General features: G+C 40.3%; 2 protein-coding genes and 2 pseudogenes across 11 annotated transcripts; 2 read left to right on the forward strand and 2 right to left on the reverse strand.

Annotated features, from left to right (window-relative positions):
- Nucleotides 1–300: 300 nt before the first annotated feature.
- Nucleotides 301–66,842, reverse strand: MBTD1 (mbt domain containing 1). Of its 10 annotated transcripts, none has more exons than XM_072747498.1 (17): nt 66,001–66,842; nt 64,981–65,044; nt 42,623–42,824; nt 35,282–35,415; nt 33,874–33,988; nt 32,982–33,064; nt 23,339–23,456; nt 20,568–20,702; nt 20,213–20,301; nt 19,764–19,998; nt 19,094–19,149; nt 18,645–18,749; nt 13,350–13,497; nt 12,388–12,470; nt 11,742–11,976; nt 11,168–11,245; nt 301–1,428 (listed from the first exon to the last, which is right to left on the reverse strand). In XM_072747498.1, the coding sequence occupies exons 3-17, from the start codon at nt 42,774–42,776 to the stop codon at nt 1,310–1,312; spliced, it is 1,887 nt and encodes a 628-aa protein (XP_072603599.1). In that variant the 5' UTR covers nt 42,777–42,824; nt 64,981–65,044; nt 66,001–66,842; the 3' UTR covers nt 301–1,309. The 10 variants fall into 10 exon arrangements, 9 of the variants coding, with proteins under 9 accessions (XP_072603599.1, XP_072603594.1, XP_072603597.1 ...); XM_072747493.1 differs by having other exon boundaries at nt 35,276–35,415; nt 66,001–66,836; XM_072747496.1 differs by having other exon boundaries at nt 35,276–35,415; nt 42,623–42,798; nt 66,001–66,131.
- UTP18 (UTP18 small subunit processome component) lies at nt 66,419–109,991 on the forward strand. Its single transcript, XM_025995960.2, has 14 exons — nt 66,419–66,810; nt 69,398–69,510; nt 70,601–70,699; nt 77,285–77,352; nt 81,069–81,157; nt 83,298–83,423; nt 83,522–83,696; nt 88,995–89,095; nt 89,342–89,432; nt 92,812–92,935; nt 101,970–102,144; nt 107,392–107,534; nt 109,057–109,095; nt 109,849–109,991. The coding sequence occupies exons 1-13, from the start codon at nt 66,472–66,474 to the stop codon at nt 109,079–109,081; spliced, it is 1,668 nt and encodes a 555-aa protein (XP_025851745.2). The 5' UTR covers nt 66,419–66,471; the 3' UTR covers nt 109,082–109,095; nt 109,849–109,991.
- On the reverse strand, nt 67,938–69,297 carry LOC112918109 (large ribosomal subunit protein uL15-like; annotated as a pseudogene).
- Nucleotides 109,992–126,926: 16,935 nt separating the features above from the next.
- On the forward strand, nt 126,927–128,532 carry LOC112917884 (tubulin alpha-1A chain-like; annotated as a pseudogene).
- The last annotated feature ends 15,647 nt before the right edge of the window (nt 128,533–144,179 follow it).

Raw genomic sequence — 144,179 nt, forward strand, 5'->3', positions numbered from 1 at the left:
AATTCCTGAGAGTTTAGTTTATGAACCTCACTGGTAAACGCTAGAGCTCTCTCATTCAGTCACAACTCAGAAAGTCAGAAAAATGCAGAGAGCAAACCTTTCACCAATTTACCCTTGTATCCTTTTTTAAAAGGAAGCCATGTGAATTTTAAAGTCAGGGAATGTCTGAAATGGTCCAAATCAGTTATTACTGTTAAAATTAATTTTGAATACAATTAAAAGACAATTCATACTATATATATATATATATATATTTATATATATGGAATTTTAAGAAAATTAAATTCTCTTTCAAATTAGTTTTCTTTTTTTTTAAAACAAATCCAGGATAGTTAAAAGCAGAGCTGGAATGATTTTGAATTCTAAACTGATTTTTGGCTTTAGACAACTTTTAATTTGATCCTACTGGTAATACAGAAGAACATCTGTTTTGGGGTGTGGTGAAACCAAGTATTATCTAGCAGATGGAGGGAAGTGGCAGAGAACTGATCAGAATCCCTCTTGTGGGGTATCTCTCAGTAAGAAAAAGAAAATGGACGAAGGACAATATTGCATTTTCCCCAACCCCTCAACATGTAGACTGAGATCCTGTTGATCTTGTCAACCATTCCAGTTTAACACTTTAGTGTTAGGATAATTTTAATCATTTTTTAATTAAAAGAGAACATATAAAAGTATCCAGAGTTCTTCCAGTTTCATATAGAACTCCAAATAAATTTTCACAGAATGAAAAACATTTCTGTACAAACATTTAAAATGGGCTGCGATAAATGCCAACAAGCAGAATTAATTACCCCTTCCATGATCTATGTGGTGACGAACCCTCCACAAGGGGGGGTTCAGTTGCATATTTCTGCAGCAAAGGAAGCTGGAGATGTGACTGGCCTAACTTCTAAAATCCCAAAATCTCCCAACAGGTACCAAAAAGGTTCATTTGTAATGACAGTTCATTTGCATTTACAACTATATCCTTCTTAAATCATTTCCTTTAATCCTGCTACCTAAACTTTAATCTTACCAAAAAGTTAGAATTTCAGTTGTTAACAATGCACATAAATCCAAACTTGGAAAATATTACAAAATTCTTTCAAAAGCTTCAAATACAACACAAAAATTGTCCATCTTTATAAATTGAAAAATTTCCCCCCACGACTAAAATAGTTTCCCCACCCACCTGAAAAATCTGGAACTGAAATTTTCTATGTTTAGCAAAATGTCCCAGTAGAATAGCCCCGCTGTACAGCTCGATTGATAATAAATCAGTCCTGTGTAAAATTCTTCCCCTCCCGCCCTCAGTTCTCGAGCCTCCTCAGGGCTCTTGTTTGATGTAGAAGTTGGCAGAGCCATTGCTTTCCTGATCAGATGCTCCTTGGAGGAAGTGATAATCCTCTCCGTCTATCAACTCCTCCTTCAGCTGCAATGCAGTCACTGTGTGAAAGAGAGAAATATGTGGGATGTTAGTAAGCTTTTCCAGGATATTCAGGTTACTTTCAATCTTCAGGTTCCATCAGCTTTACAGTTAGTAAGACTTCTTCATGTCTTCAATAATTCTTAAAATTAACCTCCTGAAGTATGAACATTTAATTCATTTTAATTTTTCAAGGAAATCAGCAGTTAGGGTAAGTTCCGAAAAGGAACAATAAAATACTGCATGCTGGACAGCTTCAATGAAATGGTCAAGGTAGTTAACACTTATTTGGTGAGAATTATTAGAATTTGGCTTCAAATGAAGTATTCACTTTTATGTCAACGTCTATAAACAATGACATTTTTCTCATGATTTTAAACTATAATGTTTAAGATATGTAAAAAATATGACCTCAATATAATATTATTTCCAAGGAGCACCTTTATTAAAGACTCCCTGTAGAAAAAAAGATATAATTCTGATAATATTAAAATAGTACTATAAATCATACAAAGTATTCTATCATCTCTAAGATGAGTATTATGTGTATACATAATTTACATACTTATAAAAACAAATGATAAATCTGACATTAGATAACTATATTAAAACTAAAATCATGGAAAACCTCGAGTAGTCACTTTAGGTAAAATAAAACTTTACTGACATTGGCAATGTGAAAATCACTGGCACGAAACAGCTAACATTGCCAATGGCATCACCCAACAGCAGTACTGCCTGAGTCTTTATCTGAGGATTCCTTTTCTTGTTTTTTTTTTTTTTTTTTTAAAAGTAGGTTCCACGCCCCACGTGGGGCCTAAGTTCACAACCCTGAGATTAGACACATGCTCTACCAACCCTGAGATTAGACACATGCTCTACCAACTGAGCCAGCCCAGCGCCCCTGATGACTTTTTAATGAAAACCACCAACAGTATAGGCAGTCCTCAATTGATAAATAGGTCATAGTCCAGTAGGTCTTTATTTTCATGGACAACTGTTTATCATTTTGTAATATTTTCAGTGGGGGTGAGATTTCTTGATAGCCACTGAAGTTCTGCTTGCTAGTCAGAATCCTGACAAGAGGGAGGGCTCTTTCTAATGCATGGGCAAAGATGAAGAGAAAAATTTTTTTGTTGGGCCTGGCAGTGGTCTTGGGCAAAAACTTTAGACTGTTTAATTCTTGAGATTTTCCTCTTTTTTTTTATAAATGCTTTTAACTTACTGTCCCTCAACATCATTACCCAGTAACTTCAGATTGCTCTGAATCCACCCTGAGGCTCATGGCCCACTGGTGCTTCCTACAGAACTTCTACCCTTCAAAAAATTAGTTCCTTACTTTTTAAATAAAAATGATCTCAGCTTGGTGCTAAAAATTAGTCTCATTACCAACCTCTCAGAGACGTGTCCAGGTTTCTTTAAATGTTACTGTTTAACCAAAATTGAGCTGGTCAAATTCCAAATATTTGAAAGAATGGGTGATCTTGTAAGGCTAACAGTAATACTGACTGGAATCTAACCCCATGGTGAGCAGTGCTAGTTTTCTTCCCCATTTCTTTAGCACACAGATGTGTTACATCAGAGGTCACAAACTGTGTCCTTCCCACTCCCCTCACCTGTGTCCCATGGTTCTTTTGAATTTGACTGAATATTCTGAAATAAGAAATTTCACGTAAGACCTGGGAAGGCAGCACAGGCCTGGTGGCTCAGCGGTTTAGCGCCGCCTTCAGTCCAGAACCTAATCCTGGACCCGGGATAGAGTCCTATGTCGGGCTCCCTGCATGGAGCCTGCTTCTCCCTCTGCCTGTGTCTCTGCCTCTCTCTCTGTCTCTCATGAATAAATAAACAAAATCTTAAAAAAAAAAAAAAAAAGACCTGGGAAAGCAGAGAGACTTAGCAACAGGAGGCCAGCATCCTCTAGGGGCTGTAATCAGTGGCAGCTTCCTGGCTGCTATGTTCTTTAGCTGGGCCCCACTTTGCCCCGGTGCCTGTCACAAACGTCTACGTGCAACGTTTGACTCACAGTCCTGCTGGTGTACTACTACTCCCTGAAGTAACCTGTCTGCTTCTTGCAGGCACTACCCTCCAAATAAAAGATGCAGATTGTTTCTTCTTGTATGGGTCTTTCTATTATAACTGGAAGGAAAGGATTCACACATATACAGAATGTAAATTGGGAGCTGCTTATACATAGAAAAATGGTCAATTTATGAGAAGAATTAGAACTCAGAATATTTATTTATTTATTAATTAATTATTATTTTTTAGGACTCAGAATATTTAGATGAATAGTAAGCCAATTAAGTTTCATGAAGCACTAAGTAGACAGTGTCAGCATTTGGAAAAATATTTTTCATCCTGATCTTATAGTTATAAAAGATTAGTTCCCAAAACTGGTCTTTGGGGCACCTAGCTGGCTCAGTCTGCAGAGTATGCAACTCTTAATGTTGGGGTTGTAAGTTTAAGCCCCACATTGGGTATAAAGAGTACTTAAAAAAATCTTAAAAAAACAGTGGTCTTTGACATCTTATTTAATAATTTAAAGAATAAAGAATAATCTTTTGAGAGATGTCAATTCATTTCATCTTACTTTGGTACTTGTTTTGGTAATGGAATTTCATAGCCCAAAGACAGAAAAGCGAATACACTATGCCTGCAGTAATAGCAAACACTAATCAGACTGTTGAAAGTCAAAAGCAAACAAAACTGTGCAATTCTTTTTTTTTAAATTAAAAATGCTTTTATGGAGAGTATTGAGTATGTAATAGTTATCTTTCAAATCTAACCAATACATATTAATTGTTAAGGACATTTGAATAATACCATGAAAATAAACACAAAAGAAAAACCCCAAGTTTCATTAAAGGTGCAGTACCCACAATAAAAGGTTGATTAAAACAAATCTTATTATAAGATGGTCAGATGGCTACATGAATGAGAAAAGAACTCCCGTGCTTCAAGACCAAACATGTTCCATTCAAATGGATGTTAATTGTTTTGTTTCTTGAATGTCAGAAAGGTAAGTTGATATTCTAAATAGTTCTGAAACTATTTGCGTTTATTATTAATGAATTTCTGTATTATGCTTCTATGCATGTTAAAATATGAAAACAATGTGCTTAAAAAAAAAGTAACTCAAGATAAAGGTGAAACATTCACTCAGATGTGGAATGCTTTGATGTAAAGTTTCCCTGTTTCATGAAACCTAAAATAAAACCTGTCTGGTATCTTTATGCTAATCATCTCTCCTTTCCAGGCCTTATTCTCAAAGAATGATGGATAAAATAAAATAGGTCCTGTGGGTGAATGTCACCTTCCATGCAAGTGCATTTTCTTAGCTCCGTTTTTAAAAGGAAGTCACCTTGCTGACTCTAATCACGAACATCTCAGGAGATAAACTGAAGCTGAAAGTCCTATTTTCCTAGCTGGAAGTCCACAAATAATATACTCTCAGTAGCTAATCAAACTGCAGCTTTCAGGTAGTTACGACAGGAACACAGTGCCCACACAGTTTTAGCAGAGTAGAATCACACCAAGCCCCACAAGATGTACCCCCAGCTCAGAAGACACTACAGACACTGATGGAAGAAGGAGACCTGGTGCTTTCCATCCCATGTGTCTATCTAAGTTCTTGGGTTTTGCCAATCCTAGAAGTTCTGTTTTATACGAATCAATAACCTCTCACAAAACCCGATACACATCTTCCAAATCAGCCTAATGCTCAACGAAAACACCTAAGTCCAATAAAAATTCAAACATATTCAGAGCTCACAAGATCTATACTCAATTACTTAGGTTAAATAAGACTATTTCATAAAAAAACAAGTATAAAAACAAAGTTAAAGAGACAAGAAAAGAAATTGAAGTGCTCTTTAGACTTTGAGCATTTTTCAAGGAAAGAACAGATAAAACTTAGATTTGCAGTCCTAACCTATTTTTTTTATACAAAAAAGGTATAGTAATTTCCTCTAGATAGAAGGGTAACAAAGTGACCTTCAGAGAGATGGACTAGGGAGGAAGAAGATAACTTAATACACTGGTATGGAGGCAAAAGTTAAAGCACACATCTTAAAAGGCAAAAAAAAAAAACAACCAAACAAACCCAAAATCTTAGAAAAGCCAAAACCCCCAAAAACTTTAGGTATAAAGATATTATCAAACAGAGGAAGAAGAAGAAAACAGAGTATTAAGTCCCATCAGCATTTTCAATATACAAAAGGCATTTTGAGGACTACTGATTAAATAAAGCCATCGAGTTTAAAAGCAACAGTTAGGACACCACAGAATATATGCCAAGGCCTGGACGACTCTGGCCGTGAAGCTGTCTCTCCATACTCATGTCTGAAGTTCATCACATGCAAGTGAAGCTTTCTGATATTCTATGATAATACGTTTGTTCTCAGCAAAAGGGTAAAACCTTTTGCAGCTTTCCTGACAATCTACTAGCTTGGCCAAACCAATTAAATTCAAATTAAGTGTCACTTACTGAATCAGTGTAAAATAAACATGAAGTTATGGGAATGAGGTTAGTCAAATTCAACACCAAAATATTGGAGATACAAGTATTTATCTCCAAGTTCATATTATTCAACTACAATGGTGGTCAGTGTCACCACCAGGACCCAAATTCCATAGAAACGCAAAACACATTCTTCCTAATGAATGAGACACTGTGGAATGCTATAAGCAAAGCCTCATCTTTGGCTCTGATTAATCAGGCTGATCCCTAATGGTGTATCTTTCCCCCAGGTCAAGTCACATGGAATTCTGTGATGGAAAATGTTCAACTATTTTAATAAAACCATGAAACAGTACAAGTTGTCTCACAATTCCATCAACTGAAATGAGCTTGATCCTAACTGAAGCTCAGAAGTGGTTTAAAAGAAAATAAAAATCTCTCCCTGATGACTCAACTTAGTGATGTGACTACCAAGGACTAGTGAGGATGAAGTTTTTAGTTGAAAGAAAAAGAAAATTTTAATGAGTCAGCATCTGTCATGCCGGATCATGCTTTGTCTCCCACCACCCTGCCCAGACCTTCACCCCCTGTAGTACCTGAGGTGCTGATATGACTATTACCTGTTTTGAGGCTGGGACTGAACTCTCGGCTAGTGCTGGGAGGTGGGAAGGCCTCCGGGGCTGTCTGTGCTGGAAGGGTTCGATATGGAGGAGGAGTCAACTCTTCGTCACCAGAGAAGCTCCTCCGCACCCCACCTGTCATAGGCAGGCTCGACAAACTGACAGGCTTCTTCCCAACTGGCATCTTCCTCTCTAAATATCAAGTCAAACTAAAGTAAGCTTTTACTTACACGTGTGGTAAGAAACGTGCATTATAACTAGGAAAGATTGTGTTGCATAGGATACTCTGAAAAGAGAACCAACTATGCAAGGTCTGTATTTCTGAAAACAAGGAATGTGAATGTGTGTACGTGTGGGGGTGGATGTTCAGAGGAATGACCAGGGAGATTATTTCTAGTCTCTGAGAGCCTGGTAATCCTGGCTCCTGACTCTTAAATCAATTTAAAAACAAAACAAAACAAAACAAAAAACCAAGGGAGGGCACCTGCCGGCCCAGTGAGTGGAGCATCTGACTCTTGATTTTGGGGCTGTGAGTTTGAGCCCCACACTTGGTGTAGAGATTACTTAAAAATAACATCTTAAAAAAATTAAATAAAACAAAGCAAAATGAACTACCACCTAGAACATTCAGTGTGGAGAATAGCTGGCTAACTTCCTTCAAGAACATTTTATCTAAAAAGGGGAACCCTGGGTGGCGCAGTGGTTTGGCGCCTGCCTTTGGCCCAGGGCGCGATCCTGGAGACCCGGGATCGAGTCCCACGTCGGGCTCCCAGTGCATGGAGCCTGCTTCTCCCTCTGCCTGTGTCTCTGCCTCTCTCTCTCTCTGTGTGACTATCATAAATAAAAATAATAAAAAAAAAAAAAACCAAAACATTTTATCTAAAAAAAAAAAAAAGAACATTTTATCTGAGGGGGGTTGAAAATCCAATGGTAGAGAGAGAAAGTTTTGAAACTCTCCTTGTAGAGTAGCATTTCACTGCCCATACAAAGCCAAACAACACTGGCTTTCAGGGAGAATCCGACAGTTGAATAAATGGATTATCTGGGTGGCAGAATTTTACTGATATGAAATGTGTTGTCCTACCTTTTGGTTTATAATCCAGTCTTTTAGAAAACACTTATAATTCTTACTCTGAAAAGCATTTCTAAAATTGAAAGCTTGTTGCCTGCAAGCAATCTAATTTCTTTTGAAACACCTTTTGGTTAGTTTCATAAGCAAATATAAGCCTTCAAAGATTTACAGGATGCTTTCACCAGCAAAAAAAAAAAAAAAAGGTAATCTAAACTTTGCAAATACTGAACCAACATATTGCATTAGTCAGGTTGAAAGCTGAAGGATACTTACATATCTCTGGGGCTATAAATTATGTTTTCTTCCAGAGTATACAAATGACCCAGGCAAGTGCAATCAGAGATTATGCTTCACGAAATCAGGACTAAAAGATAAATCTAAGTCAGACAGTATTCCTATGTAAATGGTCTGGAAACTAAGTTGCTAGTGAGTACACATTCAACTCCCAACTGCCATACCAAAATCATGTGCAGCAAATCATTTACACCTTTCCTAATGTAGACACACCCAGAGGTAAACATCCAAAGAGGCTCTCCAACTCTCTACTATTTATAAAAAATAGCCCCTGAAGATGGTTCAGAAATCAGTGTGCTGGGTTCCCTGCTCTAGAATTACTAAACCTTGAAAAATATGGCTTTCCAGATTGGACAGACCACACGCATACAACTGTCTATCTGATCCTCCTGGCAGAGTGGCGGAACATTACTCTTATTTTTCAAAAGCACTAGTTGATAGTTATCTCTTTATAGCATGAACACAGATCACTGCAAAACAAGCCAGAACAATGAAGCCAATCAAGTATCTATTTCAGTTAAAAAACAAAAACACCAACAATAACCAAACAAAAACACTACCAAAGAACACACTGATGGATGATTTTAGGTACATAAAGCCCAAAGAGCTAGAAGATGAAACCAGAGCCAAAAAATAATAATCTGTAAGCAAACTTAAAAACGAAGGAGTTTGTGGCTGATCTGCTAATGATACTGCATGCAATGGATAAATTAGGTTTACAGACTCCAAATTCTTTATTTGGGCAAGTCAAGTTTTGCAGGAAAAATTTCTAGTGAACTATCTGGTGATGAATGCAAAAAAATAAAAGAATACCCTTGCAATGAAGATTGCTTCTTCTTTATTCTCACGGCACTGTAATTCGCTATCCTCAATTCCAAAATTCACAATTTTTCTGTAAGACTTTGGCAATAAAACCAGACCTCACTGGTGATACTATTTATAATCTTTATTTGGCCCCTTTAATGTAAACATTTACATTTATACTGCTTCCGAAAATGTGCCAGAGTCTGTAACGGGTGTTACATAATATATGCTGCACACACTGTACTTTTCTAAAACCTGAAAAGTTCTTAATTCCAAAACACATCTGGTCCCAAGGATTTCTAATAAGGACTGTGGATTCATAGTCCTTTCCCTTTCTACGACTAATTCTATGACTAAAGGACAATTTAAAGGCATTAGAGATGATGTTGTAATACGAAGAGCTATTACAATGTTACAGATAAAGAACATGATGTATTTACAGCTAAATTCATTTTCCCAGTTAATCCAGAAATGTGGTAGTATTAAACATTACTAAAAACTGGCATATTGGGATGTCTGTGTGGCTTAGTGGTTGAGCACCTGCCTTCAGCTCAGGGTGTGATCCCAGGTTTCTGGGATCAAGTCCATATCGGGCTCCTTGCATGGAGCCTGCTTCTCCCCTCTCTGCCTATGTCTCTGCCTCTCTCTCTCTCTCTCTCATGAATGAATAAATAAAATCTTAAAAAAAAAAAAGAAAGAAAAAAACCTAGCATATTGCTATTGTCACTTTATTAGTTTCATACTTCTTCCTATGGTTCCTGGCCCATTAATTCAAAATTGTTAAACCTTTAAACTGGAAACACACCAGCAAGAGTCACATTGAGGGAGGCATTTGAATTGTGTACCCAATGCTCAGAAATTTTTTTTTCAGAAATTATTTCTAAAAAATATGGCATAGAGTAAGAAATGTTCTTAATTCAGCACTTTGGAAAGAAAATCCTGAAATCTTGGTCTTGTCCAGCGGAAAGTGAAAAGACAAGCTAGTGCAGCCTGTGCCATCCAACCTCAGAAAAAGCTTTAGTGATCACATGCAGTATGGTTTGTCCACTGACAAAACCACCATGTGAATTCTTCCTCATTTCCAGACACATGAGAATTACTTTGATCTGCCTATCTGACAATATTCTCTAAAGTTCTTTCAGGTGAGTATCAAACCTGGCAAGTGGCTAGTGAGCAAAATAACTAGATAAATAGGAGGCCTATACCTCTAATATAAAAGAGAGGGTGAGAGAAAGGCCTGGAGGCTATGGCTATGGAGGCTGATGTGGGTTTCATGCCAGGACACGAAAACACCATGGCAGTGGCTGGTATAAGATTTTAGTCACCCAGGGAAAACAACTATAAACCAACGACTATAATCAGAAAGTAAGGGTATATTTGATTCTTCACGCTGCTTCAGTTTCTTGGTTGTTAATAAGAGAGAGATTAACACTTATTTGAACATGTGGCAAGTCAGATGGAAAAATAGGTTTTACTTTAAAACCTTAAATGTACTTTTGACTTTTAAAAACATCTTTATATAAAAATAGTCTTGGGACGCCTGGGTGGCTCTCAGGTCGTGATCGTCTTCTTCTCTAGGGACTGAGTCCTGCACTGGACTCCCTGAGGGGAGCCTGCTTCTCCCTCTGCCTATGTCTCTGCCTCTGTCTCTCATGAATAAATAAAATCTTAAAAAAAAAAGTCTTATTTCAGAATGAAATATTTCATGACAAGTGTCACGAAGAGAAAAACCTGTGGCTTCCTAGGGTGTGGGGCAAAAATTTTAAAATAATCAAATAGAGCTGTCAATATATTCTATATTATTTTGGCTACTAAAGCCAATAAGCATTCATTGTAAGGTAAAATATGACATAGAAAGCAAATTTATTTATTTGTTATTTTTAAAAAAGATTTTATTTATCCATGAGAGAGATGGAGAGAGAGGCAGAGACACAGGCAGAGAGAAAAGCAGGCTCCATGCAGGGAGCCCGATGTGGGACTTGATCTCAGGACTCTGGGACCACACCCCGAGCCAAAGGTAGATGCTCAACTGCTGAGCCACCCAGGCATCCATAGAAAGCAAACTTAGAAAATTTTTCTGAAGCCTGACTTTGTTAGCCATCAACTTTCTTGTCTCATTCTAGACAGAAAGTTTTGGTTTATAAGAAGGATGGGTTTCTTAGGCTTTAAGTCTGTTGTAAATATCAAGCATTTCTTTAACTTTTTTTTTAAAGATTAAAAAAAGGATTAATTTTCAGTAGGTTTACATATTATTTCAAGAACTACTTGTACTGTATTCTTTACCATATATATTTTAAAATACTATGGTGATAATTTTTCCTGCCCGTTAAAATATAAGAGTTTCTGTTTATTGAAAAGGTTTGCCTTTTATGGCATACTGCACCTTTAAGCAAAATACATAATGCACAGTCATAGGCTCTCACAGGGATATTAGTTTATATGCAAGAATACTGTGACCCCAATTGGTTAGCAACTTAGGAAATGTATATAAACACCATGTGGTGACCCACTTTTCTTATGTCCTTTGTATTGCTGGGACTTAGCCTTTTTCTTCTGTTTTGATGAACCTGATTGGCTTTCTCTTGATGCTGAAAAATAAAATGGAAAATTGGTACCAAGTAAGCATTGCAAACACATGAATCTAAATACAATTTAAGATGAATTATCTTTACCAAGGCCATTATACTTAAAAAAGTACAAGATGCTTTGAAAATAAGGGCGCTTGTTCTGTAAAACCCAAGACACCAGACAGATTCCATTATTTATTCAATAAGCACTTATTATATACCAGTAAATGTTAGCCTGTAATTTCAAACTCATTAAAACAAGTCTAGATGACTTTGGTGGGTACTCTTACTGTGGGGTTTCTATAGTCATCATGTAATTGACTACTGAGTTCACACTGCTGTGGTACTCATGGTCTGATTCTGTGATATTGTTGTTGAGTCTTAAGATCTTACCTGGCAACCAATCAGACAAAGGTATATTCTTGTCCTGTGAGCTCACAAGATGACTTATGTGAAACAGTCCTCTGGAGAATTGCGGATTTTTACAAAAGGACACCTTTTCTGTATACCAACTTACACTGTGACGCCGGAGGCTGTAGCTGATATCCGGTTAATTGACACCACCCTACAGGATAGAGGTCAGGGGACTCACAGTCTACCCACTGATCATATTCTTCTTCCCATCCATCAAAATGTATCCTCAAGAGACGATGAATAATTCGAGTTACTGTGGCTACACATATTAACCGTGGCTCCATGAGATCTACTGCTTCTAATTTCATTCCTACACGAAATCCGTGATTTGGAACATCCTGACACAGAGAAGCAGAGTATTACCACGGGTGAAAAAAAGAATGCATGAGTTCACAATCACCGAGAGAGAGAGAGAAAAAAAAAAAAAAGCAACATAACCAGATAACCTAAATTAAACCAAAAAAATTGCAAATGATTCTTTAGTTATTAAAACATATGTAGGTGAAGTATTTAAGAACTGATTAGGAAATGTATTCATTTCTATTTTACTCAGATTAAAAATGAAGCAAAGTTTGAAAATAAGCTTCATTTCCTAGGTAAAGAAAATATGTTGTTTTATTACTATATACTTGTTTATACTAATTTCCATTAAGAATTTCTAATATAAACCAAAGACATTTTGATCAACAATGATTTGCATTTGTGAGGCATCAAAAAACTGTACATATTATGCCATTATTCAAATTTACCTTATTAAATAGTTTTACTGGTGCTGCAATGGAGCCAGTTTCCCTGAGGTAGTCAAACCATTTAAAAGGAAGTTTTGTATAACCTGAAAAACACACCTGATTTAATCAGCAGTTCATTTAAAATTAGCAAAATATTAAAATGTAGATAAAAAACTGACTCATTACACACTAAGATCTCAGGTTTTAGATTTTATAATAAACTTTTAACTCTTGCCCTAATACTGTCAAACGCAGTCATTCCTCTGTGTTATAAGGATTTCATTCCATTTCTAGACAGACACAGGTGCACCTACTTACCTAATGCAAAAGTGTCTCAATCCTTTTACAGACCTTTGCTTTTAAAATCCTACACTTAGGAGAGTATAGCATTTCATATTTCACAGTGATATTTTTCTTTCTTTTCAAGTAAGAAAACTGGCTGGGCAAATACTATTTTTATAGACCTCTGTTTTGAGTTTTCCTCCCTTCTTTTCTTAGGAGAAAAACACGAGGCTCAGATATTGAAATTAGGAAAGACACTGGTTAAGCCTTGAAAGCTATTTAAGGGTAAGTCTTTTTTTTTTTTTTTTTTTTTTTAAGCCACATGATATTCTAAAGATGGAAACTTGCTTTCCCTCAAAGGCTTTAGCATGTATCTATTTTTAACAAAAGTTCATGTGTACAATTACCTACATCGCCATCTCAACAGGGCTTAGAGAATACCAATTCATATTATAAAATGTACAGATGCTCAGGAAAACTATACTAATGTAATTTATTAAAGCTAGCTAGAATACAGTGCCTTATATTTTTAGAGTACCCCTCAGCACTTGGTATGGATATGTACATTTAAATGTACATACACACATGTATCATAGGTTCACAGAGTAGAAAATCCAGGGCTGTGTTAAATGATATTAGTAGATACCACGCAAAAAAAGAGGGCAAGGATGAAGACCCAGTGTACATATAGGATGAAGTACCTCTAGGTGGAGTGAGCTCAATCATGTTAATTTCACAGAAACCAACAGGGAAAATCGAAGGGGAGGTTGCATGATAACAGAACCAGTCAGATCCATCTGCTGCTTCTGAGCCATCGATCCCAATCATCAGGAATCCATCAGCCAGCACCTTTTCAATGAAGAGAATTCCAAGTATTTGAAATTAGATATCACTACTATAAAGTGATCCTTTAAGTGATATTCTAAAAGAAAGGAAAATGTATTACATAAAGGTCTCTGAAAAGTGAAAAATGCTTCTTCACTGAATTGTGTTAGTAACTGAAATAGTAACGAGAAACCTCCACAGATTGCGGTGTGTACCAGAACAAAAGCAGGGTTACACAGAAGTGACTTCGGAGGTCTAGGACAAACAGTGCCTTTTGCCAATAGTAAGGTGCTGGCTGTTGTGGCCCATGAAGCAGGGCCCAGTGCTCCTCTCCAATTTAACTGTCTAGTCTCGGTAGGGTTCTGAGTCCTACTCAGTATAACTTTCCTTCTGATTTAGCAGAAAGGGGTTTTTCCAAACTTTTTTCCACCTTTACCAATCCTCCACTTTACCTCTCTTATGCTACAGATACCCATGCTCCTGTGTAAGAATCTAAGGCCACCCTGTGCAAGGGTCCCCGTACTCCTTTCTTCGTGCCCCTGGCTGTTTTGAGATGTAATACCCTACCCCCAACACAAACCTTTCCATCATGTCCTATTACTGCTGGAACTTTGCTCCACAAACACTATTTCTTATACTCTAATGTCTTTCAAGATCAATTTTAAAATATTTTATTTTGAAACAGTTCACATTTACAGAAAAGGTACAACAGTATGATGAACTTCTACATACTTTACCCAGAGATCCACTTCCAAGTATATTCTATGTAACTCTTTGCAGTCTGATTTCTGTCCCAAACCTTCTACAATGCTAAATTCACCAGTGACCAAGTTTGTCAGATCTATTGCCTTTCCTGCAACACTTACCCTCCTCAAATCTCAGCCTCCCTGAAGTATCTCATACTTGCTGACTACTCTCAGCTTTCTAAAATGTTTTCTCCCTGACTCTCATGTAGTTTACTGGCCAATCTTTCCACCTCTCCTGTTTGGTGATGGTCCTGTTGGTGGCATCTTCTTACCTCCACAACCCTTACATTTCTGATGTTGGCCCTTTTCTTTCGATGTTGGTGATAGCACCCCCACACACTGTGTCAGAAACCAACACTAGGCCCACATCTCCTCCAGTTTTATCAGGAGTTTGTCTCCTCTGCGGGCTCTTAGTCCTGTCTTTCCCCTACTGTGTGCTGAACACACCCTCTGAGAGTCCATGCAGGGTGTCAGAGCCAGCTTCAAAGGTAAGCAAGCACCAGGTCCCATGACTCCCCTTAAAGTCATTCCTTCTGTGTATGTCATGAACTCCCTTTCCACCACACTGAGAACAATGCTTTCAGGCTTCCTCTTTGGACATTTCCCATCTTACACAGCTTAACTTTCTTTTGTTATGACCTCTGTTCACACAGGAAAGCCTTTCCAACTTACCTTCTCACTAGAGAAAGCTTAGATGGCCTGACCAAATATTCAAAGCCTGAATGACTGGGCACCTGGGTGGCTCAGTCGGTTAGGGATCTGCCTGCAGCTCAGGTCATGATCTCAGGGTCCTGGGATTGAGCCCCATGTCAGGTTCCCTGCTCAGCAGGGAGCCTGCTTCTCCCTATGTCCCTCCCCCTGTGCTGTCTCTCATTCTCTCTCCAGGATAAATAAGCAAAATTTAATCTTATTATTTATTCATGAGAGACACAGAGAGAGGCAGAGGTATAGGCACAGAGAGAAGCAGGCTCCCTCTGGGGAGACCAATGTGGGACTTGATTCCAGGACCCCAGGATCATGACCTGAGCCAAAGGCAGACGCTCAACCACTGAGCCAATGCTCAACCACTGAGCCAATAAACAATTAAAAAAAAAAACAAACAATACCCAAGCCTGTGTGACCTGGTTCCACATTACCTTTTAGTCTCTACCTTCATGTGCCTTTCTCCTAGTTGTTTCTCCTATGTTGGATATATATATAGTAACTTCCTCTTCCAGCTTAACAGATTTGTCTGCACCTTGGGAAAGGGCTATCCTCACTCACATGGGATTCCTTTCCCCTTTTCTAACTACAGCTGACTGAAGTGGGGACTAGTGCCTACCCTTTAGAGACTAAGCCAGAGGCTGAGCTCAGCTAGTATCTTTCTCAGGATTAGGATTAACAGACACAGAGACTGCTGTCAAATCATGGGCTGGAGTTGGAACTGAAAGCCCATCATACAGAATGGAGCTAGCAGCCACACATGGAGACTGAGTGATTAGAACTCCAACTAAAAGAGTGAAAGTAAAGTGGCAGAGACTCAGAGCAGAGAAGGGATGGAACAAAGAGGCCCCGAGATATGGAGAAATTACCACTGAGTTTATGGCTTTCCAGTTCTCATCCCTGTGTCCTTGCTTGTCTATGAGACTGCCCTGTCCTTAGGGTAACTCTCCTAAAGCTAACTTGAGGGAGTTGCTGTTCCTTATAAAAGCTTTGACCAGGATACTCAGGGCAGCCTTTTGTCAGGGGAGTAGGGAGGCAGTGGTGGGTAGAGCAAGCACATGCACAGGGAAGGGACAGAGGAAGAGGGAGAGAAAATCTTTTTTTTTTTTTAAAGATTTTATTTATTTATTCATGAGAAAAGAGAGAGAGAGAGAGAGAGAGAGAGGCAGAGACATAGGCAGAGGGGGAAGCAGGCTTCAGGCAGGGAGCCCAATGCAGTACTCGATCCTGGGACTCCAGGATCACACCCTGGGCTGAAGGCAGGCGGTAAACCACTGAGCCACCCAGTTGTCCCAAGGAGAATCTTAAGCAGGCTGTGTGTGCGGAGCCCCACATGAGATTTGATCCCCCACCCATGATTGTGACCTGAGCCGAAATCAAGAGCTGGATGCAACTGGTTTGATGTGCACTGTGTGAACAACTTGTCTTACCCTACACCCTGCCTACACCTTCCCACCTTGATTCATTTGTGCACATCCTCTTTCTATAAGTTTCCTTCCTGCATCTCTGTGGGGCTGCTTTTCCCAACCGTCAAGACGAAGTTTTCAAATCTCTTCTCTTCTATCCAGCTTTCCCTAATTTCTCTGAGACATTGTAATATATCCTTTATTTGAATTCCAACAGTACTGTGTACCTTTCTTTTTTTTTTTTTTAAAGATTTTATTTATTTATTCATGAAAGACACATACAGAGAAAGGCAGAGACACAGGCAGAGGGAGAGAAGCAGGCTCCATGCAGGAAGCCCGATGTGGGTCTTGTCCTGGGACTCCAGGATCATGCCCTGAGCCAAAGGCAGACGCTCAACCACCGAGGCACCCAGGCATCCCTACTGCATACCTTTCTTAAGTTATAGTTGATCCGGAATCAAACTTCCTTGTACATATCTTACCTTGTTCTACAAGACTGTAGGCTTTTTAGAGTCCAAACTGAACCTAGCATGGCATGTATAAACCAAGTAATTTTTGAGGAAAGTTTGATGCTATACTCATTGGACACTTCATTCTCCTTTCATGGCAGAGAGCATGGTTTAACTGCACTGGTTCCCATATCTGACTGTCAGAATCACTGAGAGAATTTCATCCTTTTTAGACAAATACATTATCATGTGTAATACTTCTTGTGATTCTGATTAAGCAGATACAGAGTAGCTCACAGAAATCTGTTTTTTATTTATGTATTTATTTTTAAAAATAATCTTTAACAACATTTTTTACATTAAAAAAAAAAGGGATTTTATTTACTTATTTGAGAGAACATAAGCAGGGGGAGGGACACAGAGGGAGGAAAAGGGAGAAGCAGGCTCTCTGTTCAGCAGGGAACCTGATGTGGGGCTTGATTTCAGGACCCTGGGATCATGACCTGAACTGAGGGCAGAGGCTTAACTGACCGAGCCACCCAGGTACCCTTAAAGGTAATCTTTTTTTTCTTCCCTTTTTTAGGTTTGAGAGAGAGCAAGAGTGTGTGTGTGGGGAGGGGCAGAGGCAGAGAATCTCAAAGAGACTCCGTGCTGGGCATGGAGCCCAACGTGGGGCTCAATCTCATGACCCTGATATCATGGTCTGAGCTGAAAGCAAGAGTTGGATGCTTAACAGACTGAGCCACCCAGGTGCCTGGGAAATCTGTTTTAAATCATAGTAGGTGATTCTGATCACTAGTCAAGTAAAGAGGAAGAATAAAAGCTTGGTGCCAATCCCATCTAGCTGTGTGACCTTGAGCATAAGAGGCTGGGACATGGCAGCAATCATAATCATAATTTTAATTCTTTTGACTCAAGGCTTTAAACTAGGTTGAAATGCAAATCACAATTTAAGCTGTAGTCTTATGTAAACAGACTCTGGATCAGTGGTTCTTAACCATGGCTGTACTGGAGAATTACCTGGGGATTTACAAGAAAAAAAAAAAAAAGGCCAATGCTAGGGCTCCCTAGCAGACTAATGAAATCCAAACATGCGTGGTAGGCATTTAAGAGGTCTGGTCACCTGTATTTTTCTTAAGTTTCCCAAGGTATTCTGATGCCTACTTAAATTGAAAACCACACTTCTTGATTTTTTCACAAAAGCAGCTCAACCACCAAGAAGAAAAAAGAGAAGAAAAAAAAGAAATAAGAAAAGAAAGAGAAGAAGAAAAAAAAAAAAGAAGAAATAAAGTACTATCAAAAGAATAATAAAGGCACAAAAGGAAATAAACTGGAAACTGAAGATAAACTTGGCCTAGTCACAATTCTGTGTTGGGGGCACCTGGGTGCCTCTGTCGGTAAGTGTCTGCCTTCAGCTCTGGTCATGATCTTGGGGTCCTGGGATTGAGCCCCATGTTGGGCTCCCTGTTCATCAAGGAGTCTGCTTCTCCTCTCTCTGCCCCTCTCCTCTGCTCATACTCTTTCTCTAATAAATAAAATCTTTACAAAAAACCCCCAAAACAAAAAAATAATTCTCTTGGATTAGCTTTGAGCAGAAAGTAACTTAAATATTCTTCCTCTTAACTCAAGATATATGTATTTCCATAAATAAAGGCAGCAGACTCAAGATGACAATCCTGACAAGCCACATAAAAACACTGATATGAAAACTGAAATTTATTTTGAAATTACTAGTATCCTTCTCCCAAGTGAAGATCCAGATATATACCTTGTATGTCAAAATGAGTATATTAAGGGCCTCCTCCTCCTATTACCTTAAGACCAGTTCTTACAAATGCATTTCTGTATTTTAAAACCTATAGTCTTACCTTTCTAATAGTCGCGACACATATTGTGGAAAGATTTAATGGGTCTATAGCTTCCAATTTCATTCCTTCCTTGAACCATTCCCCACTCTGGTCTACTTCTTTTACCTAAAGAATTACATGAAAGCACATCCACTGTTACAAATGTTATCATTTTAATAATTAAAATATTACCAAATTGAAAATGTTTATCAGATGAAAATACCAAAATGCCTTTTCCTACCTACCTAATATTGTAACTCAAACCTCCGTTAGAGAATATAGAGAATTCAGGCAAATAGACAGAATTTAAGAGTAATTATAATCAATAGTTGTGACACCTATGGATCACAAGGTCTTAATCCTTTTATAAGTGAACAAATATAATTGTGATTTCCATTATTTTAGGAAAAAACCCACAACCCTCTTTCAAACCTAATTTACAAATGAGGGTTCTTATAAAAACTTCTTACCTTAGCAAATAAATGTGGTGGTGTATCAAAATGTCCATCCTGTTTCTTTGTAATATCTACAAGGAAAAGTTACATACTAATCTGTCAGCATTTGTGAGAAGACCAAAACCACGTTTCTTTGAAGGTTTCAAACCCACAAGGTATGTATACTCTAAAACACGGCAGAAATACATGCCTTCTACATATATGGTGAAAAATATCCTCTAATAGTCTTCCTTTCTTCTGAGTACATGTGCTATTAAATACATTCAGCCAGTCAGAATGCTGGTAATTCCCTAGTTAGGGAATCACAACTTTAGAAGTATGCTTTATGTGTGTTCAATATTAAGTCTAACCACATTTAATCTTCCTCTTTTGATTAAAACTGAATGCAAAGGGAATGGCTACCTTTAGATCTTTCAAATGGGCTGGACAGGAAAAGTGTAAGACAATAAATGTAGTTGTGATGAAAAGTACATTATATTTGAATTGCGAACAAGTGGAAGGAATATAAATATATTAGGACACTCATATTCTGGTGTGAACCTTCCCTAAATTAAGATAGAATGAGCAGCCCAGATAACTAGAATGCTATTTCTGATCTCTACTATTCTGTAGAGAAAAAATAACCAAGTAGTACAATTTAGCTTCAATGATGTTTTCAACAGGTGGTCTTGTGACAAGTGCTTACCAGATCTTTTGAATCGATGGCCTATGCTTCGAGACCAACCGATATGATGGATTAACGGGCTGTGCATATGGCACCAGAAGTCATCTGTTCTATCTTCACTCTCTTCATACACTAGTCTTAATCTTCCTCCAATTACACTTTCCACCACTGCCACGCGTGTGCGACACAAATGCCTCTTGTCAACCACTTCTACTCTCATGCAAGGTTTGAAAGGATACTGCATACTCTCTGAAACCTTAAATAAAAACAGACAAAGACTGTTTGGAATTCATGACAAAGGTCTACAAATAATTTCAGTACTGTACCATTAAAAATAATGAGTGCACTTGACATTTAACTAGATCATCTGGCTCACTAAATTAAAACAATTCCTTAAAAAAACTTCCAGGCTATTCCTTTTTTAGAGCTCTCAATTGACACTTCAGTCCTTTCTAAGATCCTGTCTTTACCTTCTGTGAGAAATCGGGAGGAAGTGTTTTGGCACCAGTAAGTCGTTTCACTAGAAAAGCTTTCCAGTTTGTATACTTATGCTGAATAGCTAAAACAAAAGAAATAACCAGTTACACTTTAGCAAAGAGTAGAATTGCTTTATAAACTATTAAAAAAAAAAAAAAAAAAACACCACAACAATTTTCCCTGCAATTCAGAGCATTAAGGTTCTGAAGAAGACTAACAAAAACAGAACAAATATGTCTTGCCAGTATTTAAGTTACATGAAACCAAAAAATATTGTAATTTTGATATCACTTGAATATTACTATGTGTGACACTGCACTGAGGTACATATATTTAAATTATACTTACTTCTAGGAGGGACAAGAGGTTTTCCACTGGCTGCACACCAGCCAACCGGATGGATGTCAGAGCCACAGACATTGCACCAGAAATCTAGCCCAGGGTCATTTTCAAATCCTTCATATCTTAAAAGGGCATTATAACCTGAAACCAACAAATCAATCACCACATAAGAAGAAAATGAAATGAAACAAAACAGGACACAACTGCTGGCCATTGGGTGGGTGGGTGTCACGTGCTAATATGCACCTGCAACAGAATCCCGTGCAGGGCATGTGAGCAATCAGCACCACCAGCCCCCCGCGCCCCGCCCCCCAACTCTAAGACTGAGTTACTAGGTCTAGGGGCAGTGTGAGAATATGCATTTCTAACAAGTCCCCAGGTGAAGCTGCATACTGGTGTATGGCTCCAACTTTGAGAACCAGTTGTTTAATGTCATTAGCTTAACTGTTTTCAGAGCATGGCTTCCTCCCTTTTAATGTACTTTGATTTTACCCCCAGTTTCTTAAGTTCTAAAAAAGAAATTCTCAATGGAAACAGGGGAGAAAGTCCTACCAGAATGCGTAGTTTTGAAAATAAAAGAAAGAAGGTTATATTAAGTTGGGAAAACCTTGTCAAGTCACAGCAATCTAGTTAAAGTAACATTTCAAAGAAACTGCTTTATCCAGCGGATTAGATGACCAAATATTTCTGGATAATTTGGATTTGGCTATCTCAAGCATCTAATTTTTTCTGTACTATTTATTTGGAAATAAAATATGAAAATGCTAGGTAACAAAGTTCAATAAACACAAATAAAAGTATGTTAAATGACTTAAAAACTGTATGTACTAAGCAAACAGGACGTCTTACTTCTTAGAACAAAAACTATGATATATCCTCTTTATAATTTAATAAACCTTCTGTTGGTAACAGATTACAATTTAATTTAAGGCCTTCAGGGGAATAAAAAAAGGCCCAACAAACTATTCCAGGCGCGGAGCTAAGTTCAGTCAGCATTTTCATGTGTTAAGGTCTATGATGAAAATTTATAACATTAAATCTTTAGTTTTAAAATTCAATAATTCACAGAATAATTCATGAGTTTGCCCACTGTTGCAGAGCTCTGTTCATGATTAACATCAGGCTCAATTCTGAAACGTCATTAAAGTGGCTTAAAATATGTTATGCAATTAGATAAAATTGAAATGTAAAATTGGAGACAGAAGGTAAAAATAATTCTATTGATATTAAATGCATTGATCTTTAGAGCTATTTAAATGCAACTGCTTAAATATCTAGGACAGAAAGAATACATTGTTCTAAATTATGGTGTAGAGAACACCCAACCATTTAGAGAATGCTTACACAGCTGGGAGAATGTTTCAAGGAAAAGGTGGGAACATAACTGGGTAAATGTGCAAAGGCACAGAGGTCCTAACATGCTCTATGAGGGAGGAAGGAGAACTAGCCTCATCAGAACATAGATAGCATTCATGTTGGGGAGCAGCCAAAACTTGGGCCAGTGGTCTATGGAGCGACTCATCATCAGCTGTAAATGCTGACTATCTTGATCCCTTAAAGACAAAGAAGTGATTAAAGATTATTGAGCAGGGGATTCCTGGGTGGCTCAGTGGTTTGGCACCTGCCTTCAGCCCAAGGGCATGAGCCTGGAGTCTGGGGATGGAGTCCCACATCGGGCTTCCTGCATGGAGCCTGCTTCTCTGTATCTCTGCCTCTCTCTCTGTGTCTCTCATGAATAAATAAAAAATCTTAAAAATAAAATAAAGATGTTTGAGCAGACCCAGAAAAAAAATGCCTGAGCAGAAAAACAGAAGATCATCTACAGTAAATAATCAAGTTGGCAGGGCGTTTGGGGGAAAATGGCTGGAGAGAGGAATAGAAAGAGTAGGATGTATTAGATACCGCTGACTAATTGAAGGACGACTTATCTGAGTGGCTGCACCCTCCTACCCTGCTGCCCCATAGAGTACTACAACGTCCTACCACACCACTCCTGAGCACCACGTCACAAATGTAGTCAGCGTTTGGCAGATGGCGGCCAATGGAATAAGCTAGGTTTTATACTTCTGTGCATCACCTGCCCATAGTGGCTAACACAGTACTCTACACACCTAACGCAGTTATGTGATGAGCAATAAGGTAACAAGGACTAGGGTACATGGCAAGCAATGGGAGTGAAGAAGAACCCAAGATATATGAAATTAACACTAGTTTACTTTCAGTCTTCTTAGCACTGAAAAGCAGTCTTCTTTCAACTTTTTTCACTTTTCAAAGTATTTCCCTATACCACAGTTTGGCCAGCTATATAATGGCCCACAATCTGCCCTACTGCCTGATTTTTTTTTTTTTTTTTTGGTCTGCCATTTAAGAATGGTTTTACATTGTAAATTTTTCTTGTTTGTTTTATGTTTTTAAATGGTTGAAAAAAATCAGAGGAAGAATAACATTTCATGATATGTGACAGTTACATAAAATTCAAATTTCAATGCTCATAAATAAAGTGTCACTAACACACAGCCATGTATCCATTTATATACTGCTATGGTTGCCTTCATGCTACGATGGTAGAGCTAAGGAACTGTGAGAGAGATTGATCTGCCCATAAAACTAAAAGTATTTACCATCTATTTTTTTATAAAAAAAATTTTGCTAACCTCTGTCCTATTACTGTATTCATTTTTTACTTGTCAACACTTGCAAAATTTACAAATATGCTTTCTTACAAATTACAAAAACATAACTGGCATTTTCTGGTAAATTATTATATGTGCTTTCACCTGCTAATTTTACAATTCCAGCAATCCAGAAGACTTTGGTAGGTAGGCTGCAGTCTGTATTGGGAACTTCTACTCTCACATTTTCTGAGATATCACCCCAGCAGGTCCCCATAGGTGCCTGTCATATAAAAATTATTAAGTTATCATCTTAATAACATAAAAGCCTAAACACATTGTTTAAAATAAGCATTCTCATCAATAATGGAAATATTAAAAATGCCATTTAACTCATTCATTTTTCTCCAAAAATAGAGCTGTTATTTCCCTTTCCATAGAACTCTATTTGGAAAAAGCCAGTGTCAGGGGCGATCTCAAGATGAAGAGAATCTCACATATATTAGAATAGATCCATGTCAACTTCAAAATTCAATACTGTCCTAATGTAAGACCTGAGCAGCAATTTTTGTAAAAGCCAAATCATAAACTCAATAGATTTCACAGGATAAAGCAGAGAAACTTACTATTTTTAATATATGCTGAATGAATGCACTTCATCTTAACCTCTATTTTTAAAGGGTCCGTCCAAAGAGCAGAAAGAAAAAAAAATCTCCAACCATCAATGTGGTTTCAAATAATAGGAGAAACAAAATTTAGTTATATGTATTTTCAACTTAAGTTAAATTAATAAAATATAGTCTGTTAAAACTATATGTGGCAAAAGCACCAGATAGTTATTAAAGAGGTGGAATTGAAGAGTTTTTGGAGATGCATACCATGTAAATTGTTAAATAATTTATTTCTAAACAAAGAGGAAACTTTCAAAGTTAGAACTAGTAATCGCTAGCCTCCATACCACATGGTTAGAATGGGGACTCAGAAAGCTGATTAAATGAGTATAGTAAAGAGATTTTCCCAAGTCTAACATGCCCAAATTACAATTTCCATTACATTTTAATCCTTAAAACTTGAGGCCATTTACAGTTATTTGAAATTTATGCAACGTTTAATTAAATCAAATAAGTGAATTTAGGAATACAAATGCTGATAAATACTAAACAGTCTCTGTGGCCTTAACAGCTCCTTGTTAAATATAACTTAGAACCTTGAACATAGAGAAAAGGACTGGGTGAGGTTATAAAAGACCTGATAATATGGACAAACCAGGGAAAGACAATACAGCTTCAGAGTTCAAAGATGACCAAACAAAGACATCTAAGAGTTACACGATCTAGCCAATTTGAACACTGGTTAAATGTCTTCCATGCAAGGCTTCTCCTACTTTGGTGGATGCCAATCCATAGGAGGATTAGCTTAAAACGGTACTCAACCTCTGTCCTCTCAATAGTTCATGATGGAAGAAAAGGTCAAATCCTGAACTAGATAGAGTAAGTCTGGACACCAAAGATAGAATCAAATTATGACTATTACTTTAAGTAGCACAAGCAATGAATATGCCTCAGTAACTTGGGAGACCGTGGCTTATCTCAAATATTTGTGATTCTGGAAGAGTACATGTAACTTATCTCCCTGAGCTGTGCAAAAAACAGTACATCCATTATGACGACTACCTCTTTCTAATATTTTTTTAATTGAAAGACTGGACTCTTCAGGTTCTGCTATCTCCCCCTATATCATTCTAGACTGTAGGGCCATCCCTATTGCCAGCAGATATGATCAGAAAAGGAGAGGCTGGAAAGATGACAGTAATGTAGATTAAGCTAAGATATATCAACATTAAGACCATATTTTCATTTCTGTGAGGATGAACCAATTAGAGCAGATAGATACAGCTAATATATGCACTAAATTAAGGTAGGGTATCCACCCTTCTTTGTTTGGTTGCCAAATCTTGTGGAATGGTTTTGTTTTGTCTTTTTTTTTTGTTGAGAAGAAAGAAGCATGGTTATGCTGATAAATTGGGGGTTAGGTTGGCATACAGCTAAGTGAATTTGGTGTACAGTACTTCTCTTAGAGCTAGATATGACAATTTCATCCCAATTTTTTTTTAGCCTTAACGATTATTTTTAGAAAATAACTTTCAGTCACATTTTATTAAAGAAAATAAAGTATCAATATGCTCACTTAAAAAATAAGGATGATACTCACTTCATTGGGGGATATTACGTTTTTGTCCCTACAGTCTGGATTGGTATAGGAGAAAGTAGCAGAAAGTGACATTTGTTCTTGCCTGTAAGGTTGTGGTTCTGCTAGGCCCTCTTAAACCAATCCATATGGTTCACTCTAAGAACAAAAAATGAAGAAACAAAAACAACAAAAAAGAGCACCATAGTTTCTACATAGCATGTGCTCAATGTGTTGAAATAATAAGGTAATTTCACAGATATATCTGCCCTTTTGTTTAAAATGAACACTCTTAAGTGTGGAAGACTAAATGACCCAGGGCTTGACAGCCATCTTCATCCAAGTCATCTGTCTTCTCTTGCTGGCAGGAGGGATACCTCTGAAAGTCTGGATTGGCATAGCATGAACTAGCAGAACCATAATTTACAGGTAACAACAAATTTACCTTCCAGACTCAGGACGAGAGGTCCACCTCAGGCTCCTCCCAAATCAGGAAGATCTGCTTCACCACTTCCTGCTCCAGGGCCACTCGTGAGGGCTATCTGGGAGCGACTCTCCTTCCCTGCAAGGTAAGCTGTCATCAGGTCCTGTAGGACATGGCCAAATCCAAATGCTGAGGGCTCCCCAGCACAAATGAATGATAACCTTCACCTGACTATCTATAAAAAATTGGGTGGGGAGTCTTATTGTCTGCACTTCAAGAACATTCCCAGATAGTCCAACAGCCCAGATGGCTAGTATTTAGACTCTCAGAGGGCTGATACACTGAACACATGATGCTTCATGGCAGAAATACGAATCTCCCTCCACAGAACTGCCAACCAATTATGATAACCACCCACAATCTTCAACAAGTGGGTAGCTGCAGAAGTTGCAGTGGGTAACCAAGAAAGAATCTATCTCAATGATGACATTGCAAATGTACAAACTAACAGTGAGAGACTAACAGGCATATGATTATTAATGTTCATCTAGTTGGGAAAGATGAAATATTATTTGGCCAAAAGGGAAGAAAACATTATAGGAAATTCACCGGAAAGAAATCAGAACTCCTAAATGCTACTTGCCGGAATTGGTACATTGAAATAGGAAAAAAATTGTTCCCTCTTTCTGCAGAAAGTCCACTCACCTTTTGGTTTGAGACCAGAATCTACTTTTTGAGGTGGTAGCTACAGGATGAGGACAAGTGTAAGGAGAGTATAAAAGGAAGATGGGATGTGTGCAGTGGAAGCAAGATTAAGAATGGGAGAATGCAGGACGCCTGGGTGTCTCAGCGGTTGAGTGTCTGCCTTTGGCTCAGGGTGTGATCCTGGAGTCCCGGGATCGAGTCCCACATCGGGCTCCCTGCATGGAGCCTGCTTCTCTGTGTCTCTCATGAATAAATAAAATCTTAAGGAAAAAAAAAAAAGAATTGGGAGATCCCAACAGAAAATCAAGAACCACTTTAAAAAACAGACCAACAGGGACACCTGGGTGGCTCAGCGGTTGAACGTCTGCCTTTGGCTCAAGGTGTGATCCCAGAGTCCCCGGATCAAGTCCCATATCAGGCTCCCTGCGTGGAGCCTGTTTCTCCCTCTGCCTGTGTCTCTGCCTTTTTCTGTGTCTCTCATGAATAAATAAAATCTTAAAAAAAAAAAAAAGACCAACATTAAAATAATCTAGATTACTTAGGTTTTCTTTAAAACATAAAAAACAGGTGATTTTTATTATGTTAGAATCCACTGTTTTTCTGTAGAAATTTCATGGCAAGACCCGTGATAGTTAACTCAGAAGGAGCACTAATAAGTGCCAGAAACTAACTGAAATTTTATTTCCATTAAAATACAATTCTGTAATATAGGATGACAAACTGAAGATTTTAACTTTGGTTAGAACCGACATGGATATCTATCTTCAACTTTCAGTGGAGTTGTATTATGTGTGGTCAAGGCTATGGAAAAAAAGCCAGAAAGTAATTTTACTTGATACAGATTATTTTACTATTAAATGTATACTTGAGAAATGGATCATGAGTTTTACTAAAAGAGAAACTGTTATTGTACATACACAAAAAGACTTTTGCTTTACTTTAAAACCCAAAAATATATTTGTGATACATGTTGCAAAAAAGTGCAGATAATCTTACCTTCTCAAAACACCTGGCATACAGGTCAGGCATCAAAGAGAGGATTAGAATGTACTGCGTCAGTGATACGAGGTATATTTGTGCAGTAAAGTCAGCTTTAGAGTTATGGTGTATACTGTGTCTCTGCCTCTCTCTCTAATTGATAAATAAATAATATCTTAAAAAAAATAAAGTTATGGAATATAAGTATACAGAGGGCCTTTAAAAAAATAATAAAACAGGGCAGCCTGTGTGGCTCAGCGGTTTAGCGCCACCTTCAGCCCAGGGCCTGATCCTGGAGTCCCGGGATTGAGTTCCACGTCGGGCTCCCTGCATGGAGCCTGTTTCTCCCTTTGCCTGCCTGCCTGCCTGTCTGTCTGTCTCTCTCTATATATATATCATGAATAAATAAATAAAATCTTAAAAAAAATGAAACTATTATCAAGGGAGATAAAAGGATGATTCCTGGTCTTAGCAATGAGTTATCAACAAGACACCAGAGTATATAGTCCAATATCAAACGAAAGAAATCTCAAGTCTTAAATATACGACTAAAGGATTATGATTTAGATGTTTCACATCCACTTGATATTTGCACATTTTGGCTTGTGCTATATATCTAGGAAAGAAGTGTTTTAGTTGACTTTAAAGTTTTGGGAAATAGGACTGCTTCAATTTAAAAGATTACAGTCTTGGGATCCCTGGGTGGCGCAGCGGTTTGGCGCCTGCCTTTGGCCCAGGGTGCGATCCTGGAGACCCGGGATCGAATCCCACATCGGGCTCCCGGTGCATGGAGCCTGCTTCTCCCTCTGCCTGTGTCTCTGCCTCTCTCTCTCACTGTGTGCCTATTATAAAAAAAAAAAAATTAAAAAAAAAAAAAAAGAAGATTACAGTCTTGGGGCACCTGGTGGCTCAGGTAGTTAAGCATTGAACTCTTGGTTTGGGCTCAGGTCATGATCTCAGGATTGTTGAGATTGAGTCCTGTGTTGAGCTGTGCACTCAGCAGAGTTTGTTTGAAATTCTTTCCCACTCTCTCTCAGCTTTCTCCCCTGACTTACATTCTCTTTATAAATAAATAAAATAAATAAGTAAATAAATAAAATAAAATCTTAAATCAATCAATCTTAAAGACTATGGTCTTTTAAAAACATTAAGAATGTTTTAAGCTCAATGTTCTGCATATGCATTGATCAACTGGAGACTCTCTTGGGTTCAAACATAAATTACTAGAAGAAAATATCACCTGTGAATTTCATGAATAGTGTTAGGTATAGTGTACCTAACTGGCATCAGTACTGCAGTGATATTTTGGATTTTTCCAGTTAGGATAGATATGGATACTGCTTTTAGAAGGCTGTGAAAAAATAGGAAATATATATAAAAACGAAGAAAAAAAAAGGGACACACACACAATTCAGTCTCTCTGACCCTTGTTCCTGGCACAGAGCTCTTAAGACCTTTGTAATTTCCTATATGACAAGAGCACCAGGAGCATCTTTTGTTCTATTTAGTCTCTGACCTGGGTCCTGACATAGAGCTCCTAAATCCTCTGGAATCTCTTAAGTGATAGGAGCATCTTTTGTTCTAATGAGGAGACTCTGGGTGGGCTCCTGGATAGCCTCAGGATGGGGGGTTGGTTACCAGAAAGATGAGCCCATGAGAAGAGGCTCAGAACCCTCAGCCCCAGTCTCCATTGTCTGGGAAAAGGAGGGTGTGGAGACTGAGTTCATGATTGATCATGCCTATACAATGAAGCCTTCATCAGAAACCCAAAATATAGGCTTCACCTGCCATCCGAAAGTAGGTTAAACAATTACTATAACCATAAAACCTTTTGTAAGCCAAAATGGCATAAAGTGAGGAAGCACTCACCATTTCCTGAGAGCAAAAATCCATTTCTGATTTCTTTTGGTTAGTGAAAACAGGTACCAATGCAAGTCTTTTGCAAAAGTGAAGTGGTATAAAGTGGACTTTCATTTTTTTTTCCTAAGACTTTATTTATTTATTCATGGGACACACACACAGAGAGGCAGAGACAGGCAGAAGGAGAAGCAGGCTCCTCGAGGGGATCCCAGGACCACGCCCTGAGCTGAAGGCAGATACTCAACCACTGAGCCACCCCGGCGTCCCTAAAGTGGACTTTCAGATAGCGAGGGAAATCTGTATACGAGGTTCAGAGAGCTTCTGGGTTGGTGATCACATGGGGTGCTAGGAGAGTGGCATGCCCAGAGAGGGCATGAAGTTCCATGCCCCTTCTTATAACCATGCCTTATGTACCTTTTCACCTGGCTGTTCACTTGTATTGTTTATTATACCCTTTATAATAAACTAGCAAATATAAGTATTTGTTTCCCTAACTTTTGTAAACCATCCTAGGAAATTACTGAACCCAAGGAGCAGGTCACGGGAACTCTGATTTATAGTTAGTTGGGCAGAAGCACAGGTAACAGCCTGGGACTACTGATTGGTATCTGCATATCTGGTGTCAGAAATATTGTGTGGTAACAATGTATATGTGAAATACATGAGCGTTTTTCCTATAGGGACTTAATAAAAAACTACACCAAATAACTCCCCAAAACTTTAACTTATGAAAAGCAGGTTAAATCCTCAAATTGAATTTATAATTTGGCTACTGAAAAAAGTAGTTAAGAGTTTCATTTACAACAAGAGATGGATCAGATGAACTAGATGATTCCTAAGATACTTTACAGTTTTGGGACCATGTGATTTAAGATTAACTGAAAGTGTTATTACCTAATTCAGTGGTTTCCAACCTCCAAGACTACCAAGGAAGGGGGAAGAACAATCAGGGGCCAAGGCTCTGGCCACCTCACCCCACCCTTGCTAAATCAATCAGTGCAGCTTCCTCTTACTCTAACTATGTCTATTAGGGAAAAGAATAATAATTCTGAAGCTTACACAAGCAAATGAACAAACCCCCAAAAACCAACCCCCCCCCCAAAAGAAAAAGTCTCAAAACTACCAAAGTACCACCTAGACAAAGGGAAAGATACACTAGATACATGGCAATCATGATAGAGATTTGAAGTAGGTATATTTAGTAACAGTTGAGGCTCGATTTCCACTAACTATAAAAAATGTCAACACTGTTCTGAGTGACCGAGTATAAAGCATTGTGCATTACAGCAACTATCAAAGAGGACACAGTCTTATGATATACTTTGCAGAAGCTTCAATCCCAGAAGTTGAAAGACTGTGGAAAAAGAATTCCACTCGTGAAATCCTATAATTTTAGAACCAATCACAAATATACTTAAGTGCCAGAAAATATAAAGTGTTTTTTTTTTTTAACCTTTGACCCTTACTCCAGAAGAGGCTGGGTTACGTTGAAGCAGCGAGGCATTCATAGAGCTCTGACACTGCTGCCAGCTCCGATTCTTGGTTCAGTCAGAACAGTTCTGCTTCTCTGTTACACACTGGATGTTTCTTAAAATGTTTGAAAAAGGATCCCTTAGGAGCAGGAAAAGGCCTCCAACCTGTGCTCAAGATGGGGACAAGGCAGATGTGATGTCTAGAGGAAGTGGGCCTTACTGGCGCACCAGTGTTAGGGCAGGCGGTTTGAGTCTTAGAAGAATAGAAGATGGATGAAACAAGGCAGGGCCTCGCGCTCCCAGGAGCTCCTGACAAAGACTTTTTAAAGTCAAAGCCAGTAACTCTCGTTGGAGACCTAGAAAACTATGTGGGGGAAGAACCAGGAAGAGTCAGCTCTAAAGGATGAAATCAAACGTAGTATAAGGTCTGACCTAAATCAAATGGCTTCATGTGCAGATGCTGGTTAAGGCAACAAAGCAGTCACTTGTGCTAAAATGAACTAAGAAATTACCCCTATCAGTCATTTTCCTACTTGGTAAGAAAAAGGTAGTAAAGAAAGTTGAGTGGAGCAGGTAGACACTGGGTGAAGAGATGCCTTGTTTCTCAGCAAGAAACAGGAGCCTGCACAATATCATCATTAATAATACAATAAGGCTAGTTGCCCTGATCTATATGATAGAACATCTTAAAAAAAGCAGAGTTGAAAACAAAATCAGTTTCATTATTATAATATAGATTTTCTTACAAAGAACTTTACTATTATTATTCAAAGACACGGACATGAAATAAAATATGCCTTTGGGATTTTCAAAAGCTTTTAAAAAAATTGATTACTTACATAACACAGCTTTACATGGTTTATGGTATCAAAATATAAAAGAACCCCAGAATATTAAATTAAGGATAGGAAAAGAGATAAAGGCTATTCACAAGAGACTATAAATGTTCCAGGCATCTGGGAGAAAGGTGTTATTATAGCTGAGAACTTAATCTGAGTTTGAGCTTCTCAAAAGCAGAAAGAACTAGAGAGAAAGACAAAGATCTGCTTTCCAGTTCTCTTTAATGTTGCTGTTGCTGTGTATTTAATCTATTTCACAAATGTGACACTACCATACACGTTATGGTGAAGTACATCACCTACTTTACACTGAGTATCTAGGATCCCACTTAGGCTGCCTCAGAGTCAGCATGCCACCAACTATGGGCTGAGCACCTGTACTTTTAGGAAAGAAAACTAGCAAATTAATGTACTCAGCTTTAGTTTACATTTCTACCACTGATTTCATGTGCTTGGCCTTGATCAAGAGTCTGTATTGGCTGTGAACAAATGAAAATTCATTTGGGTTTCTACAGCAGGAACTCAAGCTCAGTTTTGTCCACATGCTGTTATTTAAAAGTGAAGTCCTAATTTAACAAAATGTTTAATGTAAGCAAAATTTCATTAATTTTCTAAATTCTCTGTTCTTTTTGTACATAGTAGCAGATAGAATCTTTTTTTTTCCTTCTAGCATATAGAGCCTTTAAATATAAATTAAACTTGTAGTAAGGTCAAAAAAGTATTTGAGAGAATCAATCACAGATCACTGAATAAAAAGGGAGAGGATCCAAAGAAACAAACATTTTTTGATAACGTTTTTTAACATAATTCCGAATTACTTAGTATACTCTGTAAGAATCTTTTTTTTTTTTTTACTCTGTAATTGCCAAAAATATCCTGCAAAGGGTTTTCTGGTATGTATCACATATTACAGCCCATAATGCTCTATTACTGATAGTTCCTTGTTTTTGTGATTTTACCTTTAGAAATATAAACATAACCAGAAGGAAGATCCTTTTCTGAATTATCAGGTCAGATCACAAAGGTTTAGGTAACATGGGATTATGTTGAACCATACAACACTGCCAATACACATGATATACAAAATCAGCAACTGTATATCATTCAGCTTAGTAGGAAAATTTCAAATTATAATTTCTTTAAAGGACACTTTTACTTGTAAAACTTCTAGAAGTTATTTTTAGCTACTAATAAGTATAATAAAAAGAAACATTTTTATGACAATGGATACAGTAAAGATCTTCTAAAGACAAGACATTTAGGTGTTATGTTTAAAGCTGAAGATACAATGACTTTAAACAATGACTAAGCATTTCAATACAAGTGAGAAATTCCATACTCACATGTTTAAAGCAGGTAACTGGAGCTGCGATAAAGCTATTGCTATTGATGTAGTTACCCCAGCTGAAGCCTTCCATGGAGACTGCTGTTGAAAAAAAATAAATTTAGATATATTACAATTCTCAAATCTTTTATTCACAAGAAAATGTGAAATGCTATAAAATTAACTTATCACCTTGAAAGTTTTTTCCTGTAAAGATTTAAGAACTTTTCAAATAAACATGAACTTTTGCATAGATCCTATCTGCAAACAAATAGTTTAACTCTTCTATACACAGCATAAACTGGGAAATGGAGTAAGAAAGAGCTCTTTAGTAATAAGCAGCAAAGAACAGCTGAGAGCAGAAGTGTTCAGGATAACAAAGAATGCCATGGTGGCTTTTAGGTTTTTATTCCTATGCAGCTTTTACCTGGCACCTCAATGAGATTCCCATCCAGTATCTGCCACTGATACCTTCACTAGGGTTTTTCATTGTTTTACTCCCTCCTACACCCCCTGCTTCTGCCTTCCTGTTAAGAATCTTCTATCAGAAGTGATCCTTTCCTCAATCTCTTCCTTACTACTCTCTTCTCCTTTCTCCCTTCAAAGCCTGTTAAATTTATCTCCACAGTGCTCCCCACCATTCACAACATAGAGAATCTGTACATGGAAAATGATAAACCAAATAAAAAATGATAAGGATACTGCCCCAAGCACTGAACTTGTGAACACAACTATTCTCTTCTAGAATAATTTATTGAAACCAAAACCATTATCAGGAAGCCTCGTGTGATAATGTACTAGTAGGGCCTAGAAATAGCTTAGTTAACAAAATTCAAAATTAAACTGTTATTAATTCAAATTAGATGAAGCAGTATCAAATATTTCACCTCTATTACATTCACCAGTATTACCTGCTTTAGTCTTTGCTTGATTTTGCAAGGTAGCTTGATACTGAGCATATGCGGCTAGTTTAGCAACTAAAGGTTGTTTCTGAAGAACTTTTGCTTTCTTTGTTGGAGGCTTACCCTAAAACAAGAAGAGTTAAGTAAATAGGATTCTTTTTCATCCACCCCCCTCCACCGAAAAAATTAACCTGATTGCATACTACTCATTCTGCTTAAGTAACATCAAGGGTTTAGAAAATTATTAAAGCAGAGGAAACATACAAGGAATTTTAACATGAGAAATGTTTTTTGGAGTTCTGCTACGATGTAGACATCTAACATGGGTAGCAGAGCTGGCACAGACTAAAACAGCAATATGCAAATTAATATGTTAATAAAAAATTATATCCCATAAGATGTTAAAATATAGGCTGTGGTGGATACTTGATTCCTTCTTATACTAGATAAAACCAGTGGTTATTCACTCATGCAGGTTGCCAAGCATTGCTATTTATATGGTAAGAGAAGATAATTTAATGTTTAAAGAGCAAGTGACTGAGGTTTTATACCTTTAGTGCTAACGCAAAAGATCAATGACAAAATGATCATGGGCCAAATTCACAGTGTGACAAACTGCCATCCATTTGGGTACAGACCACTGCTCAGGATCTTACGTACTGTCTATCTGAAATATAGAAATACATCTAAGTGATGTATTTCCTTAATTTGGGGAATTTATATAATCCTTTTAGTGCTACGTAATGATCACAATAAGTTAAAGGAGAGTAAGAAAGATGTGATCACTCAAATATATTACAGAAATCAGTTAAATGTCTTAAAAACATTTTTATATACAATAGCAACAACTTAGTCAAATGGTCAAATCTCCATTTTGTAGGCACTGATGTACATTTAAAAGAAAGATTTCTTTTTATACCATGAACGTTTCAAAAAGGTTAGTTGGATTAACCAAACACATTTGTTCAAGGTATCAAATAGGTTATAATCAAAACTACAAAGCAAAGATGATGGAGAATACCAAAGGGTAAATCATTTCCCCCCGAATATTGAATAACTGATTCTATCTTGATGTTACCTCAAAAGAAAACAAGGGGGAAAAATGGTTTCAATTTCTGTATATAACAAGGTGTTTATTATATTTATACTTATCTAGAAAAAAAAGTATTTTCAATTCATTATTACACAAACAGCTCATAGTTTACTTTGGAGTATGGCTTGTCTATAATAGCTGTTCAATTTTATAGACTGAACAAACTCTGGAGACCACATATTGAAAAAAAATTGTGGGGTATAAAGTGGTAACTGGTCAACTGGGTAGAGGTGGAGTGCAGTGAATCACAATCAAATGGCAGATAAACAGTGAAAGCCATAGTAATAAAAGAAATAAAGAATAAGAAGGTTTCTGTACCGTTACCTGAAGTCTGGCCAAAATGCTTGCCTTCTTGGAGTTTGACGAATAGCTTCGTGAACATGAAACGCTACAGAAACGCTTTGTTTTGGAGTAAAAAGCATCTCGCACACCAACCATGCCACACATTTCGCAGGTAGCTATTAAGAAAACAAAAACACTGGTGTCATGATCATATAATAAAACCCGTTTACCTAACAGTTTACGAACTTATTATCTGAAGCTTTTAATTTAAACATTAAACAGAACATGTCTTTTGTTACACAAATGATTAAAAAGCCTCCACAAAAGTTAGAGAAAAGATTGGTATGATGCCTGGCTACAGCTCCAGGAAGCCTGACCACAGCTCAAGGTCTGAGAGGCTTCACAAAGGGGCTAAACCCACAAATAGAAAGCAGATTCCACTTATATGTCCTAGGGCTCACCATGTGCCAGGCATTTTCATATATATTAAGAGCTCTAGTCTTTTGAAAGGATTCTAAACAAAAGATGAAAAGAAGTGCAACACAACTAAGGATAACACAAAGTGCAACCTAAAAAGAGCCAAGTCTTAAAAAAATGCTAAGGGTACTACATTCTTTCAAGTTATGTTCAGAGGACCAGAAGGAGAGGTTCAGAGTTTGTGGTAGGTGCTTGATTATTCACTTTGATAACAGAGGAAAACAAGACTTTGACTACTAATATGCCTCTTTTGTAAATTCACATATGGACAATAATCTGAAAGCTAGAATTAGAAGGGTCACAAGAACTGAAGTTCTGAGTAGATAAACAGATAGCTACCTGGGAGAGAGACTGCTAGGTCACGACAGCTCTAGTTTCAATTTTTTTGAGGAATTGCTCTGTGTTCTGTAATGGCTATATACCAGTTTACATTCCCACCACCAGTATGTATGTTTTTTTTTTCCCATATCCTCATCATTTGTTATCTCTTATCTTTCTCATAACAGTCATCCCAACAGATGTAAGGCATCTTATCATGTGTGTTTTTAAAGATTTATTTATTCGACAGAGAGAGAGCTCAAGCAGGGGGAGCAGCACGCAAAGGGAGAGGGAAAAGCAGGTTCCCACCGAGCAAGGAGCTCCATGTGGGGCTCTATCCTGGGACCATGACCTGAGCTGAAGATGCCTAACCGACGGAGCCTCCTAGGTGCCCCTCTCATTGTGGTTTTGATTGGTGTTTTCCTGATGTTTAGTGATGCTGAGCCCTTTTCATGTATCTACATTTTTCTTTTTAAGATTTTATTTATTTATTCATGGGGGGGGGGGGTGGGCAGAGACACAGGGAGAGGGAGAAGCAGGCTCCATGCAGGGAGCCTGATGTGGAACTCGATCCCAGGACTCCAGGATCACACCCTAGGCCGAAGGCAGGTGCTAAATTGCTGAGCCACCCATTTTTCTTAGGAAAAATGTCTATGCAGGTCCTTGTCCATTTTTCATCTGGATTATTATTATTATTATTTTTTACTACTGAGTTGTATAAATTCTTTATCAGATATGACTTGTAAATATTTTTTTCCATTCTGTAATATGTCTTTTCAATTTATTGCTTCCATTGCTGTGCAGATCTTCTCGTTTTGATGTAGTCCCATTTGTTTATTTTTGCTTTTGTTGCCTGTACTTTTGGTGATTAACCAAGAAATCACTGCCAAGACCTATGTCAAAAAGCTTTTCCCCATGTTTTCTTCTAGATTTTTAGTTTTAGGTTTTACATGGAAGTCTAATCCATTTATTATTATTTTTAAAATATTTTATTCATTTATTCATGAGAGACACAAAGAGAGAAGCAGAGATATAGGCAGAGGGAGAAGCAGGCTCCATGCAGGGAGCCTGACGTGGGACTCCATCCCAGGACTCCAGGATCACGCCCTGGGCTGAAGGCAGTGCTAAACCACTGAATCACTCGGGCTGCCCCCAATATCATTTATTAAAGAGATTGTCCTTGCCCTATTCTATATTCTTGGTGCCCTTGTCAATAATTAGTTGACTGATTATCAGTATCTTGAACAGACATCTGCATTCCCATGTTGACTGCAGCATTAGTCATAGAGCCAAAACAATAAAGATGACAGTTAAATGTCCTTTGACAGATGAATGGATATAAAAATGTGGCATGTTTACATATATACAACATTATTCATTATAATGAAGCATTATTCGTTCACAAAAGAAGAAGGAAATCCTGCCATTTGTGACAACCCGGATGAACCTAGAGAGCATATGCTAAGTGAAGTAGTATATTGGGATCATTTACATATGGAATCCTTAAAAAAACCCCAAAAAACCAAAAACACCAATTTCATAGAAACAAAATGGAACGGTGATTGCCAGAGGCTAAGGGGAGGGCTACAGGTAGATCAAAGGGTACAAAGTTTCAGTTATAAGAAGAGTAAATCGTGAAGCTCTAACAAACAGCATGGAGGCAACTGAAGTTAATTAATACTGTACTGCACACTGGAAGTTGCTGAGAGTAGATACCTGTGTTCTTCTCCATCACTCCACACACAAAAAGAGAGCTAGCTATATGAAGAGATGGACAGGTTACTTATCTTGATCTTGGTAATCATTCTACAATGTGTATATATATCAAATCATCACATTGTACATATTAAATAAATACAACTATATTTGTCATTTATTCTTCAAAAGAATTAGGAAAAAGCTCCACAACAACCAGAAAGTAACACAGCAAACAACTGCCTGAGTTCAATTCTCCCCACCCAAGTAGTTAAACTGAAGAGACCTATAGTTTAACCAGTACTTATAAATCTATTGAGAAATCATGGAAGAAAGATAAGGTACCAGAGGATGAGAGATGAAGAAATGAGTGCTTAAGGAGAGGAAAAAACTGAATGGTTTTCTGTTGAGAAAACTGTAATTATAGAATTATAGAAAATTATAGACAAAAATATCTGTGACCATCTAGGTAAAGAGGTTATGATCCCAAGGGACAGTGAATCTTTGTCAAGAATTATACATATCAAACTATAATTCCTACAACTAGGATTTAAGTTCCATTAGGGGAGGGACCATTTTACATTGTTTCTCTTTGTATCTCTAGTATTTAAAATAGAGCCTGGCACATATAAAGTTTCAATAAACCTTATTTCCTGTTGTGATAATATTACTGGACTGGTATAACTAAACCATGGCAAGAGCTATCAGCTAACCCTTGAACAACATGGGTTTGAACTACATGGGTCCATCTACATGTGGATTTTTTTTTTTTGATAAATACAATACAGTACTATAAATGTATTTTCTCTTTATGATTGTCCTAAAATATTCTTTTCTCTAGCTTACTTTATTGATAGAATATATTATATAATACAAAAAATATAAAATGTGGTAATCAACTGTTAATGTTATCAGTAAGGCTTCTGGTCAACAGTAGGCTATTTGTAATTAAGTTTTTGGGCAGTCAAAATTTACACATGGATTTTCGACTACATGAGGGGTTGGCACTCCCAACCTGTGTTGAGGGTTGACTATATATTAATAGAGTTAGTAACTTTTTTTTCTTGGAGTTAATACATCTGATAAAATCTCTCATGCAGCTTTGTCAATAACGACTGAGAAATTCAAGGTGAAGCAGAAGATATCTAGGTTAAATTTTAACTGACTAGATGACCACAACTGGTGGTTCCTGATAAATGACAGGAAGTTTTTTTTTTTTAAGATTTTATTTATTCATGAGAGACAGACAGAGAGAGAGACACACACACACACACACAGACACAGGTAGAGGGAGAAGCAGGCTCCATACAGGAAGCTCAACACAGGACTCGATCCCGGGTCTCCAGGATCACACCTGGGCCGAAGGCGGTGCTAAACCGCTGAGCCACCCAGGCTGTCCAGGAAGTTTTTTTTTAAAGACTTTATTTGTAAGTAATCTCTACACATAGTGTAGGACTTGAATCCACAACCGCAAGATCAAGAGTTGCATGGTCTACCAGCTAAGCCAGTCAGGTACCCCTGTGAATGGGAAGTTTTTTGATAGTCTGCAGGACTCTGTACCAGGTTGCACGCTAATTCAACTTTTTAATCAAAAGACTAGAATATGGGACACCTGGGTGGCTCAGTGGTTGAGCATCTGTCTTTGGCTCAGGGCGTGATCCCAGGATCTGGGATCGAGTCCCACCTCGGGCTCCTTGCATGAAGCCTGCTTCTCCCTCTGCCTGTGTCTCTGCCTCTCTCTCTCATGAATAATTAAATAAAAGTTAAAAAAAAAAAAAAAGACTAGAATATGGCCTATAGGGCACCATTATCAAATCTACAAATTATATAAAACCAGAATATTATACAACACAACCTTCAATATTAAATGACAGAATTAGAAATAAGAAGTTTCTAAAAAAAAAAAAAAGGAAATAAGAAGTTTCTAGACGACCAAAATTTAGTAAGAAAAAGATGATGTGGATTAATTAATTAATTTTGCAGGGGGAGGGGAGAGGGAGACAGGTAATCTTAAGTAGGCTTAACTCAGAGCTCGATCTCATCTCCCTGAGATCATGACCTGAGCCGAAATCAAGAGTTTGATGCTTAACTGACTGAGCCACCCAGGTGACCCCGGAATAATTTAAAGTCCTAAACCTTGGATTTAAAAAATCAACTGCAGGGGCACCTGGGTGGCTTAGTTAGTTAAGCATCTACCTTCGACTCAGGTCATAATCCCAGGGTTCTGGGATCTAGCCCCACAGTGGGTTTCCTGCTTAGTAGGGAGCCTGCTTCTCTCTCTGCCCCCTCCAACCCCACCCAGCATGTATGCTCGCTCTCTCAAATAAATAAATAAATAAATAAAATCTTAAAAAATCAACTGCAGCTGGAAAGGTGCTGGAACTTGGCAGTCTCAAAAGGAAAGCTCCCAGAAGCTTTCCAAATCCAGGGCCTGGGGACTGAGGAGGTGCCTAATTCTTCCCAGATATCCTGCCACATTCAGAGACAGGTCTCCCAGGACCAGTATAGTGTGTAGCTCAACCAATGTCCAAAGGGGGAACCTCTTAGCCATACATGCTGCCCATCATCCTGATGGACAGGCTAGGGGACGTCAGTGCCAGTCTTCTGCCCTGAGACCCATGGCCGGGCCTCTCAACCTGGCTTTTGGCTGCTAAGGTTCTATGACAATTAGCGTAGCCCGATCACTGCTACTCCGCTTCCCTTAAGAGAAATGTAAAGCTGATCTCATCAATTAGGTCCATCTACAGTCCCAACTTGAGAGGAGGCTTGAGATCACTCCTCGGCCCTTTTCAGGCCCTGAGTCATTTTTCAATTGTTAAAATCAGAATGATATCACAGCGGACTCACTTCTGAGTCTAAGTGGTATCAAACAAGCTGGGTCCCATTCCCATTCAGTGTTTCCAGGCATCCCTGGTATATGCAACCTCAGCCAGGGCTTCTTGGGATTCTTCCTCTCATCCTTGCCTTCAAGCCACCCCGCCTAGCAGGTAACCACACCCCAACAGTACAGACGGAAAAACAGGCTCAGTGGGTTAGAAGCCTTTTGGCCCAAGGCCAAAAATTTAACTCCAAATCTGCCCGATCCACCTTCTTTCCCCTGTGCCCTAGTCTTTGTGATGTCCTTGGAGATGACCTGGTTTGGCTCCCAAGTGAAGTGGGAGTGTGTCCTTCAGCTTTTGCCAATAGGAAGTCTCTTTGCTGACAGCAAGTACCAGAAACCAGGACCCGCAGGAGGCCCTCAGTGAGCACTGACTGATTTAAAAATAAGCTTTCAGACACGGCAGGCCCCAAGATGGTTGTATTTCCAGATCTTTCATCTCTCAGCAACGTTTCCTGTGGTCAGTCATCTATGTGCTTGGCACAACTGAATGGCTCAGCATTATTCCTTCAAAGTCCTACCTTCCCATCTTTGCTCATATAGTTCCTCCTTTCACAGGGTTCTCCCACAGAGAACTCTTGGCTTGTCTCTAAGCCAGTGCAAAGGCTGCCTGCCCTGTGAAGCCTGCCCTGGTTGGACCCAATGAGAGTTCATCACCTGTCCTTCATGTTCCCATGGCCCTGCTTATGCCTTTCCTAAAAGTATATTCAAATCGGCCTCATATCATTTATTAAAAAATAGAAAGTTGGGGTGTCAGGCTGGCTCAGTTGGTGGAGCATCTGACACTTGATCTTGGGGTTTTAAGTTCAAGCCTCACAATGGGTAGAGAGATTACTTAAAAATCTTAAAAAAAGTCAACTGCAAATGCACAAGACTGGTTTAATTGGTTTACTAGTAAAGCTGTAGGAAAGACTGAAGGGTTTCAGTTAAATGCAAAAATCAGTATTACTTTAAAAAAAGCTAAAGCAATTCTGTGGCATGAGTGGAAATGCAGTGTCCTGAAAAAGGGAGATGAAGGCAGAACTATCTTCTGCTCTAATTACATAGGTGATCAGCCATTTGCCTGAGGTGCTTTCTAGGATATGGGACTTACAATCCTAAAAAGAGGACAGTCTCCAGCAAGATAGGACAAGCTGTTACCTTACTCCCATGTAATCCGAAGTATGTCCAGAAGACAGTGAGCAGGATGTACCAATGAATTAAAATCGCTGTGATACTATGAGAAATCACTGAAGCAACAACTAGAGTTACCAAAGAGTGTTCTAGTGTGAAGGGATATCATAGTAACAAGGATTAGGATTATTCTGTGTACAATTCTTTTTTTTTCTGTGTACATTTCTTTATTTATTTATTAAATATTTTATTTATTCATGAGAGACACAGACGGAGAGGCAGAGATATAGAGGGAGAAGCAGGCTCCCTGCAAGGAGCCTGATGCAGGACTCGATCCCAGGACCCTGGGATTATGAACTGAGCCACAGGCAGATGCTTAAACACTGAGCCACACAGGTGCCCCTTCTGTGTACCTTTAAAAAGCAAAATTAAGACCCAAAGGCAAATTTAGAGGATGGGTAATTTTGGTACAATATAAAGGATATTCTGGTAATTACAGATACCTTTATCACTGGAAGTATTAAAAAGAAAACTTCCCAGAAGCACCTGTTATAGAGGAGATTTTACCCTGCAAATGTCTGTCAACTCTACAAACCTGTGATCCTGCAAACTTCCAGTTACATGGGGATTTACTACCTAATGACTGAATTTATGTCCACATTATGTTTCTCAATAGCCTTTTGTTTTTATTTTGTTCTCCTTGCCTGCTGCCAGAACATAGCAGGTAGGCAAGATAAAGAGATCCAACAGAAATCTAGTGATCTTATCTACAACTCAAAGTGTCAGACTGCGTTTCTTTTCTCCTTGAAAAATTCTAAGGAAGGTAAATGACAGAAAAAATGGAACCAAAACATAACCTCCAACATGAAGCTGAGTAACAGCAGAAGGCTGTAAATACTCACCCATGCCAGATTTACCATCTGGGTATGTGTACACTTGTCCATTGTTTTTGATAATTGGGAGGTTAGAAGGTAAAGGAGCAACTTCTTCTTCACTCTCTTCAGAGCTGGAGCTGCTACTTGTGTCCTCACTGCAGCTATCATAACCGTCAAACATCCCGAACGAGTCTCTTCTTTTCCTTTCAGAGCGTGAAGAATGTTCAGTCTTAAAAGTAGAAGAAATCAAATAATACATGACACAGCACAGACACACCCTCTGCCACCGCCCTCCACCTGGGAAAGAACTTAGCTCAAATTGTTTAAGTGATAACTGAAAAATGAAGATCTAGCTCTGAGAAATGATAATTTTATTCTGTGATGAAATGTTTGTTTCAAAACGGAGGCTTCCCCTTCTACAAGGTGCAAATTTATTAGCTATCATGTTAACTGATAAGAATATCAACAGAGACAGTAAGAACATTGAATAGGATCAGGCCACGTAACTCAAGCTTTGCCATAAATGAGGTGGGTCATTTCTCTGTAAGAAAGGAGATTAGATGATTTTTTTTTTAAAGTTATGATGAAATACCCATAATGATTTCTCAATCTGCCTTTCAGCTCTGAAACTGTAGATTTCTACAATAATTTAGAGCGTCCAGAAAATACACAGATGCTTTCAAAAATCACTGCTAAGAGGCTCTGGAGGGATTCAGAATTTTTAATTTTAGAGATAGTTTATAGATATTACCTATTTCAAAAATTATAGAAAACATTTGTACATATACGTATCTGTCTCCCTTTTTTTCCCTTAGCATAAACAATGGTTATAAAAACTCCAAGCTAAAATTTTCTTTTCTTTTTTTTAATTAATTAATTGATTATTCAGAGGAGACACACAGCGAGAGGCAGAGACATAAGCAGAGGGAGAAGCAGGCTTCCTGTGGGGAGTCTGATGCGGGACTCAATCCTACAACTCCGGGATTATGCCCTGAGCCGAAGGCAGACACTCAACCACTGAGCCACCCAGGCACCCCAACATTATTTTTTTTTAAAGGAAAAGCACAAAAGCACCAATTATCTTCAGTGAACGCTACACATTTGTTCCTCCAAAAAGATATGTCCTCTCTCAAAGCCACCCAAACCACCAAAATGTAGTATTGCCAACTCCAACCTTTCCTGAAATACACTGCAAAACTTCAAGTTTAATAAGAAGTAAAAAGAAAATAGGAAATTAACGAAGAGAAAAAAAATCTTCAGGAAAAAAGAATCTGTAAGGAAACAGAAGAAACAGCAAAAGAAAACGTAAAAAAAAAAAAGATATAAACACATAGAGAGTTACAACTAGAGTGAAAAGTATCAACCAAAGAATCTTTAGAGTTTGGCACCTATCCTTATTCTTTTCCTTCAGTTAGTATTTTTTATTTTTTACTCTTTATGCACAATTTTATTTCCTGGCTAGTTTAACTTCCAACCATGACCAATAACAAAGATGAAATCCTGACAAAATAAAACCAAGCAGGGCAGCCTGGGTGGCTCAGTGGTTTGGCGCCGCTTTCAGCCCAGGGTGTGATCCTGGAGACCTGGGATCGAGTCCCACATCGGGCTCCCTGTGTGGAGCCTGCTTCTCCCTCTGCCTGTGTCTCTGCCTCTCTCTCTCTCTCTCTGTGTCTCTCATGAGTAAATATATAAAATCTTAAAAACAAAACAAAACAAAAAGCAAATGCATCTCAGGTATACAGGTGCATTTCAGGTATACAGGTATGAAACATTTGTACTAAAATGGAAAACGGATTTTTACTTGTATCGGGTGTAACTATGAAAGCAACAAAATTAGTTTCTCAACCCAAACAATGGAAATCTTTTATACTAAAATGAATACCCTCTTTTAAAAGAAGGCCCTTTAGGAGGCTCTACAACTGCTACAATGCTGTTGCCACTACCTCCAACTTCTTATAATATTCTTTTTGTTTAAAAAATTTTTTTAAAAGATTTTATTTGAGAGACAGAGATAGCAACATAGAGCACAAGCGAGGAGAGGAACAAGCAGGCTCCCCGCTGAGCAGGGAGCCTGATGTGGGGCTATATCCCAGGACCCTGGGATCATGACTTGAGCTGAAGGTAGATGCTTAACCAACTGAGCCACCCAGGTGCCCTAGTATTCTTCTTTTTTTTAAATTTTTATTTATTTATTTATTTATTTATTTATTTATTTATTTATTTATTTATTTTTATTTTTTATTTTTTTTTGTATCCTTCTTTTAAAACTCTCTTTTAGATCCAATTTTAAAAAGAAAACCCTATTGTATGTGGCTACTTTGTAATTATTCCACTTCCCTCAATAGTTTTAACAAATTTGGATCTGAATAACCCGCAGGTATTTTAAAAAAATCAAATGTGAGGTGCCTTGGTGGATCAGCAGTTGAGTGTCTGCCTTTGGCTCTGGTGGTGATCCCAGGGTCCTGGGAGCAAGCCCTACATCAGGCTCCCCACAAGGAGTCTCTCTCAAAACTAAGTAAATAAAATCTTTAAAAAGTTAAAAAAAATCAAATGTATTTTCAAAGAATCAAAATCTGCTACCACTAGATTTCTAAAGAACAAGACTCTGAAGGCAATGCCCAAAGAAAGTATAGCAACATTTTGAACTGATGAGGTGATAAGGAATGGGAGAGTCCTTGTCTGAGTGAAGGGTGGTGCTACGAGCATAGAATTCTGACAGCCATGCGTTTGAGTCTCAGCTTTGCTGTTCTTTAGCTTTGAAACAAGTAATGAGCCTCTTCTCTTACTCATTCAATATTCAACAACTATTTATCAGACATTTGTGTATCTCACAGTAGCAGAGGCTGAAAATAGAATGGTGTACAGAGCAGACAAGATTCATGCTTTTCACAAAGGTTAGTTTATTGGCAGGAGGAATCCAAGCAAGGCCACGTGAAGACAGAGTCAAACTGAGGCAGGAGTAAAGAGTACTCAGCTAAGATTCAGGGGTGAGGAAAGGCCTTGGTAGGATGAGACTCCGATGTCAGAAAGGGCAGCCAATTGAATAGCTGGTGCTGGGATGTTCTAGGCAAAGCAAAGAACAAGACAAAGACCTTCAGGTTGGAATATACTTGGCACACTGAAAGGCCAGCGTGAGAAGTGTAAGAGATAAGGCTGGAAGAGGATACAGAGACCATATCATGGGGCCCCCTTGAAATACAGGGTAAAGAAGTGATACATTTCCTTTTTCCTGAGGGCAAAGGAAAGACATTATAAAATATTTATCACAGTGTCTGGAATGCACACTTAATAAACACTGGCTAGACATTTATTTATTTATTTATTTATTTATTTATTTATTTATTTGTTTGTTTGTTTATGCTAGAATTTTAAGTTCTAGTAGATTCATACAGCCCACGTCCATGCAAATACCCATAGTTTTCATGTAAGCTTGTCCACTTTACAGCCAGTTCGGTTAGGAGCTAATGCATATTTATTGACCCTTAAATATCAGCATAGAACATCTTATTCTGACTATCCTGGTGACTATAACCCTGAAATTTCAGGGCGTCAATGATTACGAACATCTTAGTGTCGACATTACAGGCTGTTAACATTAAAAAAATGAAAGTATTATGAGAATTAATTCCGTTAATATGGAAATTCCCAGGTTGAGACATTAAAGTAGTTCCAGGCCACTAGTGCCCCTTGACACACAAGAAAAAGAAAACCACATTTAAACAGATCATAGTATCACTCAAAAATACTAGAGAGAAGATTAAAAAAAAAAAAAAAAGAGAGAGAGAAGATTTAAAAAGGGATCAATCACCAAGTGAATCTCACTTCTCAAAAAGTCCAATTCCAGGCTCATTCAGTTCAATCAGTTGCTTAGTGACTAACCCTTAAGTATGAACAGACAGGCTAGGATCACTAATCAATCATTAAAGAAAGGCTTCGGAGAATGTGAAGAAGAATCTATAGGAAACAGAAGCAATACAGAGAGCAATAAAAAAAAAAAAAAGAACTTCAAAAAACGGAATTAATTCTTCAGGGACATAATAGGATATCATTGGTGAACGAGATCTTGGAATTTAAAAACGGAAGAGGCAAAATAATCTCTATGTCATACACCTGAAACTAATGTAATACTGTGTCAAATCCAAGTAAAAAAGTTAAAAAGAAAAAAGAAAAAAAAGAAAAAAGGTAATTCAGTGGAAAAAAGATAGTCTTTTCAACAAAAGGTGCTGGATCAAATAGGTTACCAAATTAAAAAAACAAAACAAAAGAAAACCCCCAACTCTGATCTGTACTTTACATCATCTATAAAAATTAACTCAAAATGAATTACAAGGACGCTTGGGTGGCTCAGCGGTTGGGCGCCTGCCTTCAGCTCAGGTTGAGATCCCGGAATCTGGGATCGAGTCCCGCATGGGGCTCCTTGTGAGGAGCCTGCTTCTCCCTCTGCCTATGTCTCTGCCTCTCAGTCTGTGTCTCTCATGAATAAATAAATTTTAAAAAATCTTAAAAAAATGAATTACAAAAAAAATATGGATCAGACGTAAATGTAAGAATTCAAACTATATAACTTCTAGAAAAAATATAGGAAAAAATCTTTATGACCTTAGGTAGGCATAAAATTTTTAGGTATAACATCTAAAGTATAACATTAAAGTATGATCCATATATGAAAAATACTGGTAAGTTAGACTTTATCAAAATTAAAAACTGGTCCAGGCTTCCCTTGTTCTCTTACTATTAAGAGAATAAGACAAGACACACAGATTGGACAACAATATTTGCAAGTCATGTGTCTGATAAAGGATTGGTATCTAGGATATATACAGGGCTACCAATAACTGAAACAGTCCAATTAAAAAACAAACAGGCACAACATCTCAACAAACAATTCATAAATCTATGGATGGCAAATAAGGACATGAAAAGATGTTCAACATCACTGGTCATTAGGAAATTAAAACCATGAGATACTCTTATACATTGATGTTGTTAGATTGCCCCAAATTAAAAAACAAAAAACAAAAAAAAACAACCCTCTATGGTCTATGTAGTAAATGGAACTCTAAAACATTGCCGATGGGAAAGTAAATAGAACAAAAGCATTTTGCAAAAGAGGCAGTTTGTTAAAATGCTAAATGTAAACCACATATTACCCATTCCACTCCTATTTACCTAAAATAAATGAAAAAATATGTCCAAAGACATACATATATACGAATAGTTGTAATAGCTCAAAAATTGAAAACCCAAATATCAACAGGTGAGTGAATAAACAAATTACGGCATATCCACAGTGATTCCATCTTGCTGCTTAGCAATAAAAAGAATGAGGTGATACACATAACATGGAAACCTCAAAATATGCTGAGTGAAAAACCAGACAAGAGCACATTCTGTATAACTCTCTATAAAATGCTAGAAAATGCAAACTACTTTTGCATTTCCTTCATTTTTACTTAATGTTCTATTTGTATCACAAAATTCCATATTACTTTTAGTTGTCATGCCCTTAAAGCTCCTCTTGGCTGTGACCGTTTCTCAGGTTTTCCTAGTTTTTGATGACCTTGGCAGTTTTGAGGATTACTGGTCAGGTATTTTGTTGAATGATCCTCTCCTAGGATTTGTCTCATAATTTCCTCATGAACAGACTGGGGTAGTTTTTGGAAAACAAATCAGAGGTACTATAAAGTACCCTTTGTATCAGATCATACAAGGAAACATTCTATTCACATGACTCACCTCTGTTGGTACTGACCTTGATCACCCCTACCTGCAGCAGTATTTTTCAGGTTTTTCTCCATTATAAAATGACTTCCTAACCCCCCTGCATACTGTACTTTTTAAGGGACTTCGTGAACTCCACACTTAGGAAGTGGGGAGCTATGCTCCCTTCTCCTCAATAGTGGGGCACCCACACAATTTGGAATTCTTCCAAATAGATTTCCTCTCCTTTTCTAAAATAAGTTATATATATATATATATATATATATATATATATATATATATATATATATATATAAACCTTTTGGGTTTATGTGAGGTTTTTCTCTCCAGTTGTATATCTCCAGCTGAAATACTCTCTAACTGATGCTGTCTCTCAAAGTAGCAAATCCAGATTATGTGATTTCCACCTGCCTTTTATCAGTTATGAGAAGTTTGAAAATCTGGTACAGGTCTGGTTCTCCATTGTAGTCTTACTATTTTCCCTCTTTTAGTAAATAATTTATGGGGAGATACTTAGAGACCATGCAAATATTCTGTTCATGAAAATTTCACTCTAGATTTAGCATCCAATGATTATCTTGCCCAATCTGTAACTATGATTTTCCAGCCCCAGAGTTTCTTCCATATTTTCAGTTGACATTCTTATGTAGGGAAGATCCCTCTTTTTTCTATTATGGGTACCCACCACTCATGGATTCCTACTTTTCAGTGGCTTGTAACTCTTTATAATCCTAAATTATCTGGGAACTCAAACTGTTCCAGATTCAGCCAATGGGAACCTAAGCCTCATGTCATTCCAACAAGCCTCTATCATTGTTTGAGCAATTCCTTAACTTTCTGGCATAACAAGACATTCCAGCCTTATCCTATACTCATTTTCCTGTCCCAACCTTAGAATCAACCATTTCTTCAAAGAGCCCTGGTTTCTTTTAGTGAGAGATATCAGAAATAAAGATACAAGTATACCATGTGCTCATAGGTCTCTGGTCTCTGGGCTCTTCAGTAGATGGGAGTTGGAATATACACCTAAGTGTATGTGACATATGTATACACGTATGTATCTTAGAAAATCATGAGTTCAGACTTTCAAATCCAATTCTGATCCATGCTTCAGGGTTTTTCCTTATTTCCCCAAATCTGTATTTGGAACTCTGTTCTTTCAGAGTGAAAAACCCTGGCTCTCACACAAATTACATGTACTCATTTGCTCAGTCTTTTTATACATTTAAATAGTTTCAGAAGCACAACATCCATAAGCTACAAGAAACAAATTTATAAGTCTAGAATTTCTTTGTAGTCCCATCTCCCTAAACTGAAGGTCAGAGTAATGAGTTTAAGAGTTACTTGGATTATTTATTTCTCCCTCCTTCAATGTGTTTTTATTGAAATAAGTCAAGTTTGGTTTTTAGTCTTTCCTGCTATCCTTACCCGATTAATTTCATTTCTGGGGACTGCCTAAAAAATTGCCCTGCTTCCAAATATAAGAACTATATGTGAAGTTTTAACTTGGAAAAATGTCATTTCCTTCCCTGCTCCATCATTCACCTTTGTAGGCAGGTAATCAACTTTATTGCTCTCTGGTTCATCCTTCCTTTGTATATTTTGAAAAGGTAAAGAAGTATATTTATTTTGTTTTTCTTACAGAAAAGGCCACACATAATTTAAAATTTCTCTGTCCTTTGCTTTTATTAATTCAGAAATATATCCTGGAAATCATTCCATTTCAGTGCATATACATTTTCTTCATTCTTTTTTCAGCTGTACAGTACATGTGTGTGTTTACTCAATCTCCTTTGTTTGGACAGTTAGCAGTTTTCAATGTTTTGTGATTATGAGTATTGCTACAATAAACGAACCTACACACGTGTGCATATACATTTAAAACTACTTGAGGTAAACCATCAGAGTATATTCTTTGGGTAGAAGAGTGAATGTGTATATAATTTAATTAGGTATTACCAAATTTCTGTCCATAGAAATTTTACCATTTTGCATTTGCACGACCAACAGTGAGAATGTTTTTGTGAATATAACAGATGAAAAATGGTATGTCAGTGTAGTCTTTTTTTTTATCTTCTACTTGGAAAGAACCTCAAACTTCTAGGGAAGTTGGAAGAATAGTACAATGAAATCTTGTGTACTCTACTCTAACCTGCCAATTATTAACATTTTGCCTCATTTGTTTTATACTTCTCTCTACACATAGACATTCTGCTACATCATTTGAGAGTAAGTCACATACATCATATCTTTTTGTTTGTCCAAAATTTAGTATGCATTTTCTAAAAATAAAATTGTTCTCTCCTAATTACAGCACATAGTTATCAGTTTCAGGAAATTAAACATCAATGTGATACTTTTCCCCAATGTACCAACCTTAGTCCAATGGACCCAATAATGTCCTTTATATAGCATTTCTTCCCCTCAGTCTAAGATCACAGGTCATATTTGTCTCTTAGTTTCCTGTAATCTGGAAGATTACTTCTGAATAATGCAGGCTCCCTTCCCATCTTTTTAACAGAATGTTTCTCATTTGAGGATCCTCATGTTTCTTCATTACATCAAGTTATGTATCCCCATAATACCACGAGATAACTTTCTTAGAATATTACATCTAGAGGCATAAGATGCTTATCTGGGCCCTCTCTGCCAATGTTAATTTTAATCACTCTTTCATGCTGTTGTCCAATTTTTTCTTACCATATTTTTCCTTGCAACTAATAAGCAATCTTGCAAATTTTAAAATCAGTATGAATTCACACCTCATTTACAGCGGTTTATAATCTATTACTGTCTTCACTTATTTTGGGGCTCAAATTATCCCATATTTAGCTGCTTGGATTCCTAGGCACTGCATCCTGCATCCCATTGAAAAGCTCCCATCAATAGTGCTGGGTATTGACTTACTTTCTGACATATCAAGATATTCCAGTATCATTTTCTACCTATGTTGTTCCAATCCTGAAATCAACCCTTTCTCTAAGGAGTTTTCATTCTTTTCAGTGGGGATTGGCATTAAAAACCAGGATATGCTCAGTACGGTCTTATACATATAGAGCCATTTTTGTCTTCTTTCATAGGTCTGTGTGATGTGTGTTTTTGCCCTTTATCTTTAGGGTTTTTAGCCTATGTTTTTTTCAAAGCTCTGTGTATTTAAGAATTTACCTTTTGTAACATATCGCAAGTTTTGTTATAAAGTTGTCATGCAATTAAAAAAATTTTAAACATACGGGGATCCCTGGTGGCTCAGCAGTTTAGCGCCTGCCTTTGGCCCAGGGCGCAATCCTGGAGACCTGGGATTGAGTCCCACGTCGGGCTCCTGGCATGGAGCCTGCTTCTTCCTCCTATGTCTCTGCCCCCTCCTCCCCTCTATCATAAATAAATAAATAAATCTTTAAAAAAAATTTTTAAACATAGTAAAATTTATCAGTATTTTTATTTTTATAACTTGATTTTGGGATGGATGACTCAGTGGTTGAGCACCTGCCTTCGGCTCAGGGTGTGATCCCAGGGTCCTGGGATCAAGTCCCATATGGGGCTCCCAGAGGGGAGCTTGCCTCTCCCTCTGCCTAGGTCTCTGCCTCTCTCTCCATGTCTCTCATGGAGCCTGCTTCTCCTGTGTCCGCCTCTCTTTGTATCTCTCCTAAGTAAATAAAATCTTAAAAAACAAAAACTTGATTTTGACCCATTGAAAACTTTTCTTTATAATCACTGCATAGAAAAGTTTACCCATATTTTGTTATTTGTGCATTTTTAAATATTTTGACCTTTGATCCATTTGGAATTTATTCTTATGCATGGTGTGAAGAATTGACCCTAATATCATCTTTTCCTAAGGGGCTATCTAATGGTGCCAACATGCATTATTAAAATGTCCATTTTGTTTCAGTGATTTGAAATACTACTCTAATAAAGCATTGGGTTTCCATATGTAGCTGTATCTGTATCTGGACTTTATAGTACTTTATTGGTCTATCCATGTGCCAATGTCTTGTTTTTCAAATTATACAGGCTACCTATTTTGCTATTTGTTAGGGTTATATCACAAAGATCTTCTCCTTAATGTTTTGATATTCTTATTTTTCCAAATGAACTCCAGTATTAACTAGTTTAGCTCTATACAAAAATTGTTGGTATTAGGATCTCATAAATTAATTGAGGAATAAAGTGACATCATGAGGTTGAGAGGTCTTAACCAAAAACAAAGGATGTTGTTCCAATTGTTTAGTTTCACCTTGTGTCTTCAAGAAATGTTTTCTAGTTTGCTTCATATAGATTTTTATGATTATTGTTAAAACCAAATCCTTAGAAATTTAAGTATCCTTTTTCTTGCTATTGTCATGCATTTTCCCCTCATTACATTGTGTAATTGGTTACTGAGTACATAAAGGTTTATTTTATATCCTTCAATCTTCCTAAAATACTTTGAAATAGTTTTGTCATTGATTTTCTGGGGCTTTCCAGATGAACTATCAATGCCATGCTGCCTGTAAAGAAACTTTTATTTCTTTTCCATTACTATGCCTACAATCGTTTTCTCTTTCCTATCTGTACTTGTACATATCTGCAGTATGTCACATATCAGAGACAATGTGCATCTTTACTTTGTTTCTGATTTTAACGTCTATTAAGATGCTAGTCTTAGGATTTAGGGGTGTGTATATATATATGCATCTATGCATCTGTATTTATGAAAATCACCTGATGGATGTATCCATTTCCGTTTTCTCAAAACTTTTTTTTTTTAAAAGATTTTATTTATTTATTCATGAGAGACACAGAGATTGAGAGAGAGAGAGGCAGAGACACAGGCAGAGGGAGAAGCAGGCTCCATTCAGGGAGACTGATGTGGAACTTGATCCTGGGTCTCCAGGATCAGGCCCTGGGATGAAGGTGGCATTAAACCGTTGAGCCACCTGGGCTGCCCTTCTCAAAACCTTTGAGTTAGGAATGCTTGTTGAATTTGGCCAGATTTTTTTCAGCATCCATAAAGAGAACATGATTTTTCTCCTTAGGCCCATTAATATGGTGGATTATAGCAAGAGTTCCAAATACTGAATCATCCTTATGTTCCTACTATATAAGCTTTCACTTCATCATGATGTATTTTCTTAATGTGCTGTTACATTGCATAATATTTAAGATTTTGCACTGATATTAATAAATATTTATCTATAATTTTCATTTTTGTGCCATCTTTATCAGGTTTAGAAATTGATATTATTTTTGCTTCATAAAAATTGCAAAGTTATTCTGCATTTTCTATGTTCTAAAGTAATTCATGTAGCTTTGGGAAGGTATGATCTGTAAAGCTTTTGTAGAATTCCTTTGTGAAATCACATAGGTTTGGTGCTTTGTGGGTTAGCTCCTTGACAAATTTGTTTCTTCTACTAAAACTAAGTTAAAAATCGTTTTCATTTTTTGAGAAAATCTTAAGCAGGATCCACACTGGTGTGGAGCCTGACATGGGGCTTGATCTCCCAACCTGAGATCATGATCTGAGCTGAAAATCAATATTCTGACGCTTAACTGACTGAGCCACCCGGGCGCCCCTCCCCTTTCCTTTCAAAGTAGGCTATATGCCCGGTGTTGGGGCCTTAACTCCTGACCCTGAGATCAAGAGGTGGATGCTTAATTAATGGAGCCACTCTGGCACTCAAAGTTTTTATTTTTTTAAATCTTTAGAGAGGCACCTGGGTGGCTCAGTTGGTTAAGCATCTGCCTTTGGCTCAGGTCAAGATCCCAAGTCCTGTGATTGAGTCATTCTCCCTTTCCCTCTTCTCCCCCTTGCTTGTGCTGACACACAAAATCTTAAAAAAAAAAAAAAAAAAAAAAATCAAATCTCTAGTGAGGTTAATTTTCTTAAACTGTATCTTCCTAAGAAAGAATCTATTTCATCTAGGTTCTTTCTTTTTCTTAAAGATTTTATTTATTATTGAGAGACCCAGAGAGAGGGGCAGAGACACAGGCAGAGGGAGAAGCAGGCTCCATGCAGGGAGCCCGATGTGGGACTCGATCCCGGGACTCCAGGATCACGCCGAGCCAAAGGCAGGTGCTTAACTGTTGAGCCACCCAGGTGTCCCTCATCTAGGTTTTCAGATTTATTTGCATAGAGGTGTGTAAAATAGTTGCATGTGACTCTCTCAATGTCTTCCATATCATGTTCTTTGACTTCATTTCTTATTTGGTATATTTTGTGCTTTCTCTTTTCCGCCTTGGTGAAACCAGTAGCTTATTCATTTTATGAATTTTCCCCGAAAGGTCCAGGATCGATTCATCAACTTGGTGTACAGTTTTTCTGTTAACTCCTTAATTTCCACTTTTATCTTTATTTTTTTTTTAATGGGGCTTACTTTGTTGTTCTTTTTTAATTTTTGAGTTGGGAATTATTTTTATTTTTTTTGAATTGGGAATTATTTATTTTCATTCTTTTATTTTTACTGTGATAGAGTAACCTGATTAGGCCCAAGATGGAGCTGCTTAGGCTAAGCCACCTTAGCAAGTAATGAAGTCGTTATGTTCCTCTCTCCCTGAAAAGGCAAGCCTAAGTAAACTATCAATGAGTGCCTGCTTAGAACACATAATGCCTGACCCAGGTCCAAGACTTCCTTCTGCTCCAGGAAGAAAAGCAATCCAGCTTTAACCAATCAGCAAGTGCCCAGTGTAACTTCCTTGTTCCCACACACTTTGGTTTATAAAAATTTCTCGTTTTGTAAAGGAACTTGATCGGAGCGCCTTTCTACCTGCTAGATTGGATGTTGCACAATTTACCAATGACTAAATAGAGTCCGTAAGATTTTAAAAATTTACTGTTGAATTTTATTAACAAATATTTAGGACTATGAATTTTCCTCTGCTCAATGTACTTCACACAGTTGCATGTAATATTTTCATTATAATTTTTTAGGATCTCTGTAATTTGTTTACATTCCTCCTTTACCCAAGGACATTACCCTCTTCTAAATAAGGCAGAATTCTGAATGTGTATCAAGATGTAGAAATTTTGTCAGACCAGAAAGCACCCTCATGTCCCTTCCCATTTAATCCTTCTCCTCTCCCAGAAAAGTTCTAGTACTACGGGTTAATTTTGGATATATTTATTTAAATGGAATAAAACTTGGAGATTTTTATATATAATTCAGCTTACTCAGCACAGTATTTTCAGACTTATCCATGTTATTGTATGTATAAATGGTTCATTGCTTTTTACTAATATTGTACTTTAACAGCGTATGTTTATCCGTTCTCTATCCAGATTTGACTTTGAATATTGAATAAAGTCACTATGAACATTCTTGTATGAGGTGAACATATAACAGGAGGCTTCTAAATTTTAAGGTGGAAATGCTCTTTTTGTTTTCTTGTATAGGCTCTACTGATGTTTTCTTAACATACGACCGATTTTTGTGAACACTTTGTGTTTGAGAGAGAGTATATTGTATTTAGGATGTAGTGATAGATACACCTGAAGATCGGCTTCATTGTGTTTAAATCTCTTACATCCCTACTTTGTATTTCACCTGTCTTGTGCTCAAAGTGTCAGCGTCCAATTTTTGTGCTTTTTAGTGCTTGCATTTCTAGTTTTTGCTTTATAAAGATTATTGCTGTTATTTCGTACATATATATTAGTAACTGTCACATTTTTGTTGTGAATTAGGGTTTTAGCATTACAGACTGTTCTCCTTTGTTATTGCTTTTTGGTTTGACTTCTATTTTGCTTTCATCATTGCCAATCCTGCTTTCCTATTATTTCTATTTGCTTGATTGGTTTTTGTCTATCTTTTTAAACTGTCTTAAGGGTCTCTTATGTTAAAAAGTTGGATTTTGATTTTGTTCCTTCTTTTCTATTGAAATATAACTGACATTATAGTTTGCTGGGTTCTGATTTTTGAGCCAATCTGAAAATCTTTTTATTGGTGAAAGAATCCTCATGGATGTGACTGGTAGATTTGATTTCAATTGCATCACGATTTTTCATGATGGGTTTTCTTTGGCCTTTGAAACATTTCGGTGTTTTTAAAGGTTTGTATTTTTTTCCTAATGCTTACTTTTGAATCTATTTCTGTATATCCTTTTTTTTAAGATTTTATTTATTTATTCATGAGACACACACACACAGAGGCAGAGACAGGCAGAGGGAGAAGTAGGCTCCGTGGAGGAGCCTGATGTGGGACTCGATCCCAGGACTCCAGGATCATGCGCTGGGCTGAAGGCAGGCGCTAAACCGCAGAGCCACCCAGGGATCCCCTATGTATCCTTTTTCTTAATCTTTTCAGTTTCAGATCGTATCATCTGATTTCCTTGTTGATATTTAACCTATAATCATTAGTCTTATCTAATTTTTTTCCTTTCCCCTCCCGTTTTTAGTTGCCTTCTTTCTACTTTCTCAGAACCTAAAACATTTATGTACTATTTTACCTACATCCCTACTCCTGATTTTAACCTTAGTTCAAATAGAAACATGAAATCCTGTCTATCTTTTTGTAGAAAATTTCCCACACATCTCTTTAGATGAAGCTCATCCTTCAACAGTTTCCTCAGGAGGGGTTAGGGAGTACAGAATTCACTGAATTCTTGGTATGTTTAAAACTTTGTTCATAGTCTTAATCTTTGAGAGATAGTTGAATGGATATAAAAATCTTTGGTTGGCATTTTCTTTCCTTATGCTGCTCCACTATTATCTTGCTTTTGAGAAACTGGATACCAGTCTGCTTTTCTGGCCCTTGTAAGGTACTTCATCATTTTGGCCTGGAAGCCTGGAGAATTTTTCTGTTTCATTTAAGTCCTGCAGTTTACATTCATGGTATGAACTTCTGATGTATAGACTTAGATATTTATTTCCAGAAAGTTTTCTTGGATATTATGGTTTTATTCTTTTTCCTTCTTGGGGGGGCACACATTAGACTTTTTGGACCCATCTTCCATTTAAAGTGTCAGTTAAAAAAGAATCTCATTTTCATTCTCTTGACTGCTTTCCTGCTTCTCTTCTATGTCTTTTATTATATCTGCATTCGAATCTACTGTTTGATGGGAACCTTTGTAACTTAAGCTTCCTTTCTGAGTTTTGCCTTCTCTTTTCTGAGTTTATTCTGATTTTATTTCTTCCTGTTTTTTTTGTTCATTTCTGTTCTTAGTTTTATATTTCTGATTCAAGGTTTTTTTTCCATATTTCCAAACATGGGTTTGAGGATGTTTTATTTCATTTTGTGTTGTTGTGTTAATTTTCTTATGTTTTTTGGGTGGGGGAGGGGAAGATTTCCACCACTTGAAATGTTCTGATTTACTTTTTTTCCTACAGTAGTTCTATGTGTAGTCCATTCTTTCCTGTTTGTATTCATTTCATGGTCAAGAGTTCCTGGCTCAAGAACACTTCTAAGTTTACTTTCTCTTTCTTTTTCTGAAGGAGTGTTAATTCCTCCTCTTCCTTGTTTCTCTTCACTGCCATGTCTCCATCCCTTTCCTATGAAGCACTGCTTGTAACTTAAGTTACCAATTCTGGCACTGCTTACTTTTAAACTTTTCTCTGTGCCTAAAGCTGCAAACTACCAAATTTCAAACCTATGTTCAGTACTTTGGAACTTAAGTGTTGGATTTTCTTTTGGAAGTGATAATCTGTGCTTCATCTAAGTCTTTCGTGGCCTTAAACTCTATCAGTGAATCTGTTAAGCCTTCTCTCACTCTTCACATCCAAAGAATTGGGCAGAAGGAGCTCATGGAATCTAACTTATTTCTCTTAGAGATAATCTGTAGATTGTGGTAATGTTTCTTCATAATGCTGAAGAATTATGGGTGATGTGTGATGGATACGTGCTCTGTTTGCCTTATAGCTTGACAGAAAGGTGCGTGGGGAAATTGGATCAGGCTGCTGCCAATGTTCTCCAAAACTAGAAGTCTACACATACATAATTAAGTACTACTATCAAAGAAATAATGGTTTTGCCATTTTTTCAAACACTTTACCTATCATCAGATTTACCTTTTGTATCATCTAATAGTTTTCCAGAGTAAATCTTCTTCATTTTCATCTAATTTGGCTCAGAAACGTGTTTTGTCCTATGGGAGTTCATAAATTCTGCAACAATGTCTTACTGGACTATTTTTGCTAGTAATTTGTAAAAAGTCTCTTACAGGGCAGCCTGGGTAGTTCAGCAGTTTAGCGCTGCCTTCAGCCCAGGGCATGATCCTGGAGGCCGGGGATCGAGTCCCACGTCGGGCTCCCTGCATGGAGCCTGCTTCTCCCTCTGCCTTTGTCTCTGCCTCTCTCTCTGTGTCTCTCATGAATAAATAAAATCTTTAAAATAAATAAATAAATAGTCTCTTACAATTAATAAATTTACAGGACGCTCAGTATGTGCAAGGGACATTCTAAGCACTTAATGTATAGTATGCATTTAATCCTCACAACTACTATTATTCCCATTTTACAGATAAGGAAGCAGAGGCTCCAAAAAGCTAAGCAAGTTGCCCAAGGTCATACAGCTAAAATGAACACTAGCAATATGAATCAAGAAAATAATCTTAGACCAACGTTAAATTTTAACCTTTCTCTTTTTTTTTTCCCTTTCTTATTGTTCTGTCGGCCAACTTCTGTAAGCTTACATAGCAATGATCAAAAACTACTACTTCAAGTAATGTGCCTTTTTGAACACTGCTCTTTAAAATAAAACTGTAAAATCACGTTAGGTGACTATTTAAGACCTTGAGTAGAAGGTGACAGGATGACTGCAGGAGGAGACATCTCACCTAATACTTTGGAATATATGGATTACAAAGGAACTCAAAATATCTAGAATTCATATACTGAGTGATATATGCCTAATACTTAGAATTATGGAGATGGATTCTAGGTAAAAAAAACCCTAAAAGAATTAAAAGTACTGGGGTACCTGGGTGGCTCAGTTGGTTAAGAATCTGCCTTTGGCTCAGGTCATGATCTCAGGGGTCATGGGACGACATCAGGCTCCCTGCTCAGTGGGGAGTCTGCTTTTCCCTTTTCCTTTGCCCTCTGTCACTTGTGTTAGCTCTCTCTCAAATAAATAATTCATTAAACTGGTGGGGTGCCTGGGGTTCAGATGGTTAAGTGTCTGTCTTTGGCTCAGGTCATGATGCCAGAGACCTGGGCTCTCTACTCAGCAGGGAGTCTGCTTCTGTTTCTCCCTCTGCCCTTCCCCCTACTCATGCTCTCTCTCTCAAATAAATAAAATACTTAAAAACTTCATTAAACTGATAAAAATGGAAAGATTGATGATATTTGGCATGGCAAATGTATGTGTGAAATAGTCCTGATAGATCCTTGACAGGAAGGAAAACTTATGCCATCTTCTAGGAAGGCAATTTGACATTAGTCGTGAAATCTTAAAAACAAACAAACAAACAAACAAACAAACAAACAAAAAAAACACAAGAGTATGCCTTTCGACCATGTAATTCCACTTTCTGGAATCTGTTCTTTAGAAATACTCCATAGGAAACAAGAACCTATATGGAAAGAGGTTTCTTGCAGTGATAACATGATAGTGAGAAACTGGAGGCAATCTAACCAACAGTAGGGGAATCATTAGTAATTGGTAAGATACTGAGTGAAAAAAGTAAATTGCAAAATAGGAATAGCATGACTCACTTTTTATTAAAAGAAACAATGTATGCTGGCATATGCACAGATTGATGTATCTTCGTTCATATATGCATTTAGGAAGATCCTAGGAGGAACAGCTAAACTATTAACAGGGTGAGAATGGAATGGGAGGACAATTTTAATTTTTCTATGGTTTTCATTTTCTTTTTTTAAAGAACAAATGTGTAATATTTCTTTAGTGAAAAAATAAAAAGGTTTTTATAGTGACAAAATATAAGGAAAAACCATAAATTACAGTAAAATTCCATTTCCCTGCTATAATTATTGCCCTGATGAATCTTGTACCCTATAAAATCTACAAAGGAATTGAAATGTAAGACTTTTCTAGGAAAAATTTTACACAAAATATTTGAGATTCTAAATGCAAGCATGAATACACAACCAAGTAATAATAGTATAATTTCAATATGAATACTCATCCTAAATTAATCAGCTCCTCCTCATCCAAACCAATAGGGCAGTATAGGGGCCCACATCATTTTCCAGGTTTTATATTAGTCATGAAATATAAGTTTCCTAAATCCTTGAATTTGAAGGTTGTGTACACTCAAAGTTAAAACGAAATGAATTAAGAGATGTGATGACTGGACTCAATAGGAGCTATTTAGCTCTTACTGGTTTTCCTCATTCTGCCATCAGGATGAAAAGCAGTCTGGCATGGCGATAAAATTCACTGGCCTTAACAGATATGCCTTCTTTCTTTTTCAGCTTACTATTAAGAGGAAGATGAATGGTGAGGATTTGGGATTACTGGTTTTTTGTCTTCCACAAAACCAATGTGAAAGAATAAATTCATGAATGATACAATCAGAGGAAATGAAAGCAGTAATATAATAAGTAACCCCCTCAAAGAAACAAAAAAAAATATCCAGGAACAACAGGAGAGGACAGTATTCCACACAACAGTATTCTACAGTTTAAAGCAACAGTGAGCAAAAGGAAGCTTTTCTTGGATATACAAAAAGTACACATTTCTATTCGTTTGAGTTCAAGTTCTGGTTCTATCATGACTCTTTGGATGTTACAATTACTTGGGTCTCAGTTTCCCTCTCTTCTAAATAAGGAAAACATCACTTACTACACAGGATGTGTAATAGAGTAATTCACACAGATGGGCTTTCGGTTCTTCAAAAGAAAGCTATGAATCCTTAAGTATGAACCTGAAAAGCTAATTAAAAATAAGATGACCGGGTCAAAATTAAGCCTGAAAGGCAGTAGCCAAGAGGGTTTTTAAGATCATTATCAGCTATCTACTCTAAGGCAAATAATAGAATTCATGCTAAGGCTGGAATTGCAGTAGTACAAATGTAGTTTGAGCAATCAAATGAGCTCATTTATTAATATGTTAACACAGCAAAAAATAAGTTAAACAGGTGTGATACAACCTAAAAACATGGACCTAAGATGATGATAGTCTCTTGGTGTCTGTCTTTGAAAATATATTTGGAGCTGGTTGTGCAAAAGACAGATTATCACTAAACAATAATAAATCATGGGCTATTAATAATAAAATAATTAAAATAGGATTAAACACATACATACACACAAGGGAGTTATTTTTCTGTTGTACACAATAATCTTGCGACCAGCTAACTAAAGTTTTGAGACCTAAAAGTAAAGCAATAGATGATACCATCCGATATTTATTGAGCAATATAGACAGATTATGCTAAGCAACAGAAATACAAAAAAGGGCTAGATTTACTATGCATGTCCTCTATAGAGACTAGAAACTAGTGGTCAAATAGTTGGGGGAATAAAAAATTACTGAATTAATAAGTTATTGTATGTAACCTATTCCATAAAAAGTAGTAACAGGTATAGTGAAAAAGGAAAAAGGGATTTTGAGATCATCTCTTAATACTGTATCATTTATGCCAGCTCACAATTTCTTATATGCTGGTCATCATATCTGATTGGTTTACAGAAACCCTGGGAATGAGGCAGGGCTGCAGCTTGGCCCACAGGTAGGTGAGAAAGATGACACCTGAAGAGCTTAAGCAACTTGCTTAAGATCACAGGTCAGGAGGTAGCAGAGCGAGAGCCTGGCCAGTTTGCCAACTTTGTCTAGAGCTTATTTCTACTACGTTAAACTTTAAGTTGTCAACACTAAAGTGAGAACTAGAAAGGAGTTCAGAAATATTCAAATGCAGTGTTTCCCTGATCAATCTGATAAAAACTTTGGGCATGCATTAAAAACAGAGTCCTAAGCCCCATACTGAATGATAATCACCAGAAGAGAGTCCTGTAAGAGATGGTTTTAATGATTAGGTAAGCTTGGAAAGCACTCTTCTATATCTGCATGTCCAACATGGCAGATCTGTGGCTATTTAAATTTTCACTGATTAAATTAAAAGAAAAAAAAACCGGGTCTTTTAATTGCACTAGCTACATTTTAGGTGCCCAAAAGCCACATATGGCTAGCGGCTGCTACATACTGGACAGCACACATATAAGACATTCCTATTACCGCAAGGAGTTCTTTTGGACAATGCTGATTCTAGACCAGCCCTTCAACTCTGAGATGAGAAGACTGAGGCTTAGGATCTCATTTGACAAGTGCAGTGAGGCTAGTCAGTGGCAGAATTGAAACACTAACCTAGTTGGCCAGTACCTCTCTTAATCATTTCATCCTACCTCAAATTGGGCTTTTTCAAATGGGAATTATTTTCTTTCCACTCTTTCTTGTGGGTTCCAGCAAAAAAAGAAGTCTAAATTTGTGTAAGTCTTAAAGAAAAAAAAAGAAAACAGTCATTAAACAATCATGATTAAATCTAAACCAATCTGCAATTTTTATATAAAACTAAAGGTTAGTGTTGGACAGATATGAATAACCTAGTGTTAGAAGGCAAATCTTAACTATTTTAATTCCATCCTCGGGGATCCCTGGGTGGCTCAGTGGTTTAGCACCTGCCTTTCGCCCGGGGCGCGATCCTGGAGTCCCGGGATCGAGTCCCACGTCGGGCTCCCAGCATGGAGCCTGCTTCTCCCTCTGCCTGTGTCTCTGCCTCTCTCTCTATCATGAGTAAATAAATAAAATCTTAAAAAAATTCCATCCTCTCCTATTGACTTGATGTTTTCACCTTTCTCTTGCACTCGAAACCCTGAAACTAATGTTATATTTTAACTGGCTTACCTTAATATTTAAATGTGAAAAGGTGACCTCTTATTCAGCAAACATTTTAAATATGAAAATTAAGAAATAAGGAGCAACCAAAAAATAGTGACTTTCTAATTTTAGAATGTGGTCACTCAAACCACTGAGCACTCTTGGCTTTCAGTAATCTAGTGGTTTTGTATTTGACATTAATATGTTGTTTTCACTTGTAACCCTACAGCTCTACCTTCTTTTGACTATGTTATATTTTCAAACAATTTGAGGGACTAGAAGCATCTGAACCTGTAGGAAGATTTGTTGGGAGTCTAATCAGGTCAACATATAACCAGTCACAAAAAATACAACAGTGTCTTCTTTAAAAATAAAACCAGTTGTTCCTGTCTAGTATGTTCAGAATGCAAATGTCTCTAAGTCAGTCAGCTTAAATCATGACAGTTCATGTTTAAAGTGAACAGGAAAATAACCTGGAAGTTCACGGTAATTAAAAATTTAAAGACAGAATCATATAGTTTTTTTCAGTACCTAGTATTGATTTCCATGTTAAATTCTAGTGACTGGATTTAGATGAAATTGATGTCAAACTCTCTAAAATTAAAAACTGGATTGTTGAAAAAATGGCCCCACACAAGATACTTACAAATACTTATTCAAGACAGTTTTGCCATAATTTGCAAGGCACCAAGAAGCCTTGAGGATGGGGTCTATATAAATAGAAGCTACCTGCTATTCAGAGAAAGATGGTGCAAAAAAAAAAAAAAAAAAAAAGACTGCTATTTTCTTTCTAAACACTCATTGTTGTTGACATAAACAAACAAACAAACAAAAAAACCACAGTTTCAGTAAGCAGGGTAGAGCACAGCTAGAGTCTCTAAGTCATGAGAGGGGAGAGAGAGAAAAATGTGTTTCAGTATTTTAAAGAGACGACTGGTATTTTAAAAGGAAATTTATTCTATGGCTTTTAGACCTGATTCATTACTTCTATATCTAACCTGTTATGTCTTGACTTTTCACTATATTAGGAAGAAGAAAAACAAGTGCCCTGAGGATTCTTATGCCAAAAAAACTACTTTCGGAGGCAGCACAGCTCACCAAATGAAGAACATCAGAAAAACGTTTACTTACAACAGCAGAAATGGAACTATCTCAACTACTGAGTGATAAATGGCATAGACTAACGTAAAGAACATGAAAACTATTGCAAACTGTAAGCAAATATAAAAGTGTTCCCAAAATTTCAAATCTCATAAAAGAACTGCAAAACAAAGTAATAATAAATAAAGAAAGGAAAGTATTGTGAAGGAGGGACCTTGAGAAGGAAGCCGCCAGGCTTGAAAGGAAGACGCAGGTCAAGGCGTGGGGGCAGTTCTGACCGCGTCTGTACCAGGAGATGCTTCTAACAGCTTCAGCACTACTATCCCCAAAAGACCATTTTAGGCAGCTTTAGGGAAAGCGATTTAGGCAAGAGGCAAATGTGCTTTGAGAGAGAAACAGAGATGCTGCTGAATTTTCTACCTATGAAAAGATGCACTAAGTGAGAGAAAACGGCCATGAAATATCCCAGACTGTAATTCCCAAGCTTCCTGTCGAAAAATATCAACATACAAGCCAGCGCAACTGAAAATGACCCAGCCAAGTTTTCAGCTGGCCCTCACTATCTCTCAACCCCCCCCTTCCTCCACTTCCCTGCTGTTCTTTTCTGGCACACAAAATATAGGCCAATGAGCGGTGGGTGGGTGAGGAGGATGTGAGAGAAAATTTGAGAAGTAAAAAAGGGAGCAACTTCACAAGGACATGAATGAGACTGAAGGGTCTAATGAGGGGAGGCGAACAGTTCGAACGGAGCGGGCTTTTCCTGGGCAGCAGAGAGCGTTCAGAGTTGGGAAGGGTTTAAGCAGAGGCCAGACTACCTACCACTTGTCAGAGAGGCTGCAGAGGGGACGGCTGCTTTGGGTGACCTCTAATGTCTCTTCCGACTCTGAAATGTTAGGATTCTTATTTCACAAGAGAGAACGCCATGGTCCCGAAAGCCCACCGACCTAGAACCCTCTTAAACGAGCGGCCCAGGTGGCTGCTTCCCCAGCACCACTCCCACCTCTCCCTCTCTCCCTCCCTCCCTCCCTCCCTCCCTCCCACACGTGCCCACCCCGCCCCCTTTCAGTATTTCCACCTCCACGTGCGAAACGCCTCGCGGCGCTCGCCCCGGAGCGGAGAGGCACCTTTCCCCGCAAAGCCCCCAACTAGGCCCCCCCTCCCCGGGCCAAGGGAGGACTCCACTCTCCCACCCTGGACGGCTAAAAAAGGAAAAGTCTCAAATCCATCCTCCCTCCCCCCACCAGCCAGAGCTGAAGGGGGGGAGGGGGGGCGGGACGCAGGGGAAAAACTTTCTTCCAAGATTTTTCTCCCAGAGAGTGAAGGGAGTGGAGGGAACCCCGCCGAGTCCGGGGGCTGAAGGGGCGGGGGGAGGGGAACCCCCCCGAATCGTTTAACGGCCGGTAGGGGGAGGGGCACTCTGGAGGTTGAGGGGGCGTGGGATGGAGGAGCAGGCCTGGGAGCGAGGTCAAGGAGCTGCAGGGGTTCCTGGGGTCGGGGAGCTGCAGGCGTCCCCCCCACCTGGCACACAAAGCGGCTGCCGCGCTCGGCTCTCACCAGATCCTTTGTGTTTTCCATCAGGGCCTCATGGGTAGGGGTTGTCCGTGCTCCCCGGGCCCGCGGCGCCCCCTCCCCGAGCTGGGGGCAGGCGCCTCTCCCTGGGACTACGGCGACTACAGGGGGGTCCCCGCTGGGCCCAGACCGGCGGCGGCTGCGGCAGCCCCCGGATTTCCCCCCTTTAACTCGGGTGGCCCCAGGATATCAACAACATTAGCATAGCCCTCCCTCCCCAGCGCGCCTGCGCCGTGACCCGCGCCCCGATTGGCCCACTTCCCTACATACCCTCCTCTCTCGCTCCTCCAGCGTGGGACCCTCTGCAGGCTCCGTACTCCAAGGGCCGTACCAAGACGAGGGGGTGGGAGAGGCCACCGCGGCTCGAGGGAGGCCGAGTGGCTAGCAAGTCAGGAAGAGGAGCAGAAGTTTCATTCAGTCATCCCAGCTGACACTCCGGCTTTCCTGCGTTCCTTTCAATCGGTTGCAGCTGCGAAGTTGTGTTGGAAAAAAATTTCCACTCCGGTCACGCCGCTTCCCCCTCCACCCGGAAGATTGGTCCTCCCGGAGGAACTCCCCTACGGGGAGGGGCTGGGGAGGGGAGTGGGCGTTACGTAGGGAGAGAGTGCTGGTCACGTGCTAGCGGGCCGCGCAGGCTCCTTCCCACCCCGCGGGGCCTCAGCGGCCGCGGCAAACGCACCGCGTCGGCGCACGCGCAGCGAGGCTCCACGTGAGCGCCTGCGTTTCTTCCCAAGCCCAGCGATGCCGCCGGAACGTAGAAGCCGAACGAGACCGGACCGGAGAACCGGGGCGAGGCTGGACCGGAAGAGCCGAAAGAGGCCGGACCGGAGAGCCGCAGCAGGGCCGGGCGGGCCGCCCCGCAAGGCTGCTCCTTCATCCCAGCGGAAACCGCCGGCCCGGCCGAGCGCAGCGGCCGCTGCGATCGCAGTCGCGGCGGAGGAGGAGAGACGGCTCCGGCAGCGGAACCGCCTGGCGCTGGAGGAGGACAGGCCGGCCGTGGAGCGGTGCCTGGAGGAGCTGGTGTTCGGCGACGTCGAGGACGACGAGGACGCGTTGCTGCGGCGTCTGCAGGGCTCGCGGGTGAGGGAGGCCGCGGCGCGCGGGCTGGGCGCGCTCGGGCGGGGCGCGCGGTGGGCGGCGAGCCTCCGGGGGCGGAGCCTGGGCGACCTGCGGCGCCGGGCGCGCTCAGGTCGGCGAGCGCCGGGGAACGCGGGCGCCGGCGGCTGCGGGGCTGCCGACCTCGGCTGGGCGGAGACCTCGCCTTTCCCCGCCCCCGGTATTCAGCAGGCGCCCGGCGCGTACGTGTGGCCCGCGGCAGTCGAGAGCGTTTTTCGCGCCTCGGTCCCGCTAGTCTCTCTCCCCAAACCCAGTGTTTCTTTCCTCGTGGTCGTTCGATCCCCTGCCTTGCTGTGATTCGGGAGCTGTGGGATCAGAATGTGCGTTTTAAAACAGCTTCTCCAGTGGCTGGCTCGCCAACTTTTGAAAACGATCGTGCATGTTTATTCAGCAGATCGCTGTTAGTCTGTTGGGGGGCCACGTCCTTTTCCTGGCGGTGAAAGCCCCGCGTGCTTTTTATCATCCCCCTTTTCCCCATGTATTTTAATCACTTTTTGGGGACACTTTAAGTTATCCCTTTTACGCCTTACCTGGCTTTTCTCCCAAGACAGGGAGTTCCAGGCATCCTTCTAGGCAATGGAGGAGACACAACAATGGACAAAACCAGACAAAAATCCCTCGCTCTCTTGGAGCATGTGTACTAGTGGCAGAAGAAGAAGATAAAGTAAAATGCAAGTACGTCAGTGACGAGTGCGGAAGAGAAGAAAAATGAAAGCATTGGGGAAAGGAAGATGAGTGTATGTAGGACAGGTGAAATTTTACATAGGATGGCCAAGCAGAGCCTCAAGGAGAATACTGTTTGGTAGATGAATGCGGACCTAGAAAGTGGCCAGTGTCCATTGATTGTCACTACCTCCTGTGGGGGGTAATGAGGGAAGCTGCAAAAATCCCCTTGGGGGGTAGAGAACTGTTACTGGAAAGCTGCTGGCCTGTGGGACAGTTTCACAGTCAAGAGAAGGAAGAGTCTGGGTGAGGTGGGGTTTATTGGACTTTGAGGGATCATAGGTTGGTAATAGACCAGCAAGAAAATATATGTATATATTTTTTTGAAAAGCACTTGTTGGCATTTAATGGATCTCCCCCTCTGTGGCTTCAAGCTACTAGAACGCAGGCGTCCCCCACACCCTTTATTTTCTCCTCAGCTCTTCTACTGAAGAATTTGGCCTTCACGATGACAGGCTGTTTTGGGAGCTTTGCCTTTTCCAAAACTTAGTAGTAGCCCGATCGCACCACATGGATAATAGGAGCAGCTCCCGTCTTGTTTTTGGCAGCCTTTAACCCGTGTCTGCTCACTGACTAAGGTCCAGAGTTTATCAAGGTTGACAGTTGGGCAGAAGCTCTGGTTCCTCTTTAAGTGGTAATGTCTCATACCGACTTTTCCAAAGTAACCTGGGTGATATTTGTTGAAGTTGATCCAGTGATGATGCATGCCGGCCTCCGGGGTGCTTCCAGTGCTTGTCCATGTGGCCGTGGCCATGGCTCACGTGGCCCCGAAGTTTCCCAGGTCTTCCTCCCTCTGCATGGCGTGTAGGCCCAGAGGAAAAAGGGAGGTGTCTGCGAAATCTCGCAAGCTACCGACAACGGGAGCGGAGCCAAGAGACTCCGCAGGAAAATATTTTGACATGTATTAGTAGTCTTTGGGAAAGCTCAAGCTCACATCTGGGAGTATTCTGTGATCTAGATCTATTTATTTATTTACATTTTTTTTAAATTTTTTTTTTAATTTTTTTTTTCTTTTTTTTTATTTATGATAGTCACACAGAGAGAGAGAGAGGCAGAGACACAGGCAGAGGGAGAAGCAGGCTCCATGCACCGGGAGCCTGACGTGGGATTCGATCCCGGGTCTCTAGGATCGCGCCCTGGGCCAAAGGCAGGCGCCAAACCCCTGCGCCACCCAGGGATCCCTATTTATTTACATTTTTAAAAGATTTTCTTTATTCATGAGAGAGACACAGAGAGAGGCAGAGATACAGCAGAAGCAGAGGGAGAAGCAGGCTCCATGCAGGGAGCCCGATGTGGGGACTCAATCCTGGGTCTCCAGGATCATGCCCTGGGCTGAAGGCAGACGCTTAACCGCTGAGCCACCCGGGCATCCCTGTGATCTAGATTTAGGTTTGACAGTCGGGTATAAGTTTTCTTAAGGTAGGGTGTCAAAAATGGTGATGGAGCAATGGAGAAGAGGTAGGTCTAAGAATGTGAAATGCTAGTCGTGATTTTTGATACTAGTCTGCTCTGGATCCCGTGATTTCTGTAGTTCCAGGATTTTTCCTGCTCCTTTCCTTATCTGTCAACTTAACCTTTTGTTTTTGCCTTACTTGGTCCTTTGCTTTCAGCATGTCAGCTTTCTCACCGTGACTGTTGGTCCTACCTACCTGTCCAGCATATGGTACCTTTCTCTAATCTGTTTTCTCTTCTGCTGCCAGCATTTGCTGTGGTAGCATTCTGTCCCATTATTCGATAAGAGGGCCTACAAAATATTCTACAAGACCTCTAACTGTAAGGTGTGTTGTCTGCTGAAAAACTCAGTGCTTGAGGGCATTTTGTCTCCTAGGTTCAAGCACAGGAAGACTCAGATGATTCGGAAGCAGAGAAGGAACCGAAAGATAATTTTCTATTTCAAAAGAAGCCGGTTTGGGTGGATGAAGAGGATGAAGATGATGAAATGTAGGTTGCCTAGTTTTTCCTCACAGAATATCTCTGGATACTTTAAAAGTTATTTTGCAAGTTTTAAAGAAGTTCTCTTTGTTGTGATTTACTACATTCTGATTACATGAAGATTTGAAAAATACTGTAAAGCAGAGGAAAGAAAAGGTCATACATAAACCCACCCCAAGGGAGAACTGCTGTTAACGTGTTGGCATTCTTCTCTCCTGCTCTCTTCTCTTGTATACTTCATTCAATAGCAAAGAAAGCATAGTGTTTGCTGTCACATTTGAGTTTGCCTTTTAATTTGACCAGTTCCTAAGTGACCAAGGGCAAGTTTGGAACCTGCCTTTTCTTTTTTGAACGGAGGTAATAATAGTAATATCAGAAGGCTCTTGAGATTAAGTGGAATAGTGTATGCAGAGCTCTTAGCACAATGTCTGAAACAGAAAAGGCAGAAAAACTGGCACACTCAATGTTGTACTTTTAAGGGATGAGAATATATCTTGTAAGCATTTCTCCCTCACTTAAGAATAAAATCATTTATAAATGTTTTTAAATGGATAGATTATAGTCTATTATTTGAATTAACTGTAATTTACATAGGTATTGTCAGAAAAGATTTCCCATTTTTCCCTTTAGTAAGTTGATACTGAGACAAGCATTTTTCTGCATAAACCTTCTGCTTTATATTTATTTCTATAAGAAAGATGTTCTGAGGTAGAATTACTTAAAGGGTATAGGCACATATAAGATTCTTGATAAAAACTGCCAGACCGTGAGGTTCTCCCAGTTTACCTTCCCATTGAATGGTGTGCATTTCACTCCATTCTCATAAACAATGCTTATCTTTTTTCAGACTTTGCCAGTTTAATGGGCAAGAAATAAGTACTTAATTTGTGTGGTTTTTGTCATTAAGTATTGGTATTTTTTCAGAGCATTCTTTATTATGTGTTTATCTTTTTAAAAAAATAATGTGTATTTGATATTCCAGACCTTGCAAATCTTGACCTATATTTGATTAAATGTGTTCTTAAATTATTAAAGGGAACAATTCGTTCTGACATCTTTAAAGTTCGTAATTTTAAGCATACTGTTCTGTTTTTAATAGGGTTGACATGATGAACAATAGGTTTCGGAAAGATATGATGAAAAATACCGGTGAAAGCCAACTTTCAAAAGACAAGCTTCAAAAGAGACTGAAGGAAGAGTAAGTGTCCTTTTCCATATAATTTACCAAGCTTTAACTTATAGTCATTGGTCTATTTGGATTCACTGAGTCTTTGGTTATAACAGTTTCTTGGGCAGTGCGATTTCCATTTTGAAGTAGTGAGAACATTGCTACTGGAAGAAATGGTTAAGTTTTAGTATTTTGGAGGGAGAGTGAATACAAATACAAAATAATTTTGGAGACTCTTGGAATCCTACCATCCACATGTAATCAGCGATAATAGCGCTTGCTTGCTCATTTATTTGTTTATGGTAAATCATCTCTTTCCCATAGGCTCTTTCTAGGCTCCTTTAGTTGAACAAAGCTGGGAAATGGATGTGTATTTTATTATTTTTTTAAAGATTTTATTTATTTATTCATGAGAGACACAGGCAGAGAGAGAAACAGGCTCCATGCAGGGAGCCCGATGTGGGACTTGATCCCGGGACTCCGGGATCATGCCCTGAGCCGAAGGCAGGCACTCAACTGCTAAGCCATCCAGGCGTCCTGGATGTGTATTTTAAAATAATGATTTCATGGGGGTATCTAGGTGGCTCAGTCTTTTAAGCATTGGACTTCGGCTCAGGTTGTGATCTCAGAGTCCGGGATCGAGCCCTGTGTTGGGCTCTGCACTGAGAGGGTAGTCTGCTTCTTCCTCTCTGTTCCCCCTACCCCCCTTATAAGCACTCCCCCCCTCCCCTTCAAATAAATGAATAAAATCTTTAAAAAAAAACCATTTTTCTCTTTAAAAGAGAGAAATCAAATTAAAAGATTACATCCTGATTCTTCCTTTTTAATTTTTTTTATTTTTTTATTTTTTAAAGGTTTTATTTATTTATGATAGACATAGAGTCTGCTTCTTCCTCTCTGTTCCCCCTACCCCCCTTGTAAGCACTCCCCCCCTCCCCTTCAAATAAATGAATAAAATCTTTAAAAAAAACCCATTTTTCTCTTTAAAAGAGAGAAATCAAATTAAAAGATTTCATCCTGATTCTTCCTTTTTAATTTTTTTTATTTTTTTATTTTTTAAAGGTTTTATTTATTTATGATAGACATAGAGAGAGAGGCAGAGACACAGGCAGAGGGAGAGGGAGAAGCAGGCTCCATGCCGGGAGCCCGACGCGGGACTCGATCCCGGGACTCCAGGATCGTGCCCTGGGCCAAAGGCAGGCGCTAAACTGTTGAGCCACCCAGGGATCCCCATCCTGATTCTTCCAATTCACATTTACAGATCTTCAGAAATACTTTTTTTCTTTCAATATTTTAAATTCAAGTTAGTAAACATACAGTTTCAGGGTAGCATTTAGTGATTCATCACTTGCACATAACACCCAGTATTCATTACGAGTGCCCTCCTTACTGCTCATCACCCATTTAGCTCATCCCCTACCCACCTCTATCAACCCTGTTTGTTTTTATCTTTAAGAGTCTCTTAACGGTTTTTTTCCTTTTCTCTGTCTTTCCCCTTCCCAAAGTTTATTTCTTTTGTTTCCTAAATTACACATATGAGTGAAGTCATATGGTATTTGTTTTTTTTGGATTGATTTCACTTAGCATAGTACACTGTGTTAATATACTGCATTATTGTAAACGGTAGATTTTATTCTTTTTGATGGCTGAGTAATATTCAATTGTATAAATATACCACATCTTCTTTATCCATTCATCAGTTGATGGACACTTGAGCTCTTTCCATAGTTGGGCTATTGTTGATAATTTTACTAATGTTGGCAGGTTTGTACCCCTTTGAATCTGTATCTTTTGGGTAAATTCCTAATAATACAATTGCTGGATCATAGGGTAGTTCTGTTTTTAATCTTTTGAGGAACCTCCATACTATTTTCCAGAGTCGCTTACCCCAGTTTGCATTCCCACCAACAGTGCAAGAAGATTCCTCTTTCTCCACATCTCTTTCTCAACGTCTGTTGTTTCCTGTGTTGTTAATTTTAGCCATTCTGACAGGTGTGAGATGGCATCTCATCATGGTTTTTATTTATATTTTCCTGATAATGAGTGATGTTGAACAATTTTTCATATGTCTGTTAGCTGTCTGGATGTCTTCTTTGGAAAAGTGTCTGTTCCTGTCTTCTGGATTATTTGTTTTTTGGGTGTTGAGTTTGGTGAGTTCCTTACAGATTTTTGGATACTATTGCTTTATTGGATATGTCATTTGCAAATATCTCTCATTTCACAGGCTACCTTTTAGTTTCGTTGATTGCTTACTTTGTCGTGCAAAAACTTTTTATCTTGATGAGATCCCAGTAGTTCATTTTTGTGTTTGTTTCCCTTGTCTCTAGTAAAAAAATTGCTGTGGTTGAGGTTAAAAAAGTTACTGCCTGTGTTTTCCTCTAGGGTTTTGATGATTTCCTGTCTCACATTAGGTCTTTTATACATTTTGAATTTATTTTTGTGGATGGTGTAAAGTGATCCAGTTTCATTCTTCTGCATGTTGCTGTCCAGTTTACTCAGCACTATTTGTTGAAGAGACTGTATTTTATTAGAAATTCTCCTTTTTTGAAGATGAGTTGACTATATAGTTGTGGATAAAAACATTTTGTTTTTGTATTTTTAAAGATTTTATTTATTTGAGAGTGAGTGAAAGAGAGAGGGCATAATAAGTAAGGGGAGGAGCAGAGAAAGAAGAGCAGCAGACTCCGCACTGAGCAGGCAGCCTGATGTGGGACTCCATCTTGGAATTGCAGGATCATGACCTGAGCCAAAGGCAGACACTTAACCAACTGAGTCACCCAGATTCCCCTAAAAACATTTAAAACTCAAAATTTTTAGGGGCACCCAGCTGGCTCAGCCAGTAGAGCATGTGACTCTTGATCTCAAAGTCATGAGTTCAAGTCCCACACTGGACTTAGATCCTACTTTAAAAAAATTAATAAGAATTTTTACTAGTTTTGACATACTCTTTTTTTTTTTAAAGATATTATTTTATTCATGAGAGACACACAGAGAGAGGCAGAGTCATAGGCATAGGGAGAAGCAGGCTCCATGCAGGGAACCCGATGTGGGACTCTATCCTGGGACTCCAGGATCACGCCCTGTGCTGAAGGCAGACCCTGAACTACCAGGCGTCCCTTGACAACTTTTTTTGTATTCGTATAGATTCATTGCACTATCACCTATCACTTTTTTTCAATTTTTAATTTTTTTAAAAGGTTTTATTTATTCATGAGAGAGACAGAGAGACACAGAGACCTAGGCAGAGGGAGAGGGAGGCTCTTTGCAGGGAGTCCAATGTGGGACTTGATCCTGGAACTCTGGGATTACTCCCTGAGCTGAAGGCAGACATTCAACCACTGAACTATACCCAGGTATACCTCACTTTTTTTTTTTTTTTTAAAGCTTTATTTATTTCAGAGAGTGTGAGTTGGGGAAGGGGCAGAGGAAGAGGGAGAGAATCTCAAGCATACTCCACACTGAGCCCAGTCCGACACAGGGCTCAAACTCATGACCCTGAGATCATGACCTGAGCTAAAACCGAGAGTTGTATACTCAACTGACTGAGTCACCCATGTGCCCCATCACACACTTCCCTCCCTCCCTCCCTCCCTCTCTTCCTCCCTTCCTTCCTTTCTTCCTTCCTTCCTTCTTTCTTTCATTCATTTATTAGAGAGAGAGAGAGTATGAGCCGGTGGGGGGGGTGGGAGAGAGAGAAGCAGACTCCATGCTGAGCAGGATGCCTGATGTGGGGCTCCATCCCAGGATCCCAGAATCATGACCTGAGCCAAAAGGCAGATGTATAACCAATTGAGCCACTCAGGTGCCCCTGTCACTCACTTTTTTTTTTTTTTAAAAGATTTTATTTATTAATGAGAGAGGCAGAGACAATAGGCAGAGGGAGAGGCAGGCTCCATGCAGGAAGCCCGATGTGGGATTTGATCCTGGGACTCCAGGATTACGCTCTGGGCCAAAGGCAGACACCCAACTGCTGAGCCACCCAGGTGTCCCTCACTAACTTTTTTTTTTTTTTTTTTTTTCCTCACTAACTTTTTTAAAGCAGGTTTATTGAGGTATAATTTACACAGGGCTAAATACACCCTCTTAAAGTATTTTTCTGTCAATTGTGTTAAACACATACAGTCATGTAAACACAATTAAGGAATTAAGATACAGAACGTGGCCATCACCACCAGAAACTTCTCTTATGCCTCTGTAGTCCATGCTCTCTCCTCAACTTTTAATTTTCTAGTTTCTGACAACCAACTGGTCTGTTTTTTTCTTATTAAATTTCCTTTTTCCACAACATAAACATAAATGAAATCATATGGTATGTGGTCTTTTGAATTGTTAAATTCATTTGAATCTGTATTTCAAGTATATTTTTCAGCTTGAGAGAAAATCTTTTTAGCATGAGACCTTTTGTCTTGCTTTGTTTCTATTTTTATTACGCTTATAATCTCTTTAAATACTTAAGTATATTTGTGTTCACTCTTTGAAAGTCCTTGTATGCTAATTTTGTCAAGTGTGTCTTTTCTGTGTCTTTCTGATGACTGATTTTTCTACTGGTTATGGCTCATGTTTTTCTGCTTTTCTGCATGTCTAGAAATTTTGATTGGATTTTAGGCAGTGTGAATGTTAAGTTGATCAGTGTCTGAATTTTGATTTTTGCTTTTTAATGAGTGTTGAATGAATGAGTACTTTTAATGATTCTGTATCGGGGGCAATTAATTGGCTTGGGGATCAATTTAATACTTTTAGGACTGGTTTTTAGTTTTGTTGCAGAGTAGCATCTACTGTAGGCTGATTTAGACCCCCATTTCTGAGATACGCCCTTTCTGCCATCTCTGCTAAATGACCTGAGTTTCCAAAAGGACCTTCCCTTGGCTGGTTGGAACTCAAGTGTCTAAACTCTGGTGTTGTGTATCTGCCAGCTCCCTAGGGTTCTTTGCTGGACCTCATGGAGTTTCATCCTGTGAATGTTCAGCTTAGTATTCAGCAAAAATGTGTGTGGACCCCAGTGCAGATTTTTGGAGCTTTTTTTTCCCCTTTCTTTCAAGTAGTCTCCATGCCCAGTAGGGAGCCCAGTGTGGGACTTGAACTCATGACCCTGAGATCAAGAGCTGAGCTGAGATCAAGAGTTAGATGCCTAATCAACTAAGCCACACAAGTGCCTTTTTTTTAAAAAAAATATTTTAATTTTTAAATTTTTTTAAAAAAATTATTTATTATTTATTCATAGAGAGAGAGAGAGAGAGAGAGAGAGAGGCAGAGACACAGGCAGAAGGAGAAGCAGGCTCCATTCTGGGAGCCCGACGTGGGACTCGATCCCGGGACTCCAGGATCGCGCCCTGGGCCAAAGACAGGCGCTAAACTGCGGAGCCACCCAGGGATCCCCAATTATTAATTTTTTTTTTTTAAGATTTTATTTATTCATGAGAGGCAGAGACACAGGCAGAGGGAGACGCAGACTCCCTGTAGGGAGGCTGATGCGGGACTCTACCCTGGGACTGTGGGATCACCCCCTGAGCCAAAGGCAGATGCTCAGCGACTGAGCCACCCAGGCGTCCCGTATTTATTTTTTTTTTTAAGGTAAATCCTTTCTTTAAATTTTTTTTTTTCTTAAAAAAAAAACAAAAAAAAAAAAAAAAAAAAACAAAAAAAAAAAAATTTTTTTTTTTCTTATTTTGAAGTAGGGTCTACACCCAGTATGTAGCTCCACTGCGGGACTTGAACTCACAACTGTGTGATCATGACCTGAGCTGAAATCAAGAGTCGGTCACCCAACCTGCTGAACCACCTAGGCTCTTTTTTTTTTCTCTTCTGTTGTCTATTGCCTCTCAACTTTCATTTGTCTCTGCCTCTTTCAAGTCTTTTTCTCTTTGGTTCTGTGCCAGGGTCTCAAAAAATTGCCTCCCTGGAAGGCAAATCTTGGGATGGCAGCGCCACCTTGTTATTTCGTTTCTCTCAGCGATCACAGTCTTATGTTGTTTGTTGTCCAATTTCTGAAAACAGTTTCATATATTTTATCCAGTTTTCTAGTTGTTTATGGCCAGTGGGTTGAGTTTGGTAGCTTTGCCTGCACTTCTCTATCAAACAGAATGACTCTCTGTACTCTTCCAGAAACCAGTCTTTAAGAATATGCTTCTTACGCTTCTCCTAAAACTTAACTTTTTTCAGAGTGAATTGCTGCAATTTTATTCGAAGGATATGTGATTGTGTTTTGTATATTTTTACCAACCTGGTCTTTTATTTTTAGACCTGTTTTACCATGTGCTCTATTACTGTAGCATTGGTTTATAGCCATAAGCAGAGTTCTTTACTTAGTCCTAAGATCTGGGATATGTTGATATGAGCAAATAAACAGACATGTAACTAGACAAAAATAATTAACAAATATGTATCCAGGTGTCCTAAATCTAAGACTGGTTTATATGGTTAGAAGTTCATAGAAGTTTCCCATGTAAACAAGGCTATTCTCTGCAAGTAGCCCTTCTGTTCTTAAAGATCATAATTTCTTTGGCACAGATTCTATGCATGTTCTCAAGGGTGAGCTAATCTATACACTTTAAACCTCTCAAGCTTTGTGAACATTTTTTAGTTAACACAAAATTTTATCTTTGTATTTTTGCTTAGATTCCAGCATGCCATGGGCGGAGTACCTGCCTGGGCAGAGACTAACAAGCAGAAAACATCTTTAGAAGGTGAGTATTGATAACTCTGTTTAAGTTAGTAAATAAATCTGTGTTGCTGTTCTGTTACATGAGCTTTCTCATGAGGCTGATTAAAACCTGGTGTTTCAAATATGTCTTTTTTTTCCTCTCCTGTAAGTGTTTGGTTTCGAAGTCTACCAATTCTCTGAGGGAAGCTCTTTTACAGTAGTATAAGACCATTTAGTTGCATGTTCTCTGTTGTATGGACAGCAGTGGGTGAGTTTTATGAATTATGTTGCATTATGGCATAGGGTTAAGGAAAAATGACTTATTCTTCAGTCAGAGCCCTTCTGAAGACATTGGCAGCTAATCTAGCTGTGTACTAGGAAATAAGATATCTGGGGAGCACATGTCAGGTCAGGCCCAGATGAACAGTCACTTTGTAAAGACCCATTTTTCAACTTCAGGTTTTAAGTTTGGTTATATTATAACTGCTTTGTCCTTTTTAGCTCCTTGAGTTTATTTATTTATTTATTAATATTTTATTTATTTATTCATGAGAGACAGAGGTGGAGAAACAGGCTCCATGCAGGAAGCCTGATGCAGGACTCGATCCCGTGTCTCCAGGATCACACCCTGGGCTGAAGGCAGCACTAAACTGCTGAGCCACCTGGGCTGTCCACTCCTTGAGTTTAGATATCATAAATGTGGATGGCTTACTAAGATTTGATTTGTGCTTGGAGTTACATATTTTAGAACTTGGAATTGACTTGAAATCCATTAGGGAGGTCGGAATATATCCTTCCATATAATGCAGTAGCTCTCTCCTTAGCATCCTTGATTTTGGATAAGCATCTGTTTGATTACCACCACCACTTCTCCTTCCTTTCTCCCTACTTGGCAGTCCCGTCCTCATGGTCTTCAACTACAGGGAGCACATATATAAGGAACCAGTTGTTTTCTGTAATTCTGTTAGAAAATTCAATCTGTTACTAACTCAAAAGTTACTTCCATGTTTCCAGCCACATACTTTTAGAGGTTGAAGGAATTAGTGATATAGTCTGACGTTATCCTCTGCAATAATCTTTTCTGCAACATCTATTATAGATAAACAGGTAAAAGAAAGTAAAAAAGGCAAAAAGTCCTACATTTTAAAATTATACAGTTTAGAAAAAATAAGTCTATAGATTGTAAAAAAAAGTATATAGTTTATTTTACCTCATTTCCTGTAGAATTCTGTTGTTAGAGAAATGTCTTTCCAAGGTTTTTTTTTTTTTTTTTTTTTTTTTTAAGATTTTATTTATTTCATGAGGGAGAGAGACATAGGCAGAGGGAGAAGGAGGCTCCAGGCAGGGAGCCCGATGTGGGATTTGATCCCAGGACTGTGGGATCACACCCTGAGCCAAAGGCAGACACTCAACCGCCGAGCCACCCAGGTGCCTCTCTTTCCAAGTTTTTTTTTAACAAGTTTCACATCCCTTATCCTTTTACTTTTTTATATTATGTGATTTCTATCTCCTTGTTTACTGGTTGCCTTCTTAGATGAAATATAATTTTATTACTCATTTTAGAATGCTGCATGCACAGAACAATTTAGGCCCATGTAATTATAGGTGATCTTATGCTAGCTCTCAAGACAGAAAACCTCCCAGATCTCAGTGGATTAATCTAGTAGAAATTGTTTTTTTTTAATGCGTATAAAACTATGGTGGTAAGAATGGGATGATGTGCTTTGGGGACTCAGGAGGTTCTCCCAGCTTCACACTGGGTTTTTCCAAGTTGCCCAAGAGGTTGACATCCAGGCAGCTTACAGGGGAAGAGTGAGCAGCTCACCCAATAGCGGCTTTAATATGGCCTGTCCTGGGCGTGGTACATGATACTTTGACTTAGATTGTATTGGTCAGAGCTCAGTCATGAGACCACACTAACTACATGGGCTCCCAGGAAATGCAGTTTGTCTTTGTGCCCATGAGAAAACTGTGACCAGACCCCAGCTTCACACTTGTCCCAGCATGTTAATTATATCAAATATTTCATCGAGTATCTTTAAAAGAGAAGAAATGTACTCCCACTTTAAATGTAATTAGAATACTATCATAGTATCATCATAGGCCTTCAAAAATCAACAGTTAATTTCTTAATATGATGGATTGTTTAGTTGTTGCTGTGTTGTTCATTTATCTCCTCCCATCCTCCAGCCCAGATCTTTTTAGCCTCCTTTGTATTCTGCTTGGTCTTAACAGTGCTTTTGAATCTAACTTGATGTCTTTTTTAAGTTTTGGAAATTCTTACTGATCATCTTTTCAAATACTGTTGCTGTGCCAGTCTTCTTTTTCTTCCGGTCCACCAATTACATGTGTGTTAAATGTTTTTATTTATTTTTTAAAACCTATTTTGCGTTCTTTTTTGCATTTTCCATCCTTTTTACTTTCTGTACTTTAGTCTGGATATTTTTTTTCTGATCCATTTTCCAGAGCACTGATTGTCTCTCCAGCTAATTTTTATATGCCGTTAAAAACATCCACTGGTGTTTTAGTTTTAACTATTATAATTTTCGGTTCTAGAATTTGCGTTTAGCTCTTTTTTTAATAATCTGGTTCTCTGGTTCAATTCTGAATATTGTCTTTCATTATTCTTGAACATTTTAAACATAATAACTTACTTTAAAAAAATGTTTTGTGTAATTATTGGAGAGAGAGAGAGAAGGAGAGAGCACAAGCAGGGGGAGCAGCAGAGGGAGAAGCAGACTCGCCACTGAGCAGGAGCTGGGGTTCATGACCTGAGCTGAAGCAGCCACTTAACTGACTCAGGCACCTCTCAACAGAATGTTTTAAAAGCTTCTGTCTGAAAAACTCAGTTATTTAGATCACCTGCGGAGATTGTCAGTTATTCCTTAGGTTTTCAATCAGGTTGCCCTACCTTGCCATTACTGACCTAGTTATATTTCATTGAGTGCTGGACACTGTAGTAAATAGTATTGCTTAATAAGAAGAACAGGATATCTTTTCCTCCAGAGAATTTGTACATTTGTTTCTGAGTAGTAGCTGGGTAAGGGGCACTAGCAGTCCCACAGCATCTTATTCCAGTGAGAGATTGAAAAGATTGAGAGCTGGGTTTCAGTTCATGGAGGATTTTCTTATAATTCTTTGATTTTACCTTTAGTCCCCGAGTAGCCTTTTGTGACCCCCACCTGAAGCCTGGTGGTTTACCAGACCCCCTTAAGAACCTCAGAGGGCTTTTTGTGCTGTTTTTTGCTCTCTTCTCCCTGAGAGTATTTTAAAAATATTGCTCAGCTCCTTGGGTCTCTTTAGTAGAACCATCAGGAGGAAGGCAGCCCTGTTAGCTTCTTTGAATTTCTGATACTCAGTTTGCCGACCTTGATCTCATTCATCTAAACATGCTAGTTCTTTTTCATGTGAGTTAAGCTAGATCTGCTATCTTATTAGCCATTTTGCCATAATTACGAATTGTTCTTCTGAAATTAAATACTGCCTTTAACTTTTATTTTCTTGCATCCTTGTCTGTGAAGGTAGATGTTTCATTCCAGAGTCAGGCTTTTCTTTTAACCATACATATTGGGTTCTGTGTTATTTTCCCCCTTCCCTTCAGGTTTATTTTGCTGTTTTACCAACTGCAGCGTAATAAAGTGATTGATTGAGATTGGAGGCTGGAATGGGGGGAGTCGAAGTTTGAAATACAGACATTTGGGGAAGGTAAAGGCCATCTCATTGATTCTAAAGCTCAGCCTGTGGGTTTGTTTGACTTAGATGAAAGTGAAGAGGATGAAGATGATCTGTTGCAAAGGACTGGGAATTTCATATCCACATCAACCTCACTTCCTAAAGGAATCCTAAAGGTGAGAGTCAGGGAAATGGGGCCTCTAGCCAACTATCTATGAAACCCAGAATGCTTCCTGATTGCAAATGTATGGGTTCGCATTCTCTGTGGGATTAAATGTATTGCTGTTGTTTATTCTTCTGCGGAAATGGTCAAGAAGATTAAATTAGGTCCCCAGGGATCTTTTGACCATTGTGTTTGACTTCTTCAAGGTTTCTTTTAACCCTTCTTTAGGTTTCTTTTAATTTCCACGGGCAATAGCCTAGTTCATGTTGTCGTCATCTCTTACCTCCTGTATCGCGTACTGCAGTCACTTTGTGTGACTCGCCTCTCACTTCCACTTTACTCTTCCTATTCTTCATTTAGTACTACCCAGGAGGGTCTTCCAAAAATAAAACATCAGGTCATATCACTTTTCATCACTTTTTGAAAACTTCTGAATTCTTTTTTTTTTTTTTTTTTTTAAAGATTATTTATTCATTAGAGACATAGAAAGGCAGAGACCTAGGCAGAGAGAGAAGCAGACTCCCCACAGGGAGCCTAATGTGGACTTGATCCCGGGAGCTGGGGATCTCCCTGAGCCAAAGGCAGACACTCAACTACTGAGCCACCCAGGATCCCAAAACTTCTGAATTCTTTTTCACATTCTACACTGCTCTTCATAACCTGGCATCTGCCTACGTCTGAAATTTCATCTCAGAAGTTTTCCCCTTACTTCCTACCTGTGTTCCCTAGGTCTTCTTTCTGTTTCTTAAACATGTCGAGTCCTTTCTCACCTTAGAACTTCGGCTCTTTGTCCTGCCTGTCTGTCTGTCAGGCATTGCTAATGGCCAGCCCATTGGTACCTTTCCCCTCAAATGACACTTAGGTCCTTCGTGACTATCTTGTGTAAGTGGTCCACACTAGTTACTTTCTTACTCATCACTGTATATAACTTGCTCATTGTGGTAACGAAGTGCCTGCCCAACATAGTGCTTCAGTTAAATGTCTGTTAAATAACCAGATCTCTCTCTGACATACATTTTTTCCCCATTATAAAATGGTGGCATGCTTTAGATGGGGAGGAAACCCTATTATGACAAATTACGAGGAGACAGAGTATTTGTGTTTCCTTTACCTTATGAAGGTAGTTTACTCAGCCCTTCATAGGGTAAATTCATTTCCCCAAAATTGCAGTTACCATAAAACTCTAACTCCATTTGTTACAAACAAAATATACACATAGTACTCACTTTATCTTTTGTGTAATTTTTAATTTTTATTTATTTAAAAAAAATTTTTATTTACTTATTTCACAGAGAGAGAAAGCACACAAGCAAGGAGAGAGGCAGAGGAAGAGGGAGAGGCAGGCTTCCTGCTGGGCAGGGAACTCAACATACAGCTCAATCCCAGGACCTTGCGATCATGACCTGAGCCGAAGGCAGACGCCTTACTGAGCCACTTAGGCACCTCATATAATTGAAGTTTTAATATATAGAAAATAACCCACAAAAACCAAGAAATGACTGAAAATAGCCTAGATGCATGAGGTCATCATTGCTTTAAACTAGGAGCCATGTGTTCTATGGGGAGAACATAAGCTATGCATGCCAACCACAGAACCATGGGGACAATTATATAGTGCCTCTTATTTTGTTCCATGAATGTAAAGATGCTAAAGTAGCAGTTTTAAGTAAAAAATTTCTGGAAGTCAGAGTATCGTAATTTATATGGGTGTATCATGAGAAAATGACTGTATCCTGATGCTTTAAGACCTTAACGATTTCATCCCTTCATTTGAAAGAAGGTAAAAATGGATTATTCTATAGTAAAATGACTTGCTAGTTGGCAGCAGAGCTATGGTCTTCTGGTTACCTTTCCAGTGCACTTTTTTTTTTAAGATTTTATTTATCTGTCTGAGAAGGAGCACAAGCAGGGGGAGGGGCAAAGGAGAGGGAGAAACAGGCTGCCCACTGAGCAGGGAGCCTGATAGGGGGCTCGATCCCTGGACCCTGAAATCATGACCTAAGCCAAAGGCAACTGCTTAACTGAGCCACCCAGGCACCCCTCCAGTGCCCTATCTTCTGCATCATGAGCTGTGTTATGTCTTTTCTTTATGATTAAAAAAAATTATGTTAACCCATTTGCAATGATTAAATTCCAGGTTTATTTTTCCATAGATAAAGAACTGTCAGCATGCTAATGCGGAACGTCCCACTACTGCTAGGATTTCCTCTGTGCAGTTCCATCCTCGTGCTCAGGTTGTGATGGTTGCTGCACTAGATAATGCTGTATCGTTGTTTCAGGTATGCATTTTTAAATTAAAACTTGTAGTCAGTAGTATTTACTCCCAGGATACAGAGTCTAGGAAATAACCAAAAGGAATGTTTGCATTTCCTTATAGGTTGATGGAAGAACAAATCCTAAAATCCAGAGCATCTATTTGGAAAAGTTTCCAATCTATAAGGCTTGTTTTAGTGCTAATGGAGAAGAGGTTTTAGCCACGAGTATCCACAGCAAGGTTCTTTATGTCTATGATATGCTGGCTGGAAAGTTAATTCCTGTGCATCAAGTGAGAGGTAAGGTTTCTCTTGCACATGCGGCCGATCACCCCTCTTCCCTGCCAGCCCCACAGCTGAGTTCAATTTAACAGTGTTTACAACCACTTTCCCCCATTGGATTCTTAAAAATGAGAGTATCTTTAGTTTTAGCATTCAAGGTATGTCATTGTGTTGAGATAACACATCCAAATGAAAGTAGTGAACTTTTTATTGAGTGCTTATGGGAAAATTGGAATTTTTTTCTCCTAGAGCAGAAAAGCAACTGGAAATGCTTGGCTGTAAAATTAGCAGTTGGTGCAGCAGCAAGAGCTTGAGAGCTAGAAGACTTGAGTCCCAAGTCCTCAAAGTATTTCACCTCTCTGGTCTTTAGGAAATTTGGGTTCTCTCTTGTTCCTCTCGTGTGTGTTATAATAGAGTTTTGGTTTACATTTAAAGGAAGTAAGCGTTGCTTTTGGACATCATAATGTATTTTAAAGACTATTTAAAAAAATCTTTTTATTAGGTGAAAATGTATCTTCTTCTGCCCTTCCCATTCTTCCCCTCCACATATCACCACAAAATCCAGTGACACCTTTATGAACCCTCTGTGAACCTAGGCCCTTGTAGTGAGGTTGGCTGGGTTAGCATTGTAAGTGTTGGGAGGTGGCGTTAATGATGCTCTGGCTTCCTGGAGTTTCCCTGTTACACTGTAGGTATGTTTGGGGCTGTAAAGGACAAGGGTAGCTCTTTACAGCTTTTTTTCTAATTGTTCAAAGTGAATGAGACCAACTTCAGAAACATTTATGGTGTTTCTTTTCAGTGTTTCCAGTCTTCTGTTTTCTGTGTTCCCTGACACTTGGTGATCCTTTCCATGTGGGTTCTTAGTTTAAGCATGTTTTAACCCCATGCTTCTCAGTAATGTGCATATGAATCACCTGGGGATCTGGTTAAAGCACAGACTGATTCTCTAGGTGTGAAGTGGGCCTGATTCTGTATTTTTAACAAGCACTTAGGTGATGCTGACCTCACTTTGAGTTGAAAAGGCTTAACCAGTCTACCCATATTGAAGCAGAAAACAGCATATAGTTGTTAACTTTTTTCATGTTCTGTTCTACTAAATGAAAAGGTACAGGCTTTTTTCCATCCTTGCCTTCCATCCTTTTGCGAATAGCAAACCCGGGGTTGGCCAAGATACAGTTAGTGATGTTTACCATGGAATCTGCTGGTACGCAGGAGTGTGGATCTGATCGCTAGTTTATTCTGAGACGTGGCATTTGCCTTTCCCTCTCAGTATTTCCTCTCTTATTCTTTCCTCTATAAGCATAGCTTGGCAATAATGATGATAATGATAAAGTTAAGTGTATTTCCTTTTGTGGGTTGGTTGAACACTATTTTCAGTCTTATAAAACACTATAAATGACTCAAATTAATGAAGGACGTTAGGATGGAGGGAGAAATTGCTGACTGGTTAGAATATGTAAATGTATACATATGTAAATTTGTCTTAAATGTAAGTTTAAAAAATGAGGAATACAGAATTGATGGATTCTAAAGAATTCTGAATTGATGGTTTGGTCCATTAACCCGATGGTGCTCATAATATGGGGTCCAGGGACTCTCAAAATTCTCTGATAGAATTTAGAGGTCTGTGAAGTCAGTTGAGAAGAATATTACATCTTTATTTTTACTAACCTATAACTGAGGTTTAGTTTAGCATGTCCTTCAGTTATGAAAGTTTTTGAACAAGAAGGGGACCATATGTTTCACTAGACTGACACAAAAAGGTTGAGCACCCCAGATTACTAGTTCAAACTAGTCCAGAAGCAGTTTCTGTTATATTATTTAGAAGGACAATTTTTTTAAAAGATTATTTGTTTATTTATTTATTCATGAGATAGACACAGAGGCAGAGACACAGGCAGAAGGAGAAGCAGGCTCCATGCAGGGAGCCCGATGTGGGACTTGATCCTGGGACTGCAGGATCATGCCCTCAGCCAAAGGCAAACACTCACCACTAAGCCACTCAGATGTCCCTAGAAGGACAATTCTTTCTTTCTTTTTTTTTTTCTCTAGAGGGACAGTTCTTAAGAGAGATCTTGTTCTAGGTAAACACATGAGGAATTTGACCATTTGGGAATTAAATTAGTTGGTCAGGCAGCCATTTTGATTATAAGCATAGTACTCAAAGGTGTGGTAATATCTGAGCTTCAGTTTTCTCTTTGTATAAAGTTGAGGGTCCTAAATATTACAAAAGGTAAATTTAGGGCAGCTCGGGTGGCTCAGTGGTTTAGCGCCGCCTTCAGCCCAGGACCTTATCCTGGAGACCCAGGATCTAGTCTCGCATTGAGCTCCCTGCATGGATCCTGCTTCTCTCTCTGCCTGTGTCTCTGCCTCTGTCTGTCTCTTTCTATCATGAATAAATACATAATCTTTAAAAAAATTTTAAAAAGATTTTTTTTAGTTTTATTTTTCTAGTTTTTATTTTAATTCCAGTTAGCATACAGTGTTCTGTTTCAAATGTACAATATAGTGATTCAGCACTTCCATACATCACCTGGTGCTCATCACAAGTACACGCCTTAATCGCCATCACCTAGTTAACTCATTCCCCCATCCCTCGACTCCCCTTCCTTCTGGTAACCATCACTTTATTCAAAAGAGAAAATTTTTACCATGAGTACAACCACATGGTAAGTGCTCAGTTAGCAGTAAGTAACTACCACCATTTTAGGAGTAACATATAATCTGTCCCATCACAGTCCACTTTCCATCTTATGGAATTTGGCACTATTATGATTAAATTGGCCATTCTTTTTTTTTTTTTTAATTTTTATTTATGTATTATAGTCACAGAGAGAGAGATAGAGGCAGAGACACAGGCAGAGGGAGAAGCAGGCTCCATGCACCGGGAGCCCGATGTGGGATTCGATCCCGGGTCTCCAGGATCGCGCCCTGGGCCAAAGGCAGGCGCCAAACCGCTGCGCCACCCAGGGATCCCCGGCCATTCTTTTTCTTATCACTTGTTCATAGTTGACCTAAAAATCTCATTCACAGATCTGTAAAAAGATGTCTATCTGGTGTCTTTATTTTATTTATTTTTATTTTTAAAAGATTTTTTGTTTATTCATAAGAGACACAGAGAGAGAGGCAGAGACACAGGCAGAGGAAGAAGCAGGCCCCTCACAAGGAGCCCAATGTGGAGCTTGGTCCCCAGACCCTGGGATCACAACCTGGGCCAAAGGCAGATGCTCAATCACTGAACCACCCACATGTCCATATCTGGTATCCTTAAAGCATTATATTTTCTTTGGCAAGGTCATATACATTTTATCTGGTTCCTATTTTGGAAGATTCAGCATTTGTTAAAAGTAATTAAAATGTTGATATTAGCATTTATTACCACTTTTTGCGAGGTTAAAAGTAAAATGCTATATACGTATAACTGGTATGCTGTAAGTTTTGGATGACAATACTGTTATCTTATTTTTTTTTTCAATTAATTGCTAAATCAACTACCAGACTTAATTTGGTGCAAGTCTAGTATTTACTTCTGAAAGACCCCCCCCCCCCCCCCCCCCCCGCCCTTTCTTGAATTCCCTCAAAACAACAAGCTTACTCAGGCATAAGGTCTTTTAGCCAGCTGTGGGCAGAGAGCAGGCACTGTGTAATGAGCCCTTTGGCACTTTGCCTTTTGCTGCCACACCAGGTCTGTCTCTGCCCAGTATGAGAGAACTTTGTTCCCTGTGGCTCTCATGATACATGTGCAGTCCGTATTCCTCTGTGGGTCTGGTGGTCCCCAGCTGTAGGCCATTTAGTTCTCATATTTCTTCTGTGTCAGTAAGATTTGGTCTGGAGGAGTTTCCAGCTCTACACTGCTGGAACTAGCCTCCCTTCCCTGCTTCATCATGTGATGGGATTTTCCTTTTGCTTGGAGCTGTTTCTGTATACTGTAGTCAGAATGTAAATTTTGACCAGAGTGGGGGATGAAAATTATCATAGATGGAATAGATTCATAGTGAAGGAGTAACCCCAGTAATTGAAAATTGTGTCTGGATTGATTTCCATCAAGAGACCTAGGGTATAGTCCCTGGGGCAGCACTAGAGTGGGAGGCCCAGTTTTGTAGGATTTTTGAACCATTTAGACAAAAACTGTTAATAGAATAAAAGATCGTCTGTGGGAGCCTTAACTAGCATTTTCCTGTAGAGGAACAAGGGTTCTTCACTAGATTTTTCTAAATGTATTTATTCTGATGACTATATTAACTTAGCAACTTAAACATTTTTTGAAATAATACTTTTTGATCAAGCAGTGCATTCATTTGGTGCAAAAATCCAATACATAAAAAAGGGTGAAGAGTGAAAAGTTTCCCCTGGTCTGTCTCCTTCGCCACCTGCTTCCCTTCCCTAGAGGTAGCCAGTTGTACCTATTTATGTATCCTTTCTGTTAGACAATTTTTTAATGAGTTAAGTTTGCTCACTAAGTCATCTTGATAGAGTCTTCTGTATGGTCAGTATGAGCCTTTTAGGCATGAAAAAAAGAGTATGTCCCTTTGTAAAGTAAGTAAATCGACACTCTATATACTTAGCTCATGTGGTTAGGTTACACAAGTCACATTTTCGGAAGCTAATCAACTCTTGAATACATTGACACTTTGTGGTTTTCTTTTTTCCTTTCTTATTTGTTTATTTAGTTTTTCCTTTTTGCCTCTACCTAGTTAAGACTAGACTGCTTCATCATGGGCTGTTTAGTTGGTAGTCAGCAACTAGTTTCAGTATGTTACTGTGTTTTAGCTGTCTCTCATGGCTGTATATTTCCCTCCTGGTAAATGAACTTTGTGACAAAGAAGTATAATTTATCCTTTTAGTTAATTACAGATATCACCATTTACATTTGGAAAATTAGTTGGTATGTTTACTATTCGGAGAGCTGAATCTCTGGCTGCAGTTCAAACGGTGAATGTTAACCAAGACAGAGAAGAAGAGTAAGCACTTTGTAATGACCTTGTATTTGGGTCAGAATCACTCAGTGTGAGCCTACTTTTGGTTTAGTTTGAGGCATTTAGATGTTTTAAAAGAAATTCTCAATTGCCAGTGAATGATAACGTTACAGAAAACCATATTAGGGACGCCTGGGTGGCTCAGTGGTTGAGCCTCTGCCTTTGGCTCCTGGGATCCCGGGGTCCTGGGATTGAGTCCTGCATCATGCTTCCCACTGGGAGCTTGCTTCTCCCTCTACCTATGTCTCTGCCCCTCTCTCTGTCTCTCTCATGAATAAATAAATAAAATCCTTAAAAAAAAAAAACATGTTAATTCTTATTGATTTGTCTCCTCTCTTAGGTTTGAAAGAGAAGCTAGTGAGGAGCTTTGAAGTCTCTCCAGATGGGTCCTTCTTGCTGATAAACGGTGTTGCTGGATATCTTCATTTGTTGTCGATGAAGGTGAACCATTATTAGTGGTTGCTTGTTCTTTTAGGACAAGATTTTAGTGTAAGGATAGTCTTTGAACCATAACTCACAGTGTCCTGAAATCTGCATCTTAAGCAGAGGGGCACAGTAGGACTTGGGAAGAGCTTCCGAGTGTAGGGACAAACACAGCTGAGTAGGTACTACGAATCACACTGAGCCAGTGTGATTCTTCTATGCACCTCTTAGCATTTTGATAAGTAATATTTGTTATTCTTCCAGACTAAAGAATTGATTGGTAGCATGAAAATTAATGGGAGGGTTGCAGCGTCCACATTCTCTTCAGATAGCAAGAAAGTATATGCCTCTTCAGGTAAGTTAATGACATGATCATCTAAATCTTTTCTTAAAGGCTTTGGATGTGTTTATATTTCAGATTTAACCAAAAACAGTGTTTGATTTTAGACTTTTGTGTTAGTTAGAAAGTCATTTTTAATTTTAGAATTTGTCATTGCCGGGCAGCCCGGGTGGCTCAGCGGTTTAGTGCTGCCTTCAGCCCAGGGTGTGATCCTGGAGACCTGGGATCAAGTCCCACGTCAGCTCCTTGCATGGAGCCTGCTTCTCCCTCTGCCTGTGTCTCTGCCTCTCTCTCTCTCTCTCTCTCTCTCTTTCTCTCTGTCTCTCATCAATAAATAAATTTAAAAATAAATAATTTGTCATTGCCATTTGCCTTCTTATTTACTAACTAGTAATAGTGAAGAGCTAACTGTTTAACCATGTTACCATGTTTGGGGAAAAGATGGAAAGAAAATACTTATTTAAAAGATGATTCATTTTCAGATTTTGTTTTTGAAAGTTACTTGGAATCATCACCCTTTTTCTTTTAGAAGCATGTCTTCACATGGATAACGTTTTGAATGTTCTTCATTATTGACGGAAGACAATTCAGATCTAACCCTCTGACTTCTTGTGGTGCAGTTGACTATTTCTCACTCTTGACAGTCTCTAATCTGGCACTTTTCTGCTCTTTGCCTCTGTCCTGTGCCGCCTTGGACTCTTAGTCCCTTAACTGTAGGATCTTGGGGCCATCATAATCTCAGTGTAGTTCATGCTGCTTGGTAGTGGGAGGCATCAGAGTGGTTCTACCTGTGAGTACTATTCTTCAATCTCTGTGGGGCTCTTTAGCATAATTTTTGCTATACTTCAGCTAATAGCACCTGATGAGATAGCATTAGGGGCTTTTTTTTGAGGTATAATTGACATATATTAAGTCACAACAGTGATTAAATGTTTGTATATATTGCAAATGATCACAATAAGTCTAGATATCATCTGTCACCGTACAGTTACAATTTTTTTTTTCTTGTGATGATAACTTACAACATCTCTCTTAGCAACTTTCAAATATGCTCTACTGGGACACCTGGGTAGCTCAGTGGTTTAGCGCCTGCCTTCGGCCCAGGGCATGATCCTGGAGTCCTGGGATGAGTCCCACATCGGGCTCCCTGCATGGAGCCTGCTTCTCCCTCTGCCTGTGTCTCTGCCTCTCTCTCTCTGTGTCTCTCATGAATAAATAAATAAAATCTTTTTTTTTTTTTTAAATAAATAAAATCTTAAAAAAAAAAAAACAAAAAAAAAGCAAATATGCTCTACTGTGTTGTTAACTGTAGTTCACCATATTATATATTGTCTCCATGATTTATTTTATAACTGGCTTGAAAAGTTGTTTTGGGGTTTTTTTGTTTGTTTTTTTTTTTACAGATTTATTTATTTTAGAGAGTGCACTAGTGAGGGAGGGGGAAGCAGACCCCCTGCTGAGCAGGGATTTCCCAACAAGGGGCTCTATCCCAGGACCCTGAGCTCATGACCTGAGCTGAACCCAGGAGTTGGACACTTAGCTCAGAGTGATGTTCCTGTTGAAATGGCCCTTTGATCCTTGGAGCGTCAGAGTGGGAGAGAAGAGGTGGTGGAGGGTCAGAGATAGTAAAATTTGGAATATGAATTAGATTTAGATGTAAAATATTTATAAATTTGGTCATTACTGTGGAGGTTTTAGTTTTCATAACAAAGGTCCTAAAAGCAGCAAGGAAGAATAATCAAAAGTTGGCTTTGGTAACATCTAGATGACCTTCTTGCCATTGATCCTTTTTCTTCCCATTTTAGTCCATTGCTATCAGGGCTAACCTTTAAATGCCTTCCTTTATTGTTATATAACTGTACAGGCAAATGCAAAGATTTTTAAATTTGACCTTGTTCAGTTTTTCCAAATGTATTTTACTACTACCTAGTCTAAACCCTTATGCCAGCCTGGGAAATCTTTGTCAAGCAAATAGTTGAAATAGTGAGACTAGTTGAATTCTCATTGGGAGGATAGGACTATAGAGAAATGAACTTTAGGGGCACCCGGCTGGCTCAGTTGGTTGGGTGACCAACTCTTGATTCAGGCTCAAGTCACAATCTTGGGGTCCTGAGATCAAGTCCTGCGTTGGGCTTGAGCTCAGCTTGGAGTCTATTTGTCCCTCTACCCTTGAGTCTACTTGTCCATCTACCCCTGCTTCTTCTCCTCAAGTACGTGTGTGCATGCTTTTTCTCTCTCAAAAAATAAATAAAATTTTAGAAAAGTGAATTTTAGCACAATATCCACAGAAAAGACAAAGATAAAATGGATGAGTGAGGAACATCTTTGTGATGAGTGTAGGGTCATTAAGAAATCTTTAAATGGGGGGGCGCCTGGGTGGCTCAGAGGTTGAGCGTCTGCCTTCTGCTCAGGGCATGATCCTGGGATCCGGGATCAAGTCCCATATCCGGAATCGAGTCCCACATCGGGCTCCTTGTGGGGAGCCTGCTTATGTCTGTGCCTCTCATAAATAAATAAAATCCTTTAAAAAAAAAAAAAGAAATCTTTAAATGGGTGTGAGGAAGAGGGTGGGTAAGTTAATGCTGTCGTCAGTATCAAGAAGATATTTGTGTTCTCTTCAGATTTAACATATTCCTCAGTATTATGTACATTCTTCCTTCTCTAAACTATTTGTGCTTATTGCTCACAGTTGGCATTTATTTTTTTTAAGATTTATTTATTTTAGAGAGTGTGCACTTGAGCAGGGGGAGGGACAGAGCGGAGAGAAAGAATCCCAAGCAGACTCCCCACTGAGCACAGAGCCCAAGGTGGGTCTCCATCCCAGGACCCTGAGATCTTGACCTGAGCCGAAATCCAGAGTGGAGGCTTACCTGACTGAGCCCCCCTCCAGGCGCCACTGACAGTTGGCATTTACTGTTTAAGTGACTTAAACTCCCTTGTGGTCTGGATGCCTTCATCTCCACTTCTGCCACCATGACATTCATTATCAGCTTGTTATGTAAATCACCTGGTCTCACATATAGGCGCTCTAGTGCCTGTTGATGGAAGTTGGAACTTGATAGATATTTTGTTTTCTGGAATTTTTGCTCCAATAATTCATCTGAGTGAAATATAGACAGACGTTCTTTCTGAAAGCTCAAGCCAAGAGTTTGTAATTTTCACTCTAAACTTAAAGGTACTGTTTTTAGATAGCTAGTTAGAATGTAGTTTTCTAGATGTGGGAATGTATATCAGAAATATTTTTAGGCCGGTTTTCTAGGTGTAGGATATTTATAGTGAGTTTTTGTTTCTAGCCCTTTTGTACTATTGAAGAGGGGCTGAGGATGGTCAGCTCAGTTGGCTTTCAACTTAAAAACAAAATTAACCAAACTCTTTTTTTGGCTCTTTAATTCAGGTGATGGGGAAGTTTATGTTTGGGATGTGAACTCTAGAAAGTGCCTTAACAGATTCGTTGATGAAGGCAGTTTATATGGATTAAGCATTGCCACATCTAGGAATGGACAGTATGTGGCTTGTGGGTAAGTAAAGAGAGGTTCTTGTAACCTTAATCATGTTGTGCTAGTGGAAAAATATTAAAGAATTGAATACACTAGATAGTGCTTAAGTAGTTCTATTTATAAACTGTTCAGTAATAGAAAATCAGTACACCCAGGTCTTTTGCACATCATCTTAATGCAATGTTTAATAATGTTAATGGTGGCTTATCAGCTCTTTGACAAAGAAATACTGGACTGCTTTATATCATTGTATTTTTTCTTATATTTGAAATATTCATTTAATCACATCAGGTTTTCTTATTACTCTTTTGGTTTCTTGCCATTGATAAGGAAACAATAAGTTAAACTTTGGTTTTAAGTTTCAAAGATACTTAAAGCACTTTTTTCTTTGGCTAGTGGTATAAATCAAACATGTTGCTAAGAAATACTGTTTGTTAATATTGTAGAAACTTTGAAAATATTATCTAGAACATGCTACTGTGTTGTCACTGGAAAGAAATGGTTGTTACACTAGGGGAAAGATGGCTCTATTCTCCTACTTGATTCTTTTTTTTTAGTATTTTTATTTTATTTACTCATGAGAGACACACACACAGAGAGAGAGAGAGAGAGAGAGAGAGAGGGGCAGAAACATAGGAAGAGGGAGAAGCAGGCTTCCCACAGAGAGCCTGATGCAGGACTCAATCCCAGGACCCCGGGATCACAACCTGAACCGAAGGCAGAGGCTCAGCTACTGAGTCATCCAGGTGCCCTCTCCTGTTTGATTCTAAAGATGCATGGGGCGAGGGGGCATTGGAGACTTACCTGGATTTCTGATTATCTTATTTTCCAAGCCACTCATCAGCACCTGAAACTTTAGATCTTCTGACAGTGGATTTTTATGACTTTCTTAGTGTATACACAACTTCAGTCAAATCTCCCTGGGTGAGAGATGAAGTGGGTCTTACCATCTGTTAGTATGGCATATGCTTTCTTCATTCCCTCCTTCAGGTTAAAATTGGGGCAAATCCTTGTAAACATCCCCACCACCATTTGAAAATTGGTCACCTACTACCTTTGGGGCATGGGGTGGGGGCGGGAAAAAAGGTAAAACCAGGCTGTGGAGCTTGGAGACCAGGTCCAAATAAAGGCCTTGACAAAGGCCCCTTCCTGTCCTATGTTCTCTCTAGTCACCACATCTACTACAGACCTATAGGGAGGGATGCCCCTATGTGAGCCCAGCATTTGCCCAGTGTGTGCATGATGGCAGTAGTCCATGGTTAGCAGAACTTCTGGGAGTAAAGCTCCTTTAAAATGAAAGCTGATGTTGAAACTAATTTTAAATAATTTTAAGCAGAATTGCCCCCAAATGACCTTCACTTAAATTTGTGAAGTTAGTTTTCTGGTCCTTGCCTCTCTTTTTTGAATTACTTTTATTATTTTATTCATTGGACCCTTTGAAGAGCCCAAAAAGGAAAGAATCTAATACTAGTTTAAACTCATTTGATTTATTTGTCCTCAGTGTAATAGAATTCTGATGTTCTTGGTCAAAGACCATTATTAGGTTTTTATTGTTATACCTGTAGAGAAAGGCCTTAGCCTTGTTAGAGGAATTTCTGAGGTTATTAGAGAGGTAGGGAGGAGTTACTGGTAGTGGAGAAGCCAGAGGCAGGAGTAGCTGAACCCCACTGGCTGGTGCTGGCTCCCTTTCTCTCCCCTTCCCCTTTCTTCTGTTAGTGCCTTGCTTCTCTTCTCTCTACCCTCTGCTGCCCTCTTTGCCCTCCTCCTCGTAGTACTGCCCTGAAACCCCTCTCTCTAGGCCTCTGCTGTTAGGAATTGACTCCTTTGGTCTAAAAACTCCTCTGTTTTGTATCTGTTAATTCTTCTCATTCAGTGTCCTGACATAAGGTAGATGCTTTGAATGCGGTTTTAGCTCTGATAGGGCGATAGGGAAACTACGATTGTAAATAGTTCCACTTATGTTGTTTTTTATGGCATTTGTTAATGTAAGGATTGCAATATGCTTAGAGTGTACTTGGGAAATGTCTGGCCTACCTTCATTCTGTGGATAGGGACTGATGCTCTGAAGTGTTCTCTAGACCACTGAAATCATTGACAGAGTAGGGCCTAGAACCCTGTAGTCTCACTTTTTCAGGTGCAGTACCTCTCTCACTCCACTGGGTGGAATCTGTAGTTAGGTCATACCTTTGCTGCATCTTCTGTAAGTGGAATAGGGTGTCTTGTTCTGTGACTTCCTAGCTGGTCCGGAAGTCAGTCATTAAAAAGAAAGACATGTGAATGTCTACTAGGTGCAAAGCACTGTATATTGAAGAATGAAAAGGAATTGAGACATGGCATATTCTGTCTTGTGTGTGATAGCCCTTTGTGTGCAGAGGCCCCTCTGACCTCAGAAGGTAGCTTACCAAATTCAGATATCCTCATAAGGTGACTGAGTGAGTCTCCTTTATTTTGTTTTATTTTCTCTGCTGACAGTGAGGAAGTTGGGAATGTCTTATCCTGCAGCCATGCCACAAATCACTAGCTTAGCCTCCTGTCTTTACTAGGGGTGCAAGCTACAAACCACTTTGGGGTCTTTGCATTTTGAGAACTTTAGGTCAATGCCATAGAAGTATCTATTTTTGCATTTTCAGATCAAAGTTCTATCAGGTGATTAGAGATTTGTTGGCTCTAGCCTTTATCAGCTCCTTATAAATACACAAATTAAAATAGCCTTTTTAGGGCTCCTGGTGGCTTAGTCAATTAAGTGGCTGCCTTTGGCTCAGCTCATGATCCCAGGTTCCTGGAATCGAGCCCCACATTGGTCTTCCTGCTCCATGGGGAGTCTGCTTCTCCCTCTCCCTCCACCGCTCCCCTCGCTCATGTGTTCACTCTCAGATAAAATCTTTAGAAAAAAATAAATAAAATTGCCTTTATTGTTCCCATCTAAATAGTTTCAAACTTTGATTAATAATTACAATGAAAAGACTTATCAGCAAATTTTTTCCCATCATTTACCATGTGCCAAGGACAGTTTTTCTTGTATAACTATATGTACATATATGTGTGTGTATTAACTATATATGTGTATGGGTGTATCTCTATATTTTTCATATATGAATTAAGTCTTATTTCCTACTTCACAATATGGGTACTATTATCTCCATTTTACAGGTTGGGGAGCTGAGGCATTGTGAGTTAAGTAACTTGGTTAATGTTACACAGAGAGTAACAGGTAGAGCCAGCAGTTACAACCCAAATAGTCTGGCTGCAAAGCCCGAGCTCTTAATGACTCTACTGCCTGTTTTGAAGCTATACTTTTCTGCATTTGTGTTTACATATGTACAGGCGGGATGTCTGGGTTGCTCATTGGTTGAGCCTCTGCCTTTGGCAGGGTCCTGGGATAGAGTCCCCATCAGGGAGTCTGATTCTCCTCTTCCTATGTCTCTGCCTCTCTCTCTCTGGGTCTCTCATGAATAAATACAATCTTAAAAAAAAAATGTAAAGGCAGTTTACTAGGAGTTTTGTAGATTAAGAAATCTTATAAGAAGCAAAGAAAGTTTATAGTTTAGTTTGTCTTGAGTATGAATCCTTTTGTACCATGTATATAATCCCTTTGGAAAATCTGCTTCAACTATTCTGTTTCAGCTTTTACATAGCTTTATTTTTTATCTCTTTAAATCTCTAAATGTACCTTGGATTGCTATTTCTTCTACTTAAATCTGGATTTTAAATCCTTAGCTTAAGACTTTGCTTCAGGATTTTTGTGATATCAGTAACCTTTCTGGGTTTGGAAAATATCAGAACTAGTCTTCTGGAACTTAAAGCTAATGAACAAGTGTCTCTTTCATCTTTGTGCTGTAGGGTATTTTCAGTATTCGTTTATTCTCATCGTTACTGTCCTGTTTCTGTTCCCTCCCTTGTTTGTGTCCAGATGGCATCTTAGTCTAATCCTGCATGTCCATCACAGTAGCCAGTACCACATTTAAAGTGTTCAGTAGCTGCATGCATGTAGTGGCTTCTCATCTTGGACAGTGCAGATACAGAGCATTTCATTATCATAGGAAGGTGTGTTGAATCACACTTTGTTGATAAAGAGGTCTAAGAGTTGGTTAATTTAACTTTTTTCATTGGTTGTTAATCATTAAACTGATTTTTGGCAGAGCCAGGTCTGGAACTCAGGTTGTCTCATTCCCAGTTCTGTGTTCTTTCCACACTGCCAACCTCAATCAAATATTTTGATTTTATATTCAGAAAATACTGGATAATTCAGGGCTATAGAAAAATATGAAATTCATTAGGATTTAGGGCCCAGAATTAATTGTTCTATCAAAAAAATTATTTTTTTTAAAAAGATTTGATTTATTTATTCATGAGAGATACACAGAGAGGCAGAGACATAGGCAGAAGGAGAAGCAGGCTCCATGCAGGGAGCCTGATGTGGGACTCAATCCTGGGACTCCAGGATCACACCCTGGGCGGAAGGGAGGCGCTAAACTGCTGGGCCACCCAGGCGTCCCAATTGTCCTTTAATTTTAGCACTCTCATTGAATATATAAAATGGGTTTCATTTTAGTTCATGTAGAGAATTTTCAGGCCATATATGTTTTACAGTGCCAGGAAAATCTTCAGGACATGTATGTTTCACAGTGCCGGGAAAACCTGTTTTATTGAATGTTGTGTTTCTGCCTTGGTTTTTTCATTGCTAAAAACATTGACCATTTAGCTAGGGACTGAGATAGAAGAACAACAGCGTGTCACCATCTTATGATTCCTGGTCCCGTGGTGAGGACAGATGTGTATCCATGTATCTCTTTATAGACAAGTCTTCATGAGGTCTGCAGTTGAGATACAGTGTTTTTTAAGAGCGCAGGAAACAGGTGAAGGCTGTCCTAACCGTCATCTGGAAAAGTATTTTTGCAGGTATTGGCACTTGAGCTAAGCATTTGAGGGCCAGGTAGGATTCAGAGAAAGGCATTGCAGGTAGTGGAAATGAAGGGTCTGGAGGGGAGACGATTCAGGTTTAGATTCTGAGTGGAGTGCAGATGGGATGACTTCTGAGGGCTTCGGCTACAGAGAGAAACAGGAGAGGGAGAACTTGTAGGGGTGTTTTACCGTGTGTCGAAGACTGTGGACATGACATTGAGTGGAAAGAGAAAGTATCAAGGTTTTTTAAGTAGAGGAGAATCGTGATTGTATCTGAATTTGAGAGTTTGAAGTAGACAGTTCCTGTGACAGCCTTTAGGGGGAGCAGCAGAGGTGCAGGGAGCTTTGAGGTGGTTGTAGTAATCCTGGTGGGGCTGTCGCTGAGGACAGTGGGAATGAGAGCAGGGGAGAGGGGCCCCTAGGTGGCTCAGCGGTTGAGCATCTGCCTTTGGCTTGGGGCATGATCCTGGGGTTCTGGGATCAAGTTCTACATCCGGCTTCCTGCATGGGGCCTGCTTCTTCCTCTGCCTGTGTATCTCTCTCTCTCTCTCTCTCTCTCTCTCTCTCTCTCTCTCGGTCTCTAATGAATAAATAAATAAAATCTTAAAAAAAAAAAAAAAAACAACGCAAGAGAGACAGGCACTGATGTTTGTGATGTATGTCATAGCCGCTTAGAGAATTGGGATGGAAGAGAAGCAGTGATGTTCTCGGGTTCCAGGCCTGAGTAGCCAGAAGAATGGACTTGTCTTAGTATGAGCGGGGAGGAGGTGGCATGTTGAAAGAGGTGCATTCATTCCCACAAGCAGAAGTGTGGTGTGGCTGAGAGTAAAGGCACTAATTTGGACGTGATAGGAGACAGGTGGTCTGGTCCGTAGGAGAAAATGAGGTGAATGAGATGCTAGAGGTAGGTGGGAAGTAGAACGCTGGGGACCAGAGTCACTGGAGAAGGGAGGTGACTGAAAGTGAGAAGAAAATCAAGAGTTTGGTCTTTTTTGGTCTTGAAAAAGAGTTCTTTGTTCAACCAGTTTAAGTTCTATATGACACCTGTGGCTAGGGGGACGCCTAGCCCCCCTTAGCTAGGGGTTGGGGGTATTGTCCCTGGTTGAATAACTACTGTTCTACCTTATAATTTCTTTTGTTCATAATATTAATTTCTTTGTGCTCTTCTTTTTTCGCACCACCACCTTGGTTCCTAGTCCTAGTTCATAAGACAAACATTGGTTTGGCTTGTTGCCATCATTCCTTTTTGTGAAAGTTTTTGTGTACCAGGACACTCTGTGGTTGCTATTCTGCTAATACATTGACTACCCGGGATTCAGGAACTTGTTTGTAGCCCAGTCAGCTGTAGTTGTGGGTGGATGGATGACGGTCATGTCTGCTTCTTTAGTTACAAGTTCTGGGGTAAGCTAGTAAGCATGCTTATTTTTCTGTTCTGTTCTTCCCCTTACCTATGATACTGGTATTTTGTTTTGTCCAGCTCGAGTCCAGTGTCTTCCACTATGTTTCATCTGGTCCAGCTTCACCTCATACTGATTTTTCCTTTCTCTGAACATAGGTCACGTACAGAGCTTAATGTGCTTTATTATATTATCTTATATTTTTGGCTGTTTCATGCAGATATTTTTTTTTCTGGGATAAATTCCTTCTGATATTTTGTATTCCTTATTACGTACTGTTGGACATACGGTACTCATTCAATAAATACTAAACACTGTCAGTGACATTAGAATCTATTTATATCAATTTTTTAAAGATTTAAACATTTATTTTTAAAAAAAGATTTTATTTATTCATGAGACACAGAGAGAGGCAGAGATATAGGTGGGGGTGGGGGTGGGGGGGGAGGCAGGCTCTATGCAGGGAGCATGATGTGGGACTCCTTCCTGGGACCCCAGGATCACGCCCTGAGCTGAAGGTAGGCGCTCACCACAGAGCCACCCAGGTGTCCCTAAAAACTTATTTTAAAGAGAGAGTGTATCCATGAGGGTGAAGAGGAGGGACAGGGAGAGAGGAACCCAGTTAGACTCTGCATAGAGCATGGAGCCTGGAGCCCAAAGTAGGACTCGATCTCATGACCTGAGCTGAAACTGAGAGTAGATGCTCAACCGACTACACTGTCCAGGCATCCCAGAATCAGTTATATTCTTTTAGCAGAAATACTACTATTAAAATAAGTTTCTATATATCAAAATGATTAACTTGTGCCATTTTTGTTCCACAAATTTAAGCAACAGTCAAGTAAGAATGAGCAGGCCTTTATTTAAAGTTCATGATAGTAAGATTTGATCTAAAATTGATATGTAGAAGAGAGCCATATGGATTATAACTTTTTGTACCTAATTAAGATGGATTTAGCCATAAATCAGTGTTCAGTAAGAAAAGAGATTTGGTATAAGTACAATGAGTAGATATTTTGATCCAAGTTAAAGTTAAAAATATGGGTAAGGAAAAGATGAAATTTGTCTTAGTCCATTTGGGTTGCTGTAATGAAGACCCATAGACTAGCTTATAAATAACAGAAGTGTATTTCTCATATTTCTGGAGACTGGGAGTCTGAGGTTGGGGTGCCAGCATGATTGGGTTCTGGTGGAGACCCCCCTCCCAGCTTACAGACAGTCGATTTTTTGTGTTCTCACACGGAAAGAGGGAGAGAGCCTCTGGGGTCACTTTTGTGAAGACTCTAATCCCATTCAGGAGGGCTCCACCATCATGACCTAATTCCCTCCCAAAGGCCCCACTCTCTAATAAGGAGGGAGGGTGGAATTAAGCTTTCATCATAGGAATTTTAGTGGAGCATAGATATTCAGTCCATAACAAATATGTTTTTTAAGGATTTTATTTATTCATGAGAGACACAGAAAGAGAGAGGCAGAGAACATAAACATAGGCAGAGGGAAAAGCAGGCTCCATGCAGGGAGTCCAATGCAGGACTTGATCCCGGGACTTTAGGATCATGCCCTGAGTCGAAGGCAGACAGACGCTCAACCACTGAGCCACCAGGGCGTCCCCCATAACAACACTAAATAAAACAGGGATATATGTTGTGTCTCCTGAGTGGTTATGGTTAGTTCTACTTAAAAGGTCTTAGAATCAAATGAGAAAATGGGTATGTAAATAGTTTGAAGACTTGAAAGCACTAACATACTGTTTGTATGCTTGGTTGTCACTGCAAGTACAGAACCTTGTGTGTGAACTGAATTGGTCTTGTTAAGGCACTGTGTCTGGTTCATTGTAGGCAGTCAGTATATACTAAGAGAATAAATGAAGATATCTGAGTGTTAGGAATGAGAGTGTTTAGTGGGATGTACATATGTCACCCTTGTGACTTTGAGACTTTATCCCTTACATCTTTCAGGTTTATGCTGCATTTGCCAATGAAATTTGAATTAAGTATCTATGAATTACAAGTGCCTGGTCCCTATTCCTTAGAAATGATACCCATAACAGGAGGTAGTCTGAACATTTACTGAAAGTTCTTGTCTGTGAATGATTCTGTTAATAGGCAGGTCATCGGGATTTACTTTTTATGAGTATTGGATGTAATTCACTGCTGGTAAACCTTTCAGTAAACTTACAGTACATGATCACTTCCGTCATTCATTGACTATAGATATTTCCAGGAGAGAGAACAAAGATACATATTACAGCTGCTGTTCCACACTGTTTTGGCAGTTCTCACAAATATAATAGAATAAAAGAGAAAAGAGGTGCTCTAAATAGGGGAAGGACAGCTCTTGTTCCCATTTTCAAATGTTGTGTTGGCCGTAAACACTGTGGGAGTGGCAGGCTTGGTCTCAGTCTTGTTCACCTTTGCATCCCAGGCACTTAATTCTAGTGCTTGGCATAAAGTTGACATTCAATAAATATTTATTGAAGGAATGAATAATGGAGAGTCTGTGCTATCTTGGATTTTTCTAGCTCACAGTTGAAAGGCTGCCAGAGTTCACAGAGTTGAGCAGGACTGTGGTAGAACTGGTAGAGTGCGTCTAGCTTTTTTGCCTTGGGATGAACTCTACAGTCTTGGTCTGTTTGTAACACAATATGATGTGATTCCTGCAAATATCAGTGTGTGGGGTTCAATCTATGTTCACTTAGGTTGTGAAAGCCCTTTTGCTCTTTTTTTAATTTGTTGTATTCCCTTTTCTCTTTGCAGTTCTAATTGTGGAGTGGTAAACATATACAATCAAGATTCTTGCCTCCAAGAAACAAATCCAAAGCCAATAAAAGCTATAATGAACTTGGTTACAGGTGTTACTTCTCTGACCTTCAATCCTACTACAGAAATCTTGGCAGTTGCTTCAGAAGAAATGAAAGAAGCAGTCAGATTGGTAATATAGCTTTACCTTTAAAAAAAAAACATTGAGGGATCCCTGGGTGGCGCAGCGGTTTGGCGCCTGCCTTTGGCCCAGGGCGCGATCCTGGAGACCCGGGATCGAATCCCATGTCGGGCTCCCGGTGCATGGAGCCTGCTTCTCCCTCTGCCTGTGTCTCTGCCTCTCTCTCTCTCTCTGTGTGACTATCATAAATAAATAAAAATTTAAAAAAAAAAAACATTGATAATCCTTGGGCTCCACATTGGGCATGGAGCCTAATTAAAAAAAAAAAAAATCTAAAATATACTGAAGGATATGTACTAGTTTCCTTCCCCCCCCCCCCCCCAAAAAAAAAAAATCTCAGATTTTAAGTTGAAAACTTTGAGGGATAATAGGAAAGAAGAGTATTGGATTATTTTTAAAAGAGTAGCTTCTTTTGAAGCTACTAGTATTCTTTTACTAGTATCATGGCTTTTGGGTGTAGTTGCAGAAGGGTTGATGCACAGTAGCTGCTAAATTTGTCTTAGGGAATATGTTTATAGCAAACACTTTATTTTTCTACAGTTGTCTTTCCTTATATCTACCTTTTAAGCCCTACTATCCTAATGGAGGAAGGGAGGCAATTCTTAGATTCTGAAAATAAATTGAACTTGAAAATTGTGTAAAAAGGTAACAGCTTACCTGGCTAGCTAGTACTTGTGAATATGCCTCCATGCTAGGAGGCCCCAAGCTCTCCCCAAGCTGGTGATTTGCTAGGATTCACAGGACTCTGTATATGATCTCAAGATCATAACCAAGAGTTACTACAAGGAAAGGATACACAGCACAGTCAGCCAAGGGAGGGGCGCCTGGGGCGAAGTCTGGTGGAAACCAGGTGCCGGCTTCTGTTCTCTCCTAGTGGAGTCACACAGGACATGTTTAATCCTGTAGGAGGTTCTGATTACATATGTTAAGTGTGCTCTATCATTAGGAAGTCCGTGCTCATGGTCCGTATTGGTGGTTGATCATGTAGTTCCCCTCTGCCTGGCATGTACCAGAATTCTAGGCCTGGAGAAGTAAAGGCAGGTGGTCCATGGAAAGCACGTGGTATGAATGCTTTAGGCCTGGGGAGCTATCCTTATCCTCTAGGGTCAGTGTCAAGTCAGTGTAGGAACTATTGATCAGTCAAGTTTCCAAAGGTGATGTAAGGGCCGCCCTTGCAGCCTCAGGTCTGCGTTACCTCCTTTCTTCCCAGCCACAGAGCCCAGCTCACGTGTCACCATGTCTCCCGGAAGTCACCTACTCTTGAGGCAGAACCAGTTTCTTATTATTTAACAGTTACTTGCTCCAGGCAGCAGGTCCACACAAGGCACAGTACTCTGAATGGCAGTGCTGCACTGTGTTGTTACGTGTGTACTACCAGATTGTAAGCCCTTAGACTCTTAGATTTATCTTGTTCGTGCAGCAAAAGGTTTTGCATGCTTCATTAGCTTTGTGTAATAGCAGCACATAGTTTCCGAAGAGTTACAAAGAGTTCTTCACAATAATTTGGGGCCAAGTAACAGTCCTCAGAGGATTAACTCACCCAAAGTCGAGAGCTAGTAAAGGGCAGAACTGTGCTTCTAGATTCTCCATTCTTCCTAGTACTTTAGTGGTTTTCCAACTGAATTCCTCTGTTCCCTGAAATGTGTACAAAACTTCAAATGGCAAGTAGAGCAAGGAGGCTAAGCCCTACCCATATCACACAGAGCAGCTTTGCTGTTATCATTGGTGTATGTTGGCATTCTCCATAAGATTTTCTTGGAGGGAACAAAGAATTCTGTTGGAAAAGAATGAAAAATACAGCATTGTGTTTTACTGCCTTTATGTTGAATGGATGGTTTGATGCATGAGAAGGTTCTAATTCAAGTCAGTTTTAAAGTCCTCAGTCCTCTAATGGGAGTGGATGACTAGCACACATTGACCTTTTATCATTTTAATGGTATTAAATTGTTCTAGAAAACCATGGGATCCGTCTCCTGTTGACATAATATATCCTGCTAGATGCCTCGTAGTTAGTTCTGCCTAGTTTGCTTCAGTGAGCATGGCAGCATTTATGGTTTTTTACTGTGGCAAAATCACACAAGGAATTCATTAGTAACAGCCAAATCCCATTTTTTAAATGGTAGTCAACCATAATATCTAATGGAAAGAAGCCAGGCATAGCAGCTTCAGAATGCCTCAGCGAAACAGCATTAGTATCATTAAAGGCAGTCTCTTATAATGATCCAAACAATCCTGTTACCCCAGCACAAAGCAGTGAGTATAAATCTAAGCCATTGCGGCAGTAAGAGACTCAGAAGTTAAATTGTTAGTGCATCTACAATATTTGATAGTAGAAAGTCGTGGAACTTTTTATCCATTAAATTAAGGATGAGTGAGCTTTTTACTTGATGAATTTTGATACCTTGGCCCTTAAATGTAATGCAGATGTGGTGTCGGAGGTAAAGGGAACTTTCTGAGGTAAAGAAGTTGTGTTTTTTTCTTTTCTTTTAAAGAATCTATTTATTTTAGAGAGCATGCGTGAGTGCAAGGGGTTGGGCGCGAGGAGCAGAGGGAGAGAGAGAAACTCAAGCAGCAGACTCCCCTCTGAGCATGGATCCTGTGGTGGGGCTTGATCCCAGCATCCTGAGATCATGACCTGAGTCAAAATCAAGTGTCAATGCTTAATCGACTGAGCCACCAGGCGCCCTTGAGCTTTTTCTTAATTAACAGTTCAATTAGAGCTTTTAATACAAGGGCCATAAAGAGAGGTTTGAGCACAGCTGATGTCTCAGCAGGTGGGTGGGAGTTGGCTGGTTTGAAGGAGGAAGTGCTGATTCAGGGGCGGGGGTGGGGGAGGTGGGTACTTCACAAATAGATACAGCTGGGTCTCTTAGGAGACCACTGTAAACATGTTTTTGCTCTTGATAGTCAAGTCTAGAGGAGATAAAATATAAAAATAAGTGGTTGATGAATTGGTTTTTATCCTCTGTCTGAAGGAGCACACTGGCCTGTTGTATGAAGCCATGGCCAACTGTGTAGAGTTGTGTAGGTTATTTGTTATCTGAGGAATCACCATTTATATCATAAACTTTGTTAAGTATGTGTATTTACCACAGTATTTCTGATACTCTCTTCTGTTTATTTAGCTAAAAATAACACAGTGACCTTCTGGTAAAAATGGCTTTTAAAAAATTTATGTTATGTCTTATGCCCCAATGTTTGCCCCATAGTGAGTTCCCTATTTGTAATAAGCAGTTGACCTAAGTATAAAGTTACATGAATCCAAATTAGGAGACTGTTTTTTCCAATTTAGGTTAGAAAATAAAGAGGATGGCTTAATTATCTTTAAGAAGTTATTCAAGTGGAAAGGTCAGTTCTGGTGTGTTTCATTTTGGAAGAGTCAGAAAAGCAGCTTCTCAGACTTCAATGTCATGCTAGCAAAGTTAATAAGCAAATATCTGGGGCATAGTTTAAAAGTACCAGGTGACATATAGGGTGGAAACAAAAGTGAGGCATAGGACAGTTGGCACTTGTAGAAAATGGTTATTTCCTGATGGTCTGTTCCCATGATGCCTTGGATCTCCTGTTTAAAGTCGGTGCTTGCTTGGAGGATGCAAACTTAGAACAGCCTAAGCAGAGTACAAGAAGCCAAACCACTTTTCAAAAATTCATATAATTTCCACATTCCCAAAGTAAGTGTAAATAAATTTTGCAATATTCACATTGTGGCTTCTCTCCTGAAATAACTAGTCTGCGTTAAGTATTTAGTTTTTTTTAAAAATATATTTTTCAAGGAACCTATATAGAAAATGGTATTTAAGAACTTTAAAAGTTAAGATCAAGTCCAGGCACTGCCAGCTTCTTGGCTGTAATGGATCTAGACCACTTCTCAGTAGTACTACTGTCTGTGTGTTGATGCTATGCTGCACAGGAAGACTCTGCTTTCTGGGAAAGTTGAGAATGGAAGTGGCTTGGAGATTCACCTTGAACTTTGCTTTCTTTCTTTTTTTTTTTTAAATGTTTATTTATTTATGATAGTCACACAGAGAGAGAGAGAGAGAGAGAGAGAGAGGCAGAGACACAGGCAGAGGGAGAAGCAGGCTCCATGCACCAGGAGCCCGATGTGGGATTCAATCCCAGGTCTCCAGGATCGCGCCCTGGGCCAAAGGCCGGCACTAAACCGCTGTGCCACCCAGGGATCCCTGAACTTTGCTTTCTTACACTTAACAAAACGGTCGGTAGGTATATATCAGAATGAATAGGGCCTAATAAGTGACTAACTGAAATCTATAGACAGATGTGTATATCACTAGGTTTTACCCGGGGCTCATCTATGAAAATAACCTTGATTGGATGGTTTAAAGTCTCATCTAAACGTGTGGAGGGTGACAGGCTACCAACATAAATAGCTGAGCGATAGCTCTCCGCATATCTTGGAATATGAAGGTACAGTATGTTTTAGAAGAGGTAGAGAATATTTGAAAGTGAGAGTTGTTAAAATCCTAGTCTACTTTGGGTAACTGCTTTTGTGCTAGCGTTCTGTTTATCCACAAGTCGGATGAGGACTCGTTCCATCAGTCTTAGGTTCAGGCTCATTTTCCCCTGAAGTAGACTCTTTTGGAGAAAGAGCCTGTGTGGCCCCCACCCCCACGCCCCATGTTTAGGTCAGGCCTGGGAGTGAGTTTTTGGCTCTGTCTAAATTGGAATGCAGTTTCACTTGACGAAGCAGGTTTTCATGAGTTTGTTTTCCTTCAGAGGAGATTGGAAAAGGCCAAGAATACATTATATAGGTTGAAAATAAAAGTGTAGAAAGGAAATTATGTGATATTGGAATAGTTGGTAGGACTTTGCTAGGCTTCAGTTATATAAAATCAGACTCTTCATAGTTGAGGTCATAATTGTGACCAAATTTTAGTATTGTTTACCGTGATCCTTACGTTACAGCAGTAATGGGTACCGTTGTGTGGACTTTTACTTTAGTGTGTGTGTTCATTTACTCATTCACTCAGCAAACGTCAGAATCTCACGGAGCACCATGCTAGATGCTGCATTAGAAGTATTAAGGAGACATTTTTCTTCTCTTCCTCCGTTCTCTTAGTTAAAGCAAATCGAAAAGCAAATTTTAATTTCAGAACACTTTGCTCTGTACTACAATCAAAATGAACTTACTGTTCCATCAGAAAGGTGGACAATACCTAAAATTTAAGAAAGATGAGTTTGCAATTATTGTGATTTAAAGTTTTGAACTATTTCCTACAGGTTCACCTTCCCTCCTGTACAGTATTTTCAAACTTCCCAGTCATTAAAAAGAAGACTATTTCTCTTGTTCATACCATGGATTTTTCTCCCAGAAGTGGATATTTTGCCTTGGGGAACGAAAAGGGCAAGGCCCTGCTATATAGGTGGGTGTTATTTATCTGTTTTAAACGTCAGAAATACTTGTAACCTTCTTTTGAGAGTATGAAGAGATACTGTTGTTATATTCTCATTTCAGCACTTAAATGCAGTTTATTAATTCTGCAGCTTATTGATCAACTACAGTCATAAATTATTAATTGTAGAGTTAAGCTTGTCAATTTAGCTTGACTGTCCTCATTGTCTAACAAAATGCATCTTTCTACCATAAAATGTGACTAGAAGAAAAGTTCACCTGGAGGTTTATTTATTAATTAAAAAAATATTTATTTGGGAGTGGTAAGGTATATTTTGAGAATGTCAATTTGAGGAAGAGTAGCCACTTTAATGATGCCACTTTCTTAGTGCCTTATGTTTAGATTAACCCTTGTCGATTTGATAATTCATATTTATTCCACAAGATTTAAGTGATTTTTTTTTTTTTTTTTGAAAAAGGTACTGCTTTCCCTGCAGCTGTAGCTGTAAATAAGGATATCAACCATAGAGAGATCTAAAAGTTATGCTCTGCCCAGGTTCTTTTCTGCACTCAACATATTGGGCTATAAAGCGGGAACAAACAAACTCTAATTGCATAGTTGCTAGAAGATACAGGTGACGAGGTGGCTCTTCTGGGGGAGCTGATGAACTGGAAGCCTGTAACTTTGGTCACAGCCTCTGTCCTTGCTCCCTTGAGTTGATGGTGAATATTGCTTAGGACCCTATGTTTATTTCAGGATACTGAAATCTGGCATGAAGAAAAGGAGGAATGTAAATTGGTTTTGAGGAGATAATTGTGAAAAGAGGATATAGCAAACAGTAATAAGATCTCAAGTTCTGCTTTGAAAGGAAAATGGGATACACCTGGAAAATTGATGCATTCCATCATTCTCCTTCCCAATCATTTTTGGAGTGGTTCTTTTAGTTCAAGTTTTATAAAAGCATGCAGGTTCCTACTGCACTTAGAAATTCTCTCCCAAAGCTTTGATTTTATTATAATTGCATCCTCTTTTCTCTAAGTTTAAGCACTAGAAGCATTAGGGTCTTCTTGAGAGCACTGCTATCTAGTGAGACTGTTTCTAGCAAGTGAGTTGGACTAACGTGTCTGTTGGGTACGACTGATGAGGTATTTCCTAGACTCCCACTGATGCTGTGGAGCAAGTGTAATTTTTTTTTTTTTTAAGATTTTATTTATTTATTCATGAGAGAGAGAGTAGGCAGAGGGAGAAGCAGGCCTCCATGCGGGGGGAGCCCGATTTGGGACTTGATCCTGGGATCACACCCTGAGCTGAAGACAGACGCTGAGCCACCCAGGCGTCCCACAAGTGTAATGTTTTTACTAAAATCTGAGGAGTTAGCTTTAGGATCCTTCAGAATGTCAGATTGAGGAGTCTTAACCTAGCTGCCTGGTGAGAATGATTACAATCACATTTTTCCCCCTGAAAATCTTCCTATTTGCTATTCCGTGATCTGATTGACAATACTCCTGGTAATCACACAGTTGTTTAGATGATTTGTCTTTTACTTTTTCAGGTTGCACCATTACTCAGACTTCTAAAGAGAATATTTAAAGTAAGAAAATCTTTTATTCTTTAGGTTTTAAAGGTTATATCCATTGCTGTCATTTAGCAGAGGGACCACCTTAGCTGTACCTGGGTTGCTGTATCTTTGGGTGGGGAAGTAGGATGGAAGTAGATCATGAACAGCCTAGTTGGACTTGAACCCTCCTTGGGAATTTTTATTCCAATCACAATTGGGCTCTTTTTCTGAGGTCAGATTTCTAATATGGTGTTCGGTAATGGTCATCAAAATTGTTATTACTGAACATGTAATCCACAAAGGATAGACATAATAGTGAGAAGTATCTTCAGATACAGTTACAGTTTCCATGGCTCAAACCCCCTTATTTTTATGCTTCTTGAGAGATTAAAAATGGCTTGCCCTTTGGCAACTTAAATGGTAGCTTGTCATGGAGCTAGGTAATGGCTGGTCATTAGTTTTGCTGCCCAGTATTTAAAATAGTAGGACATCCTTCCCTTTTCCATGGCTTGATCTTTGACTTGGAAATGTGGTGGTTCTGAGGTTGAGCTTTGCATTGGCTTGTTCATCACAATTGACTAAGTTGGTCTTTTCTGAGTTTCATACATGTTCTCTCCACATTGAGGAGACTCTTGAGAGTGCATATAGGTTTAATTGTTGAACAAAACATAAGCCAAGAGGGGAAAAGTGGTCTGTCCTGCCTCTCCAAATTATAGAGCCAGCATGTATGTTTGTTGATGACTAGCAGCTGTAAATCTTGTATAATTTCTTTTGTTCTTTTCTCAGATGCAGTTGAGCCACAAGAGAAGCCCATCCTGATATATCTTTTCAGAAACTTTCTAATGTGTGATGATATATGTATAATGATTTGAGTCAGCTGTGCTTATTTAACAGCAACGTCTTAATAAATAGCAACTTTTGTTTGAAAATTATGTTGTTCTTTCCTTCCCACCTACACACAAACACACTGTTTGGGACGCATTTCTTTTCTGACTAAACATGAGAGATTGGAAACACCTGTCAGGAGCCAGAAATAATACAGAAAGATACTCTCCTACTTCACAGTTTACCCTAATTACTATTTCCCCCTTTCCCAGCATAGAACTCTCCGTGTTTCAGTGTATCAGCTAACAGAGCCTCTTTGGAGCTTTGGAGCTATTGAGGTCACTTGGCTTGATAGGAGAGCAGTGAGATCTCATGGAATTAATTTTGAGCTTCCAAGTTTTCTTGGAATGGTGATAATGGAAATAAGACTTTTCTGGGCATATTACTTCAAATTGTCATTGGTGTTTGTGGGGGTTACATGTGTCCTGATTAGCCACTCCATTTCCTAGAAATATTTATTATGTCAATTTAAATGTTCCATTTAGGGGCACTTGGGTGGCTGAGTCGGTTAAGCATCTGCCTTCGGCTCTGGTCATGATCTTGGGCTCCCTGCTCAGTGGGGAGTCTTCTCCCTCTGCTTCTCCCCCTGCTCATGCTCGCTCGTTCTCTCAAATTAAAAAAAAAAAAAAAAAAGTTCCATTTAATTTAGGTTCCAGGGCTGATGGTTGCCTAATTTGGTTGTAGTGTAACTTTGTTTTAAACCAGTCTCTACATTTCTTAGGGAATGCTGACATCGACCATGTATTTAAGGAGTATTAGTTATGCAAAGTATCAAGTAGGTCTAAGAACTTTCACCCCACCCCCTTGCAAACACCTGGAAAAGTCAGGTTAGAGGAAGAAGTTTTTTGACAATGGCTCTGACTCTGCCCGAAGAAATAACGGATCCCACTTAACTGTATTTCAAACAAACAGCTCAGTGAAGGGCATCTTCAGTGTCTTCAAGGTCCTTCTAGGCCATCTACTGGTGATGACCTAGAGCAGCCCAATAGGTCTTGTGTTAACGTGTGCTGGGATCTTTCTGAAAAGACACTTTTTATTAAAGGTGGGCTATTGGCTGTGTAATTGTAGAGGCCCCTACCTGTCCCCTCCTTGCTGAGCAACAACTTCCGTAGTAGATATTAATGCTAAAAATGTCAGTCCTGAAACTGTTGATATGTTCGTGTTATGCCTCTCATGAAGTACTAGAGGGCAGCATTGGACTGCAAGTAATCAAAGGCAAGGCTCTTCATAGCTGTTTATCATCACCTCCTCTTTAACTTCGGCTACATCATTGTTTATTTCAGATACGGATACCAAGCCTTCGATGTGCTTATTTTGCATATGCTTTTCAGTTCCTAGGAGTATAAGGATTTACAGGAATTAATCATTCTAGAGAAAATGATGGAAGTAGGAGTTGAAATTTTAACTACTTTTTAACACCTCTAGATCATTTTTATACTCTGCGAGGGGCAGAGCAAAGAATTCCCAGTTCTGATCTCTAAGATAGATAAATGTGCTGTTTGCTCTACAGACAGGCTACCAAACCTGTGTCTTGTCTTTGAATGTTTATTTACCCTCGATGGGAGTTGGGAATTTTAGTCAGATTCTCATTGCTTTGTGTAGCTAGTGCCAAGCTAAGTCCTCGAGGAGTTGAGAGCCACAGTCATGATCTCATTTACAGTTCTCTCTTGGCACTTGCTACGATAGCATGAATGTGGCTTCTGTCTGTTTTGGGATGGGGGGGCATCTTGAGCTGTGATGTGATATTTTGCTGTCCAGAGCCTCACAGGATATACTCAGGTTTATTTGGAGTTTGAAATTGAAATCTTTGGTGTATCCCACTCATCTCTCCCCTATCCCCACTAATAGTGATCTAAAGAATTATTAATCTGTTGAAATTCTTGTAATTGTCTGAACAGATTACAGATGAGAAGTCTTTCCAGATGTAAGTGTGCATATGTAAGTCTGGTGAGGCTATGGAGCCCTTATCAAGTCTGCACAGAATGTGGTGACCTACTGCAGGGCTTGTGACCAGCATTTCTGCACTTCAGCTAGAGGATGGGATGGAAACCAGCAAATGTGCATGAAAGGAAGTGCCTACCACTAGCTCAGGCTACTAGACATCCCATTTTATGCATTTCCAAATTCATCACAAAGAAAAATCACATGAGACACAAGCATTGTCTCTTCTGCCATTCTCATGAGGAAATGGGGGGGCTGGGGCAAGAGGTGTGGGGAGAAGGTAGGATGTGGAGTGGAAATAGCATTTCTGAGCCTCTGACACTGTACTTTTGCTGACATCAGTATATGCATGTAATCTCATGAAATTCTCATTGTCCCTCTAAGGAAAGGGATACTTTTTTTTTTTTATAGTTGCAACTTTTTTAAAGATTTTGTTTATTTATTCATAAGAGACACAGAGGCAGAGACACAGGCAGAGAGAGAAGCAGGCTCCATGCAGGGAGCCTGATGTGGGACTTGATCCTGGGACTCCAGGATCATGCCCTGGGCTGAAGGCAGGTGCTAAACCGCTGAGCCACCCAGGTGTCCCAACTAGGGACCAGGTGTCCTTAGTTGCAACTTTTTAAAAAAGATTTTATTTTAGAGAGAAAGGGAGTGTGAGCAGTGGGAGGGGCAGAGGGAAAGGGAGAGAGGGAATCCTCAAGCAGACTCCCAGCTGAACACAGAGCCTGAAGACTCAGCACTAGATCTCACAACCCAGAGGTCATGACCCGAGCCAAAACTAAGAGTTGGACTAACCGAGTAAGCCACCGAGGCGCCCTGAGACTTACTTTTTACAGGGAAATAAATTGAGTTTTGGAGAGGTTGAACATCCCAGTCTCTAAAGCCATCATCCTTAAATTGATCACTGATCCTCAAAGTAGGGTGTGCTTACTCTAACAGTATACAGCCCTAATAGATGGCGGGAGGGAAATAGTACAACTCCCATGCTGTGCAAAATGTATTTATACTAAAGATTGTGTGGGTCATCTATAAACAAATATGTTTATTTTGGGAATATATACTCAAGGCCATCAGTTTGGAGGTCTAACCTATTGCCACAGCAAACCTGGCACATCCCAAACTGAACACATTTCGACACCCTTCCCTCCACTATCCCAAACTTGTCTTCGCATTCCCTGTCACGTTAACAGCTCCTCCATTAACCTAGTCACTTCAACAAGGTACCTGAGACTGACTTGAAACCTGAGATTTTTCTCTCTCTCTCCTTCTCACCACAAGGACTAGTTACTAAGCCATTTTATTTTTCTTGCAAAAAGCCCTTTTTTCTTTATCTATTCCCCAGCTCTAATCAGCCCTCATCTGTTAATCCCCTGGCTGGGTGTCATTACTTCCTGCTTCACGCTTTTCAGTTGGATGTTCACATTGCAGCCAGAGATTTTATTTAAAAAAACATTTATTATGGAAAATTTCAAACATACTCAAAAGGAGAGATACTAATATAATAAACCTCTTTGGAGGGATCACCCAGCTTTGGCAATAATCAGCTCCTGGAAATCTTTATGTCCCCACCTACACACTCTCTGGTAATTTTGAAGCCAAGCCAAGATGTATCACTTCATCTGTAAATATTTGAGTATGTATAGAGATGTGTTTTAAAAATACAAATCTCAACGTACTACTCTTGCTCAAAATCCTACAGCTCATCTCTCCCAAATCCTTTCCTTTCCCCATCTACAGAAAAGATATAATAATTGAGCTGCCTTGCAGGACTAGTTATCAGGCTAGACCAGCTCCTGGCCCAGAGCAAGCTGTCAATGAATGTTAGCTGCTGCCATTATAATCCATTGTGACCACAGTCATGGACAAGATGATACTCAAGCTCCTTCATTTGGTAGAGAGGCCCATTATCTATCTGGCCTCTTCTCATCTCTCCAGCTTTCTCATTTACCTGGTGCTCCAGAAATCTTGAGCTACTTGAAATTTCTCCCCCATACCTTTGTTCTTGCTGATGCTTCCTCCTCGCCTTTTCTTTTTCTCCCTTTCAAACACTGCACATCTAGCAGGATGGAGATGGACTTCTATCATGGTACCTATACCCTTTGTTGCATTTGTTTCTTTGTTTATATGGTCTTTTTATGGAAGGTTTGAAGTGGTTTTCCAAAACACACAGTGAAGAGAAAAAAGATAAATGAATCAGGGTCTGGAAAAATGGAGGTGTAAGACTGGAGAAATTGGAATCCAAATGTATAGGCCATGTATGGTTACTAAAGTTGAACTGTAATTGTTTTTTTTTTCTTTCAGTTTTTAGCTTAAATACTCAAATATGTTTTTTGGAAAAAATGTACTTCAAGAAAAATGAAAGTCTTTTCCCTTCATACCTGAGGGGACCTCTATTAATAAATAGTTGGATGGGTATCTTCCTAGTAGGTTTTTTGTTTTTATTTTTGTCATCAATTACTTGTGTTCAGATGCAAGAAACAAAACCTTTTTTTTCAGACTATGGCTCAGCACCACTTTTCTTTCTTTTTTAAAGATTTTATTTATTTGAGAGAGAGAGAGAGAGAGAGAGCAAGCATAAGCAGGGGGAGAGGAAGAGGGAGAAGCAGACTCCCCACTGAGCAGAGAACCCGATGTGGGACTGGACCCTGAGATCATGACCTGAGCTGAAGGCAGATGCTTAACTGACTGAACCACTCAGGTGCTCCAGTAGTCTCAGATTTTAATACTCTCCAACTATTTTCATTTAATTTCACTTATCTGACAGATGTGATAGGATGGACTTAGCTCATTCTTTGTAACTTTTGCATAGTATGTCTTATTGAAAAGCACTTGGGTAGTTTCCTGTCTTTTAGTATTGCAAGCAATGCTGCAAGTAGCTTCCTTATATAGGTCTCTTTGTATACATGTGTATTTTCCCCACGAGAGATACCTGAAGTAGAATTGCCGGCTAAACACATTAAAAAATATTTTTTAAAGATTTTATTTGACAGAGAGAGAGAGAGAAAGACAGAAAGAGCACAAGTAGGGGGAGCAGCAGGCAGAGGGAGAGGAAGAAGCAGACTCTCCATTGAGCAGAGAGTCCAATGTGGGACTAGATCCTGGAATCATGACCTGAGCCAAAGGCAGATGCTTAATTAACTGACCGAGCTACCCAGGCGCCCCCACATTTAAATTTTTGATTAAAAATTTTGATAGAAATTCTCTAAAGTATCTATGACAATGACATTCCCACCGACGGTAAATGAGAGAATCACTTCCCTCTTTCTCTTTGACAGGCAATGATAAAAATCTTACCACTAGATATTGAGTAATGAGTGAAAAATGATAGCTATCATTTGAATTTGCTTGTGCTGTATTTTGATTTCATCCATTGGAAAAGGAGCAAAAGTTACATAATTCACATTGTGTCTAAGAGAAGTTAATTCTAGTTCCTCAGAGAAAGTAGTCTCCCCTCCCTCCTTCCTGACTGTATTTGTTAACACATTTTTCTCCTGTTATTACTTTATTCATCTTTGTAACTCAACATCTAGTTCAATGCTTGCTCCACATATTAGATACATAATTTTATAAGCTTAAAAAAGTCTGACTTGATTATAGAGAGAACAAAGGGGAAATGTGGGGTAATGATGACCAAAAGCATATTTCCAGAATCCCAAATCAAGATACATGGATTGGCTAAGGATTTTTGTGCCTCTCTCAGATATGAGAAGCCATCTTAGAGGTATAATATGAAATTAGAAATGATGAAACTTCTAAGGTATTTTGATGGTTTATATAGAGAGCAGGTCAGAATATTTGGAATTGGGACTATTTTAGAGGTTAAATTGTAAAGTAGAGCTTAAGAGGGAATCCTGAGGCATAAGGAGAGATGAACTATATATAGGTAGCTGGAGGCGAAGCTCAAGTCAGTAGTTTTTAAAATAGATGATGAGAATAAACCGTGAAACTTTGAATCAGCCAGCAGCCGGCAAATGCGTTTTCTCATTGACAGCCAAGCAGTGATAAAATTCCCTCATTGTAGGTCCTGCCTCCCCGTCAGAAAGCATACATGGGCTTGGCATAGTAAAGTGAAATAAAATTTCCAGAAGTCCCAGTAAGACGGTATACTGTTATTTTATATGCTATTTTCCTCAAACCCTTGCTTCTTCCAACATAATTCCTTCCTCCTATGGTACCTTCATCTAGATTTTCAGATCATCCATCTCCTACCTTCCCCAACCCCTCCCAACCCCTAGGATATCTCAGTTGAGAGACTGCGTGTGTCAGGTGCTCTGTTGTTCACCCTGGATTCCTAGTAGTCCTAGATGGATACAGTCCCCACCCTCATGAAGGGAAAGTCCCATGTTAGGTAATTACCAGTTCAACCAGTGTGATCAAAGTGGAAGGGCAGAGTGCTTTGGGAACATGGAGGGGGTGGGGGGAGCTTGACCAGATCTAATGGGTCCCCAAGGAGGCCATGTTGAAATTGAGTTTGGAAGACAGGAGGAGTTCCTCCCCACTGCCCCTCCAGCCACCTCATGCCACTTCTCCTCCATGCTCTGTGGAATCACCCAACCTCTTATGAAGAAGATGCCCTATGCATTCCCTAACTGCTTCTCTTTAGGTGGCACCCTGGGTCCTCCAGGAAGCTCTTGGGACTCCTGTGGACCTCTCCCTCCTCTTGGATAGCTCTGCCTCAGTCATCCCTTCTGTTTGCTGAGAATGGACACTGCAGTGACTCTTCTTATTGCCCTAACATGACTTTGAAAGGGCATGAAGCAATCATTTTGTTTTATTTCTAAGTTTTGGATAACTTGCTTATGATGTTCATATGGCACTTTAGCATTGAGTCCAGCAAGTGTAAGGTCTTGATAAGTTGTATTACTGCTATTATTATTTTTTAAAAATGTTAGCTATGGCTTTTTAAAAAAGATTTTATTTATTTGAGAGAGTGAGAGTGAGAGAGATCACAGAGAGAGAGAGGGAGAAGGAGAAGCAGACTCACCACTGAGCAGGGAGCCAAATGCAGGGCTTGATTCCAGGACCCTGGGATCCTGACCTGAGCCGAAGGCAGATGCTTAACTGACTGAGCCACTCAGGTGCCCTGTTGCACAGTTTTAAAGACATGGGGCCTTCTTGGGGATGTGCTCCAGGAGGCAGTACGGTGTCATAGTTAAGAGCACAGAGTCAGTCAACTTGCTTTAAATAGCCCAAATCTTTGACACTCTCCAAGTCTCAGATTCTTGCCCTATAAAAAAGAGAGAACTGCAGAGCCACTCCAGAGCTTGGTGGAGAATTAGGAGGCACTACAGCAACAAAGCCACGCCCCGTGGCCCGGCACATGGCAAGCATTCAACAAATGCCAGTTATACTTATTTCCTCATGTGATGCTAGAGCTGCCTCCAGAGGTAGGCAGGGCAGGTGCTATTAACCCTTTTATACCCCGGGAAGGCTCAGTTTCAGAAATGTTAAATGACTTGATCTGAGGTCACAAATCCAGTAAATGGCAATCAGGCCCCCAGGTGTCCTGACTCTGAGTTTGGTGCTCTTCCTCCTCTCAGAGTGGCCTTTGGAACAAATGGTCTTTCCCTTGGGAACCTACATGACCCACTTACGTGTTTGTGAATTCTCTTTTTGGCTTCTCCTCCTCTTGCCAGAATTCTTCCTGGTGCTCACATCCAGAGGCCTAAAGGCCAAATTTCTGCCTGTGGCTCAGTGGCCGCCAGGATGGGATGCAGGCCTATCTCAGGAGGGATCAGGAAGGGTGCTCAGTGGTTACGGGGCTGGTAGGTCCACCAATACAGAGGATGCCTTGAATCTTCAGCTGGGCATTCACTTAGTTGTCTGTTGAGTGGAATTACTTCGAGTCCCTCCAAAGACCTATCTATATGTTCATGCATTTGAAAATTGCAGAACCGTTTAATCCTTAAAGCAGATATTGTAAAAAAAAATATGTATGATATTGCTGAAAAGATACTAATGAATTTTACACTGTTGCACTTTCTGCAAAGGATAACTTCTCATGCAAGGCCTCTGGGGTTCTCGCTTTTATATGTCACCAAGAACATTGCATTGTGTTCAGTAAAAGCCTTGGGTTTCATCCTTCTTCATTGTTTGATACATTTATAGGGTAGATGCTGGTGTCTCCTTGTTCTCTTACTCTGGAGTACTAATTTCTGAAGCAAAAGTTCTCTTGCTTGTTGGCTAAGTGACTCTGGGTAAGTCACTGAACCCCTCTGAGCCTTTTTTTTGTCACATTGGAAATGATGATAATTATCTCGCAGAGATGTGTAAAGGGTTCAGTGAGAGGATGTGTTGAAAGCGCCTCCCATAGCCCTGTCCCTGACATTCAGCAGGTGCTTAGTTAGCCGGAGTTCCTCTTTATCTGGTATTTCTATAGACCTTCACATTTATCCATGCAGAGCCACATTCATTATCTTATTTTCTTCTGACCCTGTGAAGCACATGGGACCAGTATTAATTTGAAATATAGATAGATATGGTTAAATTGCCTTACAAAAACCTTTATCAGTTCATACCCTCATCGACCCTGAGTGAAAATCCCCAACTGACTGTCTTTACTTAAGCATATCATAGTTTTTTATTGAGAAAGAAAACACAGATACAAAAAGCCACACATAACAAAAGCATGGCTCAATGACTTATTATAAGATCAACACTGCTCAGATCAAGAAATTGAATGCTGGCCCTGCTCCGGGGACCCCTCCATGTGCACTGTCCCCATCCAGCCCCCACTCTCCTGATTTGCGTAGTAGCCACTTCTTTGCTTTTTTTCATTCTGTTATGCAAATGTGTGCTCCCGGACAATGTTGGCATAAAAAAATGTGATATTTCTTTTAAGTGTCTTTCAATCTGTAAATTCCTTATTCGTCCTCTTTTTTTTCCTTCACAATTTATTTGTTGAAGAATTCCAACCATTTGACTGGCAGAGTTCTGCAGTCTGGGCTTTGTGGGTGGCATGCTTGTGGTAGAGTCAAGCATATCCCTGCTGGTCTTTCTTTGGATGTGTAAGTTCATTAAGGTTGCAAAATGGTAATACTCTAATTCCATCGTTTCTTTTTCATTTATTAGTTGGAATACTTTTATAGAGAGATACGCTCATTTATCATTTGGTTACCAAGTGTTGGTAACCAGTCATATAGGAATGGCAGGATAAATGCTGGATTATTTCCCTCTACTGACCAGTTTTCAAGACAAGTTAATTTCCTAACTATCCTCCGATGGTTTCCAATTTTTTAAAAAAAATATTTACAAACCTATGGATTTAAATGTATTTGATGGGTTTTAATCCATTGCATTTATTGTCTCAGGTCAGTGGAAGCTTCTTCAAGTTTCTTTCTGAGTCCTTTAGACAAGCTCTCCTGTTTTTTTTTTTTTTCTGGTTTTTTGTTTTTTAGAATTTTTAGACATGCTCTAGTGGTTTTTTGTTGTTGTTGTTTGCTCTAGCGGTTTTTAAAATTGTTTCATCGCTATTTGGTATGACAGGATGTTTCACGTTCATCTTGCTCCAGACCTGGAAGGAACATCACTGCTCTGAGACTCACCGCTTTCTTTGAATGAGAATTCTATTTCAGGACCATGCACTCTGGTTGCTAGTGATGGCTCATTGCTACTGAGGCTGGTTTCTGGGCCTCAACATTTTCAGTAGACAGAACTGGAGGTGGGACAGTGACTTTGTTTCATGTTGATAAGGTTTGTCTAAGTCTTTTTTGGAAGAGGCCATTGAAAGGATGTGACCACTGGTGAACCTGTGAGCTGGCTGGGGCAATCGGAGGCTCCTCTCACCCTGACCCCTGCCCTTGGAGTGTGCAACCTTGAGATAGCAATCCGTTGGAATCTGGACAATATACGTGGTCCAATCCCATGAAAACCTCCACAGAAGCTTTTCAGATTATGGTGGGTGGAGGTGGAGATCTACTTGTCTTGCAGTTGCCCTAGACCAGCCTGGGAAGTAAGTTCCCTTGCTTATTAACCCTGCACCTGCCCATCTGGAGCAGCCTGTCTCTTTCTTCTGGCTCCCCTGGCCCGCCCCGTCTGGGGTCTGGGGGCCTATTTCAGCTCTCACGTGGAAGTTCCTGAGTTTGAGAACCAACAGCCTTTTCCACTTTTACTAGGTATAAAATCTTGGGTTCCTATTTCTATTCCTTGTGTATCCTAAATATGCCTTTGCCTTTTGGCATATAGTGTTGCTGTTGGACAATTCTGATAATAGTCTCAATTGCTTTTCCTTAGGAAGTCACATGCTCTTATTTTCCAGACGGTTAAAGGAGTTTTTCTTTTTTTCTTTAAAAATCCAGTCGTCAGAATGTGTCGGAGCTGGTTGTTCTGGGTCGGTATTCTCAGGTGTGAGGTCTGCTCTTTCAATGTGAGGATTTGAATTTTTTTTTTAAAATTTCAGGGAAGTTTTCTTTGTTTCCATTATGTGTTTTAATATTTGAATTAATTAATTATAATTCCAGTGTAGTTGACATACAGTGTTCTATTAGTGTCACGTGCACAACATAGCGACTGAGGCACGTGTTCTTGAATTATCCTTTGCAGTATCTGTTCTGTTCCTTTCCGTGGGTTTTCTTCTTCAGGAGCTCTACTCTCTGTTTGATATTCTTTGCCTGTCATTAGTATTTGTCAGTCTCCCTTTTTTATCCATTCTTTATTTCTTTTTATTTTACTCCCCCCAGCTCTCGCACCCCACCACCATTTCACCTTCTATTTCTCTCAAGAACCATGTTGTGTCTATCTGATCTTGTGTTCTCCCTGGTCTAGTCTTCATTTCCAAAATGGTGCTTTTCTTCCCTTTTCTGTTCTTCCCTGGGTTTTGTCACCTCACTTCTGAGTCTTTCTAATTCTGATCTGTAATGTCCTTTTATGCATTGTTGTTTGAAAAATGTATTTGAACTTGATTGGAGCCAGTCATGGCTTCATTTTGTTTTATGAACATGCCTTTCAGGTGTGCCGAGTCCCCTCCGTGTGGCGCCCCATGCTAGAAGTGAGCCCTTGTTCTTTCCTGCGGAACCTCTGCTCACCCAGGCTGAGAGAGGGCCAGACCCTTCCCCACTGCAGCTGCTGCTATGAGATTGGCCCTCGGTGTTTCCTAGAGAACACCTGTGGCCTGTGTCAGGGTCTCCTGCTCTCAGGTGCTCCGGGGTTGCCTCTCCCCACAGAAGAGACCGATAATGCTGATAGTGATGGTCTTGTGGCTCTTGTGGTTGGTTCCCACTCATTTGTATTTTGGGGTTCATGAGTATACCTTGTCACATTTTTTTTGTTTTGTTTTGTTTTTTAAGATTTTATTTATTTATTCATGAGAGAGAGAGAGAGAGAGAGAGAGAGAGACTGAGGCAGAGATACAGGCAGAGGGAGAAGCAGGCTCCATGCAGGGAGCCCGACATGGGACTCAATCCCTGGTCTCTAGGATCACTCCCTGGGTTGAAGGCGGCGCTAAACTGCTGAGCCATCCAGGCTGCCCTATCTTGTCACATTTTGGTGTAAATGTGGCACAGTTTTGGTTTTGTTATCTAGTTGCTTCTTCTTCTTTTGATTTGGAGATCATTGAGAAATTATGATCCCATTGCTACCAGCTTTCCAGAATCCTCTTTATATTAATTTAAACATTTTCGTGTTATAGTATGTGTTGAAATTAGGCCTAATGTATAAATAAATAAACGTAAGATAGATATAAAAAGATATAGTATGTAATAGTTATATAATATATAATGTATATAACATATAAAAAATAGTTATATAATATATAATGTATATAACATATAAACATATATGTATATCTGTATAGATATATACAATTTTACCATGACAACAAAGTGTAACAAAGAGAAGGAAAACAATTACCCAAAGCCCCCAGTACATAAATTGATTTGTGTTCCTCCTCTAGTCTTTGTCCATCAGGTTAATTGCTTTATTCAGATTTTAAAAATTTTTTGAAAGCAATAATATGCATGGTTAAGAAATGAAGTGATACCAGGGTGCTTGGGTGACTCAGTCAGTTTGGTGTCTAACTCTTGATTTCAGTTCAGGTTGTGATCTTGGGGTTGTGGGATCAAGCCCCATGTGGAGCTCAGGGCTCAGCGTCGAGTTGGCTTGACATTCTCCCTCTCCCTCTGCGCCTCTCCTCTTCTGTGTGCATACTCTTTCTCCCTCAAATAAATAAATAAATCTTTAAAAAAATAAAGAAATCAAGTCGTACCAAAAGATTTACGGTGAAAAGATGCTCCCTGTCTCCCTTCTGCTAAACCTCAATCCTACTTCTTAGAAGCTGACATTTATAAAAAAATTTTTTTAGAAGCTGACTTTTTGAATCCCCTTAGTCCTTCCTCCTGGTAGTTGCTTCTAGACCTCTAAGTAATATGCTCATGCTATAGTTTCATGAACTATCATCTTTAGATATTCTGTTTTCTTCCTGCTATAACAAATGAGGATTTATGTCTATTTTTTTTAAATTAATTTTTATAATTAATAGGATTTATGTCTATTGCACCAGTCTCCCCTTTCCTATTTGATCCTTCTAATATGGCAATTTTGTTATTTTCAGTTAAATGATATTTTTATTATCATAACTAAGTAAATATTATTTACTCAAAAAGAAATGGTGTATTTTGATAACATTTAATTTCTTGCATTGCTTTTCTTTATGTTTACCCTACCCTACCCCTACCCCAGGCTGTGCCATTAGATCAGGTGTCTGCTTCCTTCCTTCTGCCCCCATCTGGAATCAAGGATTCCCCTGCTCTCTTGGTTGTTATACCTGTGTTTCCTGGTTCCACATCTTCCATTTTCCTGGCTTGGTTCCTTGTTTTGCTTTAGCACATTCTCAAATAACTTCCTAAAATAAAGTGTATCAGATAATTTTTAAAAGAATGTGGATGTATGAAAATGTCTACCTAAGTTTGAAAATTAACTCCCTTAGAATTTTAGGGCATTGTTCTTCTGACATATACTATTGTTACTGAGAGATTGGATAATATTAAAATTCTCTTTACTTTCAAGATAACTTGGAAAAAAGTCTTTTCCTTTGGAATCTTTTGGAATCTAATTCTTTATTTTTAGTAAAATAGGGTTATAATGACATCCTTGGTATGTGGCTTTCTGCATCCCTTGTTCTGGGTACTCAATGGAAACTTCTCTCTGGAAATTATCTTGAACTACTTCATTAATAATTTCATTCCCTCTTGTTTCTCTGTTCCCTTTTCCAAAACTCTTAAGTCATTAGATAGACTTTGGTCCTTTTGAGCACTTTGCTGGGTCCAGGCACCTGGGTAGTTGCTGGGGATAGTGAGGGATATGTGGTACTCCCTGCCATTAAGAGTTTCTTTCTTTCTTTCTTTTTTTTTTTTTTAAGATTTATTTATTCATGAGAGACACAGACTGAGAGAGAGAGGAAGAGACATAGGCAGAGGCAGAAGCAGGCTCCTTGCATGGAGGAATTAAGAATCTCACTGAAGGGGGATCCCTATGTGGCTCAGTGGTTTAGCTCCTGCCTTTGGCCCAGGGCATGATCCTGGAGTCCGGGGATCAAGTCTTATGTCGGGCTCCATGCAGGGAGCCTGCTTCTCCCTCTGCCTGTGTCTTTGCCTCTCTGTGTGTGTGTGTCTCTCATGAACAAATAAATAAAATCTTAAAAAAAGAATCTCACTGAAGGCATAAACCTTTGGAGAGAACTTTACATCAGAAGGACTTTTCTCTGGAAGAAATACTAACAGGAAAACCCAGCAGCTGAAAAGCTGCTGTCTTGTTGGTTATCTGGTTTAAGTAAATTCAGCATCCACAAGCCAGTAAGTGGCAGAGATTTGGACATTGACTGACTCCTAATTCTAAAGCCTAATTTTAATGACTCTTAATCATTGTCCCTAATACAACTCAGCTAAATCTTTTTTTTACAAAAAAAAAAAAGATTTATTTACTTATTCATGAGACACACACACACACACACACAAACAGAGAGAGAGAGAGAGAGAGAGAGAGAGAGACATAGGCAGAGGGAGAAGCAGACTCCTTGAGGTGAGCCTGATGTGGGATTTGATCCCGTTTTCTGGGATCACTCCCTGAGCTGAATGAAGGCAGATGCTCAACTGCTGAGCCACCCAGGCATCCCTCAGCTACTCCTTCGGACACCTGTTTGACTGTGGAGTCTTGGCTAGTGGGAATAGACTTCCTTGGGTATTCTAAAGATCTGATAGAAAGTATTTGATGTGGGAGGACTTCTGATCCCATTCCTTAAGAAGCAGTATGTTCAGAGCATGCCTTTGTAAAATAACTTCTGGATATTTTCACAGTTGGAAAGGATCAAGTTTTGGTGGTTCTGAAGACCCAGTTTGATTCCATTCTCCAGCTCTCAGGAATCTCAGGCCACCCCTCCTCCCTGCCCGCACTTCATCTAGGGTCTCATTGTTCACTTTTTCCTTCCATGATACGGAGGGATGCCTCCCACCTCCATCCAGTCTGTAGGACACACTGAGCTTGGGAGAGGATGTTCTGACTATGGTGTTGTGATTGGTAGCTGTGATTAGGGAGCTTAGGGAGCTAGAGGGAGGTTGAGGTGGGGGTGGGTGGGTGGCAGTTCTGTTAAGAAAGATGAGACATACATAATTGCCCCTGACATTTGCTGCTACTGCAAATCCTCTCAAAGAGACCTTGTGTCCCTAATGGGCTGCCTTCACAGGGAGATAGGACCCAGCTTGATGAATCAATTGTGGCCTCATTAGTCTTTCCCTGATATTTAATGGGAGCTGATACCCAGCCCCCCAGGGGCCAGCCCAGGCACTGATGTCTCGAGGGAAAAGGTCAGGCTGGGAGCACTCAAGTCGACAAGGGAAGGTGCTGGTTTTCCCCGTGTTGGGAGCAAATCCATTTTCATACTTCATTATTGAAGCAGTGGCTACAAGGTAAGATTAAATACAAAGGAAGAGAAAGAAATAAAGAACACAGTAGAAAGATAGTTAGAAAGTAAGGGAAAGAAGAGCTGGCATAGGATGCACTCAATTTTGAGCTCACCTCTCCGGACTCTCCTGGAACTTCTGTTACCTACATAACCTCACTTAATTCTCACCAGTTTCCTCTGATTATCTTTATTTTAGAGAGAAGAAATGGAGACTGAAGGAGGGTAATGATTTCATCTGGCTGCCCAAGTGTAAGGACTGCAGAAAGGCAGGATTTATTTATTTATTTTTTAAAGATTTTATTTCTATTTATTTGAGAGAGAAAGCATGAGTGCAAGGGAGCATGAGAGAGAGAGAGAGAACGAGATGGGATTGGGGCAGAGGGAGAAGTAGACTCCCCACTGAGCAGGGAGCCTCATGTGGGATTCCTGAGATCATGACCTGAGCCAAAGACAAACACTTAACTGACTGAGCCACCCAGGTGCCACCCCCTCCTTTTTTAAAAAAGATTTTATTTTTATTGGTTTATTTGGGAGAGAGAGAGAGAGAGAGAGAGAGAGAGCAAAGGCAGGGCCAGAGGGAGAGAGAATCTCAGGCAGACTCTTGGCTTTGGGGTCGAGATCAAATCAAGGGGTTTGATCTCATGACCCTGAGATCATGACATGAGCCAAACCCAAGAGTCAGAGAGTTAACCGACTGCACCACTCAGGTGCCTCAGAATTTATGTTCTTTGAACTGTTGCAACATAATACAATCCATCACTGAAAATCAGAGATGGGCAAACTATCACTGACAGTCTAAATTCACCCAGCTGCCTGTTTCCAGACTGCTATGGTCTAAGAATAGGGTTTACATATTTTTAATGGTATAAAGAGAATCAGAAGCAGAATAATATTTCATGACACATTAAAATTATATGAAATTTGAATTTTTGTGTCCGTAAACAAAGTTTTGTTGGAACATGGACCTGCTTATTTTTTGGTTTGTTTTTTGTTTTGCTTTGTTTTAAAGATTTTATTTTTTTAAGTCACAGAGAAAGAGAGTATGAGTAGGGGTTGGGGGGAAGGGCAAAGGGAGAGGGAGAACTCAGGGCTCGATCCCAGGACCCTGAGATCATGACCTGAGCCAAAGGCAGACGCTTAACTGACTGAGCCACCCAGGCACCCCTTAAAGATTTTATTTTAAGTAATCTCTATGCCCAGTGTAGGGCTTGAACTCATGACCCTGAGATCAAGAGTTATATGCTCTATTGACTGAGCCAGCCAGGCACCCCTATGGTTACCTATGACTGCTATCATCCTACCATGACAGAGCTGGATCATCATGACAAAGACATTGTGGCTAGCAAACCATAAAATATAAAAAAAATAAAAATCTGGACTTTGATAGGAAAGATTTGCCAACCCTGTTCAGACAGATTCTTGGACACCCTGAGTGACAGAGGCAGAGACAAATTAAGTTCAGACATGGATGCACACTTTATTGATAATCGACTTTGTTAGACATAATTAAGCACCCGCAATTTCAGAAACCCCCAACACTGTTCCATTGCCATCCAGCAATGGTCCCAGAAGGATTTCAGGATTTATAAGCTTCATTAAATATTGCAGTAGAGATTGCTCAGCCACTTCAGTGATTTGCCCTGAAGGTATTTAGTATTTTCAAGTAAATGACAGGGATGAGGGTTTGAATGTAACTTGAAGAGTTTGCTAATTCCTTTGTCTCTTGATTATTGCGTGTGTGTAATTATTGCAAAAAATATTTGCTTTCCCCAAAGTTGCTCTGCTCAAGTTTGTCAGTGTGGGTGCTATATATATCATGTTTGTCCATTACTGTAAAAGGGGGAAACAAAGGGATAAAGAAAAGAAGACAACTCATTGGAGGCTTTTACCAGGTCATGGGTTTGATTGCAATGTGCTTTTAAAACAATATGCGTAGGGGGGATCCCTGGGTGGCTCAGCGGTTTCGCGCCTGCCTTTGGCCCAGGGCACGATCCTGGAGACCCGGCATCGAGTCCCGCGTCAGGATCCCTGCATGGAGCCTGTTTCTCCCTCTGCCTGTGTCTCTGCCTCTCTCTCTCTATGTCTATCATAAATAAATAAATAAAAATAAATCTTAAAAAAAAAAAACCAATATGTGTAGGTTCTCTTACATCAACGGCCTAAGAGTCGCGCTGTAAGAAGCAACAACCTCTCCTCTTCTCCGCCATCCGCCCGGCAGCCGCCAAGCAGCAACCATGCGTGAGTGTATCTCGATCCACGTTGGCCAGGCAGGTGTCCAGATCGGCAATGCCTGCTGGGAGCTCTATTGCCTGGAACACGGCATTCAGCCCGATGGCCAGATGCCAAGTGACAAGACCATTGGGGGAGGAGATGACTCCTTCAACACCTTCTTCAGTGACACGGGCGCTGGCAAGCACGTGCCCAGGGCAGTGTTTATAGACCTGGAGCCCACAGTCACTGATGAAGTTCGCACTGGCACCTACCGCCAGCTCTTCTACCCTGAGCAGCTCATCACAGGCAAGGAAGATGCTGCCAATAACTATGCCCTAGGGCACTACACCATTGGCAAGGAGATCACTGACCTTGTCTTAGACCGAATTTGAAAACTGGCTGACCAGTGCCCGGGTCTTCAGGGCTTCTTGGTTTTCCACAGCTTTGGAGGGGGAGCCGGTTCTGGGTTCACCTCCCTGCTGATGGAACGTTTCTCTGTCGATTATGGCAAGAAGTCCAAGCTAGAGTTCTCCATATACCCTGCCCCCTAGGTGTCCAAAGCTGTAGTAGAGCCCTACAACTCCATCCTCACCACCCACACCACCCTGGAGCACTCTGATTGTGCCTTCATGGTAGACAACGAGGCCATCTATGACATCTGTCGTAGAAACCTCGATATTGAGTGCCCAACCTACACTAATCTAAGTAGGTTGATAGGTCAGATTGTGTCCTCCACTACTGCTTCCCTCAGATTTGATGGAGCCCTGAATGTGGATCTGACGGAGTTCCAGACCAACCTGGTGCCCTATCCCTGCATCCACTTCCCTCTGGCCACATATGCCCCTGTCATCTCTGCTGAGAAAGCCTGCCATGAACAGCTTTCTGTAGCAGAGATCACCAATGCATGCTTTGAGCCAGCCAACCACATGGTGAAATGTGACCCTCGCCATGGTAAATACATGGCTTGCTGCCTGTTGTACCGTGGCGACGTGTTTCCCAAAGATGTCAATGCTGCCATTGCCACCATCAAGACCAAGCATACCATCCAGTTTGTGGACTGGTGCCCCACTGGCTTCAAAGTGGGCATTAACTACTAGCCTCCCACTGTGGTACCCGGTGGAGACCTGGCCAAAGTACAACGAGCTGTGTGCATGCTGAGCAACACCACAGCCATTGCTGAGGCCTGGGCTCTCCTGGACCACAAGTTTGACCTGATGTATGCCAAGTGTGCCTTTGTTCACTGGTATGTGGGTGAGGGCATGAAGGAAGGAGAGTTTTCTGAGGCCTGTGAGGACATGGCTGCCCTGGAGAAGGATTATGAGGAGGTTGGTGTGGATTCTGTTGAAGGAGAGGGTGAAAAAGGAGAGGAATACTAAAGCTAAAAATGTCACAAAGGTGCTGCTTTTACAGGGAAGCTTATTCTGTTTTGAACATTGAAAAGTTGTGCTCTGATCAGTTAATTTGTATGTAGCAGTGTATACTCTCATATACAATTACTGACCTATGCTTTAAAACACAACGCTTTGTTACAGACCCAAGCTGACCATTTCTCTGATGGGTTTGAATAAAGTATTCCCTGTCTTAAAGCAAAAATAAAACAAATAAAACAATATGCGTGAGCGAATTGTCTCACTTTCCAATCCAAGAGAGTTTGATTCCTCTGTAACAAAAAATACACTGACCTGACAGGAAAACACTCAGAGAGGAGCCTAACGGACGATTCTTTCTCTCTATTTTCCAACATGGTTTTAATTTCAAGAAAGCCCTCCTGGAAAAAAAAAAAGAAAGCCCTCCTGTCATCATCTCTTTCCTGCTCCTGATCCCCATGAATATCACAGGTGGACTGCATTTGTCCCCTGCCCGATTCAGGTTTTACCTCTTCTGTCTCTCTTGGATTCTGGATAAATCTTCATGGTTGCCATTTATGTTAAACACCCACATGACTTATCTTAAGGTGCATGTCTTATCATTATACTTGCTTGTTGACCTATTTTCCCTGACCATGGGCTTCTTAAAGTGTGCTCTTTTTTTTAACTTTATTAAAAACATTAAAAAAAAGATTTTATTTATTTATTCATGAGAGACACAGAGAGAGGCAGAGACATAGGCAGAGGGAGAAGCAGGTTCCCTGCAGGGAGCCCATTGCAGGACTCGATACCAGGACCCTGAGATCATGACCCAAGCCAAAGGCAGACACTCGACCACTGAGCCACCCAGGTGCCTCTAAAAAGTTTTTTTTTAAGATTTTATTTATGAGAGAGAGAGAGAGAGAACACAAGCAGGGGGAGGGACAGAGGGAGAGGGAGAAGCAGGCTCTCAACTGAGCAGGGAGCCTGACTCAGGGCTTGATCCCAGGACCTCAAGGTCATGGCCTGAGCTGAGGAAAGATGCTTAACTAACTGAGCCACCCAGGTGCCCCTTAAAGCGTGGTCTCTAAAAAAATCTGTACCTCTAGCACCCAAATGGTGGCCACCCACAAAATTGATCCACATTAATTATTCATTGACTGAATAAATGGATAGGGTTGGGGGTCTTGTCAGGGAGAGCCCACTGGGCTGAAATTCTGGGACTGGAATGCCTCACTCCCTTTTCCTCTGGATGAGAGAGAAGAGACAGTGTGTGTCAGGCTTCTGAACAAGTCTTCTGCCTTTGAACAGAGGGCAGAGGAAATATGTCTGAAGAAGGTGAACATGAGGACAGACACTTTAAAATGAGCCCACAGATCCGATGGCAGTAACAAGACCCACTGGGTGCAGTGGCTTGTGGTTGCCATAATCCCATTTGGACCTCATCATGACCCTGTGGGATAGATTCTGTTTTCTGTTTTACGGGGGAAAGAAACCAAATCCAGACAGATTATGTAAATTCTCTGATATTATTTATTTAAGTCAACAGCTAAGTGGGGACTCAAGCTTGGTCCTTGTCTAGAACCTTGTAAATATTGCTTCATGAGAAAATCTACCTGTCTTTACAGTGGTGACTTCACAGAAGAATCAAACACTTTCTATTCTTGCTTTCTGGCAATCTCGGGTCATGTAGATAATTGTTATATTCTCTCACATTTATTGTTCTCCGCCTCAAAACAAAACCAAAAACTGACACCCTCATGCTCTGTGTCACAAGGATTTTAATTGCTCTCTTACATTTGTCTTAATTATAGAAGCCTGCCCTGCAGGGATAGTGCAATGAACCAGAGGAAGAACAGAGTCTGAACTAACAGCGTGCAAGGATTGACACCAGAAAGGCCAAATACAGTCATCAGATGCAGGCCCTAGACGAGTGGCTGAGATAGGGATTTGTGCAATGTGTGAGGAGCTGCTGGAAACTGGGACAGAACGGATGGTGACAGCAAGGTCACATCAGCCAAAGAGGCTGAGACAGTGGCTGCAGATGGGGCTGCAGATGGGTCAGCCTGGGAAGGAAGGTCCATCTCCACACTAGTGTGGGAGCCTTGCCTGTTTTGTCTATGTTGAATCTAGTATGGGGCCTGGCATTTTCTGGAACAGAAAGGATGTGAGATTCACTGTGGCCTGGTTCTGAGCACAGTCAAGGGAGCAGTGAGAACATCTATTTCCCCAGATCCAAAGCCAACCATTTATCCTAGTACCTCCTGTCATCCTTTAGACAACGATACGGCTGTAATAGCATTGTTATTTTTCTTTTTTAATTTATTTATTCATGAGGGACACAGAGAGAGAGAGAGGCAGAGACACAGGCAGAGAGAGAAGCAGGCTCCCTGAGGGGAGCCTCATGTGGGACTCAATCCCAGGACCCTGGGATCATGCCCTGAGCCAAAGGTAGATGCTCAACCACTGAGACACCCAGGCGCCCCTGTAATAGCATTGTTCTCCACCCTGTAGCCACTAGCCTCATCCAAGGAAATGTCACCATTCTCCAGGAGTTCTGTGATAACCTCCTAACTGCTCTCCTCTGATTTTCTAGAGCACATACCTTCTCCCACTGCCACCACTCCCAACCTCTTGTCCCAGAGCCTTCATTCCATCCTCATTCTTTATTTTTATTCTTTAATTTTTAAGATTTTTTCATTTTTTTATATGTATATATTTTTTTCCATCCTCATTCTTTAGATCACTTTCCCCATCTGGGTCAGATCCTTCTGTTATCTGGTCTTAAAGCACCATGGATTGTTCCTTCTAAGGCCTTATCCTGATTTCTTATTATATGTGTGTGTGTGTGTATATAGATTAATTTCTTTCTCCACTAGATTTAAATTCCACAAGGAGAAGGGCAGTGTCTATTTTTTGCTCATCTATGACCATGTTTCCCAAGCAACCAACACACTCAATGACTTGGTGATTGTTAAATAAATAGATAAATACATTTTAGCTAACGAGGGAATTAACCAATACATGGGTGGATGATGCGATGGGGAGTCACGACTCAAGGCAGCCCGCTGTGCTGAGATCAAGGGCAAAACCAAACAAGTCAGAACATCCGGCTGAGATCTCTTGCCTCCTGCAAGAAGAGGGAGACTTATTTTTAAAACACTTACTTAAAAACATATTTCATTATTCTAAAATGCTTTCCTAAATGGATGTAGTGAACTTAAACCGGGAATCACGTAATATGATCCAACAACTGAAATGAGGCAAATTGGTTCCTATCTAGGCAAAGAGAAACAGACAAGAAACTGACATATAACATTCCCGGATCTTTTAGAACTGATTGGCGAGGAGAGCGGGCTCTGGAAGGCGAGCGTGCAAGATGAGCTTGTATTGTCTCGTGTGAACTTCCTTTAGCTGCTTGGTGCTTGAATGATTTTGGCTTTGGACCAAACACACTTGCCTCTTGAGCTGCTCCTGTCCAGAAACCACCTCCTCCCCTCTGCCTGTGCATCTGCAGGGTTAATTGCCTTCAGGGATGGTTAGTTGACCATGCTTTACAGATGGGACCACTGAAGCTGAGCAAGCACAATAACTAGGCCAGAGGCAACAAATGCATGTTTTCTCCTTAGTCCAAACCCTCCCTCATCCAGGGCACACAAGCCACTCCATAAATGAAACCTGTTCTTAGCTGTGGCCTGGAATCCATCTCACCATAGCTGGTAGACAGGCACTGATCCCCCCAAACCCCCTCTGTGTGTTGGTGCCAGGTCTGGTTCCCAGCCCTGTTTCTAAGCTCCCTTGAATCAGCTGCAGGGTGGGAAGGGGTAGGTCGGAGGGGGCAGAGAGGTGGGGGAGAGGGGCAGACCTATGTCCATGAGGATTAATGGGGTGGTCGAAAGATCCCAGGATCTGGAGTTGGATGGACCTAGGTCCGGATCGCAGCTATCTCATGGCAGTTTGCTGAAACTTTCTGAAAGTTTTTGGCTTCTCATCTGTTAAGGGAATAAAATGAGACAGGCTTTGCAGGATCCCTGTAAGCATTGCATATGCAAAGTGGCCTGTACAGACACTAGGCTTACAGTTGGACCTGTTTGAGTTTGCTTCGTCCATCTCTGTCACCTCTCCTTTGGGAAGTAGCAAGGTGCAGAGGACGGGTGTGAGTTTAGCAGCCAGACTGACCCGGTGAGTTCCCAGCTTGGCCATGGACTAGCTGTGTGGCACTGTGCAGGTGGCTTAAACTCTCAGATCCTTTTTTTTCTCATTTGTTAATGGGGAATAGGAGGTGGGGGAGGGCCTTGCAGGTTGAGCCTCACACAAAATAATACATGGCAAAGGTGGAGGTGGATTCATTACATGCAAATTTCCTCTTCCACATTCCTCTGTGGATTGATGGAATGAATCAAGGCTATTTGCCCATCCAGGGATGATTGACTCTTACAACACACACACACACACACACACACATTTTCAGAAGGAAGTATGAGCCTAGGAGTAGCCCCACAGAATATTAACTGAGGTGTTGCTTTCACTGCCTGTCTGCACGGAGGGCTGTTTGTGGACCCCGCTCACATTGGTCTGCCAGCCGTGTACCACAATCACACCTGTGTACAAGGCCGAACTTCTGCTGTGGACGAACTTGGCTCCATCTGAGCCACGCAGCTTCTAAGACTTCCTGATGACAAAACTCCCTCTGTGTTATTTCAGGAAGTGTTGCTCCTTTCATTTCATTTATACAAGTGTCTATTAAAGGGAAACCAAATCTCACACCCAAAGCCAGCCCTCAGGGCATTTTCCTACATGTGTCCACCAGTGGGATAAAATATCCCCTTTCTAGAGGCATTCTTAGAACCAAGGTTTTCTGGAAACGGGAAGGATTGAGTGTCCCATGTGCTCAAGAGGCAGGCGTCTTCCTCTAGCACCACTGGTTCTCCGCAAGTTCCCAAAGCATCCATTTCTCATCAACTCTATGTGAAAGGCAGAGAGGGGTGGGGGTGTCTACGAAACTTCTGCCTGTCTCAAGCTGCGTTTTCATGAATCCTGGACTTTGGCCTCTGGCCCACCTGCATTTAGATCCTTGCTCTGTTGTCTTCTTACCTTGAGCAGATGCCTTAATCTTCATGAATTTCAGTGTCCACATCTGTAGAATGGAGGAGAGAAGAGAGCATGGGACAGCGTCACCATTTGGCAATGTTCCCCCATCCTTCCCCTCATTTCTTTGAGGTCTGTTGAAAAGGTGAACTAATTAGGTGTGATAATGTGAAGCTCCCTCAAACAGGGAATGATTTTTTTAAAAAAGATATTTATTTATTTATTTATTTATTCATGAGAGACACACACAGAGAGCGGGGGGGTGGGGGCAGAGACACAGGCAGAGAGAGAAGCAGGCTCCATGCAGGGAGCTTGACGTGGGACTCGATCCGGAGCCTCCAGGATCAGGCGCTGTGCGGAAGGCAGGTGCCAAACCGCTGAGCCACCCGGGCTGTCCCTGATTCTTTTTATTTTATTTTATTTTTTAAGATTTTATTCATTTATTCATGAGAGACACACAGAGAGAGGCAGGGACACAGGCAGGAGAGGTAAGCTCTCCTTGGGGAGCCCCATGTGGGACTGATCCCAAGACCCCAGGATCATGACCTGAGCTAAAGGCAAACGTTCAACCACTGAGCCACTCAGGCATCCCTTATGGGGAATGATTTTTGATGGCCCCTGGGTCTAAGAAGAGAGCAGCTCGCAGATCACTTCTGGGCAGCACTTGCAGAGCCCCAGATGCTGCTTGGCCAGGCAAAGCAAAGAAGTAGGAAAGGCGTGATCGCATATGACCAGATGCAGGTCCCAGGGCACCTTCTCCTCTGCTCCCCAGGCCGTGCCTCCCCACCTAACCTTTCTTACTACACTCTTTTTTTTACAGTGGTGGCCACTGGGGACGCGACTTCCTTCTTTCCCACTAGGCAGGTGACATCATCTGAATGCCGAGGGCTTCTGGGTGTGGGGCTGGCTGCTTTCTGAGGGTCTGAGGCTAAAGCAGCACACAATGACCCATCCACTGATGCTTTCTTCAGGCTATTTTGTTCTACTGCCTGGGCTCAGCACCTGCATATATGGTTTCTGACAATTCTTTAAACTTTCTGAGTCTCAGTGTCCTCATCTGCAAAATCATGGGAGTACGACTGTCTCAGGATTTTTGAAAATGTCTTCTGTGGGATCCTGGCTTGGGAGGAGGTGACACGTGTCATGTGAACAGAACTGTGTGATCAGGTAAGTGTGGGCAAAATAAAGACTCTACTCAAAGACTTCTCTTCATGCAGTTTGAATCTTCAAGTAATATTCTAAACATTCTAAATTTTTCTTGCCACCATAATATCTCCTTAGACAGGACAGGAGATGTAGTATAGCATAGTGGGAAAGGGCACAGACTTGGGACCTGGATTACCTGAGTATCAACCCCACCTTTGCCACTTACTAGTTGTATTAGTTATTGACTGTTGCCTAACATATTCCCACACACCTTGTGGCTGAAAATAACACAGATTTATTATCTCACAGTGTCTGTGGGTAAGGAATCTGGGACTAGAGCTCAGCTGAGTCATTGCTTTGGTGTCTTTTATAAGGCCACAATCAAGGTGTTGGCCAGAGTTGGGGTCTCAGCTGAAGTCTCTGGTGGGGAAGGATGGGATGCCAAGCCCATGTGGTTGTTGGTAGGATGGAATTCCTTGTGGGCTGTTGGCTGGAGGCCTTGCCCTCAGTTTCTTGCTATGTGGGCCTCTCCAACACGGCAACCTGATTTCTCAAATCTAGCAAGGGAGAGGTCTGCTAGCAAGATGGAAGTTGCGATCTTACACAGCTTAATTGTGGAAGTGACAACCTATGCATTTACCATATTCCCTTGGTTAGAAGTAGTTACTTGCAGGACACCTGGGTGGCTTAGTTGGTTAAGCATCCAACTCTTAGTTTTGGCTCAGGTTGTGATCTCAGGGTCATGGGATCCAGCCCCACGTTATGCTCTGAGCTCAGCATGGAATCTGCTTAAGACTCTCTCTCCCTCTCCCTAATATCATCTATCTAAAGTTGTGATTAAATGAATCAATGTATAGAGAAAAGTGTCTGGCAAACAGTAGGCAGTCTCGATCTATCTGCTTTCCTTGTTAATGAGACCAGTGCCTGACACAGAACACACAGTAAACAGCATTGGGATGAATGAATCAGGGAAGGGACTTGTATTACACGGAATATGCTTCAGGGTTGGCTGCCCTCCTCAGGATGCTGTGAAGATTGGAGGCAGGGAGCTGTGTGGAGCGCCTGGCACTGTCCCTGGCACACACTGGGTTCCCAGTCATTGTTAGTTTCCCTTCCCGCTCCCATGTCTGTATGTCCAGTCTGGGGCTTAGAGCCCCTGAGAGGTCAGGTCCAGTTTTCCCCTCTGTTCACTTCCTCCCTTCCCCCTCCCCCTACCTCCTCCTCCACCTATAGTAATCTTCTCGGTACAGGGCCATGAGCAGTTAAATGCTTCACAGGGGCTCTGGATGAGACTGGCAATGACAATTAAGTGCATTTGAGGTGCCTGAGCAGCGATGGAAATGAGGTGAATCCCCATTCACCAAAAAAGAGAATAAAGGTCTAAAGAAGTAGAAAAAAGAGACAGAAAAGACCACTTTGAAGAGGAGTGCTCTCTTTTCTCAATGGGCCTGAGAGTCTGAGTTTTAATATTCACATTTAAAATCTTAAAGACACTGCCTTACGTGCTGTTCTTCCCTCTTAGCGGCTCTTAATCACTGTATTCAAAGCAGGTATTCCTTCCCAGGCTTCTCCTCTGCACATGTCTGTGCAGCATCTACTTTCAAGTGGATTAAAATGGATTCACTTTGCAACTTTCACACTACCTCTTGAAACAACTGGTAGAAACAACTGATGCCCGCCCGGCGCTCCATGCTTGCAAAGTGCCTTCAATGCACATTAACCCGATTGAACTTTGAAATGACTGGAGGAGGTGAGGATTGCTGCTGTCTTCATTTGAGGGTGGAGGGAAAACTGGGGCAGCTGAAATGAATGCCTTGAGCAGACGTCAGCACCAGAACCCATATCACAGTGTCCAAGTCCAGCCCAGGCTTTCCTCTCATTGTTATCCACAGGAAGCAGGTGTTAATGGGAGGCTATTCATAAATTGTGGGAGGTGGACTCAGGTCTTTAGACAGCAGTGTCACCTTGTAGGTTGTTCCTGGAGGAACAATCAGTATTGAGAAATGGTTCTGAAACTGTTACTGCTGGACCTCTCTGAGTCTAACAGGACATCTTTTTTTTTAAATTTAATTTTTAAAGTAAATCCTACACCCAATGTGGGGCTCGAACTCACCACTCAAGAGTCATACACTCTATCAACTGAGCCAGGCACCCCTCGAAACCTTTCTATTCTAAGCCACCTTCCTTCAATAGCATAGGAATGGTTGATAGCGAAAGGGCACAGGCTCCTGGGATGGTCTCCTTGGCTTGTCGGGAGGGCTGTCTGGCATCTGGTGGCTTCTGTCCCTCATGTTGGCTGTCCACTGCAGAGCAAGTGCGTTGCTAGGATGCCAGCCACAGGGTAGCATGTCCAGGGACTCATGCTATTCCTATTCCCCTCAGTGCCCAGAAAAGTGACAGCCTCTTTGAACACATTCTCCTTGGCTCCCTGGGAGAGGCCAGTAATGAGCATAGTTTTCTCTTGGAGTTGTGCTGGATCCAGGGACCTGGTGGGGATGCCTCCCACAGACCCGTATTGCTTTTGTCCAGTGGTTCTCAGCCAGCAGAGATTTTTGCCTCACATCCCACCCTCTGGGGACATTTGGCAATGTCTGGAGATGACTTGGGGGAGGGTTGAGGGTGTTACTGGCACCTAGTGGGTAGAGGTCAGGGATGCTGCCCAACACCCTATAGTGCACAAGACAGCCTCCCCTTCCCCCATGACGACAGAGAATTACCTGACCCCCATGTCAGTAGTGCCAAGGTTGAGAAACCCTGCTTCACCCTATTCTTTTAGTTGATTCATGAGACTAGGGGTTCGGGTGGAAGAAGACATGATACCCTTTAGGGATGGGCTCAGACTGTTAAGTAGGTACTTGTCTCCAGGGCATCACAACACCCCCACCCCCTCCACTTATCTAGCCCTCTCTTGTCTGTTTTAATTCTGTTGGAAACCAGCACAGTTTGACAGGGCAAAAAAGTCTTCCCCATACTTCCTATGCCTGGCCTGCTTTTGGCCATGGCCTTGAGGCTCTGGTTGGGAATTCATGTGTTACTGTTTGGAGAGAGTCATATTTTTTACAGCAACATAACCCATTTTACCTTTATAGTAATTGTTTTGGAATAAGAAGTAATCATCCAGGACTGACCAACTTGCTTTACTAAGCGTTCCTTTCTCACTCCTGGCAAATTGCTTTGAGAATTGAACAAAGCCCGGCTCAATCATGCAGGATATCCATTCCAAAGGATGCCGGGGAAGTAAATCTCTGTTAAGCCAGCTCGAGTCATGCCTCCTCCTCCTTCTGCCCAGGGATCAAATGGGGAGTGTGCGCTTCATTCTGCATGCCCATGGTCTCGGGGATGGGTGCCTTAAGCCTGGGGCTTGACGGGGGCATTTGCGATGCTCGTGGGACTGCATAGGAAACTTGTAGCAATAGACTGTTCTATTAAAGAGCTTTTGGTCCTTGGGGCTGATGTCAGAGTCGGCATTTTCCACGTGGCTGTTGAAATTAATTTATGGCAGTCTTTCCCTGATGGGGTTCTGTGGAATGTTGAATAGGTATGGTGTGAAAGAAGTGGTCCAATGAGTTTGTTCTTGACTGCAGGACTTCTCAGGGTCTTTACATTGTTAACAAGCTGTGTCAAGTGTCAAGAGGAGATATAGCATCTGGTATTCCCCAAATGTATTTGGGCTCAGAACTCTTATCATTATGGAGTATCTCCCATGGTGAGTGATCTGCAGAACAGAATTTTGGAATATCGGAAAGGGGAAGGATGAGGTTACCTCTTCTCTTTTTTTCCCCTCTGTCCCTGGCATTTAGTTGAAGTTCCAGGAGAGGATGGTGATTCTTTGGTGCTTATAGGATGATGGCGAGGCTAAGAGGGGATGACAAACCCAGTTCATCACAGAGTCCCATGCTGTGTATAGCTCTGCCTCCACAGCAGCCTCTGCACCTGCCCAATGGTGCAGGGAAAGAGCACTGGAAGAGGAGTCAGGAGCCCAAAGCTCCAGGCTAAATTTTGAATACCTTCTCAAGGCCCGAGGCCTGTGATTATGCAAGAATTGTAACACCTTAATCTCCCAAGTGAATTATTCCAATTTCTATGATCTCCCCACAGACACTATTGTAGAGACTGCCACCTCCATGGCTGTTAATGATGTGACTGGGCGGGGAGGTGTCAAAAGGAACAAGGTACAGCATGAGCCAGCCTCCTTGTAGTGCCATAAGGCTTCCGAATCAAATCTCAGCAGCCCTGTGGGCCTATTGTCTCAGGACACTACTGAAACCACAACTGTTCTGTTCATTCATTCTCTTATTTTTCAACAGATACTGAATTGAGTTTAAGCCTGAGCCGAGTTCCCTCCATGCTGGGTGCAGGGGACTCAGAAATGAATAGGACGGGGTCCTTACATCCAGGGGTGTCATCCTCCATTTCTTGAAACCAGAAACTCCACTGTCTCCCCAACTGCCACTCTGATCTGCAGCCAACAAATCTCTGGAATCCATTCACTTTCCATCTCTGCTCCTGGTCATTCTAGTCCATCCGCTTGGCCTCTTGCCTCAGTGGTCCAGCCCCTTCCTTTACAGGGGAAGAAATGGTGGGGCTCCCTCTCCTCCTCTCCCCAGGTACCCACCTCAGCCTGCAGAGGAGGGAACATCCTCCATCAGGGCCCTCTGCTCAGGGAAATGCAGCCGTGTGAGTATCCTTTCTCTGCCCTCTTTCTCTTTTTTCTTCACCGAAGATTGGTTTGGTCATGCTTTACTGGTGGGCAGGGCTCCTTGTGTTTCCACTCCATCCTGTTTGCCCCAGGAATCAAAGAGCTCTGTTCTCAGCGCATGTGTGTCTGGAGAGATATTCTCATGACCTAGGGGTTCTTCTTCGTCTTTTTTTTTTTTTTTTAAGATTTTATTTATTTATTCATGAGAGACACAGAGAGGGAGAGGCAGAGACATAGGCAGAAGGAGATGCAGGCTCCATGCAGGGAGCCCGATGTGGGACTGGATCCCAGGACTCCAGGATCATGCCCTGAGCTAAAGGCAGACACTCAACCACTGAGCCACCCAGGGATCCCGTGACCTGGAGGTTCTAAGCTCTAAAGTGGGGAGGGATGGGAAGCTCCTACTTTGGCCTCTGTCCAGTTGTGTTTGCCCTTCCAGGTTTGTCAGAGGGCTCTTCCTTTTGGTGGTTGTTGGGTACAAAGCTGGCCATTAATAAATCGATTCTCTAATTCCTCATGTGTCTTTGGTGGCTGATCAGCCGGAGGAGAAGAGGGGCAGATGTCAGTATTCCATCTCCAACACTACTCCAGATCGCTAAACTTAGAAGCAGAGAGGCGGAGGGTTTCGCTCAAGGTCAGGGATACTCTTGGCAGATGGGGGACTTGTACTATGTATCTTCTGACCCTTGGCCTGGTGCTCTTTCCTCCCCATCTCCCTCCTCAAACGAACAGAGCTCATCAGTGATGCTCTTCTTGTTGAAAAGAGAGTAAAGCTGTCTAGACCCGATAATAAAAAAATGGGCTCTGGATCCAGAGATATCTGGGTGTCTGAATTTCCAATCTCCCCGTACATCTCACTTGCCTCCTCTGGTAAGAGGGTTAATAGTGGCACCTTCCTCACAGTGTGATGATGAGCACAAAGATAATTCAGGTCAAGGGCACAGCACAGTGCCTGGCACAGAGTAACTGCTCAGTAAATGTTACCTATTTTCCTTTCACACCAAATAAAACAGTAAAAGAAAAGACAGAAAAACCTATGCTGGGGTGCCTGGATAGCTCAGTGGTTGAGCATCTGCCTTTGGCTCAGGTCATGATCCCGGGGTCCTGGGATCAAGTCCCACATAGCTCCCTAAGGGGAACCTGCCTTTAACTCTGCCTATGTCTCTGATTCTTTCTCTCTGTGCCTCTCATGAATAAATAAATAAAATCTTAAAAATATATATATGCCAAGGAAGGAAAAAACGAATCCAGCTGATGTAGTGTACCAGCTGAGGTATTTTCCTGACGAACAGAGAGTCAATCAGCTAGGTATTTGAGGAACTGGAATTCCCATCTAGAATTCGTCTGGGTATTGTAACTGTTCCCTGCTGGCTGTGTAGTGCAGGCCGAGTGCTCTCAGTGTATACATCTAGAACACCACAGGCGCTAATATCTATAAATAGAGAGGAAGCCATAAATGAGAGCTCATTAAGTTCTTACTGACTGCTGAAAAGTAAATTAGAAAAAATAAACGGAGCTGAACATTTGTGTAAACCTCAATCTTTTTGATGTTTTTCAATTAGCAGAGTCATTTTTCATGTGAAAAATTAATGGCTGTCATGTGCCACCTGGCTATAGAATCAAGTGACAAATTTGTTTTAATGACCACTGTCATATCTTTGGATTTAGAGAGGTATGACTAGTTACAGGCCATCTGGGGTGGGAGGAGGCAAAAAAAGGGGAGCTGGCCTTTGGGGAGCACTCTCTGTGTGCCAGACACCGCACTTGGCTAAGGATGCACATCATCCCTTGAATTTTCTCCGTGGCCCAGTGAAACTCTTATCCTCCTTTTATAGATGAGGTTCAGAGAGGTGAAGAGACTTGCCCAAGGTCATGTAGGAGATGGGCGGGGCCATCAGGTTCTACAGTCTAGACCTGCCCCACTAAGTAACACTCTGCAGAGGGAGGAAGATTTGGTGAGAAGGCAGGAGGTGTCTGGGGAGCTCTGGCAGGCAGCCTAAAGCAGGGGTGGGGCTGGGATACAGTGAAGAGGGTTGAGTTGGGCAGAAGCCAGCTGCAGGAACCCTGATGTGGGAGATCCTTAGGATTCTGTGGGCATGGTGGCCTCTCTCTGAATAACACGGCAAACAAGGAGCCCCCATCTCTGGGAGAAGGACAGCAGGAGTGAGGCGGGAGTCAGGCGGGCTAGGGTGTCTGTTGGAGGAGGGCCCTGAGCTAGCAGGTGCTCAGTAAGCAAACAGTAGGACCAGGGAGCCGTTTATGAGAGCAAGATTGTATAGGCAGAAACAAGGCCAAGGCCTATCCTGGGGGCTGGGACAACCTCATGGGAGTGGGATGGCAGCAAAGAAGGCCGGGTGGCGAGCCTGCTGTTCCTCTGAGGCGCGAGGGGGCACAGAGCCGGCAGTGATGTGCGCATGGACTTCTAGGCTCTCGTGGGGCCGCTGGACCTGGCTGCTACTGCTTATCCCCCCAAGAGCAGGCGCCTGCCAAAACGATCCTTTAATTTTGGAGTGTTTCTCCAAGGCTCGGGGATGAGCCCCCAGGGTCTGAGCAGCGGGGAGCCTCTGCTGTTGGGGCCCAGAGGTTAGGTGCCTGCCTCACAGCAGAGCACCGATTCGTGACCTTGGTAGGATTTCTTGGAGCCTCAGGCTCCTCTCAGGAGTTTCACTGATTGGTTTGAACTTGACTTTGAAGCTGGTGGTAGGTAGAGACACTAAGGTTTCTCACAGGTCTCTCCATTTGGCTTCCTGGTCTGTTTCTAATTCCTGCGGCTCATAATTATTCTGTTTGCCGTTTTGTAGTTTGGAAGACTGTGATTTTTTTTTTAAAGATTTTGTTTATTTATTCATGAGAGACGAGAGAGAGAGAGAGAGAGAGAGAGAGAGAGAGAGAGGCAGAGACACAGGCAGAGGGAGAAGCAGGCTCCACGCAGGGAGCCTGATGTGGGACTCGATTCTGGGTCTCCAGGATCACACCTGGGCTGAAGGTGGCGCTAAACCGCTAAGCCCCCGGGCTGCCTTGATTTTTTTTTTTTATTGTTGCTGTTTCTTTTGACAATTGGAATATTTTTTGACGTATACCCCAGGAAGCTCCTTGAAACCACACTGTTTTTCCTGACATTTCTGGAGAGACTGTTTGTTCCAGCCCTGACCCTGCAGGTTGACTGTTAAACATTTATTCTTCCTGTCTCTGTCCCCCTCTCCTTCTGGTGTTATCTATCTACCAATTTATCCATCCACTGATTCGGTCATTCATCTAGCCAACTAGCCCTATTCCTCTCTGCATGCCATGGCACTGAATTCGCAAAGATCGAGATGCTCGGTTAAGGGATAATCGTTGTAAATCACTCACATGTTCCCAGGGTCATAGAGAGCGAAGAGAATTAAAAACATATAAAAAAATTCAGTTAGTCTTATTCTCATCTGAATTTATAGCCTCTCTTTCTTCTCCTAAGATGTTCTCTTCTTGTCTGTGTTAGAGACAGGGAAGAAGTCAGACTTATGTTGACTGGGACTTTAGTTGCATCTGTGGGACAAGGTGAGCTTAGGGTCCTCCTCCTCCACTGTTTTCCCAGCCTCCTTTGTTGATTGAGTTTTAGATCCCACATGTAAAGGGCAGATTTTTAAGATCGAAGAAGGGAGGGGAGCCATCCAAGGATCCTGAGATAAGATAACCAGGGGCAAGAGTTGCTGCGATGATGGGGGCTCACTGATTTCTCCCCACTGCCCACATGCCAGGCCTCTGGGGCTGGTGCCCTGGGTGAGGGCTTGGGAGCTGTTGCTCAGACTTGACCCGCTGGTTTTCAGTATAGCTCCTTGGTATACATTTCTGACTCTGATAAGCAGCCTTGGACTGGGAAGCTCATGGAACATCTCCAGGCACCTGCAAGAAGACAGGTCAGCCCCAGAGGCTGTGGTTCCTTGGCTTCTCTCTGTTCTCCCAGGATACACTGAGTTGAAAGAAACAGTGTTACTCTATCCTTCTACCTTCATCAACAAGTGAAACTGAATTTTATACAATGGCTTTAAAAAAAATTAAACATGTGAACTCCACTTTAGGCAAGTTTGCTGAATTTAAAGCCTTATATCGTTGGGGTTTTTGATAGTATAATATCAAAAAATAAAGTTTTTAAAAAAAGATTTTATTTATTTATGAGAGAGAGAGAGAGAGAGAGAGAGAGAGAGAGGCAGAGACATAGGTGGAGGGAGAAGCAGGCTCCTTGCAGGGAGCCCGATGCAGAACTCGATTCTGGACCCCAGAATCATGCCCTGAGCCAAAGACAGACACTCAATTGCTGAGCCAGCCAGGCATTCCCAAAATAAAGTTTTATGTTGTAATTTTCTGCAGTTAAAAAAAAAGCACATTTAAAAAAAATAATATGTTGTTTAAGGTTGCAAACAGTCATTTCTTGAAAGGGATCATTTTAAGAAGGGGAACTTTAAAGTCAGAGCCCTCACTTTCGAATCTTTCCTCCACCATTAATTTGCTGTGTTACCTTGGGAAAATGACTTAACCCTCTTTGGGCCGCAGTGTCCTTATCTGCAACATGCAGAAATAGTGCTAGCAACTACCATGGATTGGCTAATGTTGCTGTGGATTGGCTTGCTCAATCTCTGTTCCACCCTCCTTCTAAGCTGCCTTCCTGTAAGCAGAGCTTGGGCAGCTAAAATCTACATTTTCCGGATGTCCTTTCTGGGAAGGGTTGAGGTTGCAATGTAGGGTTTGCTGATATAGACACTTGCCCAAGATTTGGATGGCCAGACCTTCCTCCTACTCTTCTGCTGGCAAGTGAGAGCACGGGAACATGAGGCTTGGGGGCAATGTTCTAGGGTCCTGTTGCTAGCCTCCTGGGGCCAGTGGTGGTTATGGAGGCAGCAGTGGGGCAGAAAGCCCTGCTGCCTCCCAG

Source organism: Vulpes vulpes, chromosome 2 (genome assembly GCF_048418805.1).
Source record: "Vulpes vulpes isolate BD-2025 chromosome 2, VulVul3, whole genome shotgun sequence".
In the NCBI taxonomy this organism is placed as follows: domain Eukaryota; kingdom Metazoa; phylum Chordata; class Mammalia; order Carnivora; family Canidae; genus Vulpes; species Vulpes vulpes.

Coding starts and splice junctions, on each gene's coding strand:
- MBTD1 (XM_025995956.2), bottom strand. CDS start 65,736: ATGGAAAACACAAAGGATCTG. Junction 23,457..32,981: donor CAGTTACCTGCTTTAAACAT/GTGAGTATGGAA, acceptor TTTATATGACAG/GCACCTATGGGGACCTGCTG. Junction 20,302..20,567: donor ACCTCTTGTCCCTCCTAGAA/GTAAGTATAATT, acceptor CTTTTGTTTTAG/CTATTCAGCATAAGTATACA.
- UTP18 (XM_025995960.2), top strand. CDS start 66,472: ATGCCGCCGGAACGTAGAAGCCGAACGAGACCGGACCGGAGAACCGGG. Junction 89,096..89,341: donor TTCATTTGTTGTCGATGAAG/GTGAACCATTAT, acceptor TTATTCTTCCAG/ACTAAAGAATTGATTGGTAG. Junction 107,535..109,056: donor GGCAAGGCCCTGCTATATAG/GTGGGTGTTATT, acceptor TTACTTTTTCAG/GTTGCACCATTACTCAGACT.